Here is a 144,179-nt window from a genome sequence, read left to right on the forward strand (position 1 = left end):
CAGGTAGCTTGCGAGTGGGTCAATCCAGCTCGGCTCTGCTTGTGCAACAGGAACGACCTCTTCTGCCCCCCCGAGAATGCTAGGTCGAGGCAGGTTCTCTATGAACACAGTCCTCATGGTGTTGCTGCTCATGCTGACTAACTAGGATAAGGCATCGGCCTTAGCGTTTTCGGACCTTGGAATCTGCTTGACGAAGTGTGATTGGAAGCCGCGTAGAACTTCCCCGACCTTGGCTAAATAAGCAGCCATGGTGGGGTCGCGAGCTTCGTAATCACCAGTTACCTGGTTGACCACGAGCTGGGAGTCACTGCAGATGATGATGTGCTTCGCTTATACTTCGTATCCTAGCATGAACCCGGCTATTAGTGCTTCATATTCCGCTTCGTTGTTGGATGCTGTGAATTCGAACCGAAGTGCGTATTCCAGCTTCACCCCGCTTGGCCCGTACAGAACGACTCCGGCTCCGCTTCCTTGCTGATTTGATGAGCCATCTACATGAAGGATCCAGGGCTCCTTGTCCCAAGTTGGCTTCGTTCTAACCAAGATTGGTGCCGCACTGGTTGAAGCTTCTTCCTCCTGCTTGGTCTCTATCAATTCGGGGACTGCGGTGTTGAAAGTGCATTCTGATACGAAGTCAGCCAAGGCTGGGGCCTTAACTGCTGTTCGGGGCTTGTACCCGATGTCATACTCACTGAGTTCTTTAGCCCACTTTGTCAATCTTCCAAATACCTTGGGCTTGAGTAAGATCTGTGTCAGAGGTTTATTGGTGAGGACAACTACAGTGTGGGCTTGGAAGTACGGACAAAGTTTCCGAGCTGCTATGACTAGTGCGTATGCCAACTTCTCGATCTTTGGGTATCTTGTTTCGGCGTCCTACAAAACTTTACTTGCATAGTAGATAGGTCGTTGGACCCGATCTACTTCCTTTATCAGCACCGAGCTGACTACCTCATCGCTCGCGGAGAGGTACAGCTTCAAAACATCACCCTCCTTGGGTCAGGTTAGAACCGGGATGCTAACTAGGTATTTCTTCAGCTCGTCGAAGGCGAGCTGACTCTCTTCAGTCCATTCAAAGTCCTTACTTTTCTTTATTGCCTTGAAAAAAGGCAGGCAATGATATGCCGACTTGGACATGAAGCGGCTCTGAGCGACTATACGGCCATTCAACCTCTGAACCTCTTTCAACTTGCGAGGTGGCTTCATATCCAGGATAGCCTTTTTTTTTTCGGGGTTCGCTTCGATGCCACGTCGGTTAACTATGTAACCACCCGAGGTGACACCGAAGGCACACTTATTGGGGTTCAACTTCATATTATTTTTACGTAGAATTTCAAAAACACATTCCAAGTCATTTATTAGACAATTTGAAAATCAGGTTTTGACGACCATGTTGTCTATATGGCATTCAACCTTATTGCCGATCAACGGGTCAAACAGTCTGTTTACAAGTCTTTGGAAGGTCGCCCTGACATTTTTTAGCCCGAAGGGCATGACCTTGTAACAATACAATCCTAATTCGGTTATAAATGTTGTTTTTTACTCGTCAGCAGGATCCATCTTGATCTGGTTATAACCCGAGTACGTGTCAAGAAAACTTAGCAACTCATGCCCTGAGGTTGCATCCACAAGACGGTCGATCTTAGGGAGTGGGAAACAATCCTTCGGGCAAGCTTGATTTAGGTCGGTATAATCGACGCACATGCGCCATTTGCCGTTGGCCTTTTTTACCAGGATGGAATGAACCTCCCTGACGAAACCGGCTGCGAGGAGTTTCCCAACCTCCTCATCAACTATCTTCCACCGCTCCGGGGCGAGGTTGCGTTTCTTCTGTCTAATGGGCCTGACTACAAGATTAGTATTTAGCTTATGAGTTATTACCTTTGCATCTATACCGAGCATTTATGCCACGGACCATGCAAATATGTCTAAATTTTTAAATAAAAAGCTTACCAGCTGAGAACAGAGAGGTTCCTCAATCGATGCCCCGATCTAAAGAGTTATGGCTGGATCTTCTTTTAAGGTCGGGATATGGACCGTCTCTTCAGTTGGTGTAGCTCGCTCCTCGGGATACTCCACGGGTCGCTCTAGCTCGACGTCGTCTGCTAGCTTGGCTTTCCCTTTGAGGGCGGCGACATAGCATTTGCAAGACTCAAGCTGGTCGCCTCGCGCTACCCCTACTCTAAAGTCTGTGGGGAATTTCATAGCTAAATAGTAGGTGGACACTACCGTGCGAAGTGTGTGGGTGATGGGTCGACCTATAATGGCATTGTATGGGGAAGGAGTCGCGACCACCGAGAAGGTGTGCTTGAACCTCGCGATATTGGGCCACGTGCCGACCTCTACAGGTACCGAAATCCATCTTAAGGGCGTAACTTCTCCGCTAAAACCTACCAGAGGAGTACTTGTGGGCTTGATGTCACTTTCCTAGAGTTGAAGATTGTCGAAGGCATCCTTGAATATGATGTCAGCCGAGCTCTCCGAATCAACTACAATGCGTTTAACTTCAAAGTCGTTGATCCTCATCCTTATGACTAGCGCGTCATCATGGGGATATTGAATCCCACGCCCGTCATCCTCTGTGAAGAATATGGGGTCTTCGGGCCTTGGTCGTTTCGAAGGATTCTGCTCTTCTCGTTCTAGTTCGCGAACTGAGATCTTCCCTACTACTAAGGAGCAGCCCGCGACAATCAACCCGCGGACCGATCTTTCTTCAGGCAGCTACCTTTGTTTATTCTGTCTACTGCTGGACTCGGGAGCATCTCTCCTCTGCTCCTCCTACCGATCTGATTGGTTTTTATTACTTTTTTGTACAAAATTTTTCAAGTATCTGCGACGGATGAGTTCTTCAATCTCATTAAGGAGGTTTTTACAATTTTCGGTACTATGACCGTGATCTCTATGGAAATGACAAAATACATTTTTACTTCTAGTGGCGGGATCTCCCCTCAATTGGGGTGGCCACTTCACATAAGAGGCATCCTTGATTGCCATGAGAATCTCCCCTCGCTTTGCGTTGAGAGGCGTGTAGCTCGTTCTTTCGACCGGAGGAGTTCAGGAGCGTCGACCTGACTTGTTCCCTCCTCTGGTTGGGGACTTGCTTTTTCTTCTTTTACTGCTGCCATTGGTCGAACTGTCGTCTGCCCTTCTTCTCTTCTCCGCCGGGGCTTCGATCTTTTGATTCATCTCCTCCTCGGTCTCGATGAACTGATCGGCGAGCTTGAGGAATTCGGTGATGTCTTTAGCCTTGTTTGCCACCACGTGCCACTTGAATTCCCTATGGGTGATACCCTTCTTTGCCGCCGTGAGTCTTACAGTGGGATCTAAGTCCAGAATCAGCAAAACAAGTGTCATTGAAGCGTTTGATGTACCTTCGAATCGACTCTCCTTCCCTCTGGACTACGCTGAGGAGGCTTTCTTGTGACCTCAGACACTTTTTGCTGGTGATGAAGTGCGAGGTGAACATTTGCATGAATTGTGCCCAACTCTTAACTGTCCCAGGCGAGAGGTTTTTGTACCACGTGCGTGCTACCCCTTTGAAGGTCGTAGAGAAGGCAACGCACATGCAAGCTTCATCAGCCCCAGCGAGGTGCATCTGAGATTGGAAAGAGTCTACATGATCATTTGGGCCGAACGACCCATCATACTTGTCCAGTGGAGGCACTTTGAAGTTCTTTAGCATTGGAATGGCTATGAGCTCGGAGGATAAAGGAGATGACACAGAGAGGAGGGGAGCGGTTTTTGTGACTTTTGAGCTTACCTCCGCCTTGCCTTTGGGCTGCTCGGGTCGGTTGGGTCCTTTAAGCTGACTTGGAACTATTGCTCGGCATGCCTTAGGACGTCGTCTTTGCTGCTTTTTGACTGGGTCCACATTGGTGCTTCTAGCTTCCATGCTGTCAAGCAGTGTCTTGGCTTGAAGTGATTCGAACTGCTGACGCTGGCTTTCACGGACAGAAGGGCCTCGTCTAGAGTCCGTGGCTAGGACCTCGAACCGGTTCCCTGTAAGTGAAGCTTCCGGTTGCGCGGGCCGGGGCAGACTAGCTCTGGTGGGTCGAGTATCTCCCGACCTGTTCACTTGCTGCGAGGCGGGTGGAGCGACTTGTCTTTTCCTTTTGTTGCGGGATGAGACATGGAAAATCTCTCCTCGACGAGGAGGGTGATTGGGCTGTTGTTGGTTCTGCGGTGTCACTGGACACTGGGGTGGAGCTGGCTGCTGGTTCTGCTGTAGCGGTGGGAATTGCTGCTAGTAGAAGTGGTGTAAAACTTGTTGCTGGTAATGTTGAAACTATTGAACCTATTGCATTTGGGCTGGAATAGCCCGCACACAGTGTACCAGGTCGTCTAATTGATTCCGTCCAACCGCAAGGGGAACCACGGAAGGTTCAGTGAAGGTTGCACCCACCGTAGGAGGGAGTGGGGCATTCATCGGCATTGTGACTTGGGGTACGTTCAACGTGGGAACCCCAACTGCAGAGAGAGTCACAGTAAACTGCGTCGATGCAGACGGTAGGGACTTGAGGTTGCCCCCTGGCCCAACCTCTGAACCATCCGGTTAACCGTTCTTCTTTTGTTGTTCTTCTTTTGCTTTTTAATCATGTCAACTTCTAGCGTAGACAAATTTTTAGGTAGTTCTAGCGAGGTTGAGGGTGTCGTGGTGCAATCCACTGCCCCTGCCAGGGAGGTCAGCTCGTCTAGAGGGAACTTCTATTCCCGAAGTTGAGCCATCTCGGCTCGGGGAGACTAAAGTTCGGGAAAAGGGTCCGTCCTCCATAACGGAGGCCCCATCTTCTTCCCGAAGTTAGAAATCAAATGACTTCCATCCTCCTGAAGCTCGGGATGCACATGAACAGAAGTGCCGTCTTTTCCGAGGAAGTCACAGAGTGGGCTGATATGTCCACAGCCCTGCTTGGAAGCCGAGCCGCCGGTTTACTGTGCCCCCCACAATGGGGATGCATGTTATGTTCTTTAATTTGAATTAATTTTATTGTTGTGAGTTCTAAAAAACAAATCAAATTCATCTCCTTGAAAATGAAACAAAAATGCATTCCTGAATTTCTGATTTAAATCCGGTGATCGATCGATTTTTAAGTTTCCAAGACTTGTTTTTATTTTAGAAGCTATTGATATGATGATTCAAAAAATAAGCGTTGTGGTTTTTTGAAACGAAAAAAAAAAAACAATTACTAACCGGGCATGAATTATTTACTTTTGAATGATAGCGCTAATCTGGACTTGGGAAAGCTGGTCAAATGGCATTGGAAACGATTGTTTAATTAATATTTTATATTTTAAAATAAATAAATAACTTTGACGTCAGAGGTCAGACCTTTGTTTTCTCTGCTTAATGCTTATTAATCGAAGGAACGTAAGGTTAGGACTCGGCAAGTCAGGACCTAGTTGTTTGATGAATGATCAAAATATGTCGTTTTTAACGGTGAACCAGTCTTCCCTTCCAGCGTAGGGGACTGTAGATCTTCACGCAAAGTGATTCCGGTTGGATGTCAAGCAAGAAAAGTCGTTTGATCAAATCGTAGGGCCCCTTAACATTGATAAATGTGATGAATCTGAATCCTTGCCGTTGGTCCTTATTCTTCCCATCCTTACTCAAAAGGGAAGTAGCATTGGGGTTACAGTGTAGGAATCATCAGTAAGATGGGACCCAGATGTAAATTATTGAGAATATGTCTTTGTAACGGTCATTATCAAGATAAGGTTTGAATCGGCCATTGATGCAAGGAAATAATTAGAAAATGGAAATGGGGTAGGTTCTGGGTGGGGCATCCCACCCTGTGGTCAAGACACTCTATATCATCCTCACTCTGTCCCTAGTGTTAGTCAGGTTTAGGGCAAGGCACCCACTTCCCCATTAGGAACGGGGAATCTTCGAATTTTCACACATCATCCTTAGTGTTGGGCAAGTTCAGGGTAAGGCATCCACTCTTCATCAAGGATAGAGAATCTTCACATTTTCACTATCCCATCCCTAGTGTTAGGCAGGTTCAGGGCAAAACACCCACTCCTCATTAGGAATAGGGAATCACCGAATATTCTCCACCTCGTCCTTAGTGTTGGGCGTGTTTGACACACACTCTTCATCAAAGATGTAGAATCCTACAATTTTCCTTGCCCTATCCCTAGTGTCGGGTGGGTTCAAGGCAAGACACTCAATCCCCATCAACTCAATATGCAATTTGATGACACAAATTATCAAAAAGATATATCAAGTATCAGCCACATGGTAAATTTCTAAAATTATCTTTAATTTTAAAAAATGTAACTTTATGGAAATTTTGGAATTTTTTTTACATTTGTATAATTTTGAAAATTTTTTCAAATTTATTTTTAAATTATTATTAAAAAATTTATTTTCCTTTTACATGGTTTATTTATAGAATTACACGAACTTGTCTTATATTTTTTAATATAGATTAATCAATAATTTCCTTTTTCTTTTACTATACTAATCTATCTTAATAATTTGTCTAATTATTGGTTCAAATTATAGTTTTCCCTTTCCCATACTCATTTACCTTTAATAATTTTCAATAATTTACAATGACAAATACATAATTTTTCAATAGGTTTTTGAAATCTATCAAATGTAATAAGTTTTTCTAAAGTTTCTGAAATATTTCAATAATTTTCAATAATTATTTAATACATTTTAAATAAACTTTCAAAAATTTTATATCTTTTAATTTCCAAAATTTTATTTTATGAAAATGTAGTTTTTTGAAATTTTGTGAAATAATTATTACATTTGTGTAATTATGGAGATTTATTGAAATTTATTGTAAATTGTTATTAAATATTTATTTTTATTAGGTAGTTTACTAACAAAATTTCACTAAGTTATCTTTTATTTTTCAATATAAATTAATTAATAACTTCATTTTCCAACATTATAATATTTTATTCCCCAATTTGCATTTAGTAATTAATCATAATAGTAGCAATAACTAAAATTTTATACTTTTTGATAATTGTTAAATGTAATTCTCAATTTTATAGAAATTAATTAAAGAGTTTCCAATTTCTATAAAATGTTATTAATCAACATGAATGTAACCATATTTACCGAAAATACTTTAAAAAGTCATGATGAGTTAATTAATATCAATACTTATTAATTTTTGGTAATTTACTAACCGTATGTATTAACTTTTGGTAATAAGAATATTTAATACTCATTAAATGTGGTTTGGATTAAATATTAACAATATTTAACTATTTATTAATTAATATTAACATTTTAAATGAGATAGAGTGAATATAGATTGGGGGGGATAGATTTTAGGAATTGATTGGAGAGTGAGGTAACATGATACGCTCTTAATGGCTTAGAACAGATACCTTAGGAGAGAGAATATTTTTAGAAAGTTGAGTTGGGAATAGTGACATGGCTTAATGGGAGTGGTGGATAAGGGATAGAAGAGAGCCAAGAATAAGCATGCTGATATTGACCATCTTATATACATATATATATATATAGATAGATAAATAGATAGATAGATAGAATGACATGGACTTACGTGTATTGAATATCTATTGTTTTTTTAGGTGTTTCATCCAATTTTTAAACAAACCGTAAGATCACTATTCAACTGGTATCTAGGGTTCAAAATTTCGGTACATCCTAATACACTGGAATGTGTATATTGGGTTTTGTCCAACACGCTTTATATTTATTTTAGTTTCTTTTTTCCAAAATTTTACAAGGGATTAGACTTTGAAAGGCCAACCTCTTGACATCAAATATGTATTTAATATTTAACGTAATATGATATGATATGATATGAACATCCTTCCATAAAAGCGGTAACCAAACAAACAGATGCTAATGAAACATTTATGAGTGGTTCTGATTGTTAAAGCTTTTGTACTTGTTGCATCATGGAGATTTCTTTTATTTTTTTTTTTTCAAGTTCTTTTTGTTTTCTAAGAATTGCATTGGCTCTTATTTCTTTTTTTCACATCAAACACAATTTATTGCACAAAACAAAAAAGAATTTATTAAAAGAAGAAAAGAAAGGAATATACAAAGCAGTCCAGCTCAAAACAACAACGGGCAACCGGACCTAACCCACACGAAAATCAAAAGGGACAACCCAACAGAAACAAACAAAAAACGACCTCAACGTCTCAGACCACTCTTCAGGACCGAGAAAAGCCCAACACCTGAACCCACAAGCACAAATTAAAAAGAAAACCCACAAGGCCACAAGACATGGACAGAGCCGAGTGAAAACTGAAGACCCTGCGTCGACCTCCTTATTCCCTGCCCCTAACACTATTGGAGCCCTTTCTACCCGGATTGAAACAAGAGCTGTCTGGATTGGATTGTTTAGCTGAATAAATTTTTTACCAATTTTCTAAAGTTCCTACACCCGGGAAGAACCCATTTTTGTAGCACTCAGTAGTACTCACCTTCAAACATAGCTTTAAATTCACTACAAAGAAAGAACATTAGACAAACTGAACAAGCAAAATGGGCTTTGAAGTTGAAATATCAAATAATCATCGCCCACCATCCAGTGGTATTACCACATGATCCCTTGAACTGTCAAACCCAATGGTGTTGCAGCAGCTATGAAAATCTGAAGTTTCACTAAGCAAATACTCTGCCTCTTCAGAATTATGTTCTACCCATGGATGACTATCAGACACTCTCAAACCCTCTTAACTCTACTGCCACTTCCTTCATTGTAGGTCTTTCCTCCCCATTCTGTTTTGAACATCTTTTGGCAATCATGGTCACCTCCCTTAGCTGATCACTATTGCATTCGTTTGTCACTCGATCCTCCAAAATCTCATTAACTTTGTCTTGTTTCATTAGAGTCATAAAATGCATAGCCAGATTTCTCTCTTGTTCCGGTCTATCAAAGGAGAGTGCCTGCCTTCCTGTTAATAGCTCCACAAGAACTACTCCAAAGCTATAAACATCACTCTTCTCTGTCAATTGGCTTGTATGAAGATATTCTGGGTCTAAATATCCCATGGTCACTTGTACTAATGTTGTAAGTTGAGTTTGGTTTAGTGGAACCTACCTTGAAGCTCCAAAATCTGAAACTTTTGCCATGTAATTATCATCCAAGAGAATATTAGTAGACTTGATATCTCTATGAATAACTGGTGGAGAAGCAGCAGAGTGCAAGTAAGCAAGTGCTGATGCAGTTTCTGCAGCTATAGTTAAACGGTTTTCCCATGGAAGTGATGATTTATTCTCCTCATCGTGGATATGATGTGACAAAGGTCTATTTGTAACAAATTCATACACCAACAATGGAACTTCAGTCTCCAGGCAACAACCCAAGAGCTTCACCACATTTTTATGATTAATTTGGGAGACAATAATCACCTCATTGATGAACTACTCAATTTGACTTTCATCAATAATTTTCGATTTCTTAATGGCAACCAATGTATTATCTGGTAAAATTCCTTGATATACTACTGTACCTTGCCCTCCCCGGCCAAGGATACGGCTGATGTCATAGTTATTAGTTGCCTTCTCAAGCTCTTCTGCAGTAAAGATTCTAGCTGTTTCCATAGAAGCATTGCGTGAAGACAGTTGTTGCTTTAATAACAAACCTCCATTCTGTTGAAAAAAATGTTCTCGCAGTTGATGAAGCCGTCTCTTTTGAAATTCCCAATACATCCAAGAGGCACCAATAAGTAGAAACAAGACCCATTGGAACCTTTATTCTGTTTCCATTATAAAAATCCATGTAACCCCCTAGATCAGAAACTGAGAAGCTGTACCACTCATAATCAACCCGGAAAGCATATCCGCATGGATTGAAATCTGAGACGTTGGTGTGGTTATCGTAGCTATAGAGACACAACTCAAAGCTTTTGAAACCCTTGGGAATGGAAGTTTGGCAACAACCAATGCCGGAACAAGACCCATTGATGAAGCTTTATTCGTCGTTGCAAACCATGGAACATCCACTTTCAAATTTGCGACCGTTGGTGCTGTTTATTTCAGCAAAAGTGTCGCAACCAATGACTGTGAATCTATTGCCGGTGTCGGAAAAAGTAGCAGGTGCAGAATTCAAATCGAAACTCGGGGTATTGTAGTAATTACCAGACTTATTGTAGCAATCATAGGCTATGGAGTTTAGAACGCGCAGTTGGGCTGGGCTGGTAATAACGATATTTCTAGAACTTTCACGTTACCGGTGAACACTTATGGGAGGGTCAAAACTTGTGTTGCAGTGTAGCTGGTACCCTTCTCTGAAACAGCTTGGATCGTTGTCCAAGCCGAACGGGTAGGGAACGGTGACGTTCCCCTCCTCGTACGTGGATGTGATGGAACAAGGTTCCATTTGTAACAAATTCATACACCAGCAGTGGAACTTCGGTCTCTAAGCAACAACCCAAGAGCTTTTCCACATTTCTATGGTTAATTTGGGAGAGAATACAGCTTGTATCATAGCTATTCGTTGCCTTTTCTACTTCTTCTGCAGTAAAGACTTTAGCAGTTTCCATCGAAGCATCACGCGAAGAGAGTTGTTGTTTTAATAAAAGACCTCCATTCTGTCGAAAATATTCTTCTCGAAGCTTATGAAGCCTTCTTTTTTGGAATCCCCAATACATCCAAGAGACACCAATAAGCAGAAACAAGGCACCCAAGCCAACACCTACATATATAAATTTTTTCCAATTAAATATTAGATATCCCTGATTCCCTAACTCTACTAATTCTTTATTAATAATTTAGGGGATTGTTCTCCAACGTGAATTACTTTTCTTCTTGTCAGTTCCAAAAAGACAAAAACAAAGCATAATCAGCTGATCAGAAAACAAATCGATTCTTTAAAACCAAAACACAGACAGCATGTTTCTTGGTTATAGGTGCTTTCTATTTCCAAAATTGAAACACAAATATTTTCTTTAATTTCTTGTTTAAAGAATATGCTTTAGCACCCAAAATTGAAACACAGACAGCATGTTTCTTGAGTCTCACTTTAGTACCCAAACTTCAAAACATGCAATTATAGTTCCTAAACTCTCAAAAATTGCCAATTTAGTCCAAAATCATTAGTTAGCATTAGATGGTGAAAGGACACAAATACCTTTGGAGTTTTGTATAGGCAAGAGAAGCATAGTTTTGAAATGGTCAAAATAATCATGTTTAAATTCCTTTTCATCGGAATTGGGCACCACTATTCACTTTATGCCCTAACCTTTTTGTCAAAGAACCAGTGCTTCCTATTGAGGAAGCTACATAGAAAAATGTTGTTGGAGAAGATGACATCACTGTTAGAGAAGAGGGATTTAAACCATCATCACTTCAATCCATTTTCAGTTATTCAATCAATAACAAGTGAGGGTTTAGATTGTTGTTGTTGTAAGAGAAGATGAGTAATTCTTGTCATTCGTCAGGAAAGACAATCATGGAAAAATGGTCTCAAAACTATTAAAAATGATAGTTTTGGAATTTTTTAAAATTTTAAGTTGCACATATCATCACATGATACAAATAACTGAAGGACTGCTAACATGTACTAAATTGGTAGTTTTCTTGAGTTCAAGTACTATAATGGCATGTTTTAAAGTCCAAGTACTAAAGTGAGACTAGCCCCACCACTTGATATGAAGTCATACCAACTAAATAAAGCTTTCAAAGATCCAAAAAGCTACCATTGCATTTCAGAATTTGGACTGCATCCTAATAAAATTGGTTCTCACATCGATCTCAACACTTAAGCTGTGTATGGAGAACATCCATGAATGAAAACCTACAAGTATGGAGATGTTCCCAATTCATCCTGCAAGTGTTGTGAGTATGGTGTGAGGATCAATTTTGTGATGATCTCTGCATTTTGAAAATCAATTTCTGAGATTGATTTCCTCTTCACAGAATTGGTCCTCTCACCTACCTCATGTGGCTGCAAGGAATTTGGATTAACTCCTTATAGAGCACTCCTCATAGCTTTTTTGGCTGTGCATTGGAACATCTCTCATTCTTGATTTTATCATTCATGGGAAGATATCCTCAATGGCTGTGATGTTGTTGTGAGACGCACTCTATGAGGAGCAAAAATGATTTCATCTGCTAAGGCTTGAGGTGAGTGTGAGGACCAATTATGTGATGAGAAAATCCAGATTCTCAATCTCTAGGTTGTTGATGTAGTATGTAGGCATTACAAGGCTATACTATAGTCCACAAGAAGACTTCAAAAGAATATTTCATAGAGTAATAGTTATTACGATAATAGGCCTCAATGCAATGCAATGGTCAGGTTGTTCTATTAATACCTGATGTATTAGGGTTCAAATCTTGGAAGTAGCCTTTTTTGTGTGTATACCAAAGTAAATAAGACTCGGTACATATGTTTCTCTTCAGGCCTTGCTTTGGGTCATGGGCTGCCCTTGTTTTAGTCACTATCATAATTTACCCAAAAGTAGCCATTTCTATGAGGGCTACAAATGGATTGGATCGAATTCAATAAAGGTATATCCAATCTGATAAGAATTAGGATTTTCACGATTATTATTCCAATTTGAATTCGAATATTTGAATTGTAATGGAAAAACTTGATGATATAATTTACCTAATTCACTTTACTGTATTATTTAAATAATATATAATATTTCATAAGTAATAATGGATCAGGTTATAGCGGATCCGATCGGTGTATATTCAAATTTGATCTTCGTATTTAAATCGGACCTAATCCAATTTATTCAAGGTATGTGCACATGACGCATGCTTTTACATGCATGCATACATGTGTATATTTTTTCATATCAATTATACTTGCAAATCAATTACCAACGGGCCCTATTGTGAATATGGAATACTAAGAAGGTGTGAATTGTTTTTCTTATCGTGAATTCGAAAAATAAATCAAAACCATCTGATTTAAAAATGATGCATTTATTTTCACAGTAATTAAACATTGAAAACCATCAGTTAGTCAGGACCCGGTTGTAGATTGTTGATCTATGATGGGAAAGGCATGATATTAGAAGAATTTTGATCATTCTTGTGAGTCGTTCTCACCTTGTAATTTCTTGCCATCGTCATGGATGATGAAATAGAGTGGGAATTTAATCGATCTCTATCAAAACCTTCATATCAAGACCACAATTTTAGGGTCTTGTGTACGAAAATCCTTAGTTCAACATTGTTGCTCTTCATTATTTTTTCTCGAAATGGTAAATGAATGGCCTATTCTAATTTAAAAATTAAACAAATATTTAAGAAAAAAACAGTCAAAACTGTTATTCGAGTCAGATGGGTGGACAGTTCAACTGCCTAGATCAGCAAGTTGCTGAACAAATCATCAGATTTTTTGCAAGGAATAGGTTAAGGGTGAAATAGAACCGGTTGTTTAGACAGTTTTTGGGCCAGACAATTCCACCATCTGGTCAACAATGGTTTGGAACCATAAATAACTAGCTGCTATTAATATATATATATATATACACGCACGCATAATAGTAATTAAGCACATGCATTGCATATGAAAATTTTTTCTTTATATTAATTAATTGAATTTTAGATATATAATAGATAAGATAAAAAATGAAAATTAACAAAAGTAACAATATGATAAAAATAAACTTAAATGCTTATAGCAAATACCAATTATTATTAAATATTTTATTCCATTTCTATCATAGATAAAAATATCTTTTATTTTAACAATTATTTTTATTTAATATGATGAATAAATAACATTAGAAATGCTCTCAATTGTTTTCAAAAAAGTTATGTACATTTTCACTTTTGTGCTTTATATTTTTTAAATATTTATTATTCAATTATGACATCATGGGTTTCTTTGAAAAGTTGGGTCATTGACCCACCATTTAGATAAGAAAATAGCTTGATTTTACAAGTGGTATAAGTGTGCAAGAAAAAAAAAGACGATTAATTCCAATTTTTATCAAATTGGTATCATTACACCAATTTGATAAAAATTCACAAGAAACTCTTGGTTGTAAAATTTACACCAACTTGATAGAAATTTATAATTTGATTGTACAAGTGGTTGGTCCCATTAGTTCTTTTATACTGTTTGATTAATATTATATGTAAGAAACATAAAAAGAAAAGGACGAGAGAGGGAGCGGGAGAATGACTAAGGGAGAACGATAGAGATTGAGGGAGAATGAGATATTGATCGAGAGAAAAAGTGAGGGAAAAGAATGAGAGAGAGAGAGAAGGGAAGAGAAGAAATAAAGGTTTTGATTTGGCTACAGACCGAAGTTGAGAGAGTGGGAGAGACAAAGGGAGCGATAGACTGAGACATGACTATGAGAGAGAGAAAAGGGAGGGAGATCGAGAGACAGAGAGAGTAGGAGAAAAACTAAAAACCTATTTTTGGTATTGGCTTTTGTTTTGTCCAACATGGATTAAAAGTTGCATGTTGGCAACAATCACATAGCCTTTAATGACATGGTGGGGGTTTTTATAATTTAAAGTGTAGAGTCAGTTGTCAGAATTTTGTTGGCTTTTAGGTTATCCTACAAAAACATGTATCTCCTGAATCGCAAGTATTGTAACGATACGGCTTCATATCGGCCCATATCGTAATGTATCGAAGCGATAGGCACTGATACAACCGATACAGATTAGCGTTTTCTGCGCGCGTGCGTTTATTATAAAAAAGGTGCACCTAGCATGATTCGAACACAAACCACCCAAAGCTAAACATTAAACGCACGCATAAACAATTAAGCCACTTTTAATCTTGTGTAATCCAATAAAAAAAATAACTTCTTTATATTCTAGTGTCCAAATGTAATACAAAAAAATTACATTTATGTTTAACAATTCCAGAAAAATTAAAAAAATAATATTCAAAACTAATATTTTATAAACTAATAGAATAAATAAATTCTTAAATCCACATTTATATAAAAAATTTGTTTAATCTCGAGAAATATATACAAAAAATGATATCAATAATAGAATAATTATTTTGGTACTTAATATTTATAAATTTTAACATGACATGTATCTTAAAATTTTATAAATTATTAATTAATATTTTAATGTGAACTAAATAAAAGTATATATATATTATTTATAAAAATAAAAATATTATTTACAAAAACCTTGAGAATATAATATAAATTAAATTTGTCAAATCTATTAATCTAAATTTATTTTAAAAAATGATTTTTTTATCTCAAAATTTATGGAAACAAAAATATTAATAATGGAATAATTATTTTAACAATTAAAAATTATGAATTTGCATATGATGTGTATATTGGAAAATTTAATATATTTGATATATTTTAAGTTAATATTATATATTACTAAAAAAATTTAATTTATATTTTAATTACATTTTATAATAACATTTTTATTGTTTACAAAGATAAAAATATTGTTAACTAAACATTTGAGAATTATTTTTTACTTAATATTAAAAATTAAAATAGTAAAATAGAAAATAATCAACTTAATACTTCACATATAATAGTTGCATACTTTTTATGCCTTGAAAATCAATAGAAAATGACATAATAATAGTTTTGTGCATGTATAAATTTTTAATATATATATATTCTTGTTTGATACAATATGAATAAAATTTTATGATTTCTATGCATCATTTCTTCACATATACCTTTAGAATATACATTTTCTATGTATCTGTACATTAATTATGGTTACTTTTATCTTAAAAATATTATCCGTATCTGAGTGGTCCGATACGATACCTGATACCGATACTTTAATCCTTGATTACACTTAATTTTTGTTTGTCTATGATATCATTTGACCCAAACCACTAACCACCACCTAAAAAGAAAAATAATTTGATTTCTAGGTAGACATTAAATTTTGTATTACATTTCCATCATTGATAAAATTATTTCTTATTTATAATACTTATTTTTGTTTAATATAACGAATGCATAATATTAGAGATGTACCTAACATTTTATTTTTTATAAATATATAACATTAGATATGTACCCGGATTTTTCCTCGTTTTTTTTATTTTTGTAGATCTTTGCATTTTCTATTTTTAAAAATTTTATTATTTGACTATGACATTATTTCATTTCTAGGTAGATTTTAAATTTGGCATTCCATTTTCATCATTAATAAAAATACTTCTTACATTTCATACTTATTTATTATAAAATTGCTTGCCCAGCACCGGAAGGGAAGAAAATGTTTTTGTTTTCAAATTACTTTTCAAAATATTTTTTATACTATTAAAATTAATATTGTGGATTTAATTACAAGAATTTAATGATGAGAAAAATATATCTTAAATATAGGATTTAATGAGAGAGAATAGGAAAATATTTTTATTTCTAATTGGTTTTAAATTTTACATTCCATTTCCATCATTAATAAAAACATTTCTTATTTATCATACTTATTATTGTTTAAACATGGATTGGCCCATTGACACAAAATGTTTAATTTGTATGTTAAACATTTCTAATTGGTTTTAAACATGGATTGACCCATTTGACCCAAAATGGTTTAATTTCTTACCACCACCTAAATAAAAACACTATTTTTTTAGGTAGATTTTAAAAGTATAAGCTTTTCTGTTATTGAAATTATTAATTTATTAACTATGGATTTAATTAATTGAACTTAATGATGAGAAGAAACAAAAATGACTTAAATATATGATTCAATGAACATGAATGCAAGTAAATAACTTAAGTGTTGGATTTAATGAGAGGGAATTGAATGCTTTAATATCTTAAAATTACCACTTTTTAACTCATTTAATATCAATAACTGATTACCATGTTTGCCCTTATTTTCTATCAATAAATTTAAATATAGAGAGATAAATTTTATCCTCAAAAAATTCTAGAAATATTATTGAGGCCATTCATGTTTTTTAAAATTATATATATATATATATATATATATATATATATTAAACACCAGTATTAATTAGAGTCTTGAACTTCACTCCATGCCGCGTGAGAGATCCATAAATTTAATAATTTATTTTGTGGAAAAATTACTCGTCTTGTGTACAGATAACATTATTTTACTATTAAGAAGACACCACTCTGCAATACATTCATCTTTGTTAAAATGTGTGAGATGGTAACATTAGTGGATGTTCCTGTTGTTGCAAAATGATGCTATTCTCCAAATTTGTAAACTTGCTGGTTGAAGTTGAAGTGGTTGAACTTGTTGGCTATAAGCTCAAAGTTTCATTGATGAAGATCTCCACCTCTTGGCCATTATCGGGGACTACCGAAGGCTCATCCGACCTTCTTAATCTTTCGAGTTCTGATGCAACTTCCATCATTGTTGGCCTTTCCCTTCCACTCGTATTCAAGCATCTCATTGCAAGGTTAGCAACTGCCTGGAGCTCCTCTGTTTTACCCTCCTGCTTAATTTGGGGATCAAGAATCTTAAAGAAGTGGTCTTCCCTCACTGACGAAGCAAAATATGTGACTAAACATCTATCTTCTGATGATCTACTGGAAGAAATTGTTTTTTCTACTGTTAAGAGCTCTAGAAGAACTACCCCAAAACTGAAGACATCACTCTTCTCAGTAAATTGGTATGACTGAAAGTACTCTGGGTCAAAGTATCCAAAGGTCCCTTGTACCGATGTAGTTAAGTGAGTTTTATCATTTTCAACCAATCTTGAAATCCCAAAGTCTGAAACCTTAGCTGTATATTTTTCATCCAAGAGTATGCTTGAAGATTTTATGTCCCTATAGTAAATTGGTATGGAGGCTGCTGAATGTAAGTAGGCAACTGCACTTGCAATTTCTGTGGCGATTTTTAAACGAATGTTCCATGAAAAGAGCAAGTCTTTGTTTTTCTCATGAATCCTTTCAGCAAGGTTTCCACCAGAGATGAACTCATAAATTAGTAGAGGAAATTCTGCATCTAAGCAACAACCAAACAGTTTAACCACATTCCTATGATTGATCTGTGAAAGTATGACAATTTCATTAATGAACTGCTTGAGCCGGTTTTCATCCACTATTTTTACCTTCTTGACGGCCACAATTCTTCCATCTGCTAACATGCCTTTGTATACTGTACCTTGGCCTCCCCTACCAAGAATTCGATCCTCATTGTAGTAGTCCGTTGCATTCTCTAGCTCCTTTGCTGTAAAAACTTTTAATTTCTCAAAACTGGTTTCATTTGACAAGATTTTCTCTTGTAATAATAAACCACCATTTCTTTCGAAGAAAATTTCTTTGCGTCTTCTCAAATGCCTTTTCTTCAAAACACCATATAACCAGTAAATAGCAAGGAGCATTACTATACCCAAACCCACACCTACATAAAACATTAAAATTAAGGAGTCAAGAATTACTGAAAAATTGGCAGTGGTTAATATGACAAACTTATATCTCATGAATTTGAAAGATTTTCCATCACCAAAACATATATTTGGACAGCTTAATTTACCATATTGCCTAAAAAAGAAAGCTAAGTTACACAAGATTGTCCTCAAGGAAGCTTAATAGACCAGTCCCTAAGTTATCAACATCCTAGTTTTTTAACTGTCACCAAAACTCTAGAATAGATAAAGATAGATAGAATGAAAAAATATTATTATGAATCAAATAAGTATTTGTAGCCAAATACTTTTATGTTATCCATTCTTCTTCATTCTTGCTCAAAATTGAATAGGAAGGTCCATTTGGTTCGCAGATGGAATTGGAATCAAAATTGGAATGGTCTATGCCCCCCCCACCCCCCCCACCCGTTTGGTACATAAGGGAATTGGAATTGATTGGAATGGGATTCTCATTCCCAAAGGAAGGGGTGGCGAATGACCATTCCCTCGAAAATGTCTTTCCACCAGAATGAAAATGAGATTCCAATTTCACCCAATCAAACCGATGGTTTCAATTCTGATTTCAAACCCCTATTCCGATCCAGATGCATCACATTCTACTTCGAACGTATATCCCATTTTGTCAACAGACAACATTAATCAAGGTTATGCTGGGTTAGTCATTAGCTTATTTCCCCTCAAAATATTTTGTTTTCTTCTCATGGGAATGAGAAGAATAAGTTGTGACAAAATAAAAATGATTATTAGTAAGTTTTTATTTTTCATTCTTTTGTTAATTTGGGTAAATTACAAATTGCCACTTTGTTGTTTGGATATTGACACTTAATCTCTCTAACTTTCGTTTGCGACAAAGACCCACCCTGATCTAGCACTTAGCTTCAGAAAAGATTCTTATGTCAGGCTCATGTGCACATTAAACATTTCTAAAACCCAAACTTCTTCCCTTAAAATGATTTTATCCATTAAATAAAAATTGATAAAATACAACAAAAAAGAAAGAAAATAAGGACAAAATAAAATTCAGTAAATACAACAAAAATGAAGAAAGAAAATGTGGATAATACATATCAAAACAAGAAAGTATAAAAAACACTAAAATTATTTGCAACCGAAAAAAAAAAGAGACACATTAAAAGTTGTAAAAGAACTAAAAAAAACAAAATTACAGACAAGGAAAACTGGATAAGAACTTTAAATGGGCATTTTCATAATTTTATTTTTACTGTCAAGCCCATTAACCGGACAGGGACAAAGTGCTTGAATTTGAAACTTCAAGTCGGGATTTTGTTGCAAATGAATGCCTAAAGTATAGGGTAGTAGTATGTAATTTACCTTTTTTCAATAAAAATAATAGGGCGGTAAGTCGGTTCAGGTTAGGTCGGGTTGAAGCCAATTCTAACTTAACTCTAAGTTCTAAACCCCCAACCATAATCCTAACTCAATCCGGTCTTCAACCTGACCTATCCAATCCTAACCCTAACCCTAACTAAATTCCTTCAACCCTAATCCAACCCAACCCAAAGTCAACTTCGGGTTGGGCCCAACCCAACTTCTTCCCATCCCTTAAAATCTCATAAAACTTCTTACTCTCATATCTTAACTCAACTTTCACTACATATATAAATCATATGTTTCATTAGTATTTGTTTGTGTTAACATTTTTATTGGTTCTTTTAGTATAAAAATTAGAAAAAAAACTAAGTGTTTGAAAAGACAATAGCTCATTATGAGTTATGACTTATGATGAATCTTTTGTGGGCAGCAAACAATAGAGAGGAGATGAAGAATAAAATATTCAATAAACATAAATTATGTAAGGTTTTAGTCTTTATGATTATTAGGATTAAGTGAAGTGATTATCATAAAAGAAATACATGATACTATGTAGTGGGGCCTATTCAACTATTATGCATCTAAATAAATCAATGTATGATATATCATATATAACATATATGTATATATGACATATACTATAAAGTCAACTTGAGGTTAGTGCCCGAGGTTTTAACCCTAGGGGTGGATTTGAGTTGAGTCAAGCCGAATATCTAATTATTCGAGCTCGACTCACGAATACATGATAAGGCTCAAGCTCGAGCTCGATCTCAATTCTAGCTAGACACTTGAGCCCGAATTCGGCTTGAGCCAAAAGCTCATATTTGAGGTCAACTTGGCTCAAGCTCGACTACGAGCCTAATATTTTATAAAAATAAAATTAAACATTTAAAATTTATTTTTATACTTGACATATAAAAAATTAAGAATTATAAAAATGAGTTATTATATATATATATATATGTATGTATGTATGTATACATGCATATGTGTATATATGTAAAAACTCGATTTGGGTACTGAGCCTAATGAGTTGAGTATTGTTAGGCTCAAGCTTGACTTAATTAGCAAACAAGCCTATATATTAGACTCGAGCTCGACTCGAAGCTCGATTTAGACCGAGTTGAATCGTGATTTGCGGCCACTCCTAATCAACCCTAACCCAATCTGAAGTAATGTGTGGTTCATGAATTTCAATCCTAACCTTAACCCGAACATCCACCCAACCGAACCTTTGGGTTAGGTTAGGGTTGGGGTCGGGCCAACCCAGTCCAAATTGTAGCCTTAAAGAAAAGTTTGTAATTTGCCAATTTATAGTTTCAAACCATTGTTTTACATCTCTTGTACATGGATTGGTGTGTGAGAAGCGTGTGATTTGAATAAGACCCCACAAGAGTCAAGCCATTCACCGCTTGGTAGGAGTAGGGTGATTCAGTAGCTAGTTAGATTAGAGAATATTAATAGGGGCAAAAAGTACGCCTAGTTTATCTAATTAACTAACTCCAACCCTACTGTTTGACTATTTTCTTAAAAAACTCCTATTATTTCCGATAATTGACTATCTCTTTACCCCTATCGTTAACCATAAATATTTTTAAAACCCAATACTACCCTCTATCCCACTTCTCTTCAACATTCTCTTCTTTGACAGCGAAAATGTACTAAAGCATCATTACACACCCAACCACGGTCTGTAACTTCCGTTCCGCCACCAGAAACCTCAACAAGCCGTGGCAATCCATCTTCCGGCAATAAGACCTGAGAGCTTTCACCAGACCCAGATTCGCAGTTCCTTGGTAACCTTGTTTACAATGACAAAGATATCCACAACCGTTTGTGGAGGTGTATCAATTGCTGTTAGGGCCATATGCATTTCCAGCTTCTTCACACATCTTCTGCTCGATTACAAACTCAAGAACCGCTGGTCCATCTTTGGATTCGGCCTCGTGTAGTCCATCTATGTCTAGCAGTCCTTCATCGATAGGTTAACCTTTAGAAACTTAAAAGCGAAATTGCTACTTTGTTGCAACTCTGCCTCCACCTCCTCAACAGCTGCCCCCACTGCATCCGATGACTCAATGATCACCTCCCATTTGAAAATAATCACACATTCACTGATTTCTAATTCAGAGAAAAGCTTACATTCTGATTCACCCACCTGAAATTTTGGTTCAGAGGAATATGCACACTGACCCACTAGGATTTCTAATTCAGAGAAAAATCCATGTTCGCCCACAAGAACGAACTTGAGCCTACAAAATCCTTCTTAGGTCGCTTCTCGGAATGTAAACGGTCTATTCATCAGAACGAACTTGAGCGCTGCCGCTAGGTCTCTAATCCTGATTTGAAATCTCATTTAAAATCTGACCTTGAGACTCATTCAAAACGAACGGAAGGAGTCTCCGTAGCGAATTTTCAGTTTCTGTACTGTCCTGGGTTTAGGAACAAGGAGGGTGAGGTTTTTACGCTTAACAATCTTAACTCCTGTGGAGTTTGCTTAATAGGTAGCCTATTCTTTGTTCATCACTTGAGGAGCTTGGGTTTTTGTAGGACCTGTTTTAGGTTCGATTCTAATTGAAGACCTGTTCACTGCTCACACAATAAATCCTGTTCCCCTTTCTTTTTTCAGCAGCTTGGTTTTATTTTAAAAATTTGAAAAAGGGTATAATTAGCCAATTTCCTAAATTTTAGAGATAATTTAAGAAATTTGCTCAAATACAGAGTTTAACAGGCAGACCGTGAACGTACCGGAGTAATTATCAAAGGTGGCAACCAGCTGGTTAGTAATGGTCCTGCTGGTTGTAACGGAGACTTGAGATCGAATCCCGCCTGTTATGGGTTATGGGTTGGGGGATGTTATAATTGTAAGTCGAAAAAGTCGCATACTGTTACAGTTGGAGTGGATTCGATCTCATTAATACAATATTAATGCTTAAGTCTGGAGTTTATTATTACCTAAAGCAACTTCTTCCATCACCGCGGATTGCTTCTTTGGATGGGCAGTGCAACCACTTCCACTTTTTCTTCCGTCTCCATCCATACCATCTGGGCAGGAGCAGTTATAACCCCCAGGCATATTAGTGCAAATAGCCAAAGGAGCCTTGCACTCATTTGTAGCTGGATCAGCGCATTCATCTACATCTGCGGAGCCCATTTACACTCCATTCATTTAGATTATACGTTGAAGAAAAGTTATCTAAGTATTAACTTAAGATCAATCAGAAGGATTGTACAAACATACCTTGGCATCCGTCATCGAGGTAAGGATTACCTTGATAACCCAGAGAACAATTGCAGAGATATCCACGACCGTTGGGGGAGTTGAAGCATTCGCTGTTATTCCGGCAAGCATAAGATGGATCGCTTCTTGAAACATTTTCACACGGATAGTTTTCTATGGCCCAGTCAAGCACCATTGGAACGTTTTGCCTGTTTCGGTTATAGAAATCCTTATAACCCCTTAGATCCGACACTGAGAAGTTGTACCACTCAGAGTCAACCAGGAAAGCATAGGCGCATGGGTTGAAATCCGAGACGTCGGTGTGGTTATTGTAGCTATCAATATACAGCTTAAAGCTTTTTAAACCCTTGGGGATGGAAGTCTGGCAACAGCCAATGCCTGAACAAGAGCCGTTGATAAAGCCGCTTTGTTGGTCGTTACAAATCATGGAGCATCCACTTGTAAAGTTGCGGCCGTTAAGGCCGGTAATGCGAGCATAATTGTCGCAACCAATGACTGTGAACCTATTGCCGGTGTCGGAGAAAGTGAAGGGTCTAGCACTCACATTGAAACTAGGGAAGTCATAGTCATTATCAGTGCTGTTGTAGCAATCGTAGCCTATGTAGTTTAGGACGCGCAGTTGGGCCGGTAATAACGACATTTCTAGAACTTCTGTGTTACCGATGTACAGTTGGGGAGGGTCGAGAGTTGTGCTGCAGTTTAGCTTGAACCCTTCTCTGTAACAGCTTATTGGATCGTCATCCAAGCCGAAGGGGTAGGGAACGGTGACATTCCAACATTTGCCTTTGCAATGGGGCTTTACCATTGCCACGGATGATGATGATGATATTGATATGGCCGTCGTCGGTGGCCACCACAAAAGAAGCTGAAGCAGAAGCATCCCGACCAAAGCCATTAGGTATTACTGGACTCTCACAGTCTCACTTTAGTTGCCAGCCACGAGCCATGATCACTTGATTCTCCCATTTATAGACTCGAGCTAAGGCAATGAAAGAGTTTATTAATTTTGCTGACATTGTTATTTTTGATATTTGCCAAGGAGTAGGAAAACAAATACCGAGTCTTCTGAGAACCATTGGATAACGTCACATTCCCACATCACAATTCTGAGAATCACCTAACGTGTGATGCAAAGGAAATTATAACGTTGAATAGTACCAAAAGAAGTGCCAGCCAACTGTTGATCCGGTCCCCCTTCAATCTTCATGCCTAGCGGTTCGGTTTTGCTAATTGCAAGATCGGGTTCGGGCCGGTAGAGTATTTCTCTAACCACATTTTGTTCCCATTGTTGACAGCGCCCCATAAAAACTCAGTAGCCAAAGCCATTTTTATATATTTGTATTTGTATTCCTTCCAAATTGGACCTTAGAAGCAGTATAAATACAAATTTATAGAGTGTAAAAACTTGTAATTTGTAGTATTTTGTATGCGTTTACACAGTAGGTATTTGTACTTATACTCCTACCAAACTGAGGCTTAGGATCAAATGGATATGGATCAAACTGTCAGTAAAATCCAAATCCAAAATTTTTTGGATCAAACAGATACACCCGACCCGTTTACCCATGTTATTAAAAACCAATGCAATGTGCACTGGACCATACAACAGCATTATAGAAGAGATAAAGTCAATAATAATAATGAGGGTGATATATATATATATATATATATATATATATATTGTTTGGATGAACTGTACTCCTCGCAAGAAGAGATTTTTAAAATAGTTGGATGGGATCATATGGTGAATAGCTAGGCCTTATTATGGTCCCCAGCTATCCACCATGTGATCCAGATTCTGAAAGGAATCCCCATTGACGGGTTCCCAAGTTGGCCTGAGTCAACATGTTATTCGGGCCTATTGAGTCGCGTGCATTCAGTTGTTTTGATAAAAGCCGCCCTAGTTGCACTCTCAACAACGATTGTACATGCACGGGACGGGCCACTTAGTTTGTTGGAAAAGGCCCTAAACCCTTACTTCTAGGGCTACTTTGATTTGGAAAGAGCTTATCTCCATCCCACATAATGACTCCGAATTGGGGAACCAGAAGAGATATTGGGCGAATCATGTCACACCATGTCAGCCTGTGAGACTCATATTGTGATTGACCAAGCATTTTTAGTACAACTTAACTACTGATGATGATTTGAATCACTCAATGTTCATACAAATCCACATATAAAAAGGAAAATGTGCTCCACTCTTTAAATTATAAACTGATTGACCTATGAGACATATGCACCTTTACCTTTAAAACTTTATGCAACTTGGAATCTTCCTGCAAATCATGCATAGAAATAGCATATGCACAGCGTTGAGCTCGGAATTATGAAAGTACAACTTTTCGTTTAAACAATTCTCCACTAGATTTTGAATAATTCTACTTCAGAACGTATTTGGGAAGAAAGTCATAAAAGAATTGGTCATTGATGTTTTAAAATAAATTTATGCCATCCATTTTAAAGCAAGTTGATCTTTCAACTTTCAATGATGTTAAGAACTAACAAGGTGTAAGGTTGAGAAAATTCGAATCAGTTTCTTGAAAAGTGAAATCCAAAGCCACTTGGTTCTGTAGTTTGCTTGTTGGACACCCTATTGGCTTTGGATTTTACTTCCTCAAGAAGTTGTTCTCGATCCCACAACCTTAGAAGCTAAAGAGGTAAAATATTTTACACGATGTTGTTCTTCAAATAAATCGGATCACTATTTCATTGCTTTGGGATTTGAGGCTTCCTAAGTCGAAAGTCTCATGCCATGTTGATAACAGCCATTAAAATTTAATGTAAAAAACCTATAACTAAAGAGTACCTATGTTTTTTTGTTGTATATATACACACATACTCAACAAAAGAACACATATAAATACCATACAAAGTTGGAGAAATACACAATCATCCAATATATGCAATAAACACTAGATCACCTATGAGTCTATATTTGCTTCAGCAAAAATACCTTTTTCCCATTGAGCACACTAACCATAGGTAAAGAAAATATGTCACTCTTCAGAATCTTTGAAGAAGGAATAATAGCAGTGAAATTTTATCAACGAGTCACCCGGAGTTATCCTGTCGGGTGAATCGGGGATCGACGAATCGGTATGTTTGGTTGGAGTCTCCAACCACTCGAGACCAATGGTTTGCAGACTCGTTGGAGGCAAGGTGCTTTAATTATTAAAACAGCTGACATTTCTCATTTGACGGGGCTGACATCTCTCTTTATTTTGAGATATTCTGGTTTATATTCTCTTGACAAATCCATGGCAACAAATGGAGATAGAAAGTGGTAGGTGATCAGTGAAATTACATACAAAATAAAACAAAACATAAGGCATAAATACTCTCTTTTCGGTTCATGAATTCAAAGTGTAATCCGTTTTTTGTATTCTTCCTGTTTGTTTGAAACGGTGCAAAACATGGGCCCCATCATTAAATGTCTTAAATTTTTTGTCAAACATGCCATTCATCAGAAAATCACAAGTTTGTATCCCATAAATGAGTACAATAATGTATTCTTCTTCTCACTCACGATACAAAGATGTCTTAATCATTACACTTTTTGTATGGAAAACAAATGCGCTAACAAATGTGAACCAGGGTACATAAAAACTCCAGTTCGATGTTTGTATAAAAAACAAAAGCAATCTTAAACTGCGTTTGGAAATGATGCAAGTATATAGAGTGTAAAATGGTTCATATAAATTGTAAAGTTTGATTAATTTTGCATTGACAAATTTACCTTAAACACGCATTCCAATAATGTATATGCTTTTTTTTTTTATCAAATTTACCTTAAACTGCGTTTTTTTTTATTGATGTACTTTTACATCTTATTATCAATGTAAATATACATTGGTCTATCATTTGTCAATGCAAAAATGTAATGTTGCCAAGTACAGACAAAAATAAATCAAAGTGCAAATTTACCCTAACCAGAATTTACATTCTATTTGCATCGTTTCCAAATGCAATCTTAAGTAAAAATCTTGTGTCTTCTATTTACACTCGATGGCGTCTCAAGCTGCATATCTATTGGTTTGATTTGCTATTCCTCTTCTCTATTATCATTTTGGAGAAATTTATTTTTTTCTTTGAATTATTTGGTGATATATGTGATGAAATACACATTTGGGTGAATAGTTGATACTGATAGCCTCTAGATTTACTGATAGAGAAGAACTTTGTTGTATCCCATTGATTTATTAGTGGAAGCTTTTAAATGACCAGTTTCCTGTGGTTTTTCCTTTCATTTTGGAGGGTTTTCCAAATTAAAATCTTGTGTCTTCTATTTGTGGATTGTGTTTTTATTATTACATATAATTTTTTTACTTGATTGATATTGTTGGCTTGCATGACCATTTAATTGCATAAAAAGGAAAACAAAATTATTCTGTTTCGTTTAGACATATATTTAGTTATTTGGCTATTGTGAGATAGCAGACTTATTCCCAACATATTTTACTTTAGTTTCTACAGGGGTATCATTAAAGACATTGATTATTATCAACAACTGCAACGTTGCAGTACAGCCGGAGGTGCAATCCGGCAGCACATCAGAACAGCCTAGTACAACACACTTTGCTCTCCAAAATGGCGAGTCTACTAACATTACCGTCTTAGCTCGCTAGTCTAAGTCGATTATTAGGGAAATTAGAATATGAAGGGGGATATGCTGCTCCTCCGGTCACCGTGGCTGAATCCAAATTAAACAGAAACAGTTTGCAGCATTAATAAATGGGGAGGGGGATAGGGAAGAAGAAGAAGAAAGAAGAGATAGATAGGAAGAGGGCGAGAGAGGAGAGGAATAGTGGGTGTGAAGCCGGCATCACTCTCCAGCTGTCGAGTTGGGAAAGAAGATGAATTCACATCTTTTTTAGTTTCAAAAAATGTTATAGGGAAAAACATAACGTGACAATTTTTCTGTTTAATTTTATGGCACATGTGATCCAGATGTGCATGTGAACCACAGCGTGTTAAAATCCGATTCGAAGTGCATCCCGGCGTACACGAAACACGAAACCAAGTGCAGGAAATTCGAACTCCGCTAATCATGTGTTCGAGCTTTGAAGTGAGACCAATTTCTTTTTGTCTTGAGTTTAGGCCCATTGAATAGCCTCAAACATGTCTTGTTGAAGCATATATAATTTGCATGCTCTAAAGCAGTCTAGGAAGACTGGAATCGTTAGCTAGTAGGACCGAAGACTACGTGTAGGAGAACTTGCAAGAAAGTAAGTTGTGATCAGGATGATGAAGACGTTTTGGGAAGGGTGTGAAAAGAAAGATTTTGCCTTAGCTTTTGCTTCAGTTGGCAAGCTCAGCTCTTCTTCTCTAGGCTCTAGTCAGAAAGATTTTTTTTGGTAGAAATAGTCAGATAGGTTGTGGGCATATACATAGCCAGTCGGAGTAAGTGGTATCTTCGGGAGTTTAAGTTGTTCCTTTCGACGTTTAGCATTGTGGTGGTGGTAGGGTAGTGTGGGTCATTGAGGGCACTAAAAGCAGCAAGATCTGTCTTTCTTAGAGGAGGGAGCTGAACGTTGCAGTTTTTGTTAGGAATAATATCAGAGTTTGTTTCAGAGGAAGATTTACTTCTCAAGTGGAATATCTGGCAATGACACTCACAAATGAGAGAATGGTGGAAAATGCAATGCAGATCGCCATAAAGATAAATTTGTTCTTTTTTTTATTATTATTCAATAAGGAAATAAGGAATGGACTAGATAATCTTTTTTCATTAGTTAAAACAAGAGGCTATTCAAGTGACACCTCCCAAGAACAATTGATAATATTTGTATAAAGATCAGTGTGAGGAGTCCGAATCAGTTGCTGAAACTACTATGTATATGTTTGGGAGGGGGAGCTTCCCATAAGTTAAAAATTAGTAAGACTAATGGATCTCTCTATATAGACAAAATGGTCAATGGGTCGAGTTCACATCCATGCCCCAAGGGGGCGCCTCACAATGTCCCACATAATATCCCCACCTTGTATTGGGAACATCTCTCAGTGATGTCTCATCATCTTCCATACTTATTATCGGGAGATGTTCCCAATACAAAATGGGGATGTGCTGTGAGGCATTGTGGGGTGCCCCTTTGTAGGGCACAGATGTGAACTCTTATGGGCCATAGAGGTTTGAATAGTACCCATAGAAAAATGTAGAGACCGACAAAGTAAAAATGCAATTGAGGCTGAGTTTGAAAAGAGTATAAATGCAAATATATATTGTGTAAATACATACAAAATAATATAAAATATAAAGTTTTACACTCTACATATTTGCATTCCTTCCAAACCGATCCTTAAATTGGGTTTTGAATTGGTGCAGAGCTTCAAAACTTCGAGGTTTTGTGGTCAATGGATTATGGGTTTCTCTTTTTGGTGGCATTTTGTTTCTTTCGGTGGGGTCTATCATTGGTGGGTTCTGGGGTGGTGTGCTCTTGAATTCTTTTTTGTAGGGCTTCGGGTGGCTTTGGTAATTTTGCATATCTTGTATAGCTCTGATATTTCTTGATGGGCCTTATTTTTCTCATACCGTATGTTTGTAATTTTCCTTTCCCTTTTAATAGTAAAAAACTTTGTTTTTACGAACAAGAAAATACCACACCTTATTTTATTTGGATGGTAGGCTTTTTAGAACATTTTTTTAAGGGTAAAAGGTTTCTAAAACATCAATAAACCTTCTTTGATCTATATATGGTAACCACCAAAAGGTCCAATCTAATGGGCTTTGGCAAATGCAAGAAAGATTCGCTATCAAGCTCATATTCCAATCCTTCAATCCCTCGTTACAGATAGCGATGGAAATAAAAATTACTAGATAATGAGAATTTTTGAGTTTTAATAATGACTCTGGCACCTGTACTTTTAGGTAGGGGTGCAATTTGGGCGGATTCAGCCCGAGTCTGAACTAATCAAATTCCGGGCAGGGTTTAGTTTTTTTTTCTATTTTTCAGATCAGGTTCGGGCCTAGTCTTTAGGAAATTCAAACTCGGCCCAATTATATACATTTATACATATATGTGCACATATATAAATGTTACAATTATATATATATACATATATATACATATTTGTATGTATATCATCTATATAGATATTTTGCATACATATTTACATACATATATATGTATGTATATTTGCATAAATACATTTATATATGTATAATTTTAGAGTGAGTTCATTGATCAACCCGAACCCAGCCCGGGCCCAAGCCCAACACGAATGCATCAAATTACAAGGTGGGCTGAGCTTGACCTTGGGCTCAAACTGGGCTCGAGCCTTAAGCCGAAATTTTAGGGTCGGGCCTGGGTTGACCATAAACCTGACCCAACCCGCCCGACTTGCACCCCTACTTTTAGGGGTTGATTTTTTTATTTTTTTTGTTTTTTTGAAAGCAATTAAAAGCTCAACTGCATAAGAGACCAGGACTGGTTGTCCTTCATTCTTAATGAGAGATAAGAGCCAAATAGAAACTGCTTTCATTGGCAAGCAGTGAAGAAATGATCAATGGTTTCTTCAGTTTCCAGGCAAAGCGGGCTAGTGCAGTCAACTTTCATGATATTTTCCATAGTTTCCCTTGACAAACAAAATTGTAGATTCTGGGGGGATATCCTTAATCCCCTCTAGAAATTCTTCCAAGAGATTCCAAACCAATTGGCCTGCTATTTCAAATTGGAGGAGTTTGAAAACAATGCTGCAAGTAAATCGGCCATGAGGAGCGAGTGACCAAACTAGTCAATTTCTCACCATATAAGGGCTGGATGGGAGTTCAATTTGGTGAATTTGGTTGGTCGTAGAGTGGTCAAAAAGATTTCTAGCAATATCTGTATTGCAAGCACAGCTTGTTTAAAGTCGATTAAATTGGATACCTTTAGATTCATTTGCTCTTCGGTTTGAGGTGCAAAGTAGAAGATAACCAAGGATTTCTTGTCAATCTTACTATTTAAATACTTACGAAAATGATATATTAAAGAAAAGGTGATTGGAGCATATATCCCTTGTGAAAAGACTAAATCAACTCCTTTTAATTTTTTTTTTTTTTTGTTATAAATTAGGAGGTTTTGTCTTTTCAAAGAAGCCTATTCCCTAGGAATATGCCCTAATCACCCTGCACCCTATATTTACGGAAAATTTATATTACTAAATAAATATTTTCTACATGATAGAATATGAAGTGTGTTGTATTCCAACCGAATAAGCCATCAATCTGAAACTGAAACTATTATTGTGCATGGTTCCTCTTATTACAGTTAAAAATATTACATTTTAAAGACAACTTTAAATTTATTGGAAGTAGAAGCATACCTTTACTACATAGAAATTACACATAATCGAGAGAATGAATTCTTTACAGAAATTAAAGAAAGGAAGATGGGCCTTGAAGTCCAAATATCAAACAATCATCGTCCACTATCCAGTGGTTTTACCACATGCTGATCCCTTAAACTATCAAACCCATTGGTGTTACGGCTATGAAAATCTGAAGTCTCACCAAGCAAATGCTCTACCTCTTCAGAATTTTGTCCCACCCATGGATGTTTATCAATCTTCCTCAAACCCTCTAACTCCATCGCTACCTCCATCATTGAAGGTCTTTCTTCCTCATTCAGCTTTAAACATCTTTTGGCAAGTATGGTTACTTCCTTAAGTTGATCTCTATCGCATTCACTCATCACTCTATCCTCCAAAATCTCATCAACTTTGTCCTCTTTCATTAGAGTAACAAAATGCATAGCCAAATTTCTCTCTTGTTCAGGTCTGTCGAAGGATAGTACTTGCCTTCCCGTCAATAGCTCAACAAGAACAACACCAAAGCTATAAATATCGCTCTTCTCTGTCAATTGGCTTGTATGTAAGTATTCTGGGTCTAAATAGCCCATAGTCCCTTGTACTAATGTTGTAAATTGAGTTTGGTCCAAAGGAACTAACCTTGAAGCCCCAAAATCTGAAACTTTTGCCATGTAATTATCATCCAAGAGTATATTAGTAGACTTAATATCTCTATGAATAATTGGTGGAGAGGCAGCAGAGTGCAAGTAGGCAAGTGCTGATGCAACTTGTGCAGCTATACTTAAACGGTTTTCCCATGGAAGTGATGATTTATTCCCCTCATCATGGATGTGATGAAACAAAGTTCCATTTGTAACAAACTCATACACTAACAATGGAACTTCAGTCTCCAAGCAGCAACCCAAGAGCTTAACCACATTTCTATGGTTAATTTGGGAGAGAATAATCACCTCATTAACAAACTGCTCAATTTGACTTTCATCAACAATTTTGGACTTCTTAATGGCAACTGATCTATTATCTGGTAGAATTCCTTTATATACTGTACCATATCCTCCACGACCAAGAACACGGCTCACATCATAGTTATCAGTTGCCTTTTCAAGCTCCTCTGCAGTAAAGATTTTAGTAGATTCCATAGAAGCATCACATGAAGAGAGTTGTTGCTTTAATAAAAGACCTCCATTCTGTCGAAAAAATTTTTCTCGAAGTTTATAAAGCCGTCTTTTTTGGAATCCCCAATATATCCAAGAGGCACCAAAAAGTAGAAATAAGATGCCCAAGCTAATACCTACATAATTTGAGAAATTATTATTATTATTATTATTATTGCCAAAGAAAGAACTTCAGTTGGACAGTTTCGTTTTTGAATTAGGTACTTATAATTTCCTAACTCTTCTGATTCAATGCAATTACTTTTCTTTGTTCTCAGTCCCGAAAACAGAACAAAATCAGTTGGATTGAAATCAGATTGGTTCATTTTGAAACAAAAACATGGGGAATATGTTCTTGGTTTTTTAAAAGATTGTGTTTTTCCCATTGATGTGGTGATTTTAAGAATAAATAAAATAAAAAAAGTCATGTTGTAGATCACCTCTTAGAATATATGAAAACTTAAGAAACGAATGTCATATTTAGTAGTTTTTTAATAAACAAATTGGACCGGTTAGGCATTGCTAGGGGAAGATGGATGGATGAAGGAGAAAAGAGAATATGATCAAGAGGGAATGTAGCACTTCTCTGGTCTTCATGTTTTCTGTTTTCAAATAATTTGTCCTAGAAAGGGTCACATGCCATTAATTACGGCATAACATCTCATTAATCCTCAAGGTGTTCGACATGGTTGGGCACTGCTTCAGTTGAGCTCGCCCTTATTGGGCTTCAAGCTGGGCCCAAAAAGTCATGGCGATTTTTCTTAAAGCATTGAGACTAGTAAGAACAGATTCCTTAACCCAACTGACCAATATGAGACCAGCCCAGACCTGAGTCCAATCCGAATATGTCAATTTTCAGTTTAGGTCGGGCCTTGGTTGGGCAGAATTGGGATTAACGTGAACCTTAGTATGGGTTGGGCCTAGGCCTAAGTCTTGGGTTGGGTTTGGATAATCCCTCAAACCAAGCCCAGCCTACCCAAGCTGTACCTTGGGACGTACCTGGAAAATATGATTACCCACATTGCCTAATAGGATTTTGAACCCATTTGGGAGGCATTCATACAGCGGTTTCTGGGTTCTGGCATTGAAAAGTGGGCCCCACATAGAAATCAATGTTTGGTGAAAAGCCCAGAAATACGATTTCTTGAGCTAAGAAATCAATCAATTTCTGGTAAAGCTAGTTTTAGTAACTTCTTCAATTTGGTTCAGTCCACATAGCTCAATAAAAACTTACCCAAACAAGCTCTTAGAAGAAGCCTGTGTGCCGTCGACCAGGACCAATGTTGTCAACCTTGATTTGGGTTGTTAAACCAGTGAACCAACCGGTATCCTACATGACTTTCTGGTTCAAAATTATAGACTAGATTTGGATTGCCACCATGTATTTTCCGAGTAATTACACTTAACTTCCAAACTTTTATTCATGACAAAGACACCTAGACTTATGGACAATCTAATATAAGTTCAGCTTCCGTCAGGGCAAAGCCCATTAGAGCAACTTTTACAGCCTTGTATTGAGAATATCTCCAAATGCAAGGTTGTAAATGGCACTTGGAACAGTGTCGGCATGGGTTTGCCCTGAGGGAAGCCGATCTCACCAAATATAGACTAAGTTTGTAAGGACTAGAAATACAAATTTTAGAGTACAAAACCTTCCAATTTATATTATTTTGTATGTATTTATGCTGTACATATTTATATTTGTACATGAGGAAAATGAAACAAATGTTGTCTCTCTGCCAGCATAGATTTAGATACAAAAATTAAAGACAATTGCGAACAAAGAAAAAGAAGCGTTGAATGGGTATTATCGTATTTTTCTTTTTTTTTACTGAGAATCCCATTAACAGGGTGGAGAGAAAATGCTGGAATCTGATTATTTAGGTTGTGTTTGGTTTTAAAGAGAAGGTAGGAAAACGAAAGGAAATATGTATAAAATTTGTATAGGTTTCTCTACCTGTTCCTCCAAGCCAAATACAGCCTTTCGGTGGATATTTGTTACAAACATGGTCTTCAAAACCAGACCAGACCTGATGGTTGGACCAGAAAAACTGTGAACCGATCAGGTGAGGTGACTGATTCGGTTTTACCCTAGAATCGTTATTTTCTCAAAAACCGTTGATCTGGTCAATAAACCACTGAACCAGGTGATCAAACTGTTCAACGGTTTGGCTGGTTTTTATTTTTTTAATTTATTTATTTTTTATTTTTTTTATCAGAATGGGCAATCTATTCGGTTTAAACGGTCAGACTGTTTGACCCGGAAACCGGACCCTAACCAGTTCGTTGCCCAGTTTCGTTTTTAAAAACCTTGGTTACAAATGAAAGTTGCTCGGAGAGCTAAGTAAGAGCTAAGTAAGAGCTACCTGCAAAGTTCAGGGTGGCAGTACCGTAATTCACTGTAGTAATTTTTTTTCTGGTGATAAGAATGAGTGTTTAGGGAATTACGGTTGGACTATAGGACACCATTTTTCTCTTGATAAAATTTTAAGCACTGTTTGATTGGCGGGAATAGGAGTCTGGAATCTGAATTCCCATTCCCATTTGAGGGAATGATCATACGATTCATACCCTGCCCTCCCTTGGGAATGAAATCCCATTCTCATTCCTGTCTGAACCAAACAAATTGTGAAAATAGATCATTATGATTCTGACTCTGATTCGGGCTGAGAACCAAACGGACTCTTAGAACGTATATGATTCTAGCACAGCCAAAGCCTTGTTTTCCACCTCTTTTTCAAGGACTTGTGTGTGAGCAGAAGCGACCCCACCAGGATTCAAACTGTTCACGGGTAGGTGTGGTCTTTAACTAGTTAGATCTTGGAATATTTATAACACAGAGCTAAAATCCTAATTAATTGTAAGTTGAGAAAGTTACATCTGGTTAATGTTAGAGAGGAACCGATCTCATTAATGCAATATTAATTTGAGTGTGGAGTTCATGATGAATACCTAAGGCGACTTGCATCACCGGGAATTTCTTCTTTTGAAGAGCGGTACAACCAGTTGCAGTTTTTCTTCCGTCTCCCTCCATACCAGGTGGGCAGGAGCAGGTGTAATTGCCAGGCGTATTAGTGCAAATAGCTGAAGGAGCATCGCAGTCATTTGTAGCTGGATCAGCGCATTCATTTACATCTGCAATAACCCATATGATATGCAATTTAGATCATACGATGAAGATGAGATATCTACATACATATACTTAGGATGAGATTCAGAAAAGGATTGTATATACATATACCTTGGCATCCGTCATCGAGGTAAGGATTGCCTTGATAACCAGGAGAACATTTGCAGAGATATCCAAGACCGTTGGGGGAGTTGAAGCACTCGCTGTTATTCCGGCAAGCATAAGAGGGGTCGCTTCTTGAAACATTTTCACACGAATACTCCTCTATTGCCCAGTCAAGAACCAACGGAACGTTTTCTCTGTTTCGATTATAGAAATCCATATAACCCCCTAGATCAGAAACTGAGAAGTTGTACCACTCATAGTTAACCAGGAAAGCATAGGCACATGGGTTGAAATCCAAGACGTTGGTGTGGTTATTGAAGCTGTAGAGATACAACTCAAAGCTTTTGAAACCCTTTGGAATGGAAGTCTGGCAGCAGCCGATGCCTGAACAAGAGTTGTTGATAGGGCTTTGTTGGTCGTCGCAAATCATGGAACATCCACTTGTAAAGTTGCGGCCGTTGTAGCCAGTTATACGAGCATCAGAGTCGCAACCAATGACTGTGAATCTATTGTGGGTCTCGGAGAAAGTATATGGTCTAGCACTCAGATTGAGCCAGGGAAAGGACCAAAAATTCCCCGAAGTATTGTAGCAGTCATAGCCTATATAGTTCAGGATGTGCAGTTGGCCTTCTAATGATATTTCTATTACTTTGACGTTACTATAAAGCAGCTGGGGAGGGTTGGAACTTCTGTTGCAGTGCAGGTCGAACCCTTCTCTGAAACAGCTTGGGTTGTCGTCCAAGCCGAACGGGTAGGGAACTGTGACACTCCCACAATTTTCTTGACAACCGGTTTTTGCTGTTGACACGGTTGATGATACGGCCGTCGTCGACGGTGGCCACCACAAAAGGAGCTGAAGCCATAGCAGGACCAGGACCAGCACCACGAAAGCAGCCATTAATTAATTGTTACTGGAGCCTCTCAGTTTGGTTTTCAACCATTTATAGACTCGAGGCAAGGCAAATATTTGGTAAACGAGCGAGAAAATCAAAGCTTTGGTTTTGTGAGTTTCTACCCATGCGAATCACACAATTGTCATATGTATTCATATCTTTGAGCGTGTTGGACACGAAGTGTCATTTGAATATCGATTGTTGACCCGCCCGTCATCCACTTGCCCGGAATCTTTGTCTTGCTAGTTGCTGCGTGGTTCTTTGCAACCCGCGTTTGAAAAATTATAACATTTGTGTTCATTTCTCTTCTCCCAATTATGTCGTGAGAAGTCCAAAAATTCATAGCCATGCATTTGGAATTAGGGGTAAAAATATGAGTCTAGATCGTCCCCACATTCATACCCACCCATTCATTAATTTGGAATATCTCCCTTGTTAGAATTTCCTATTTCTATGTCACAAATGTAAAAGATTCATAGATTTTCCCTACTGTGGATTCAATTTATGATGCCAGAACAACATGATACCAGAAAAATATAGAACAAATCACCCGGCCTCGTAAAAGTGATAGAACAAATAAGGTGGATTTTCATCGAATATTCAAGGGGGGGTTTTGATTTGTCAAAGTCTTTCGGGCGACATAAATTTTTCCTAACTGTTTTCTTTATATATTAGATAAGCAACCCATACCCAATGTTTTATTGTAATGGCAATGCACGCCAATTCCAGAGTTCACGGGTGGGACTATGATATCAAAAAGATATGATAAGGGGAAAATAATCAGGAGCTGATTTTGATTGGTCAAAACTCCATAGTGCAAAAGTTTGTATGCCATATTTAATTATATTCGTTGTATTCATATTAAAAAGGTGGCGGAAGAAAAATGAATGAGAAATTCGGAACCACAGGCCAGTAATGTCAACACCTTACTATTATTTACAAATATATATTTCCAAGAACTAACCTCAAGAAAAAATTATATCAGCAACCACCTCTTGATACGAAGTCTTACCAACTACATATATATATTTGAAAGAACTAACCTCAATAAAAAATTATATCGGCAGCCACCTCAATAAAATAAAATAAAATTTCTTTTTTTTTTTGGATTGGTAAAGTAAATTAAATTAAAAAGTAAGAAAGTATATAAGAAGTATACAAAAATGAGTAGGGACGCAAATGGAACGGATCACATCCTATTCGATTCGAGATTCAGTCTTATTTGGTTGAATTTGGATCACCCCCTGGTCGACCCCCTGGTCGGATCTGCTTATTTAGTCGAATTTGGATCACCCCCTGATCAGATCTGCTTATTATAAGCCTTTTTTGCTTGAAGATTTAAGGAAATGTTTTGTGTTTTGTTTTGGGGGTATTATTTGAAAATAAAATAAAATTTACTACTAATAAAATGTAAGATTTCTCTTTAAAAGATAAAAAATGAATACTTATTTAGCTCTTAAAATAAGATTCTTCTTGAGAGATAAGAATTAATAAAAAAAAAGACCAAAAATTGATTTCATGTTGCAAAGTGCCAACCAGTTGGGCAGGAGGAGGGGGTTATCGGTTTGGAAGACAGGCTAATTGATTCCATCTTTCTATTGTGTTTTTCCAAATCTTTTAAAAGCTTGTTTGTATTGAAAATTTATAATTTATTTTTTATTTTATTTTTCAATTATCATTTTTTATCCCTCCTATGTTTCATTCATTTTTAGGTACATATTTCAGGTATCATTGATTTTTCCTTTTCTTTTAACTTCAACTATGATACCAGAAAGACATCGTACTAGAAAGACTTACATCCAATTAAACGATATCATAATAGACATGGTGAATGAAGTGGTATTCACCAAAGTTTAAAGAGTGCTTTGATTGGTAAAAACTCTTCCAGTACCATGCTTTTCGGTATCATATTCTGTTCATTTTCAACTCTTGATTTAGTCGCTAATATCTAAATGGTTCTTCGTAAGCAATTAATGTACTTGATTGCTAAATTGTAAAATCTGAAAATGAAATATCTCTACAAAATATCTAGCAAAGTATTATGAAACAGCATAAAAAAAAAACAATATGGAAACATCAGACCCAAAGGGAGTCTTTAGAGTAGACCTGGCAAAAATTTGATCCAACTTGCAAACCCGACCCAACCTAATCTGAAAAAACAGGGTTAAGGTCTCATATTTAGAGCTACCTGAATGTGAGAATGACTCGACCCGACCCAACTCGGAAAAAATAGGGTTAAGGTCTCATACTTTAAGGTTAATTCCTTTACTTTTTGCATTTTTCATGTAGTTTTTATTTTGTTATTTTTTTAAATTTCAGTTACTTTTTGGGATGACCCAAATTGACCCATGGGTCAACCCTAAACCAAACATTTAGGGTTAGGGTCTAGCATTTGATAACCCAACCTAAATTCAATCCAACACGAACCCACCCCACCCAACCTGATTGCCAGATCTACTTTAGAGTCCTTTTATGAAATGGTCAAATGAAGAAGAACCAGTATTCTTCTACCTAAAGCCAATATTTAATTTATAAATAACTCTGATACAACTTATAGCTCAATCTAAAATAGAAATCCTAATTGTATGGGTTATGGTTGAGTTGGCCTGGGATGCCATATGACACCCCTACGACCACCCTATCTCTTCGACTACATTAGTACCACATAGGATGGATAAGCAAAATCAAGAAGAGGAGCCCCATATGGATAAGAATGACAGATCCATTGGGGATTATGATTCATTACAAAGACCTTGGCGGACAACCTCATTTCGATAACCCCAGAAGCCCCATCTGAATCGGACACGGATCTTTGGCTATAAATAGGTAACCTCTTCTCAAGGTAAGAGACTTTTGAACTCTTCAACTTCCATACTGTTATTTTGCTTCTGCTTGGAATGGCATTGCTCTCAACTGCTCGGCCTGACCACCCATCTTTCCTCGGGCCTCATATCTTGTTGTACGACTCGGGGAATAACTCCTCGGGCCTCTGATCTCTTTCTTGGTTTCAAATCTTATTGTACGACTTCATTCTTCCACCTCAACCTCACCGGTAGTTGATAGGACTATCTGACTGTAACCCCAGTTTGAGACACATCAGATCGAACAAAATCACTAAGAAACTACCAATCGACACCAGCATTATGTAAAAAAATGGTGATAGAAGAATACAGGGGCTTTTTGAAAAGTAGAAAATCAATTATTGCAAAGGGGATGCATGTTATGTTCTTTAATTTGAACTAATTTTATTGTTGTGAGTTCTAAAAAACAAATCAAATTCATCTCCTTGAAAATGAAACAAAAATGCATTCCTGAATTTCTGGTTTAAATCCGGTGATCGATCGATTTTTAAGTTTCCAAGACTTGTTTTTATTTTAGAAGCTATTGATATGATTATTCAAAAAATAAGCGTTGTGTTTTTTTTGAAACGAAAAAAAAAAAACAATTACTAACCTGGCATGAATTATTTACTTTTGAATGATATTGCTAATCTGGACTTGGGAAAGCTGGTCAAATGGCATTGGAAACGATTGTTTAATTAATATTTTATATTTTAAAATAAATAAATAACTTTGACGTCAGAGGTCAGACCTTGGTTTTCTTTGCTTATTAATCGAAGGAACGTAAGGTTAGGACTCGGCAATTCAGGACCAAGTTGTTTGATGAATGATCAAAATATGTCGTTTTTAACGGTGAACCAGTCTTCCCTTCCAGCGTAGGGGACGCGCGGTTAATTGGACTGTAAATCTTCACGCAAAGTGATTTCGGTTGGATGTCAAGCAAGAAAAGTCGTTTGATCAAATCGTAGGGCCCCTTCACATTGATAAATGTGATGAATCTGAATCCTTGCCATTGGTCCTTATTCTTCCCATCCTTACTCAAAAGGAAAGTAGCATTAGGGTTACAGTCTACGGATCATCAGTAAGATGGGACCAGATGTAAATTATTGAGAATATGTCTTTGTAACGGTCATTATCAAGATAAGGTTTGAATCGGCCATTGATGCAAGAAACAATTAGAAAATTCTCCTTTCAAAATAAAAAATTCGAGCTTTAAATAGTTGAAAACTATTACTATAATAATATCATTTTTCGTTTAATGTAAATTATATAGGAATGGAAATGGGGTAGGTTCGGGGTGGGGCATCCCACCCTGTAGTCAAGACACTCTATACCATCCCCACTCCGTCCCTAGTGTTAGTCAGATTTAGGGCAAGGCACCCACTTTCCCATTAGGAACGGGGAATTTTCAAATTTCCACACATCATCCTTAGTGTTGGGCAAGTTCAGGGTAAGGCACCCACTCTTCATCAAGGATAGAGAATCATCACATTTTCACTACCTCATCCCCAGTGTTAGGCAGGTTCAGGGCAAACACCCACTCCCCATTAGGAACAGGGAATCGTCGAATATTCCCCACCTCGTCCTTATTGCTGGGCGAATTTAGGGCAAGACACCCACTCTTCATCAAAGATTGTACATAACATCGGACCCAACCTAACCTATTTAACCAATTGGTGAATTAATCCATTTCCAACCTACTAAGAGGTTGTTCGACAACATGGTTGATTTTGTTTTTATAAATTAAAATAACCGATATGTCAACAAAGTCAATCATGTTGCCAAACAACCCTAAATGGGTGGATTGAGTGGGTCACAAGAGTTGGGTCTGAAATCGCCTCCTCTAGACCTAATTAATATCCGTTTACTTTTTGTTTTATAACTTCTTTTTTTCCACATCAAACACAATTTATTGCACAAAACAAAAAAGAATTTATTAAAAGAAGAAAAGAAAGAAATATACAGAGCAGTCCAGACCACCACCTAAAAATGGAGGAAATATTTTACCCAACATAAGGAGGTGGTCTAAAGAGATCTAAGCCGGCGGTCCAGACCACCACCAAAAAATGGAAGAAACATTTTAATCGAACTAAGGCGGCAGTTTAAAGAGATCCAAGCCGGCAGTCCAGGCTGCCACCTAAAAATGGAAACCGATCTAAGGCGGCGCTCTAAAGAGATCTAAGCTAGCGGTCCAGACCGCCACCTTTATTAAGCCAGCGGTTCTGATATACCGCCTCTTTAGGGATGATTGAACCACACCAGACTGGTCCTCAAAGGCAGCGGTCTTTTCTGTCTAAGCCAATAGTCTAAAGGGCTAAGTCGGCAGTCCTACGACCATCGCCTTTTACCGTTTTTCTTGTAGTTCCCTAAGTAAACCCCGACCCAACCGGAAACCGGACCTCATCTCACATATATGCTTTACAATCATAATCCTAATCCAACCTTCAATTACAACCTAACCCAACCATTTTAGGTTGGGCTTCTGCCTAAGAATGGCAACAGGGTGGGGGTTGCATTCCCTATCTGTGACCCTGATTTCTAGATCATCCCCCATCCCCGTCCTTGATCCCCATTGGAGAAAGAATTGTTCCTCCATCCACGACTCCGATGGGGATGAATTCCCCATCGGAGACCCGAATCCCCGATTGCAAGTTTTACAGGAACTTGCAAAGTTGCTCTTTGGAAGTATATTCAGATCTGTTTGAGAGAGACACTTGCAACGTGCAAAGTTTCAAATCTGTAACATCAGTTTGAGATTTCAAAAATCAGAAATCAGACTTGTGAGCATAGAGCACTGAGTTGAGAGAGAGAGAGAGAGAGTACCGATTATTGAAGATGAAGAATGGAAGAAGAAGAGTAGGGTTTTGAGTTTCAGCCACCACTGCATGTTCTTTTCTCTATTTTGTGTCTATCGAGTAGGGGTGGCCACGAGCTGAGCTTCTCACAAGATATTCGAGCTCAGCTTGGCTTGGTTTAAACTGAGCTTTGAGATGAGCTTGAGCCTGATATATGGGCTCATTTGCTAATTGAACTGAGCTAGAGCCAAGTGAAGCTCAACTCGTAAGGCTCACAAGACTAGTATAATAAATAAATAATTTTTTATTATATACATACATACATGTACATATACATGTACATATACAAATACATATAAATATATATAATAAATAATTTTTATTATATAATAATATTTTATATATCATATTTTTATTTTTTAAGTATATTGGTAAATAATTTTTATAATTCTTATTCTTTTGTATGTAAAATAAAAACATTATTTATATATATTTTATTATTTATATTTATAATAATAAATGATTTTTATAATTCTTAATTTTTTGTATGTAAAATTAAAAAATATTTTTATATGTATACTTTTATTTTTTTAGGAAAAAACACTTGCTTGTAGTAAAGGTTTTGTACTGTATATATTTGTATTGTACTTCATCCAAAATTGAGCCTTGGGTTTGGGAAAGAGTACAAATACAAGTATTTACAGTTTTTGATGCAAAAAATACAATTATGTACAGTGCAAATACATAAAAAATAATACAAAATACAGGGTTTTACAATCAACATATTTGTATTTGTACTCCTTCCAAACTGAGCCTATGTGAAAAAATAGGATTATCCACAGGGCACATAGATAGATAGATAGATAGATAGAGAGGGAGAGAGAGATGTTGTGAAACCAGCGATATAGTAGTAGTAGTAGTTTAGAATCTTTGTGGTCCCATACTAAGAAAAATGTTGTGAAACCAGCGAACCAACCGGTAATTTTATCTTTGTCATTTATTCTATTAACCCAGATAGGGCAAACAGCTTGAATCTGAAAATTCAGGGTGATTCTTTATCGCAAATGAAAGTTCCGGGTATCCTTCTACCAGGCTTCTACATACACATCACTACCCCTAAAGTAACAATAGCAGTCTGTAGTATTCAACTTTTTATGGTAGATGGGAGTCCGGTTAAATTGTTCGCACGTACAAATCCTTCAACCAACATGACGTTGAAGTGTCTCACTCTAATAGGTTGTGCAGGGCAATGTGTATGAATAAATGCAGGATAGGATATTCGGACTCAGTAGATGGAGATATCCGAATATTAATATTTAATAACACAAGTTGAAATCCTCTGTAATTGCCATTAAATAAGGTTAAAACTGGCTTTTTGTTTTTGAGAAAATTGGATCTCATTAATATAATGCCATGATATTTGGAAAAACTTTTTTTTTTTTTTTGGAGATATTGAAAAAACTTGTAACCAATGAAATGAGGTGTTATAGAGATACAACTCAAAGCTTTTGAAACCCTTGGGAATGGAAGTTTGGCAACAACCAATGCCGGAACAAGACCCATTGATAAAGCTTTATTGGTCGTTGCAAACCATGGAACATCCACTTTCAAATTTGCGGCCGTTGGTGCCGTTTATTTCAGCACAAGTGTCGCAACCAATGACTGTGAATCTATTGCCGGTGTCGGAAAAAGTAGCAGGTGCAGAATTCTAATCGAAACTCGGGGTAGGGAACGGTGACGTTCCCACATTCATCACTCTTTCTTCCAAAATCTCGTCAACTATGTCCTCTTTCATTAGAGTAACAAAATGCATAGCTAGATTCCTCTCTTCTTCAGGTCTAATAAAGGAGAGTGCTTCCCTTGCAGTCAATAGCTCCACAAGAACTACACCAAAGCTATAAACATCACTCTTCTCTGTCAATTGGCTTGTATAAAATTAAAGTATTCTGGGTCAAAGTATCCCATGGTCCCTTGTACTAATGTTGTAAATTGATTTTGGTTTAAAGGGACCAACCTTGAAGCTCCAAAGTCTGAAATTTTTGCCATGTAATTATCATCCAAGAGTATATTAGTAGACTTAATATCTCTATGCAAGCGCGGATGCAGTTTGTGCAGCTATACTTAAACGCTTTTCCCATGAAAGTGATGATTTATTCCCCTCCTCGTACGTGGATGTGATGGAACAAGGTTCCATTTGTAACAAATTCATACACCAGCAGTGAAACTTCGGTCTCTAAGCAACAACCCAAGAGCTTTTCCACATTTCTATGGTTAATTTGGGAGAGAATAATCACTTCGCTGATAAACTGCTCAATTCGACTTTCATCAACAATTTTAGATTTCTTAATGGCAACTAATCTGTTATCTGGTAGAATTCCTTTATATACTGCATCATATCCTCCCCGACCGAGAATACAGCTTGTATCATAGTTATTCGTTGCCTTTTCAACTTCTTCTGCAGTAAAGACTTTAGCAGTTTCCATCGAAGCATCACGCGAAGAGAGTTGTTGTTTTAATAAAAGACCTCCATTCTGTCGAAAATATTATTCTCGAAGCTTATGAAGCCTTCTTTTTTGGAATCCCCAATACATCCAAGAGACACCAATAAGCTGAAACAATGCACCCAAGCCAACACCTACATATATAAATTTTTTCCAATTAAATATTAGATATGCATTGTTAGAATGAGCTGTCCTTTGTAAATATGGTAGTTAGTTTCGTGATTATAGGAATCTGATTAGTTGATCAAATCTTCTATATTAATATTTGTATAGTTGCCTTAGAATAAGATTATTTCCTATGTAAGATGTAATTACACCTATATATTTCATCCAAGAAAGAGAAGAATAGAATACAAGAGAGAAAAACTTCTGTTTTTAAATGTCATTGTTGTGCAACATGGTATCAGAGAATTGCCAATAGAATTTGCTCAAACACGAATCTTGTATTTCTTTCTTTCAAAACTAGTAAACACAATGGCTAGTCAAATATCAAGCCCCCAAACAACTACCTCCATCTTCCCAACTTCATCTTTTAATCAAACACCACCGATTATTATCCGCCAAGACAATTCTGTATTTCCTACCAGTATCATATTGGATGAAACCAATTACCCGTTATGGTCTCAACTTATGGAGATGCACATTGGAGCTCGCAACAAATCTGGATATCTTATCGGAGAAGCGAAAAAACCCAAGCCTGAAGATCCTACCTTCGCAACCTGGATTACTGAAAATCAAACAGTAAAAAGTTGGCTTATTGACTCCATGAGTCCCTTGCTGATGCACCGATTCATTCGAATTTCCACGGCCAAGGAATTTTGGGAGGCTCTATCAAAAACCTTCTATGATGGATTAGACGAAACTCGCCTTTTTGAGTTAAATCAAAAATCGTTCTCTACCAAACAAGATGGTAGACTCTTGTCAACGTATTACAATGAACTTGTTGCTATCTTTCAGGAGATTGATCATAGAACTGCCTCTCAAGAAGGAACAGTTGAAGGGGTAGTACGATTACATTCAGCCATGACTAGGCTTCGAGTTCATATTTTTCTAAGTGGACTTGATTCTGAATTTGATCAAGTTCAAGGAGAAATCTTACGAAAAGATCCAACACTTGACTTGGAGAGTGCGTATGCATATGTGAGGTGGGAGCATCAACAAAAACAGACAATGGGACAATGGGGGGCTCTCACTCAATTTCTGAACATTCTGCCATGCTGGCTCGTCAAACCCAACAAGGGTCATCTGGATCAACGAAGAATCGTAATAATAAATCACCTGGAAAATCTAACAATTTTGTTTGTGATCATTGTGGTGAATCAGGTCACTCAAAACAGAGGTGTTATGAAATTATTGGCTATCCTGAGTGGTGGGATTTTTCAAAAAATCCAAGAAGATTGCAGGAAAAGCTATGGTGACAACTATGAATGAAGTTCAGTCTACCATTGAGGACAAATCGCAGCCCACAGCTAATGCCACTACAGCTAATGTTGCTCACCCAGGTATTGTTGGTAAGGCAAATATATTCTCTGCAACTTCTATGAATGGTACTTGGATTATTGATACAGGTGCATCCAATCATATGATTAGAGACTCCAGTCAGCTATAATCCATTAGTTCACCTTCCCAATCCTTTATGTCTACAGCTAATGGTAGTACCTCTCCTATTACTGGAATCGGATCTGTCGTCTGGCCTAACACTCTCACATTGAATTCAGTTCTAGTTGTACCAAGTCTTGAATGTAATCTTTTGTCGGTCGGCCAAATTACCTCTACTCTTAATTGTATTGTAACTTTTTGGCCTTCATTCTGTGTTTTCCAGGATATTCTGACCCAGAAGATTCTTGGTTATGGTGTTAAACGCGACAAACTCTATTACCTGGAATTCACAAAATGAAGGATAGAAATTCAGCCATGTATATCAGACTAGAAGTGAAGATAAAGATCAAGCAATCATATGGTTATGGCACCGGCGATTGGGACATCTTTCTTTTGGATATCTTAAGAAATTACAACCGCATCTTTTTTCAGTTTTAAATGATTCAGATTTTCATTGCAATGTTTGTGAATTAGCCAAAAGCCATCGTATTTCTTATTTACCAAGTTCAAATAAAAGTTTAGAACCTTTTTCAGTTATACACTCTGATGTATGGGGACCTACTAAAATTCCCTCTCTCTCTAAAGCTCGTTATTTTGTCATGTTTATAGATGAATGTATGAGAATGACTTGGGTGTCTTTACTTCATAGAAAAAGTGATGTTTTTACAGCATTTCAGGGATTTCATCGTATGGTGGGTACCCAGTATCAGAAACAGATTCGTACTTGGCAAACCGATAATGCCATGGAGTTTATAGATACATCTGTTCAAACGTATCTAACTCAATATGGGATTCGACATCAAACTTCTTGTACCTATACTCCGTAGCAGAATGGGTTAGCGGAGAGAAGGAATAGACAAATACTAGAAGTGGTTCGTGCCTCACTATTTGGAATGAACATGCCTAGGTTCTATTGGGGAGAGGCGGTCAAATCTGCTATATACTTAATTAATCGGTCACCCTCTAGAGTGTTGGAATTTCATACACCTCAACAAAAAATGCAGTCCTTACTTTCTATTCCACATCTTCCGAATCTTGAACCTAGAGTTTTTGGTTGTACTGTCTATGTTCACATTCCAAAAGTTTTGCGAACTAAACTTGATCCATGTGCAAAACGTTGTGTTTTTGTTGGTTATTCAGATTTTCAGAAAGGATATCGGTACTATGATCCTTAAACCAATAAACTATATACGACTTTGGATGCATCTTTTCGAGAATCTGAACCATATTATTCAGACAAAGTTTCAACATTTTCCCTTCAGGGGGAGAGTTCCAGTGAAGGAAAAATGTCACAAGAAGGTAGCAGAGATGAGTTCTCAGAACTAGAATCAATACATGAAAGGCTTGAGAGAAGTGACACTCATGAGGAGTTACCAGAGAGTATAGAGTTGCCTATGTTAACACCATTAACTGAAGAATCAACTCAGAATGTTGAACCTCAGGTAATCTCGAATCCCATATCTAATGATTCCTGTGAAACAGATGATTCGAATCCCATATCTAATGATTCCTGTGAAACACATGATTCGAATCCCATATCTAATGATTCCTGTGAAACACATGATTCTTGTGAGACACCTGTCATATCTAACGAATCTCTTGCTCCTCATGAAAACTTAGTTCCAAGATATTCTCAAAGATCAAACAAGGGCATTCCAAAGAAACAATATGAACCTGATCCCAAAGCCAATGTGAAATATCCAATCAGTAATTATGTCTCCAATCATAGGCTGTCTAAATCATATGCACTTACTATTAACCAATTATCCAATGTATCTATTCCTAGTAGTGTTCAGGAAGCTTTGACAAACCCAAATTGGGCCAAGGCAATCAACGAAGAGATGGAAGCTTTGCAGAAGAACTCTACGTGGGAACTTGTGTCACTACCCGAAGGAAAGAAAACAATCGGATGTAGATGGGTGTTCACTGTGAAACTTAATGCAGATGGAAGCATTGATAGATATAAAGCGAGGTTGGTCGCAAAGGGGTATATACAAAGATACGGGGTGGATTACCAAGAGACATTTGCACCAGTAGCCAAACTAGATACAATTCGCATTCTTATATCCATAGCAGCAAATCGGGAGTGGCCTTTGCAACAATTTGATGTTAAGAATGCATTTCTCAATGGGGATTTAGAAGAAGAAGTGTACATGGAGCTGCCACCGGGTGTGAAATGTAGTTCCCAATGTAGAAATAAAGTTTGCAAATTGAAAAATCGTTATATGGGCTCAAACAATCTCCAAGAGCCTGGTTTGGAAGGTTCACCTCTGTAATGAAGGCATTCGGTTATAAACAAAGTAGTTCAGACCATACTTTGTTTATAAAGTATAAGGAAGGGAAGGTAACAGCTTTAATCGTGTATGTTGACGATATGGTCTTGACAGGAGATGATCCAGAAGAAATGAAGTTATTACAAGAATATTTGGCTACTGAGTTCGAAATGAAGAGCCTTGGACAACTTAAATATTTCTTAGGAATTGAAATAGCAAGATCAAAACGAGGGATTTTCCTCTCACAACGAAAATATGTGCTAGATCTTTTGACTGAAACTGGAATGCCTGCTTGCAAACCAGCAACAACACCTATATAAGTGAATCACATGCTCGGAATTTTTCCAGATCAAGTCCCAACAGACGTGGGCCATTATCAACGGTTAGTAGGTGGATTAATTTATCTATCTCATACGAGACCAGACATAGCATATACTGTCAGTGTTGTAAGCCAGTTTATGCATGCGCCGAGTGAAGAACATATGAATGTAGTGAATCGAATTCTAAGGTACTTGAAGGGTGCTCCAGGAAAGGGTCTATTATTCTCAAAAAATGATGTCTCAAGCGTTGAGGGATACACGGATGCCGATTGGGCAGAAGATCAAACAACTAGAAAATCTACATCTGGTTACTTCACTTTCGTTGAATGTAATCTTGTTACTTGGAGAAGCAAAAAGCAAAAGGTAGTTGCAAGGTCGAGTGTAGAAGCTGAATTCCGAGGTATGGCTCATGGTGTTTGCGAGTTATTATGGATTAAGGGTGTTCTCAAAGATTTAGGGATTGAATATGCAAAACCGATGAATCTTCACTGTGATAATAAGGCAGCCATTGAAATTGCACAGAATCCTGCACAACATGATTGCACCAAACATGTTGAGGTTGATCGTCATTTTATCAAAGAGAAGTTAGATCAAAAGCTCATACGGTTTCCGTTTGTCAAGTCAGAAAATCAGCTAGCTGATATACTTACAAAAGCTGTATCAGGAAAGGTGTTCCATGAGATAGTTAACAAGTTGGGCATGATAGACTTATATGCTCCAACTTGAGGGGGAGTGTTAGAATGAGCTGTCCTTTGTAAATATGGTAGTTAGTTTCGTGATTATAGGAATCTGATTAGTTGACCAAATCTTGTATATTAATATTTGTATAGTTGTCTTAGAATAAGATTATTTCCTATATAAGATGTAATTACACCTTTATATTTCCTCCAAGAAAGAGAATAATAGAATACAAGAGAGAAAAACTTCTGTTTGTAAATGCCATTGTTGTGCAACAATGATTCCTTAACTCTTCTAATTCTTTATTAATAGTTTAGGGGATTGTTCTCCAACATGAATTACTTTTCTTCTTGTCAGTTCCAAAAAGTCAAAAACAAAACGAAATCAGCTGATCAGAAAACAAGCCGATTCTTTGAAACAAAAACACAGACAACATGTTTCTTGGTTATAGGTGCTTTCTATTTCCAAAATTGAAACACAAATATTTTCTTTAATTTCTTGTTTAAAGAATATGCTTTAGCACCCAAAATTGAAACACAGACGGCATGTTTCTTGAGTCTCACTTTAGCACCCAAACTTCAAAACGTGCCACTATAGTACCTAAACTCTAAAAAATTGCCAATTTAGTCCAAAATCATTAGTTAGCATTAGATGGTGAAAGGACACAAATACCTTTCGAGTTTTGTATAGGCAAGAGAAGCATAGTTTTGAAATGGTCAAAATAATCATGTTTAAATTCCTTTTCCTTGCAATTGGGCACCACTATTCACTTTATGCCCTAAACTTTTTGTCAAAGAACCAGTGCGTCCTATTGAGGAAGCTACATAGAAAAGTGTTGTTGGAGAAGATGACATCACTGCTAGAGAAGAGACATTTAAACCATCATCACAGCAATCCATTTTCAGTTATTCAATCAATAACAATCAATAACTACTACTAAAAATGGTAGTTTTGGAATTTTTTAAAAATTTAAGTTGCACATATCATCACATGATACAAATAACTGAAGGACTGCTAACATGTACTAAATTGGTAGTTTTCTTGAGTTCAAGTACTATAATGGCATGTTTTAAAGTTCAGGTACTAAAGTGAGACTAGCCCCACCACTTGATATGAAGTCATACCAACTAAATAAAGCTTTCAAAGATCCAAAAAGCTACCATTGCATTTCAGAATTTGGATGCATCCTAATAAAATTGGTCCTCACATCGACCTCAACACTTAAGCCGTGCATGGAGAACATCCATGAATGAAAACCTACAAGTATGAAGATGTTCCCAATGCATCGCTGCAAGTGTTGTGAGTATGGTGTGAGGACCAATTTTGTGATGATCTCTGCATTTTGAAAATCAATTTCTGAGATTGATTTCCTCTTCACAGAATTGGTCCTCTCACCTACCTCATGTGGCTGCAAGGAATTTGGATTAGCTCCTTATAGAGCACTCCTCATATCTTTTTTGGCCATGCATTGGAACATCTCTCATTCTTGATTTTGTCATTCATGGGAAGATATCCTCAATGGCTATGATGTTGGTGTGAGACGCACTCTATGAGGAGCAAAAATAATTTTATCTACTAAGGCTTGAGGTGAGTGTGAGGACCAATTATGTGATGAGGAAATCCAGATTCTCAATCTCTAGGTTGTTGATGTAGTATGTAGGCATTACAAGGCTATAGCCCACAAAAAGACTTCAAAAGAATATTTCATAGAGTAATAGTTATTACCATAATATGAGATTGGTCCTCAATGCAATGGTCAGGTTGTTCTATTAATACCTGATGTTTTAGGGTTCAAATCTTGGAAGTAGCCTTTTTTGTGTGTATACCAAAGTAAATAAGACTCGGTACATATGTTTCTCTTCAGGCCTTGCTTTGGGTCATGGGCTGCCCTTGTTTTAGTCACTATCATAATTTACCCAAAAGTAGCCATCTCTATGAGGGCTACAAATGGATTGGATCGAATTCAATAAAGGTAAATCCAATCTCATAAGAATTTGGATTTTCACGATTATTCTTATCGAATATTTGAGTTATAATAGAAAAATTTGATGATATAATATACATAATCTACTGTATTATTTAAATAATATATAATATATAATATATAATATTTCATAACTAATAATGGATCAGGTTATAGCGGATCAGATCGGTATATATTTAAATTCGATTTTCGTATTTAAATCGGACCTAATCCAATTTATTCAAGGTGTATATTTTTTCATATCAATTATACTGCAAATCAATTACCAACGGGTCCTATTTGTGAATATGGAATACTAAGAAGGTGTGAATTGTTTTTCTTATTGTGAATTCGAAAAATAAATCAAAATCATCTGATTTAAAAATGATGAATTTATTTTCAAAGTAATTAAACATTGAAAACAAACAAAGTTTTAATGATTTTCAAAAATAAGAAGTGTTTCATTGAAACGAAAAAAAAAAACCTTCATATTAACATAGAATCTGGGCTATGGCCTACGTTACGTATGGATCAGTTAGTCAGGACCCGGTTGTAGATTGTTGAAAAAGGAAAAATCTATGAAATAGAGTGTGAATTTAATCGATCTCTATCAAAACCTTCATATTAAGACCACAATTTTAGAGTCTTGTGTACGTCAATCCTTAGTTCAACATTGTTGCTCTTCATTATTTTTTCTTGAAATGGTTTATACACTTCAAGATTTGCGCAAAATAACATAGAATCTGATTCATGGTGCTGAATAATGACAAACATATGATGATAACAAAAGATAAAAATATTCAAACACATGGTGGCCACAGACGTGCCTATACCACTATGGGAGTATAAATCAATGTTTTAGAAACCAATTCAGAACTGGAATCATTTTGGCCATCGATTTCTGGATCAGTGATTCAACCAAATGAATGGTCTATTCTAATTTAAAAATTAAACAAATATTTAAGATAAAAAACAGTCAAAACTGTTATTCGAGTCAGATGGGTGGGCAGTTCAACTGCCTAGATCAGCGAGTTGCTGAACAAATCAACAGATTTTTTGCAAGGAATAGGTTAAGGGTGAAATAGAACTAGTTGTTTAGACAGTTTTTCGGCCAGACAATTCGACCATCTGGTCAACAATGGTTTGGAAACCGTGGTATAAATAACTAGCTGCTATTAATATATATATATATATATATATATATATATATATATATATACACACACACACGCATAATAGTAATTAAGCACATGCGTTGCATATGAAATTTTTTTCTTCATATTAATTAATTGAATTTTAGATATATAATAGATAAGATAAAAAATGAAAATTAACAAAAGTAACAATTTGATAAAAAATAAACTTAAATACTTATAGCAAATACCAATTATTATTATTATTATTATTAAATTTTGTATTCCATTTCTATCATAGATAAAAAGATCTTTTATTTTAACAATTATTTTTATTTAATATGATGAATAAATAACATTAGAAATGCTCTCAATTGTTTTCAAAAAAATTATGTACATTTTCATTTTTGGTGCTTTATCTTTTTTAAATATTTATTATTCAATTATGACATCATGGGTTTCTTTGAAAAGTTGGGTCGTTGACCCACCATTTAGATAAGAAAATAGTTTGATTTTACAAGTGGTATAAGTGTGCAAGAAAAAAAAAAATACGATTAATTTCAATTTTTATCAAATTGGTATACCAATTTGATAAAAATTCACAAGAAACTCTTTGATATAAAATTTACACCAACTTGATAGAAATTTGTAATTTGATTGTACAAGTGGTTGGTCCCTTTAGTTCTTTTATATTGTTTGATTAATATTATATAAATTTGTAAGAAAAATAAAAAGAAAAGGACGAGAGAGGGAGCGGGAGAATGACTAAGGGAGAACGATAGAGGTTGAGGGAGAAGGAGATACTGATAGAGAGAAAAAGTGAGAGAGAGAGAGAGAGAGAGAGAGAGAGAGAGAAGGGAAGAAATAAAGGTTTTGATTTGGCTACAACAAAAGTTGAGAGAGAAGGGAGGGAGATCGAGAGACAGAGAGAGTAGGAGAAAACTTGTCACATAAGCCTTTAATGACATGGTGGGGGTTTTTATAATTTGAAACATAGAGTCGGTTGTCAGAATTTTGTTGGTTTTTGGGTTATCCTACGAAAACTTGTATCTTCTGAGTCGCGAGTATCGTAACGATACGCTTTCATATCGGCCCATATCATAATGTATCGAAGCGATACGCAACGATACAATCGATACGGATTGGCGTTTTCTGCGCGCGCGTTTATTATAAAAAAGGTCCGCCTAGCATGATTCGAACACAAACCACCCAACGCCAAACCTTAAATGCACACATAAACAATTAAGCCACTTTTAATCTTGTGTAATCCAATAAAAATAAAATAACTTCTCTATATTCTAGTGTCCAAATGTAATACAAAAAAATTACATTTATGTTTAACAATTCCAGAAAAATAAAAAAATAATATTCAAAACTAATATTTTATAAACTAATAGAATAAATAATTTCTTAAATCCACATTTATATAAAAAAATTGTTTAATCTCGAGAAGTATATACAAAAAATGATATTAATAATAGAATAATTATTTTGGTACTTAACATTTATAAATTTTAACATGACATGTATCTTAAAATTTTATAAATTATTAATTAATATCTTACATTTTATAGTAACATTTTTATTGTTGACAAAGATAAAAATATTGTAAACTAAACATTTGAGAATTATTTTTTAGTTAATATTAAAAATTAAAAATTAAAAATAGTAAAATAGAAAATAATCAACATAATAATTCACATATAATAGTTGCATATGTTTTGTGCCTTGAATATATATATATTCTTGTTTGATACAATATCAATAAAATTTTTTGATTTCTATGCATCATTTCTTCACATAGACCTTTAGAATATGCATTTTCTATATATCTATACAGTAATTATGGTTATTTTTATCTTAAAAATATTGTTATTAATATGTTTATAGAATTTATATGCATTTTTTGGCGTATCCATATTTTTTCGTCCATATCCATGCGTCTCCAAAGTGTATCCATATCTGTATCTATATCTGAGTGGTCCGATACGATTCCCAATACCGATACTTTAATCCTTGATTACACTTAATTTTTGATTGTCTATGATATCATTTGACCCAAACCACTAACCACCACCTAAAAAGAAAATTAATTTGATTTCTAGGTAGACATTAAATTTTGTATTACATTTTATCATTGATAAAATTATTTCTTATGTATAATACTTATTTTTGTTCAATATAATGAATGCATAATATTAGAGATGTAACTAGCATTTTATTTTTAATAAATATATAACATTAGATATGCACTCAGATTTTTCCTTGTTTTTTTTTTGAATCTTTGCATTTTCTATTCTTAAAATTTTTATTATTTGACTATGACATTATTTCATTTCTAGGTAGATTTTAAATTTGGCATTCCATTTTCATCATTAATAAAAATACTTGTTACACGTCATACTTATTTATTATAAAATTGCTTGCCCATCACCGGAAGGGAAGAAAATATTTTTGTTTTCAAATTACTTTTCAAAATATTTTTTTATACTATTAAAATTAATATTGTGGATTTAATTACAACAATTTAATGATGAGAGAAATATATATTAAATATAGGATTTAATGAGAGAGAATAGGAAAATATTTTTATTTCTAATTGGTTTTAAATTTTACATTCCACTTCCATCATTAATAAAAACATTTCTTATTTATCATACTTGTTATTGTTTAAACATGGATTGGCCCATTTGACACAAAATGTTTAATATGTATATTAAACATTTCTAATTGGTTTTAAACATGGATTGACCCATTTGACCCAAAATGGTTTAATTTCTTATCACCACCAAAATGAAAACACTATTTTTTTTGGTAGATTTTAAAAGTATAAGCTTTTATGTTATTGGAATTATTAATTTATTAACTATGGATTTAATGAATTGAACTTAATGATGAGAAGAAACAAAAATGACTTAAATATATGATTCAATGAACATGGATGCAAGTTAATAACTTAAATGTTGAATTTAATGAGAGGGAATTGAATGCTTTAATATCTTAAAATTACCACTTTTTAACTCATTTAATATCAATAAGTGATTACTGTTTGCCCTTATTTTCTATCAATAAATTTTAATATAGAGGGATAAATTTTGTCCTCAAAAAATTCTAAAAATATTATTGAGGCCATTCATGTTTTTTAAAATTATATATATATATTAAACACCAGTATTAATTAGAGTCTTGAACTTCACTCCATGCCGCCTGAGAGATCCATAAATTTAATAATTTATTTTGTGGAAAAATTACTCGTCTTGTGTACAGATAACATTATTTTACTACTGAGAAGACACCACTCTGCAATACATTCATCTTTGTTAAAATGTGTGAGACGGTAACATTAGTGGATGTACCTGTTGTTGCGAAATGATGCTATTCTCCAAATTTGTAAACTTGCTGGTTGAAGCTGAAGTGGTTGAACTTGTGGGCCATAAGCCCAAAGTTTCATTGATGAAGATCTCCACCTCTTGGCCATTATCGGGGACTACCGAAGGCTCATCCAACCTTCTTAATCTTTCGAGTTCTGATGCAACTTCCATCATTGTTGGCCTTTCCCTTCCACTCGTATTCAAGCATCTCATTGCAGGGTTAGCAACTGCCTGGAGCTCCTCTGTTTTACCCTCTTGCATAATTTGGGGATCAAGAATCTCAAAGAAGCGGTCTTCCCTCACTGATGAAGCAAAATATGTGACTAAATATATATCTTCTGATGATCTACTGGAAGAAATTGGTTTTTCTCCTGTAAAGAGCTCTAGAAGAACTACCCCAAAACTGAAGACATCACTCTTCTCAGTAAATTGGTGTGACTGAAAGTACTCTGGGTCAAAGTATCCAAAGGTCCCTTGTACCGATGTAGTTAAGTGAGTTTTATCATTTTCAACCAATCTTGAAATCCCAAAGTCTGAAACCTTAGCTGTATATTTTTCATCCAAGAGTATGTTTGAAGATTTTATGTCCCTTTGGAAAATTGGTATGGAGGCTGCTGAATGTAAGTAGGCAACTGCACTTGCAATTTCTGTGGCGATTTTTAAACGAATGTTCCATGAAAATAGCAAGTCTTTGTTTTTACTCATGGATCTTTTTAGCAAGGTTTCCACCAGAGGTGAACTCATAAATTAGTAGAGGAAATTCTGCATCTAAGCAACAACCAAACAGTTTAACCACATTCCTATGATTGATCTGTGAAAGTATGACAATTTCATTAATGAACTGCTTGAGCCGGTTTTCATCCACTATTTTTACCTTCTTGACGGCCACAATTCTTCCATCTGCTAACATGGCTTTGTATACTGTACCTTGGCCTCCCCTACCAAGAATTCGATCCTCATTGTAGTAGTCAGTTGCATTCTCTAGCTCCTCTGCTGTAAAAACTTTTAATTTCTCACAACTGGTTTCATTTGACAAGATTTTCTCTTGTAATAATAAACCACCATTTCTTTTGAAGAAAATTTCTTTGCGTCTTCTCACATGCCTTTTCTTCAAAACACCATATAACCAGTAAATAGCAAGGAGCATTACTATACCCAAACCCACACCTACATAAAACATTAAAATTAAGGAGTCAAGAATTACTGAAAAATTTGCAGTGGTTAATATGACAAACTTATATCTCATGAATTTGAAAGATTTTCCATCACCAAAACATATATTTGGACAGCTTAATTTACCATATTGCCTAGAAAAGAAAGCTAAGTTACACAAGATTGTCCTCAAGGAAGCTTAATAGACCAGTCCCTAAGTTATCAACATCCTAGTTTTTTAACTGTCATTGACCTGGATGGTCGAACAACTTAAATCATTAGACCTAGAAACCATTCAGGCAACTGGTTCCATTTTACATCTGCGCCTCACAATGTCCCACAGCACATTCCGGTGATGTATAAAAAATGATGATATCATTATCGGGAGATTTTCCCAAAATATGGTGAAAATGTGCTGTGGGACGTTATAGGGCATAGATCTGAACTCTTTTGGACGTCTGATATATACCCTTAGCGTTTTGACTTTCCTGATCTGGGTCCCATCCTCCTTGGGCCATCTTTTAACTTCTCTACTCCTTCTTTTGTTTTTAATATATATTTTTTTACATATAAAACTCTAACCAAAGTCTTTCTTTCAAAAAAAAAAAAAAATCTTCCCCTCAAACACATGGCGTTCTATTCATAAAATAATGTCTAAAAGGTGGAGGGGCTTTCCACTATCAAATATACTCTCAGAAATAATGTTAACTTTAGATACATGGCCACCTATAAAAAATGTATCCAGTTCAAAGGATTTAGGGTCCATATTAATGTGTGTAATTCAACTTCTTAAATCAAATACATGAGACACTATTAAGACTTTTAAGTTATAAATTAAACCAAGTTTAATTATTTAGAAAATAAAAAGTTCAAGTTAAATATAATTACCAAATGAGTAGTGAATCTAAAATAAAATAAAAGTATTAAACAAAGGAATTTGCAAAAAAAGAAAACAGAAAAGAAGGGAAAGAAGGAAATTGCAAAAAAAAAAGAAAAACGGAAATACAACAAAAAGGAAGAAAGGAGAAAAATAAAACAAAATACAAAAAAAAAAGAGACTCCATTCACTTTTCGATAAATTATTTACCCCGGTAAATGCATTTATCCGGGTAAGTGTTTCTGTTTAATTCCTAGGAAAGACTTACCCAGGAAAGTACATTTACCCATATTCTTTTATTTCCTATGTAAATAAAGCAATGACCATTTTACCCCTAAAAATTCATTATTAGAAAGGGCATTTTTGTTACATTTAAGTGTTGGCAACTTTCCCCCGGGTGGGAAAGTCATTTACCCACCTAGGAGAAAGGTATGTTACCTAGAAAAATAAACTTTCCCTAGTCCACACATAAATCTGAAAAATGAACATAGGTTTCTTGGTAAATTGGAACCAAAATCCCATTGGCCAACTTCTCCCCCGGCCCTTGAAATCCAAACAAAAACGCCCCCTAATTGTAGAAAATTAACAGAGAAAAAAAGAATAACAAAGATGCTAAAAAGGGAAAGTACAAAAATTAACAGGAAAATACAATTTGCAAAATATACAAAAAAAGCAACAGAAATACAAAAAAAAATGTAGAAATAAAAGGGGAGAGTACACCTAAAAAAGAATAAAGAACTTCAAATGGGCATTTTCATAATTTAATATTTACGGTCAAGCCCATTAACCGGGTAAGGGCAAAGTGATTTATCTGAAAATTGAGGGTGGGTCTTTGTTGCAGATGAGGCTAATTGTCATTACCCCTAAAATTCAGAGTGGCAGCAGTATATAATGTCTCGTCTAAGTTGATGGAATCAAGGTTGTAGTATATATTAGAGTATTAGACGCAGGGGAAGCAACATATATCCATCACTGAAGTTGAAAAAAAAAAATGCCTAGTACAGCTATATAGGTATTACTTTTACATATTTACCCCACAATTTTTAATGAAATTAAGTAAAAACTTAAAAGGGTAGAGGATCAGTTTAGTAACTTAAATATTAAAGAGTGGGTTAGTCGAGACAAGCAACATGAGCTTTTAACTGTTGAATAGCCCTCTCATATATCTTATGGATATGAATTTTTAATGTAACTTTCTTATTTTTCTCATGCAAAACACGTCATGATGTTAAAGTATAATTCTCTAACTTTCTTATTTATTACTCATAATAGCTCACTTAATAATTCTACGTGCTTTCAATATTTACCTTTTGAAATTATATTTTTATAAGTTTCTTTTGAAATGACATTTATTATTTTTTGTTGAGATAGTGAGAGTAATGTATTAAACTTTTTTCCTTCTATTTGTATTTTGAAGATTTTAAATTACTTTTGTTACTTTTAGTCAAAATATTTTTGTTACAATGTTGAATGACCCCACCAGCAAGAAAAAATTCTTGGTTACGACACTGATTAGACACCAATTATTAAGTAGATGGAGAAATATCTAAAATTTAGTTTCTTATTCTAAAATAGACAAAGCCATGTTTTCCACCCCTTTTACATGGACTAGTTTGTGAGCAATCTTGTGAGTTGAACAACGACCCCACCAAGACTCAAACCGTTCACGGCTAGGCAGGGTGATGATTCTGTAGTTAGTTAAATCTCTAAATATTAATAATACAATATTACAGTTGGAGTTAATTAATTATTACCAATGGCAACTTGCTTCACCGCGGATTGCTTTTTTGGACGGGCGGTGCAACCACTTCCACTTTTTCTTCCGTCTCCCTCCATACCAGGTGGGCAGGAGCAGGTATAACTCCCAGGCGTATTAGTGCAAACCGCTGAATGAGCGTTGCATTCATTTTTAGCTGGATCAGCGCATTCATCTACATCTGCAGAGACCAGTTAATTACATATATGATACACTCAATCGATTTAGATTATAATTAAGAAGAAGATCAGAAAGATCTAAATGTATACTTGCTTAGGATATCGATCACGATCAGAATGGATCGATGGATTCTACTACATACCTTGGCGTCCGTCATCGAGATAAGGATTGCCTTGATAACCAGGAGAACATTTACAGAGATATCCAAGACCGTTGGGGGAGTTGAAGCATTCGCTGTTATTCCGGCAAGCATAAGAGGGGTCATTTCTTGAAACATCTTCACATGTATGTTTCTCTATTGCCCAGTCAAGCACCATTGGAACCGTTTTCCCGTTTCTAATATAGAAATCCTTAAAACCTATTAAATCAGACATTGAGAAGTTGTACCACTCATAGTCAACCAGGAAAGCATAGCTGCATGGGTTGAAATCCATGACGTTGGTGTGGTTATCGGTGCTATCCATATACAGCTCAAAGCTTTTGAAACCCTTCGGGATGGAAGTCTGGCAACAGCCAATACCTGAACAAGACCCGTTGATAAAGCTTTGTTGGTCCTCGCAAACCATGGAACATCCGCTTGTAAAATTCCGGCCATTGTGGCCGGTAATATCACCGTAAGTGTCGCAACCAAGGAGTGTGAGTCTATTGCCGGTGTCCGAAAAAGTTGCAGGTATAGAATCCAGATCGAAAGTAGGGAACATATGGTCGTTACCAGAGCTATTGTAGCAATCATAGGCTATGAAGTTTAGGACGCGAAGTTGGCCTGGTAATAAAGATATCTCTAGAACTTTTGCGTCGCCGGTGAACAGTATGGGAGGGTTGAAACTTCTATTGCAGTGTAGGCCATACCCTTGTCTGAAACAGCTTGGGTTGTCGTCCAAGCCGAAGGGGTAGGGAACGGTGACATTCCCACATTTGTCTTGACAACCGGGCTTCACCATTGATGATACAGCCGTCGTCGTCGTTGGCAACCACAAAAGGAGCTGAAGCAGAAGCAGCACAACTAAAGCCATTAACTAATAGCTATTGCTGAACTCAGTTTTGTCCCCAACCATGTTCTTTTGCTTCTCCCGCTTATAGCCAGCAGACTAGAGCTAAGGCTCTAAAAGAGTCGTTCCTGACTTTTTTTTCTTGTATTTTAATTTCTTTTGGTATTTAGTGTGGATTCTTGCTGCCTGTGGCATATGATTAAAATATCTATATTTTATTATAAAGTGCGGTTGTCCGCGTCAGGTTCATCATATTAATCTTTAATCCCTTAAAATTTTGTTTTTTATAAGTTTTAAATAAAAAGTTAAGTATGGGATTATTGGTTGATAAGAGTGTTCATAAAACTAAACTATATTTTAAAATGCAACTATCCGCATCAGATTCATCAATTTTCTTTTCAATCCATTTAAAATATATATATATATATATGTCTGGGACTATTTAAAGCTTTAAACTCACCCACAACGATTCAGATAAGAAACTCAACCTAATATGAGCATCTTTTTCAACACCTGCGGTATTGTATGCAGAATTTCCAGACCTACTTCATCCACCTTGACCCGTTGTTTCCTACTGCGTGCTAGATTTCAACTTTTCATATTAGTCATCTTCATGTTGATTTCTATGCTCCCAACCACTGTCTATATATATTTGGCAACCAATTCTCTCTGCCGGCCAGCCGGGAGAGGAGAGGATCCTCTAATGGGCCAATGATATCATGCCAACTCGTCATTTAAGTTATAAGGTATATATTTATCAAAACTCAAAGAGAAATTGATTGGTCAAAGGCTTCTATTATGGTGTCTTTGAGGATTTGGATTTGGAGGGTTAACTACTCATTTCGCTTACGTTATCTGAACTGATGTATTTGTTTCGTTTACTCGTTAGTTGTTCTAAGTGCAGAAGAATTGAAGCATAAAGCTCGTACAATTAGAAAGAATTCATTTGCTTCTAATTAGACCATTCAATGCACAATTCTAATTAAACCGATGGATGTGGGTCAAGTTGTGTTAGTAAAAGCCAATCCAATGTGTATTATTGGACCATATATAAAAAGCCCACTGGTTTCAATTTTATAATTAATGAAGCTAGTGGCACCCACGAAGGTGATTTATTGTTTGGATAAATTGTACTCTTCACAAAGAAATGATTTTTAAATGGTTGAATGGGATCACATGGCGAATAGCTGGAGCTTTGGGGATCACATGGTCTCCAGCTATTGATCACCATGTCATTCAAAGGAGACTATTCAGCGTTTCCAAGTTGAGAACATTTTCCTATGAATCACAATATTTAAATAGAGAAGATGTTCTATGTTCTCAATGCACGGATAAAAGCGCTGTGAGGTTGGTGTGAACTACACTCTATGAGGAATAAATCTAAATTCACCCCACTTAAGCCCAAAAGCCACATCCAAGCCCACTCAAGTTGCACTCTTAATAATGATTCTGGGCCACAAGGTTTCATGGACATTACAAAGGAAGTTTAATTTGGAAAGTGATTTGAGAACACCCATTATTTTATGAAGAGGGCACGTTCCTAATCATTATATGCCATAAAAAGAGAATATTATCCAAGTGAACATACAATAACACGAACCTACCTATTTTATTTATTGAAAATTAATAAAAATTTTATTAAAAAAGAAAAGAAGCAAAGAGAGAAGAATAATATAAGAAACCCTACTAGCAAAAACCAGGGACCCACCTCAACAAGCCCAAGAACAAAAGAGAACACCACCTGACCTAGCCTCAAAACAAAACAACCCCAGCACTCTTGAACAACTTACCCATCTTTAAAATCAAAACCAATGTTGATTATACTTGATTTCTGCTTCGGACGTAGGCAATAAAGGTCAGACCATGATAATCTTTGTGTGCTTTTTGAGTTGTTTGGCTTGTTTTCTGTTTATATTTTTGAAGTATAAATTATACGTACAATGCTCAAATACGTATTTAACAAACACTTGAGATACCCTATTTTGGCTAGGATGCTGCAAAAAGCATCCATTTGTCGATAATTTTCACGCTTCATAAAGCAAGACACGGATCGAATGTTTTGTTAACTTTAAAAGTTGTATGCATGCCTTTAACTTGCTTAAGTTTCACATTCTGTGATCTTTATATTCTCTGGAAATGAAACAGGAGGCAAATTACTATTCATGTTTCTAGAGTCATAATCAATAAGATAATAAAACAATGTTACCAAGGAATGTACTTCATTTTACATGATGGGATCTCTTGCAGTCTTGCCAATCTTACAAATTATATAGTAAGAAAATGATATATTAAAGAACCATTTTGGCCTATCCACTGGGAATGTGCCCTAATCACCCCCCTATATTGAATACAGAAAATTTATATAAACAATTAGATATTTGTATGATAGACTGTGAAATGTGTTGCATTCCAACTAGACAAGTCATCAATTCAAAGCCGAGGTGGTTATTCGCAAGTTGTTACAGTTAAAAATGTTACATTTTAGCTCATTTGTGTAAAGGGCATGTGTTATGCAGAAGTGCAAGAGTAAATGCATAAATTGACATTATAAAATCAAATTTAACTTTTATGAGTTATGACTATTATCTTCTTTATAATAATATACATATTAATTTATATAATTTAGAACAACATTAAGGGGGCATTCTTTTTTGGGATTTTGAGAGGGGGAAGTTGGTCAATGGGATTTTGGTTCTCATTGACCAAGAATCCTATGTTCTGTTTTCAGCTTTATGTGGGGACCATGGAAGGTTTATTTTCTTGGGTATCACTTACCTTTCCCACATAGGGGGAAAGTTGGCAACACTTGAATGGGACAAAAATGCCCCTCTTAATATGGATTTATATGGGTAAAATGGTCATTGTCTTATTTACCTGAGAAATAAAAGAACATGGGTAAATGCACTTATCCAGGTAAATGTTTCATAGGAAAAAATTTACCTAGGTAAGTAATTTATCAAAAAGCAACGGGACCTAAGGAGATTCTTTTTTTGGATTTTGAGAGGGGGGAAAGTTGGTTACCAAGAATCCTGTGTTTTTTTTTTTTTTTTTTTTTTCAGATTTATGTGGGGACCAGGGAATGCTTGTTTTCCTGGGTATCACTTACCCGAGTAAGTGATGCCCATCTCCTAGGTGGGTAAAGAACTTTTCCACCTAGGGGGAAGTTGCCAACACTTGAATGAGACAAAAATGCCCCTTTTAATAATGGATTTTTATGGATAAAATGGTCATTACCTTATTTATACGAGAAATAAAAGAACATGGGTAAATGCACTTACTCGGGTAAGTGTTTCCTAGAAAAAACTTACCCAGATAATTGCATTTACTCGAGTAAGTAATTTACCGAAAAAACGAACGACGCCTAAATGTAACATGTGGAGAAGCAAGATGAGAAAATATGGTTAAGGAATGAACATTACCATAATATCTAGTGTTATATGACATTAGGTTTTACTATTCTTCATTTTATTGGAAGTAGAAACATACTTTAACTACATAAAAATCACACGTAAACAAGAGCATGAATTTTTTAGAGATATTGAAGAAGGAAGATGGGCCTTGTAGAAATACCAAACAATCAACGCCCACCATCCAGTGGTATTACGACATTATCCTTTAAGCTGTCAAACCCAATGGCGTTAGAGCTATGAAAATCTGAAGTTCCACCAAGCAAATTCTCTACCTCTTCAGAATTATGTTCTACCCATGGATGCTTATCAGACCTCCTCAAACCCTCTAACTCTATCGCCACTTCCTTCATTGTAGGTCTTTCCTCCCCGTTCAGTTTTAAACATCTTTTGGCAAGCATGGTTACTTCCCTAAGTTGATCTCTACTGCATTCATTCACCACTCTATCCTCCAAAATCTCATCAACTTTGTCCTCTTTCATTAGAGTAACAAAATGGATAGCCAAATTTCTCTCTTGTTCAGGTCTATCAAAGGATAGTGCCTGCCTTCCGGTTAATAGCTCCACAAGAACTACACCAAAGCTATAAATATCACTCTTCTCTGTCAATTGGCTTGTATGAAAATATTCTGGGTCTAAGTATCCCATAGTCCCTTGTACTAATGTTGTAAATTGAGTTTGGTTTAAAGGAACCAACCTTGAAGCTCCAAAGTCTGAAACTTTCGCCATGTAATTATCATCCAAGAGTATATTAGTAGATTTAATATCTCTATGAATAATTGGTGGAGAGGCAGCAGAGTGCAAGTAGGCAAGCGCTGATGCAGTTTGTGCAGCTATAGTTAAACGCTTTTCCCATGAAAGTGATGATTTATTCCCCTCCTCATGGATGTGATGGAACAGAGTTCCATTTGTAACAAACTCGTACACCAACAATGGAACTTCAGTCTCTAGGCAACAACCCAAGAGCTTTACCACATTTCTATGGTTAATTTGGGAGAGTATAACGACCTCATTGATAAACTGCTCGATTTGAGTTTCATCCACAATTTTGGATTTCTTAATGGCAACTAATCTATTATCTGGTAGAATTCCTTTATATACTGTACCATATCCTCCACGACCGAGAATACGGATTGTATCATAGTTGTTAGTTGCCTTTTCAAGTTCTTCTGCAGTAAAGACATTAGCAGTTTCCATTGAAGCATCACGCGAAGAGAGTTGTTGCTTTAATAAAAGACCTCCATTCTGTCGAAAAAATTTTTCTCGAAGTTTAAGAAGCCTTCTTTTTTGGAATCCCCAATATATCCAAGAGACACCAATAAGTAGAAACAGGATGCCCAAGCCAATACCTACATCCATTTGACATACACATTATAGTAGATAAGAAAGAAACAATTTTCTTTTTTCAATTGGATATATACCCATAATTTTCTAACTCTTCTAATTGTTAATTAACAATTTTGAGTATATAAAGAAATAAGAAACGAATGCCATATCTAGTACTTCTGCATAAGACAGTTGCACTGGTTAGCCATTGCATTATGAAATGGATTTACGACCAAGGATTTCAATCTTTTTTTTTTTTTTTTTTGATAAGGTAAGGTAAAATTTTATTGAAAGCCCATAAAAGGTATACAAGTTGTATACAATTGAGGCCTCTACAAGCCTCTACCGCCAAGCTCCAAGACAAGGCAGGCCTTCAGAGCCCTCTTCAAGCCTCTACAATAACTAGAACCAAAAAAACCACCCCAAGACAAAAGCAACCTAAATAGGACAGAAGTATTATCCTAACTCAGCACACCAAAGAACCCGAACTCAAGGCCACAAACCACCAAAAGAGATAGGGCCCAGACTAAAAGGAAAACAAGGAGTGTGAAAGAACAACAAGAGTATCACCAGTAGTACATTTAGAGCTCTCTCCTCTGCCACTTCTTCATTTCCTTTAATTCTGTGTTTGGTTTGAAGGAAAAGGTAGGTAAAGGAAAGGAAAAAACCTCATACAAGGAATGTAAAAGTTTCCCTACCTTTTCTTTCCTTTCCCTGCCTTTCCCTTCAAACCAAACACAGACTAAGAGACCATATTAAGAGTCTTAAGGTTGCTCCTGGCTTGGGATACTACTTTTCCATCTCAGAAAGCCAGAGAGATTCCTCTTTCCCTCCCAAAACTAAAATGCCCAACCGTTTGCTCACCTCAACATCAACTGCCACCACCCTCTATCCAAAGTTAAAGAGTACTAATAGGCATTATTCGATTTGCCCTCCCGAAGGTTTTTGTAAGAGAGAGTTCTTTGGGAACCAACTCTCCTAGGCTAGATATCCTCTAATCTTTCCCAGACCATGGAGGAAGCAATCGGAGAATGTATCTAGGAAGCAGGCCCATCAGCCTTTTTCCTGGAACACAAAAGAAGAGCAAAGACAAGGGCCCAGGCCCAGCAGAGCAATGGAGATGAACCACCGCTGAAGTTCCTAACTGCTGCTCCCAAACTCCCCGTAGTCCCCTCTCCAAGACCAAAAGAAATTAAACTTGAAGGAGCAAATAAATTAAGCACTCTCACCTGTCACCTGTAACAAGAACGGTGGATCATGGGGCGACTGCAAGCATCTGAATCTGAGGGTCGGTCAACCACACCACCTCAGAGAACGTCCTCTCCGTTGGAAACCTGAAACACAATGATTTCCCTTGCTAACTTTGTCCCTAGTTTAATTTCCCCTAGCATTTGCTTGAAAATCAGCTCTCTTCATCAGCATAGGCTGCAACATTGCTGCCTTACCTTGCCGTGTTGAGGTCCTCCTCCCGAAAGAGTTATCTTATCTTTCTACTGCTAAACTTTGGACTAACAATCTCACTGCATCCAATTACTTCTTCCAACTCAGACAGTCCTCATCAACAACCACAAAGCCCCTCAACACATCGTTTGTAACCTCTGTGAAACCCAGCCGAAACAACCTCCTCCTCCCATGCTTTCTTTGTTATTATTCATGGAGCAGGTTTTTAGAATAATTAACCCATGCTTCATGCATGGTGCCTTATCAAGCTCCGGAGGAAAAAGAAAAATGCTTTATAGCTAAGAAAAATACCTGTCGGAGAAATCTAATATAAAAAGGAGTTCTTCTATTGGCCAGCATCAATGAATCGAGAAGAAATTATAGGTCGTAGACATGATCAAGCTAGCATAGAGCCAATCTATCCTGGGAAGTTAACACATGACCTGCCCAGAGTCCCCTTGTTTGATATACAGATTGAGCATATCGATCACCTCTCTAAATCAAAGAAGACAGAATGTAGAAACATATACCACAGAGGCACAGACCGTATAGGATAACCCTTCAGATTATTTTTCCGGTTTAAATCTAGAGATGGCAACACAGGGTATCCATGAAAAATGCCCTTTTCATTCTTAAACGTTAAACCTGATTAAGCATTCTTAATCTCAAACCATCCCAAATTGGTTTAACTTTCATTTGAATTTCCCAAATTCATCCCGTCTCAAACCTATTAAATCCATCATGATCCATTTCATCTGATTATCATTTGCTCAGGTCTTTACCGAAAAAAAAAAATTGCTTAGGTGGGTTTAAATTAATGAATCAAGTTGGGACAGTACCATATATTAAAAAATTAAAAAGAAAAAAAAAACCATTGTTCAACATCCAGTGTACAAAATAAAACGTTGAAAAATAAATAAAATTAATTTGGAGTGACATAAGACAATTATTATTACAATAAACCTTATTAAATTCTAATCCTCCACATAATAGATACACGTCAGATTTGAGTATCAGGTGTGCTAAGGTCAAAACTCAAACTTATGCCTAATCCTACATAATTTTACTATCCCTATTTAAATTATCAGTCATATAATTATTTGGATGCTCCCACCCACTAGGGATTTCCTACTCACTTTTTCTACTTATTCTCGACCCGCCTTGAATTGGAACCACACACTCTATTATTAAATAAGAGATATGTGGCTCCAATTCACCGCGGGAGGATAGGAGAAGTTTGTAGGAAATTTGGGCTCGCTTCCACCCACCCCGTTGCGGATTTGGCGAAATCCATGCATACGCACGGGCTCACAGTCATATGGGTGCAATAATTAACAGAGATCGTTACCCCATATCGTTGTTCATGTAATTAATCTAGGTTGCAGTTAAATGAGACGGGACTCCTGAAAGCAAAAACTGTGCAAAACTCTTGACATCTAATTACACATGCAAAATATCTCCCCATGAATTTATTAAACAGACGTGCGGCTGGATGCCATTCTCTTAGAATGTCCTCACAGCTTTTGCTTTCAGGAGATCCAGATCCGCCATTTGGATAAGCTTTAGGGATTTGTATTTTATGCGTCCTGGTTTTAGGCTGTGCTTTGGAGAAAAAAAGAGTTTTTTTTTTTTTTTTTTTTGCTTTAAATTATAAGACGTTGAAAAGTAATTATTACCAAACCTTTTGTTTTTTCACAGCTCAAAGTTAGAAACAAGAGCTTATCCAAACAGAGTGTAATTTACTTATGTCTTTTTTGGGGTTATGTTGGTAACTCCATTTCATCTCACCAGCTATCAAGCCCATGCAGAGGTTATGTTGGGCGATTTTGGAGTCAGATCACTTTATTCGGAAGTAATATATAAAGGAATACTTTAGCTAGCTAGCGTTGAACTTGTTACCTACGGCGGTTTGTATCACCGGAAATTTTGTTGGTGAAGCAATGCAAAGAGATCCGTTCTTTGTTCCATCGCGTTCGGTACCAGGAGGGCAGGAACAATAGTAACCCCCAGGCGTGTTATGGCAAATCCCCTGGCAGTCATTTTTATTTTGATCTTCGCATTCGTTTATGTCTACAATTCATTTATGACAACTCCGATCGGTCACTAGATTAGACGACCACGGTATATATATAATCAAATTTTTGTAAAGCATCCATGTACGTAGAAGATAGATCTAGTAGATTACCTTGGCATCCATCCTCGAGATAAGGGTTGCCCTGGTAACCTTGAGAGCAGTTGCAAAGATATCCGAGACCGTTGGGAGAATTATAGCAATCGCTGTTCTTGCCGCAAGCATAAGAAGGGTATATTCTTGAAACAGTTTCGCAGGTCTCGTTCTCTATTGCCCAGTCCAGGACGAGTGGGAGTCTATCTCCATATCTTTCGTAGAAATGCGAGAGATCATCTACTGAGAATCTGTACCAGTCATAGTCCACCAAGAAAGCATAGCTGCAGGGATTGAAATTCCAGACACTGGTGTGGTTCTCATAGCTCCAAACATTCACATTGAATTTCTTGAACCCCTTTGGTATGGAGGTCTGACAACAACCGATACCTGTGCAAGACCCATTGATCACACTTTCTTTGTCGCTGCAAGCCATGTAACACCCGCTCGTGAAATTCCGGCCTTCAGAGCCTGTTATTTGGGACCAAGTGTCGCACCCAATTGTAGTGAATCTATTGTGAGTGTCAGAGAACGTATAGGGCAAATTATCAATATTTACCCAGTAGTACCATGACTCAGTTTTACTTCCTGAACGATTGTAGCAATCGTGTCCCATGAAGCCATAGATTCGCAATTGGGTAAGTGATGGCGAGATTTCTAAAATTTCCAGGTTACTAGTTGATATGAATAGCTTGGGAGGGTTGAAAGTATGATTGCAGGTTAGGTCGTATCCTTCTCTGTAACAGTCTGGGTAGTCCAAGCCGAAGGGGTAGGGAACGGTGATGTTTCCGCATTTCTCTTGGCATCCAGGCTTTGCCACTGACGCCATTACTGGCCGCAACAAAATGAGTTGAATCATCAGCATAACCAAAGCCATCGTCGTTCCTGATGAGTGATGATAGCGTTGGTCTGGTGTCTTAGAACGTCTGGTAGATATGGGTATCTCATTAATAGAGCAGGCTCGATAGACTTGTATTATTAGTTTATTCTTCGTCTTGACTTTTGTATCATTTGATTCTTTCAAAGAAAATAACATTTCATTTGTAATTAATTATTGATTCTGTCCTTGACCATTTCTGCAGCATCACCCTTTCCTTTAAAATTTACCTGTAACTGGTAAGGGGGAGGGAGTGGTTTTGTGCAGGATAATAGTTTCTTAGTTTTGAGAAAACTGGTTTAAAAATTTCTTTTTTAAAAAACTGTATTCTTTTTTTCTCAAGAGAAAATCTAAAAGGTTAGCTTTTCCAATCTTGTGCATCTAAATTTACTACATCGGCATCATGATAGATAAAATCATGGGTCATGGCTTCGCTTTTGAAAGTTCAATTTTCTACTTTCTAGAGAAAAGGATACGTATATAAAAATGTGTCATTCAAATATGTTTTTAGAACTAAATAAAGTGTTTATTGCTTCTTTTTGCAACGGAAATAAGCCACTCTCCAACCAGATAGAGATTTTATTAGATGGCTAGTTGGTACCTTTCTAATTGTTAATTGTTAATGTTACTATTTTCTATTTTAAAATCTGAAACTAAAAACATAGTTTCTTCAATGTTTGCACTGCCATAAATTCGCATCAGTGAATTTTTTTTTGCATTGCCACCAAACACAGCCTAAGCATCAAAGTGATCCGAAATACAATTAGCTTCGAGAGTTGAGATTGGATTAAACGACATTGAATGTGGTCGCATCAATTTCATTTTCAGAGAAAAAAAACCTACATGCATCGATCGAGAGTGATTGGTAGTCTTAGTCATAGAGTCTTAGAGGGTGCCAGTATGGACCGTGGACGTTAAAGAGAGTCATTGGAAAAAGGAAGTCTCTAGCTAAACAAAATTCTCTCTCTTATATATCTTGATTGGGGTATTTATAAAAGTAAGGTGGGATTTAAAGAAACATGCAAATTGAAAAAAAAAATTCTTGATTGGGTATTTAACCAATTGGTGAATTAATCCATTTCCAACCTACTAAGAGGTTGTTCGAGGACATGGTTGATTTTGTTTTTATAAATTAAAATAACCGATATATCAACAAAGTCAATCATGTTGCCAAACAACCCCTAAATGGGTGGATTGAGTGGGTCACAAGAGTTGGGTCTGAACTCTGAAATCGCCTCCTCTAGACCTAATTAATATCCGTTTACTTTTTGTTTTATTACTTCTTTTTTTCCACATCAAACACAATTTATTGCACAAAACAAAAAAGAATTTATTAAAAGAAGAAAAGAAAGGAATATACAAAGCAGTCCAGCTCAAAACAACAACGAGCAACCGGACCTAACCCACACAAAAATCGAAAAGGACAACCCAACCAAAACAAACAAAAGCCGACCTCAACGACTCAGACCACTCCTCAGGACCGAGAAAAGCCCAACACCTGAACCCACAAGCACAAATTAAAAAGAAAACCCACCAGGCCACAAGACATGGACAGAGCCGAGTGAAAACTGAAGACCCTGCCTCGACCTCCTTATTCCCTGCCCCTAACATTTTTCAAAGGAACGTAACCTTCGGACTACGGCCTACATAGAGGTCGGCAAGTTGGGATCCAGATATAGATTATTGAGAGGGTAAGGGTAATAATCAAGAGAAGATAGATCCGCCGTTGAGCACAACCCACTCCTTTTGCACCAGCTGCGTAGTAGATAGTATTGTACAAAGTTGAACCAGTCTAGATCTATGGCTAGCAGTCAATGTCTACTGAGAGACATTTGGCATGATTATTTTTCATGTTGTGAGTAATTTTAATTTTTGTGCCATGCACTCATTTTGTCATTCTAATAGGACGGAGGCTCATGGCAAGAGTTTTGTAGCCAAATACTTTTATGTTATCCATTCTTCTTCATTCTTGCTCAAAATTGAACAGGAAGGTCCATTTGGTTAGCAGATGGAATTGAAATCAAAATTGGAATGGTCTATCCCCCCACCTGTTCGGTACATAAAGGAATTGGAATTGGCTGGAATGGGATTCTCATTCCCAAAGGAAGGGAAGGGGAATGACCATTCCCTCGAAAAATGTCTTTCCACCAGAATGAAAATGAGATTCCAATTTCATCCAACCAAATGGATGGTCCAATTCTGACTCCAAACCCCTATTCCTTTGAACCAAATGGACCCTTAGTAAATTTTATTTAAGAAATTTGGACTGATTATTCATTGTAAGGTGAGGATGGAAGGATGAAGGGGGAGAATGAAATATGGTACTTCTGTAGTCTTCTTGTGGTACAAGAGAAAAGAAGTTGGAAGCTAGGCTAGCTAGCCCAGAGAATTAGTACATTATCCTTTCATTTCTATCATTTCACTAATCCTTCATCTCCGAAAGGTGTTCGACTTGGGTGGGCACAATACAAACCTTAGCAGCTTGGGATTGACGCCATTGCTGGCCGCAACAAAATGAGTTGAATCATCAGCATAACCAAAGCCATCATCGTTCCTGATGAGTGATGATAGCGTTGGTTTGGTGTCTTAGAACGTCTGGTCGATATGGGTATCTCATTAATAGAGCAGGCTTGATAGACCTGTATTATTAGTTTATTCTTCGTCTTGACTTTTGTATCATTTGATTCTTTCAAAGAAAATAACATTTCATTTGTAATTAATTCTTGATTCTGACCTTGACCATTTCTGCAGCATCACCCTTTCCTTTAAAATTTACCTGTAACTGGTAAGGGGGAGGGAGTGGTTTGTGCAGGATAGTTTCTTAGTTTTGAGAAAACTGGTTTACATATTTCTTTTTTAAAAAACTGTATTTTTTTTTTTCTCAAGAGAAAATCTAAAAGGTTAGCTTTTCCAATCTTGTGCATCTAAATTTGCTACATCGGCATCCTGATAGATAAAATCATGGGTCATGGCTTCGCTTTTGAAAGTTCATTTTTCTACTTTCTAGAGAAAAGGATACGTATATAAAAATGTGTCATTCAAATATGTTTTTAGAACTAAATAAAGTGTTTATTGCTTCTTTTTGCAACAGAAATAAGCCACTCTACAACCAGATAGAGATTTTATCTGATAGCTAGTTGGTACCTTCAGTACTAAAAAAATATGGTTTACCCAATAACTTTCACTTCTTCAGCTTTCTAATTATTAATGTTACTATTTTCTATTTTCAAAACTGAAACTAAAAACATAGTTTCTTGAATGTTCTGATTTGATATTTAGAATTATGTTTCAGGATACATACAATATTCAGCTAGAGATTCTAATTAATAAAATGGATATAATTAAGTTTACCAATTCTTATTATTTTATTTTTTTATATACTTGAGAAAAGTCTATTCAGATGTGGACTGATATGGTCTACACAGCCTTAATACCATACTGGAAAGAGAATGTATGGGTGTCAATGGACCCGTTTTGGGTTGAACTCCATCTAATTAAAAATTAATTTGGACAAATTGGATGAATCAATAATTAGACATATTGAATTAATTGAACCTGTCTAGACTTAATGGTCCAGCCGTCCAGCAAAGTAATTATTAGATTGGATTTAATCTGATTCATCTGTGATGCATTTATACTGGATTGGATTTGATTGAACCAATATCTGGTCCATTGATAGAAGATAAGAATACAGATGTCAATTAACCAGGTTTGATTTGGAATCAATCTAAGAATATATTACTAATCTTCTGTTGGTGGTACACTCTGAACCACTGTGGCATCTTCATACCGTGATTGTTGATTGCAGAAGTTCTCTGAATCACCTGCCGAGTTTCTCAGTCAGATATATTCCCAGATCAGCGAATTTTGTGGCATATACACTTGTCAAATCTGATATTACATTAAACCGTCTTCACACATGGTCCCAAGTTCCTGATTTCCTTGAATCTTCTGTATACTGTAGCTGATTCTTTCTGAGCCATTGAATGTATTGCTTACAGGCTTCTTTCAAATGAAAAAAAAAAAAGTTGGAATTTACTACAAATACAGTTTGCTACTCATTTTCTCTATATCTGCACTTTACCCACAGTACATTATATATCTCATAATACAAGATGGCAATGTGTGATTACAATTCAAGGCGTATTTTATGTTAGCAGAGAATAGTGGGCTGGAAATCTGATCTGCAAATACAGACGTGTATAACAGCTTCTGTAACCAATCACGAATGGACAAAATCGGTGTCTAGTATAATAGATACAGTGATACAAACCCACATGTGATGAGTGATGACGTGTGGAAGGTTTAGACTCAGTTGGCCTCTTTAGAATATTTTAATGAAGCCCATATCCTCTTACCTCATTTTATTTATAAATAAAAGATAACACCAATATATATACAACTAAGTGGGCATGGACCTGACCCTTGCAGCCCAGTCTGACAAAGAAATCCCAAGAAGCTAACTATCGGCACTATACAGTATTTTGTTTGTTTTTCTTTACTTTTTCATTTTTTGGTAGACATGAGATACGGTATTGATGTGGAAACCAAGGGGAAATTGGTCTCTCTAGAGGCCGGACGAGGGGGAACCAAGGAAGGAATGGAGCTGTGTAGCAGGGTGATGTGCTCTGTTTTCGTTTTATAAGATGATGTTGGGTGGATTATAAGGTGTAGAATTTATTGGTTCCATTAAATCAGACTCGGTGAACTACATTAGTGCCTAAGGTTAAGGTTGTATATTTCGTGTGTTGGGGATTGGGTTTGGCTTGCCTAAAAGGTTTGTGTTAACATGTTCCAAATTATCATAGCCAATAGTGTTGTAATAATGAAAAGTTGATGTCTTGCCATAGAGTTGATCTTTGCTACATTTATCTCTATCCCCCAAAATTTCTGAGACATTGTCTCATTCTTTTTTCTTTTTCTTTTTCATTTTTTTTTGGGTTTATGAATTTCCAGTACTTTTCTTCTAGTTAATTCTTCTAATAGAACTATACCAATATAAACATCACTTTTAATTTCTTGTCGAAAATATTTATAGTCCATGTAACCCAATGCCCCCTGCACTAATGTAGTTCACCGAGTCTGATTTAATGGAACCAATCTTGAAGACCCCATAATCTTCCACTTTTTCCACGTAAGTCTCATCCAACTATCCAGCAAGAATATATGAGCAGATTTAATATCTATGTAAATGACTAGTTAGTTTGATTGGTTAACCTATGAGAATTGTCAAATAAACCATAATCTGAATTCTGAAAAGCCTAATGATTCTCTAGTTAAACCATCCAGGTTTGAGAACATTGTTTGTGTGTTTTTTAGGCCATTCAATAAGTCTTTATTGAATATGTACTTAAAAACAAGTGCTTATATTAATAAGTACTTCTTTACATTTAGCATCCAACATTTTTAAGTGCTTATTTTTTATAATCTTTTTTTCTTTAATAGGTACTTAAATAAACATTTGTGACTATTTTGTCCTTCATTTCTTTTAAATTTTACGAAAACACTTTTACATCAAAGGGTGGTCTACATTAAATTAAAAGAAAAATTTAACCGTGAGCAAGAAATATTCTTGTATGAAGGTTTGAGCAGAAATGAACGTGAAACTGGATCCACAGTTTCACGGGGACTATTTTTCTTGTTTACATTGAGCTTCCTTTCTTAATTTGGCATTCATCAATCTTTCTCTTGGAATCAGCCAATTGACAAAGTATTGACAGAGATTCTTTTATTGTTCATGGTAAACTTCTTTTATTAGTCTGGTATTCACTACCCTTTCTTGTTCCATCTCATTGATACAGTATATGAAGAAATACTAATACAAATATATGTGCTACTCGATATAGTGATTAAATGGAGCATACATTATTAAATTAGAAGCATCATTTCTCTTCTTTCTCTCAAATTAACAATTTGACATTTTAGAAATTTGAACAGAGAAGAACATATATATAACTAGAATACACAATACAACAGAGCAGAAATTGTTTGGGAAAGCTGAACAAGAAAGAAGATTATATGAAGTTGATATGCATGTGAAGCATTCAGCGCCCACTGCCTAATGGTATCAAAACATGATTCCTTAAACTATCATATTCACCAGTTTTGCAACTTTGTAAATGTGATGGCTCACCAAGCAAATACTTAGCTTCTTCATGATTATGTTCTACCCATGGGTGTTTGATGTATCTCCTAAACCCTCTAGCTCCATTGCCACTTCCATCATTGTGGGCCTCTCTTCTCCCTCCACACTTAGACATCTCTTTGCAAGCTTAGTGACTTCTTGAAGATGATCCTTACTAGTTTCTTGTAGCATTTTATCCTCTAAAATCTCTAAAATATTTTCTTCTTTCATTGAAGTAATAAAATGGATAGCTAGATTCTTCTCCTTTTCAGGTCTGTCAAATTCAAGTGCTTTTCTTCCCGTCAGTAGTTCCACAAGAAAAATACCAAAGCTATAAACATCACTCTTCTCTGTCAATTGACTTGTATGAAAATATTCTAGGTCCAAATAACCCAATGTTCCCTATAACAATATAGAGTGTGTTTGGATCTGTGGGCGTTTATTAAATAAACGATGCCACATAGGCACCATTTTACCATTTTCCCTATTATATGAATCTGTACGCATAGGAACTTGCAAAAGTAGACTTCAGTTTATGTGCATGCCTACCATTGAGGAAAGCTTCATTTCAGTGCTTCCCCCGGTGGATAGGCATTTAATCAATGTTTTGCTGATGTAGTACCTAAATGCCAATAAATGGGTCCATCATTGATTTTCTTGGTTTTCCAAACAAATCAAGTACAAAACATTTAATCAATAATGTCCATGGCTCCAAACACATACATAGTTGAATTTGATCCAGAGGAACCAATCTTGAAACTCCAAAATCTGACACCTTTGCCATTTAGTTATCACCCAAAAGTATGCTGGCAGATTTAACATCTCTATGAATCATGGTTTTGAAAAATGATCAAAAAATGGAACCATTTTGGCCACCGGTTTCTTCTCCGACAGTTCGACCATCTGAGTCAACAGTGGTTCAAAAACCATGCTATGAATGATTGGAAGAGAGGCTGAAGAATGCAAGTATGCTAATGTAGATGTAGTTTCTGCTGCTATCCTTAAATTTTGTTGAGCATCCTATCACATGATACACGGCAACATCTACTTCAAGTTTAAATTTCAATTTATGTTTATCCTTATCTCTTTATATCTTAATCATTTATTGTATCTTGTCCAAGAGAGAGTTCCTCTTCATGAAGACTCTCCATCATTTGTACATATGTAACTAATTATAAATACAAATCTAAGAATCAATCAAAGTGTGTGAAACAAATTAAACCTAAACCTGTTTTCATTCATGGCACAGCCCCCCGGGGTTTGTTGACTCTCCACACCCAACTCACGTCTGTCGTCCATATAAATCCCTATATGGCCTGGGGCCTGGTACTCCAAACTTCATCAATTTCTTCTCTCTACGGGTTTCCATAGCTCCAAATCAGACTCGTCGCTCTTTATCTACACTAAGGATGACTTTGTGACTTACATCTTTGTTTATGTTGACGATATTCTTGTCACCAGATCCAGAAACTCATATTTCTAATCTCTTACAAAACATAAATTCCCCCTTTGCTATCAAAGAACTTGGGCCTCTCCACTACTTCCTTGGTATTGAAGTCATTCGCACCAGTTCTGGATTGTTTTTATCCTAATGGAAATACATTACTGATCTGCTGTGGGATCTTTTTCTTGATGGTGCCAAACTGATCAGGACTCCATTGTCCACAACAATTGTTATCTCCAAAACTGATGGTGATGCACTACCTGATCCTTCATCTTACAGAAAGGTAGTCAATGCTCTTCAATATTTACTGATAACACACCCCGACCTATCCTTTGTGGTCAACAAAGCCTGTCAGTTCATGCATGCACCAACCACTTCTCATTGAGCCTTTGTCAAGAGTATTCTTCGCTTCCTTAAGGCCATAGTTGACTTTGGACTCACAATTACCGCTTCACAGTCTACTCACTTACATGTTTTCTCTTACTCAGATTGGGCTGGCTGCCCGGATGACTGACGCTCCCAAGGTGGTTATTGTGTTTACCTTGGTGACAACATTGTTTCTTGGTCTTCTAAGAAGCATTCCACCGTCTCTCACTCCAGCACAGAGGTGGAATACTGTAGTTTAGCCATTGCTACCTCTGAAGTTATTTTGCTTCGCTCTCTCCTCCACAAGCTTGGCATTCCTCAAGCCACTCCACGCACATTATGGTGTGACAACATCGGTGTTACTTATCTTGCTACTAACCCGGTCTTTCATGCATGCACCAAGCACATTGAAATTGACTTCCATTTCGTGCATGACCTTGTTGCTTCAAAGAACTTACATGTTCATTATATTTCCACCACTAATCAAGTAACAGATATCTTCATCAAGGCCTTGAGCTCTCCTCAATTTTCTACTCTTCATCATTATTTTGGACTTCTTAATGGCAATTACCTTGTCGTTTGGTAAAGTTCCTCTGCATACTATTCCATAGCCACAACGAGTTAGGACTCGACTCTCATTATGATTGTTGGTTGCCTTTTTGGAGCTCTTCTTCGATAAATCTTTTTGTTATTTCTGGATTCCCATCATGTAAAGAGAGTTGTTGTCTCAATAGAAGAATTCCATTTTGCTGGAAGAACCTTTTTTTTTCATTTGTTATGCTTTTTCTTTTGGATTCCCCAATATTGCCAAGAGCTGACAAATGGTAGAAACAACGGAGAAGTACGGACAGGTCCAATGTAGATTTTTTATTTTTACTGCAAAGCTATAAATATTCAAAATGTCAAAAACCTCCATACTATACACCAATACCTGCCTATGAATTGGCATCAATTCCAAGTTGGCAGGGCTACAGGCTGTGCCATGGGCTTGGACCTTGTTGGGCTGGGCCACAGAGCAGGCCTTGGGCCAAGGCTAAACCGGGTTGCACATTTTTTATTTTGTATTTTTTTTTAAATTTTGATTTCTTTTCTAAGTAAATTGTAAAACTAAAATATTTAACTTTCTTATGAACTTTGGGAATTTGGAACTATTTAAAAAATTAAGAAATGAGAAATCTAAGTTATTTAATACATAAATGAAAAAAATACTTAAGCAAATTGAAATAAGAATGATGGAATAACAAATTGGAAGAAAAATAGGAATTCTATTTCATTTAAATCTGGATGGTACAAATTAGTGAATTACAAATACAATGATTGAATCATTGCATACTTGGATGAATGAAATATGGTTACAAATTGAAAATACAAAATTACATTGTTAAAAAATTAAAATATATATATTAAATAAATTAAATAAAACTTAAAAATTTTACAATAATTTGAAAAATGAAAAACTCTACAAGTAGTCAAATTCAAGAATCATCATTCATGACTTTCATCATCTGCTTCAGGTGAAATGTTCGGTGTTGTATCATGCCCTCCCTTATCTTGTAATATATCTTCTGCATCTGGTCAATCCTTGAAGCAGATGCACATTTCTATACTCTCATAGTTCATGCAGCTTCTTTTGTCATCCAGCACCTTGGTATCTTCACTAAAACAAGAATCTGATGGAACTATAGACACCAGAGAGATTAATAGATCACATGCCATGGCAGCAAGAAGCGGATATGTTTTTGAGTGTTCACTTCACTAGGCAAAAATATCAAAATTATTTGATACTTCACCTAAATTAGAAAAATTTACTTGCAAATAAAAATTAACTTTAGTAAATGAACTTGTTGTAGAATTAGCAGATTTTAGCACTCTACTTATTAAATAAAAAAGCTTTTCTCTTCTACTACTGGGCTCAAAGTAAAAGGAGAAGAAGAAGATGATGAACAAGTTGTAAGAATATTTCCTACAACTTCAAAATCATACAAACTATACATTTCAAATAATAAATTATTAATTTCTTCTTTTTTATTTCCTATACCAATATTCATATTTTCATAATATGTTTCAAGTAAAATATCTAAACCATCTTTCCTAATCCTAGGGTCTAATATTGTAGATAAATAATAAAGGGAGAAATGTTCTCCTAATATTTTTTAAATTTATTTTTCATAATTTCAACAATACATTGAAATTGTGGATTATTTCTATATTTGGCAAAATAATCACTAATTACCATCACTTGATATGGTAAATTACAACTAGTTGGATAATAAATTCAAGATAATTCTTTTGTTGCATCATTAAAATGTTTTCAAAAATCTCTTATAGAGATTGCCATTTCCCAGTCTTCCTCAAATATCATATCATTAGGCATTTTTAAATTATAAAAATCAGAAAGAATTCGTTTATGAGATATACAACTTTCTAACATAGCATAGGTAGAATTCCACCTATGCTTTACATCTAATATAAAATACTTATATTTTAAACCATAATTTTGGCATAAATTTTTAAATTCTTGTTTTCTTGCCCCTGAACTTTTTATATATATAATACAATTTCTAATTTTTGAAATATGATTTGAAATAATATTCAAGGTATCTTGAATACATAAATTTAAGATGTGACATGCACAACTAATATGAAATAATTTACCATTTAAGCATGGTTTTAATTGAGATTTTAAAATATTTATTACAGAATCATTATTTGTTTTCTATTCCATAAGCATGAAAAGTATTTAAAATACTTGCAGCAATAGCTGGGCCACTATGTAGCCATTCAATCCTAGTAAAACTTAAAATTATTTTATTCAAAAGCTAATTTTTATCAATGGAATGGTCGATAACACAAATATAACTAATATTAATTTTGGATGTCTAAACATCCAAAGTAATTGCAACTTTAGAATTAAGATTTGCTAACAAATAAATTAAATTTTGTTTATATGAACAAAAAAAATTTTTAAAGCATCAGTTCTTATAATATTCCTATAAACTTTTTTATATTGTGGGTGTAGAGAACTACGCAACCATTTTGTTCTTGTGAATATCTAAAAGTACTAAAACTAATTCCCCTCCCAATATGTGTTTGGGTTGTTTCTCTCCCTTCATCTTCCTCTTGCTCATGTGTGAACAAATGTCTGCTCAAATGACCCGTACCACCCTTGCTACAATAACTAAAGCTTTTCCTACATTTTCGGAAAATGACCATTTTCCCCTTTCCCTCAATATCCTCTACTTCGAAAACTTTCCAAGCCAAACTACTCAATTTAGAAGCCCTCCTTTTTCCTCTAGTATCACTACTACTGGAGGTGAAAGCTCCACTTCCATTGACATCAAAAGCATTGGCATCAATGTTAACACTAATACTATCATGATGCAATTAAATGTCATCCATAGTGAACATGTTGGGCAATAGGTTTTAAGAAGGGCCGACCATTTTTTTTTTAATTCTAAAGATAAAAATTAATCTAATTTGACTTACCCAGATTGCCGGTTCAAAATCCCAACTTGATTTCAACAGTTGAAGTCTTTCAACATCCAAGCCTCCCGAATTGTGACACTTGAACTGATTGAGCAAGCCGCCTTCTTGTTGAGAGTCGAAACTTTGATAAAATTCAAACTTGAGAATTGAAGATGCAGAATCAGACAATCAGCCAATTAGAATTTCTCAGATTGTAGATAATTGAGATTGTATGAGTATGAAAGAGAGAGAATTAAGAGAATTGTTGAATTGGTGTGATGAGAATGGTGGAGGATAGGGTTATTTGTAGGAATTCAACATAATTCAACTACACAAAATAACCAAAAACTATCTATTATTTAGCTGTTTGGATGGGTATTTTGGTCATTGTAAAGTTACTTATAGCTTTTCCTAAAATGCCCCCTAAACTATTTGTTATATAGCTATTGGGGGCATTTATGTCATTTTTTCAACCCCCCATAAGCAAATATATGGCTATTTATAGTTGTTGGGAGGGGGGGGGGTATTTTTGTAACCCCCCCCAAAAGTGGAAACTAGTCGTTGGGCCCCTTTGTGAGGGGGGCCCAAAGGCTATAATCTCGGGCGGGCCGAGCATGGCCCGTTACGGGCCTAGAGGGCCGTGCTTCGTGCTGTGTTGTAGGCTAGACCGTGCCGGCACACAGGGCCGTGTGTGGCACCGCACATTCTATCATGTCATGTCGTGCCAACCCATGGGCCTTGAACCCCCAGCCCAGCACAGCACGGACCTCCGTGTTTGGCCTGGCACGGCACGTTAGCCATCGTGCTGTGCCATAACAAGTCGTGGGCAACCTAACCCGATTTACACCTTTATTGGCACCCACCTCAATTGTAGGGCATAAAAATTCTAATCCTGCAGAATTATAAACATTCAAAATATCAGAAAACCTCCACTCTATACATCAATACCCACCGGTAAAATTAATTAGCATCAATTCCGAACTGGCATCCACCCAACTATAATTTGGGCCTAAAACTTCCCACCGTGGACTGAACCGTCATTCTCCCTATAAACGATATGCCAAAGTTAACACGTATGTCCCGGCCGCCTTAATTCCCCTCCTGATCACCCCATCTCCCAATTGCACACTTATTAGCTAATGAGCCTATATTAATCATATGCATAGTTCATCTTGTTTAATATTTGTAATATTTAATATTAATTGAATCATTGATATGTAAGTGATAATTTATAAATTATTAAAATATTGGATATAAAGGATCCCCGTACTATAGAGTCAGTGACAATTAATTACCTATATATAGTGTGCCCGTGCACTTGTGTTTCACTTAGGACCATTGGCGGCCCAAGGTAGGTTTGGTTCATCCAATTAGTGTCATTCATTTACGCCACTCCTAAAATTGGAAGTTTGTAATTTGATCTGAGATGTTTTCAATTGGTGTTTGACGGATATATATTATTAACTTGACCGTTGAAAATTATGATAAATAAACATGTCATAAATCCCAACTTCTGTTCAAAAGCAAGGATTAAAGTAAATCGGCAACCCAGAAATATTCTAAAGCTTTGGACTCCACAACACATCAGTTATGTTCAATATGCAATAATACTTCAACTATAATTATTTATACATGGATAGAATAAGCTGAGAAATGACTCTCTAAGAAAGAGAGATTATTCATGTAAATTGTAGAAGCTAGCAGTGTTTGAGAAAAGTAGGAAAGTCAAATTTTGACAAGAACTATATAACATCTGCAGATGGTAAAAGAAAAGCTCGATCGACATAGGAACGGGCGCCAATTTGAAACATTTAACCATCATCGTCCACTGTCCAAGGGTGATATAACTCCCAGACTATGATAGTCTGTGCTGTAATTGCAAGTATAAGAATTTAAAGGCGCATTCAGCAAATACTCTACTTCTTCATGGTCGCGTTCCACCCATGGATGCTTGTCAGACCTCCTTAACCCCTCTAGTTCTATTGCCACTTCTCTCATTGTCGGTCTTTCCTCCCCTTTCACACTTAGGCAGCTTTTCGCAAGCTTAACCACTTCTTGGAGTTGATCCCCGTTAATCTCATGCCGCACTCTATCCTCCAAAATATCCAAAACAGTGCCATCTTTCATTGAACTAACAAAATGAAGTGCCAAGTTTCTCTCTTTTTCGGGTCTATCAAATTCAATTGCATTTCTTCCGGTTAATAGTTCCACAAGAACTATACCAAAGCTATAAACATCACTCTTCTCTGTTAAGTGACTTGTGAAAAAATATTCTGGATCCAAGTACCCCAAGGTTCCTTGCACTAATGTGGTCAATTGATTTTGATCTAGTGGAACCAACCTTGAACCTCCAAAATCCGACACTTTTGGTGTATAATAATCATCCAGCAGTATATTTGCAGATTTAATATCTCTGTGAATGATTGGAGGAGAGGCTGCAGAGTGCAAATAGGCAAGTGCTAGAGCGGTATCTGTAGCTATCCTTAATCTATCCTCCCATGAAATTGAAGATTTAAATCCTTCATCATGTATATGATGGAATAAGGTTCCATTAGTGACGAATTCATAGACCAACAAAGGAACTTCAGTCTCTAAGCAACAACCCAAGAGCTTCACCACATTTTTGTGGTTAATTTGAGAGAGAATAACTACCTCATTAATGAATTGCTCAACTTGGCCTCCATCAGCAATTTTGGACTTCTTAATGGCAACTACTTTATTGTTAGCTAAAATTCCTTTATATACTATACCAGAGCCACCACGTCCAAGGATTCGTGTCTCATCATAGTTGTTGGTTGCCTCTTTGAGCTCTTCTGTTGTAAATATTTTTGCAGCTTCTACAGTTTTATCACATGAAGAGAGCTTTTGCTTCAACAAGAAACCTCCATTTTGTTGAAAAAATTTCTCTTTTAGTTTTTTTATCTTTCTCTTTTGGAATACCAAATGTAGCCATAAGCTTACAACGACTAGAAACAAGATGCCTAAGCCAACACCTGCATGGACAATATATATATATATATATAGAAAACGGTAAGTATATATATGTATATAGAAAACGGTAAGTAGATAAAGTTCTTTTACGAATTAACACAGAAATTGAATTTATTAAGGACTGGACCCCTAGCTCTAATGGCATTTCAGCCAGCTTGCTATGGGCCAGAATTGCTTGCCAGGGAACACATGAAGCCCTTTAAGAAAAAGATTTATTTATTTATTCTTGTCGACTAGTCAATGAGTTAGTGACAAAGTGCATGAGAACATTGGCACATGGAGAACCTGCCTTTCCCATTCGGTCCCTCTCCATCTCCTTAAATGTTTTTAGTATTTAATAATAAATAGATAATTGATAATACGAGGGTAATTTATAAAATACGTTTCCTTTATTTTACAATAAAAATAAAATGAATTTAAATTCATCAAGATTTTGAATTCCACTATTTAGGGAAATGACTTGTACTCATTACTCAATAGATTGGACTAATGAATTGACTCATTCAATGATGTAGGAGATTTGCATATTTGATATACCAAATATGGCATTCACCTCTTCGAATTTTGGTGAAGAAAAGACAACGTGGCGTGAATTATGTGTGTCTTGTTTTCAAAATTGAAACCAAAAAGGCAAAAACATGTTCTTGAGTTTCTGGTTTTAAATACATGTTTTCATCTAGAAACGTTTTAGATAAGTCATATAATTTCTTACTATTTAATTTGTTTTTGTTTTAAAAACCAGTATTCCAATGGTTTCAAGAACATGTATTGTTTTCTGAAACAAAACCAACTTCTTTTTCCTCTGAAAACAAGACTGTTTTTTTTTTTTGATGATATGGTAATCCAAAAACAAATGAAAACAAAAATAATTATGTTGTAGAAGGCCCAGGGCATTCCACAATGTAAATTGTTTTCTTGTTGTTGGTTCTAAAAATAAATCAAAACCATCTGGTTTGAAAACAGATTGTTTCTCAAATGTTCTTGGTTTTGTGTTTATTTTCTATTTTCAAAACTGAAACAATATATATATATATATATATATATATTCTTCAATCTGGTTTCGAAAACATGTTTTCATCTTATTACTCAACTTCTTGTTCCATAAATCATCTAATTTCAAACAATAAAAGTGTTTTAGTAATGCACAAACCATAGGACAGGTTATAGTAAATAGATGAGACTACAGGGGATGAAATTCTTTCCACAGGAAGTTACACATCCCGTTACGGTGTCGAGGATCAAAATATCCCTTACCCAAAGATGGGCCTGGGTGTGTGTCGATATTGACGATACTCTTGGTTTTTAATTTGTATTTTTACCCCATATTTTTTCTTTTTTAATGCATGAGAGACGATTCTTTTTATTTTCAAACCTTCACAACCCCCTCCCTAGACGTATTGATGATTCGATGCCCATACAGTCGATCTCAACTACAATATTCAGTGTGAAGTTTAATATTACCTAAGGTGACTTGTATCAGCACCACAAATTGCCTCTTTTGGCGGGCGGTGCAACCGCTTCCACTTTCTCTTCCGTCTCCCACCATACCAGGTGGGCAGGAGCACCTGTAATTTCCAGGGGTATTATTGCAAATCGCTATAGGAAGCTTGCTGCAGTCATTTGTAGCTGGATCAGCGCATTCATCTACATCTGCACAGCCCATTTACACTCCATTCATTTAGATTATACATTGAAGAAAAGTTATCTAAGTATTAACTTAAGATCAATTAGAAGGATTGTACAAACATACCTTGGCATCCGTCATCGAGGTAAGGATTACCTTCATAACCCAGAGAACAATTGCAGAGATATCCACGACCGTTGGGAGAGTTAAAGCATTGGCTGTTGCTGCGGCAAGCATAAGATGGATCGCTTCTTGAAACATTTTCACACGTATAGTTTTCTATAGCCCAGTCAAGCACCATTGGAACGTTTTGCCTGTTTCGGTTATAGAAATCCATATAACCCCCTAGATCCGACACTGAGAAGTTGTACCACTCAGAGTCAACCAGGAAAGCATAGGCGCATGGGTTGAAATCCGAGACGTCGGTGTGGTTATTGTAGCTATCAATATACAGCAAAAAGCTTTTGAAACCCTTGGGGATGGAAGTCTGGCAACAACCAATGCCTGAACAAGAGCCGTTGATAAAGCCGCTTTGTTGGTCGTTACAAATCATGGAACATCCACTTGTAAAGTTGCGGCCGTTAAGGCCGGTAATGCGAGCATAATTGTCGCAACCAATGACTGTGAACCTATTGCCGGTGTCGGAGAAAGTAAAGGGTCTACTACTCACATTGAAAGAAGGGAAGGAATAGTCATTACCAGTGCTGTTGTAGCAATCGTAGCCTATGTAGTTTAGGACGCGCAGTTGGGCCGGTAATAACGATATTTCTAGAACTTCTATGTTACCGATGTACAGTTGGGGAGGGTCGAGAGTTGTGCTGCAGTTTAGCTTGAACCCTTCTCTGTAACAGCTTATTGGATCGTCATCCAAGCCGAAGGGGTAGGGAACGGTGACATTCCCACATTTGCCTTTGCAATGGGGCTTTACCATTGGCACGGTTGATGATACGACCGTCGTCGGTGGCCACCACAGAAGGAGATGAAGCAGAATCATCACCACAACCAAAGCCATTGATTATTACTGGACCCTGTCAGTTTTGTACACGATTATGTCCACTTGCTTCTCCCATTTATAGACTTCGATATTCGGCAAGGAGTCGGTATATAAGCAGTTAAAAGAACTTGGGATGTTTTGTGAGTCATCTTACAACTCTATCCATGCTAGTCACACAATTGGGTAACGTTACATTCCCAAATCACTTTTTTTTTTTTTTTTTTTGAGAGTTGCGTCCCCAAATCACATTATGAGTAGTCTGACAACAACTTATTCATGCATGACAGTAATTCATAACTTTTTTTTTAATTTCTCGATTCCAGACCTTGGTTGAATGAGAAGTGTAACAAAATTCCAACTGTTGACCCGGCTCATCACCCACTCCGGGAACCATTTCTTGCTGAATTGTTCTTCTAAACCCGGTTATGAATACTAGTCACATTCATGTTGACTTGTATGCTCGTGAGAAGTGAGAATAATAAAACAGGGTAATTTTCAAGGAAGAAATTATCTTACTCACCTAAGGTTCAGTACAAACATAGATATAGTGTAGAACTTGTACCGTATAAATATAAATATGTACAACTTGCACTGTATACATTTCTATTTGTAAACTTGGCAAATGGAAGGGTGATAGGAAGATACCTTACATTTGTGCTATGTAAAGGAATCATTTCACCAATCAATTTCTATTTCATATGTCACATAAGGGACCCTGCGTCCACTTTCACAGTTGATAACCTTATATTAATCCTATGGTCAGTCTCTCCTATATATATGTATATATATATTTGTTTATATTTGAATCAAATTGGGATTATAATTCGATATTGAATAGTATGATAAAATTAGACTACAAATGATCAAAAGTTTATATAGTATATTAATAAATCAAACTAAAAATTACTTTAGTATTATATTTTATGAACAAAATTAATTGATGAAACTTGAATCAGTGAAAATTTAGTAAAACTATAAAATTCAAATCAACTTTAATATTAGATATAGAAAAAATTATGATGGAAGAAAGACATGATAACAGAAAGGCTTCGATTAATCAAAACTATTCACCTAATTAGTTACCACTTTTATGATGTCAATTGATTTGCTATAAGTTTTTCTGATATGATGTCTTTCCAGCATCATATCATGAACGGGTGAAGTAATTAAGGGTGGATCCATATTAAATGGATCGAATGAATCACCATTATGGCTTATGGAACTAAATTCAAAATCATCCAATTGAATATCGTTTGAAGCCCTATGAAAAGGGCTTTCTTCTTAATATCGGTCAAACAAATAATTTTTTTGTGAGAGAACTTTTCTTTCTTTATTTTTTTATGAATAAAATGGTGGCAAGAAGAATACTGAGACTATTTTTGACTAAAAATTATAAATAAAGGGAACTTCACAAAGTAGACAAAGCGTGCAGGGACCACTAGCTTTTCAAACAATGCAATTCCAGGGAAGCTAGTTGATGGCCTTGCAAAGCATTGCTCTATTGTTCAAATGTCAAAATCAAATAATTAATAATCGATGTTACACCTTTGTTTTCTCTCATTTTTTCAAAATAACGTAACCTTGGGGCTACGGCCTATATAGAGGTCGAGAAGTTGGGACTCAGATGTAAATTACTGAGATGTTGTTTTGATGGTTAGAATCAATATTCTCCATTGAGCATAAGTCACTCTTTTAGGAGTGTTTTGTAGTGTGAATGAAAAATTGGTGGGTATAGAAGACTATTGCACACTACACCCTATGATATGGATCAATCCACATCACACCATAATCCACAGTTGTTTTGAACTGTAGATAGACTATATGGATTGGACCAGTCCACATTCATAGTGGTGTTCTGTAGGTGTGGTGTGAATTGGCCCACACCACACTTTTTGATTCTATTTATTTCATATACATTTTTTTGAATAATCTACACAGTCAATAATAAAATGTCTCATTTTTTCATTTTATATGATAAATATACTAAAAAAAGGCATTGATAAATTAGTACTAATCAATAAATATTAATTTTAATAAAATGATGGAAAAATGATAAAAAATAATTTAAATATTTGAAAATATTATTTTGTTGATAAAAACTAAAATAATCAAATTTAAATAAATTAAAAAAAGAGTGAAAAAGGAGCACCATCGGGCTTGTGCTAGAATTAACATTAAAAATATTATTTTATTGATAAAATATTAAAAAATATTATTTTAAAATTTAATAATTAGAAAAAAAGAAAAATATGTAGAAGAGTTGTACTGTATCAAAATACAATGTAGAAATATTGTAGATCAGCCACATCCACAAGATATAAATGTGACCAAAATTTTGGACTGTAGACGAGGACGATCCATGATACATTGTAGACCAGCCCCGACCAACAGAACAATAATTTACCCGTAGAGTAAACTGTTTTCAATCCATCCACAAATAAACATACTACCAAACACCACCTTAATTTTCTACCAATAAGTTGAACCAGTCTTTTCCATGGTCAAAGAAAACAATTAAGAAAGAAAATTGATTGCCTAGCGTACCAACGGAATTCACTTTGCATGAAGCCAAAATAATTTAACAAATAAGTTAAAGTCCAATTGACCAGCTTTTTGTGTGTGTTCCAATTCACCAACCTTTTTAGTTTTCCGTGTAGGGTGGTCGATTGGACTTTAACTTGGGTGTTTGGCAGGCGAGTGTTTCACAAACGTCCAGTTTCTATTGATGTGATATTCATATTAATCAGCAATTAAATGGAATTGGCAACAAAATTACGTTTGATTAGTTCTGGGATTCAGGAAATTAAAGGAGGGATTTTTTGAAATGTTAAATTGCTTGAATGAACTTGTTGATACTGAATGGTAAGAGGATGTGATATATTCAAATTTGAAAAATTTGACTTTTTTCTGAAATATTATTATAAATATATTATAAAATTAAACTAAATCACTTTAAATGTTCAATCAACCTAATTCCTTATTCTTATTTTGGTGAAATGAAATATTTATGAATTAAGGCCCATTTGTGAAACCAACGCTTGTGAAATGTTCTCTCGCTAAATAAGCACTTAATCATTTGGCTTTATGCAACAGGATTCAACTATGATATAATATCCGAAAAATAATAAATCAATAAATTAGAGTCATAAACATGATAACAAATAAGGTATTATTTATCAAAATTCATGAAGCCCTTAATATTTGACGAATGTAAATGTGAATCGCTACGTTGGTGTTAACACCCTCTAGTAAACACACACATCAGTAGAAGGAAAATATCCATAAAATAGTGAATGACTGTTCGTTTGCCCACCACGTTACTCTTCCCAATTCCCTCTAGCAATTAATCAATCGATGAAAGAGAGCAATTTTTATTTTAATATTTTATGCATCATATGTAAAAATATTATGTCACGGCCAAAACTCATTTTATCAGATTAGTTCTATGAGCGGTCGGTCGGTGGTTATTTGGCACTGTGGTGTTGTCTATCTGTTATCATTCTGTGTTAATGATATATACATTAGCGCTACAAACACGGTTATGCTTGTATATTGTTTGATAGGTTCATCAAATACAAATGTTTTGTTTTGTATTATTTATACTTTTTTTTTTTGTCTTAGATTATGCGAAACTTACTTTTAGAAGAACTAGAATATAATAAACAATGTTGCATTACACTTTAAACCAATATTTTCGATTTCCAAAGCACAATTCAAGAAACATACAACGCATTCATACATACCAAACTTATGTTAATTTGTTAATGAATCATTTTTCTTGCTCTACTTTTTGAGGACATTTGAAAATCTTTTGATCAGACACATGGCAATTCCTATAAAAGTGTTTATGTTCGAAAGCAAGCATTTTGTGAAAAAATAAATAAGTTTATTAGGGCATTTTTCAATACATTGGGCTGATGAACCTGACTAATTAACCAACCCTAAACCAAGCGCAACCCCAAGTGTGTATAGAGGACCCCTTTTTTTCTGTCCACTATTAAGACATTCCTTCCAACTGGTATTGGTCTATGTGTCAATCCCCAAGGTTCCATGGTCTAGTTAATTGGAAGTTCGACTCTCGGTGGCACCTTTCTAATGCTCAAATCTTTCTACTATGGGTCCGTGGCTACTGGCTAGTGGCACTTATTGTTTCTTATATGTTTTTATTTATGTTTTGTTTGTTTTTTAAGCTTATATTATGGGGGTGTTCTTTTTTTTTGATTTTGAGAGGAAAAGTTGGTCAATGGGATTTTGATTCCCATTGATCAAAAATTTCATGTTCTTTTTTTCAGATTTATGTGGGGGTAAGGGAAAATTTATTTTCTTGGGTATTAGGTGGATAAATAATCTCATTGATAAAAACTGCACCATAATTTGGTGAAATAAATGTTGATGATGATGTGCCTCTACGGCTCTACTCTCATGCTAACCGATGGAAGACTGGAAGCTGAAGCCCATGCATTATTACACAAACTAGATCTCCTACCCACGACATTACAACTATACATCGCGAGCATCTTTCCATTAATAATAACCTGCAAATAAAGGAGAGATGTTTTCAACTCCGGATCTTCTGACCACAAGAACTCTTAGCATGCCTACTCACAATACACTACCTCCCGTGAATTTGGAACATCTCCCCCTGCACAATACTATGCAGAGGATGAAATGTTCTCCTAGTATAACTGCAATAAACATGGGCAGAGTTCTTGTGAGTAGGAGATCCAAGACTTGATGTTTTCAATTGTTGTTGAAGCAGACAATGTATCAACCAAAGCAAGCTTCTATTGGACAATTCCTCTATGCCACACGATGATGTAATTAGCACCATCGTATTAGATTGAAGAAGCACCTTCTCCTCTTCCTTTTGTTTTAGTTTCGATTGTTAGGAGAACACCCACTAAGCCATTACATCAATCAGTGAAATTAGATGCATCTTGTTGGAATTTACATTATACCCCACACGATGCACCTATATACACATCTGAACATGCATTGAAAACATCTATCATCCTTGTCATGATTTCTTCTTGTTCTACACCTTGTACTTGGTCAGTAAGTATGATTTAATTTCATTTCCCCATACATTAGTGGAATTGAGATAAATAAATGAATTTGTGCTGTACATTTCAACATAAATAAATAAACAAATAAATGGCTAATATATGATTAGGGATGGGGTGCCCATACATTATCCAAATTTGCTCTTCACGTGGTTATTATTTATATCTGGTCATTTTATGATGGATAATTTATACCTGATATCAAACTTTATTTATAAATTTGTGTGGCTATTATTTTGTTGCAATAAAGGAAAAAAAGAGTGGATGTAATTTCACGAGTCACGTTGGTTGTCCAATGACGTTATATGAGATAGGTCATTGTTAAAGACCGGACCATGTCAATTCTATTGAATGGACCACAACAAACGTTATATGAGATAGGTCACATGCACATTTAAAATAAGTGATAAGGGATGAACCCGGCGTATGTAACCAGACATTTTTTTCTCTTAAGCTTGCGTTTGGAAATCAATAAGTGTGAATGTAAATATGTAGACCATAAAATAGTACATATAAATTGTAAAGTTGAGTTAGTTTTGCATCGACAAATTTACTTTTTTATCAAATAGATTTTTAGTTGTAATGAATGTAAACATGAATTTTAATAAAAATATGCTTTTTTCTATCAAAAGTCCACTTGAATGTAAATTTACTTCTTTTTTATTGATGTACTTTTACATCTTAGTATTAATATAAATATGCATTACTCTATCATTTATCAATACATAAATGTCATGTTGTCAAACACAAGTAAAAGTGAATCAAAGTGTATATTTACCCTAAATCGGGATTTACACTCTGTTTACATTATTTTCAAACACAACCTAAATATCCACCATGCCAATTTTCCTCTTGCATATTAAAAAACATACCATCTCAAAGAAGTGGCTACTCTAGGGTTCAACTTTCGTCGAATTGGATTAGGAATATATTAATGGGCCCAAACCCTAATCCAAATTCGATCAGGTTATAGCGGATCAGATCGGTATATATTCAAATTCGATCTTCGTATTTAAATCGGACCTAATCCAATTTATTCAAGGTATGTGCACATGACGCATGCTTTTACATGCATGCATACATGTGTATATTTTTTCATATCAATTATACTTGCAAATCAATTGCCCCTATTGTGAATATGGAATACTAAGAAGGTGAGAATTGTTTTTCTTATCGTGAATTCGAAAAATAAATCAAAATCATCTGATTTAAAAATGATGAATTTATTTTCAAAGTAATTAAACATTGAAAACAAGCAAAATTTTTATGATTTTCAAAAATAAGAAGTGTTTCATTGAAACGAATAAAAAAAAAAGTTTACTAAGCATGCAGGAACTATTCAGTTATGAATAATGCTAGTCTGGACTTGGGAAAGTTCAATGGCCTTGCTGAGCACTGCATAATATTTCATTTTTTAAATAAATAATAATTAACGTTTATGTCACACTTTAATTTGTTTTTTTTTTTTTTTCTACTTATTCAATGGAACTTAAGGTTAGGGCTGGGCTATGGCCTACGTTAGGTATGGATCAGTTAGTCAGGACCCGGTTGTAGATTGTTGAAAAAGGGAAAATCTATGATGAGAAAGGCATGATATTAGAAGAATTTTGATCATTCTTGTGAGTCGTTCTCACCTTGTAATTTCATGCCATCGTCATGGATGATGAAATAGAGTGGGAATTTAATCGATCTCTATCAAAACCTTCATATTAAGACCACAATTTTAGGGTCTTGTGTACGTCAATCCTTAGTTCAACATTGTTGCTATTCATTTTTTTTATTGCAATGGTAAATGAATGGTCTATTCTAATTTAAAAATTAAACAAATATTTAAGAAAAAAACAGTCAAAACTGTTATTCGAGTCAGATGGGTGGACGAGAAACAAGATGCCCAAGCCAACACCTACATGGACAATATATATATAGAAAACGGTAAGTAGACCCCTAGCTCTAATGGCATTTCAGCCAGCTTGCTATGGGCCAGAATTGCTTGCCAGGGAACACATGAAGCCCTTTAAGAAGAAAAAGATTTATTTATTTATTCTTGTCGACTAGTCAATGAGTTAGTGACAAAGTGCATGAGAACATTGGCACATGGAGAATCTGCCTTTCTCATTCGATCCCTCTCCATCTCCTTAAACGTTTTTAGTATTTAATAATAAATAGATAATTGATAATACGAGGGTAATTTATAAAATATGTTACCTTTATTTTACAATAAAAATAAATTGAATTTAAATTCATCAATGTAATTTTGAATATTATTTTTTTATTTTTCTGGAATTATTAAACATAAATGTAATTTTTTTGTATTACATTTGGACACTAGAATATAAAGAATTTATTTTATTTCTATTGGATTACACAAGATTAAAAGTGGCTTAATTGTTTATGTGTGCGTTTAAGGTTTGGCATCGGGTGGTTTGTGTTCGAATCATGACAGGTGCACCTTTTTTATAATAAACACGCACGCAGAAAACGCCAATCCATGCCCTTTCTCTCTCCCTCTCTCAACTTTGATATTGATGCAATATCAATAAAATTTTATGATTTCTATGCATCATTTCTTCACATATACCTTTAGAATATACATTTTCTCTGTATCTATACATTAATTATGGTTATTTTTATCTTAAAAATATTGTTATTGATATGTTTATGGAATTTATATGCATTTTTTGGCGTATCCATATTTTTTCATCCATATCCATGCGTCTCAAAACCGTATTCATATCCATATCCATATCTGAGTGGTCCGATACGATACCCGATACCGATACTTTAATCCTTAACTACACTTAATTTTTTTTTTTGTCTATGATATCATTTGACCCAAACCACTAACCACCACCTAAAAAGAAAAATAATTTGATTTCTAGGTAGACATTAAATTTTGTATTACATTTCCATCATTGATAAAATTATTTCTTATGTATAATATTTATTTTTGTTCAATATAATGAATGCATAATATTAGAGATGTACCTAACATTTAATTTTTTAAAAGTATATAACATTAGATATGCACCCGGATTTTTCCTTGCTTTTTTTATTTTTGTGAATCTTTGCATTTTCTATTTTTAAAAATTTTATTATTTGACTATGACATTATTTCATTTCTAGGTAGATTTTAAATTTGGCATTCCATTTTCATCATTAATAAAAATACTTCTTACATTTCATACTTATTTATTATAAAATTGTTTGCCCATCACCGGAAGGGAAGAAAATGTTTTTATTTTCAAATTACTTTTCAAAATATTTTTTATACTATTAAAATTAATATTGTGGATTTAATTACAAGAATTTAATGATGAGAATAATATATCATAAATATAGGATTTAATGAGAGAGAATAGGAAAATATTTTTATTTCTAATTGGTTTTAAATTTTATATTTCATTTCTGATGTAACCGTTTTTGGTCACGTACCATTTTTTGTGATGTATAAATTTTTTGACTAAGTACCTCGTTGTTTGACCCGGTGGTGACGTGCCTTGGTGATGAGCTACTTGGTGGCGAACTCCCTGGGGGAGAACTACTTGGTGACGAACTACCTGGTGGTGCTCCCTGGTGGCGAACAGCCTAGTGGTGAACTCCCTGATGGCGAACTGCCTGATGGCGAACTGCCCGGTGGCGAGCTGCCTGATGGCGAACTGCCTGGTGCCGAACTGCCTGATGGCGAACTGCTTGGTGGTGAACTACCTGATGGCGAACTGCCTGGTAGTGCTCCCTGGTGGCGAACTGCCTGGTGGCGAACTGCCTGATGGCGAACTGCCTAGTAGTGCTCCCTGGTGGCGAACTGCCTGGGGGCGAACTGCCTGGTGGCGAACTGCTTGGTAGTGCTCCCTGGTGGTGAACTGCTTGGTAGTGCTCCCTGGTGGTGAATTGCCTGGTGACCAACTGCCTGGTGGCGAGCTACCTGGTGGCAAACTGCTTGGGGGCGAACTGCCTGGGGGCGAACTGCCTGGTGGCGAACTGCCTGGTAGTGCTCCCTGGTGGCGAACTGCCTGGGGGTGAACTGCCTGGTGGCGAACTGCTTGGTAGTGCTCCCTGGTGGCGAACTGCCTGGTGACGAACTGCCTAGTGGCAAGCTACCTGGTGGCGAACTGCCTGGGGGCGAACTGCCTGGTAGTGCTCCCTGGTGGCGAACTGCCTGATGGCGAACTGCCCGGTGGCGAGCTGCTTGGTGGCGAACTGCCTGGTGGCAAACTGCCTGATGGCGAACTGCCTGGTGGCGAACTGCCTAGGGGCGAACTGCCTGGTGGCGAACTACCTGATGGCGAACTGTCTGGTAGTGCTCCCTGGTGGCGAACTGCCTGGTGGCGAGCTACCTTGTGGCGAACTGCCTGGGGGTGAACTGCCTGGTAGTGCTCCCTGGTGGCGAACTGCCTGGGGGTGAACTGCCTGGTGGTGAACTGCCTGGTAGTGCTCCCTGGTGGCGAACTGCCTGGTGGTGAACTCCCTGGTGGCGAACTGCCTGATGGCGAACTCGTCACTTGACTTGCTCCTAGGCGATCTACAACTCAGAGGATGGTGGAGCTCCCTGGTGCAGCGCAACCCGACTACCCTCCACGTGAGGTGATTTTCTCTCCTCTGTAGACGGCGGGAGCTGAGGGATTTGTGAGAACTGAATCAGAGGACCCGGGGGTATTTTCCCAACGGGGACTCTCCGATGCCTAAGTTAGCATTCTGATTACAGAGGGCTTGGAGAGAAATGAGAGCTAGAGAGCGGGGGTTACCATCCTTTTTTCCCCCCTCTGGCTTTGGGGGTCGGAGTCCTTATATAGTGGTGCCCTCGTGGGTTAGGTGGGTGAAAAGCCTTCAAATGGTAAGACGTCATATCCTGTCAGAACCGGGGTACGGTGATGAACTCCTCGAGGTTGTCAGGCTGGCGCTTTTGCCAGGCGGCCAGGTCGGCACCTGGTCCAGGTTTTCAGGTCGACGCCTATGTCAGTCGGCGGGTCAGTGTCCGGGCCAGGTTGCCAGGCCGGCGCCTGTGTCTGTCGGCGGGTCGGTGTCCGGGCCAGGTTGCCAGGTCGGCGCCTGTGTCAGTCGGCGGGTCGGTGTCCGGGCCAGGTTGCCAGGCCGGCGCCTGTGTCTGGGTCAGGTTGTCAGGTCGGCGCCTGTGTCCGGGTCAAGTTGTCAGGTCGGCGCTTGTGTCCGGGTTAGGTTGCCAGGTCGGCGCCTATGTCCGGGCCAGGTTGCCAGGTCAGCGCCTGTGTCCGGGTCAGGTTGTCAGGTCGGCGCCTGTGTCCGGGCCAGATTGCCAGGTCGGCGCCTGTGTCCGGGCCAGGTTGCCAGGTCGGCGCCTGTATCCGGGTCAGGTTGTCAGGTCGGCGCCTGTGTCCGGGCCAGATTGCCAGGTCGGCGCCTGTGTCCGGGCCAGGTTGCTAGGTCGGCGCCTGTGTCCGGGCCAGGTTGCAAGGTCGGCGCCTGTGTCCGGGTCAGGTTGTCAGGTTGGCGCCTGTGTCTGGGCCAGATTGCCAGGTTGGCGCCTATGTCCGGGCCAGGTTGCCAGGTCGGCACCTGTGGCAGGCTGATCTGCGCGCAGGTCGCGCTAGGTCGTGTGCAGGTCGTGCGCAGGCCGCGCGCAGGTCGCGCGCAGGCCGCGCTAGGCCGCGCAGGTCGCGCGCAGGCCGCGCTAGGCCGCGCAGGCCGCACTAGGTCACGCGCGGGCCGCGCCAGGCCACGTGTAGGCCGCCCGTGGGCCGCGTGCAGGTCGCGCCAGGCCAGCCAGACTGGTGCCCGGGGGGAGACACCAACTTGGTAAGTTGTTGCCTGGGTGCTTGCCTAGTTGTCATGAGGTGCCACGTGTCGCAATTTCACTGGAGGGCCAAATCTGCCCTCATCAATTTCCATCATTAATAAAAACATTTCTTATTTATCATACTTATTATTGTTTAAACATGGATTGGCCCATTTGACACAAAATGTTTAATGTGTATGTTAAACATTTCTAATTGGTTTTAAACATGGATTGACCCATTTGACCCAAAATGGTTTAATTTCTTACCACTACCTAAATGAAAACACTATTTTTTAGGTAGATTTTAAAAGTATAAGCTTTTATGTTAATGGAATTATTAATTTATTAACTATGGATTTAATTAATTGAACTTAAATGATGAGAAGAAACAAAAATGACTTAAATATATGATTCAATGAACATGAATGCAAGTTAATAACTTAAATGTTGGATTTAATGAGAGGGAATTGAATGCTTTAATATCTTAAAATTACCACTTTTTAACTCATTTAATATCAATAACTGATTACCTTGTTTGCCCTTATTTTCCATCAATAAATTTAAATATAGAGAGATAAATTTTGTCCTCAAAAAATTCTAGAAACATTATTGAGGCCATTCATGTTTTTTAAAATTATATATATATATATATATATATATATATATATATTAAACACCAGTATTAATTAGAGTCTTGAACTTCACTCCATGCCGCGTGAGAGATCCATAAATTTAATAATTTATTTTGTGGAAAAATTACTCGTCTTGTGTACAGATAACATTATTTTACTATTAAGAAGACACCACTCTGCAATACATTCATCTTTGTTAAAATGTGTGAGATGGTAACATTAGTGGATGTTCCTTTTGTTGCGAAATGATGCTATTCTCCAAATTTGTAAACTTGCTGGTTGAAGTTGAAGTGGTTGAACTTGTTGGCTATAAGCTCAAAGTTTCATTGATGAAGATCTCCACCTCTTGGCCATTATCGGGGACTACCGAAGGCTCATCCGACCTTCTTAATCTTTCGAGTTCTGATGCAACTTCCATCATTGTTGGCCTTTCCCTTCCACTCGTATTCAAGCATCTCATTGCAAGGTTAGCAACTGCCTGGAGCTCCTCTGTTTTACCCTCCTGCTTAATTTGGGGATCAAGAATCTTAAAGAAGTGGTCTTCCCTCACTGACGAAGCAAAATATGTGACTAAACATCTATCTTCTGATGATCTACTGGAAGAAATTGTTTTTTCTACTGTTAAGAGCTCTAGAAGAACTACCCCAAAACTGAAGACATCACTCTTCTCAGTAAATTGGTATGACTGAAAGTACTCTGGGTCAAAGTATCCAAAGGTCCCTTGTACCGATGTAGTTAAGTGAGTTTTATCATTTTCAACCAATCTTGAAATCCCAAAGTCTGAAACCTTAGCTGTATATTTTTCATCCAAGAGTATGCTTGAAGATTTTATGTCCCTATAGTAAATTGGTATGGAGGCTGCTGAATGTAAGTAGGCAACTGCACTTGCAATTTCTGTGGCGATTTTTAAACGAATGTTCCATGAAAAGAGCAAGTCTTTGTTTTTCTCATGAATCCTTTCAGCAAGGTTTCCACCAGAGATGAACTCATAAATTAGTAGAGGAAATTCTGCATCTAAGCAACAACCAAACAGTTTAACCACATTCCTATGATTGATCTGTGAAAGTATGACAATTTCATTAATGAACTGCTTGAGCCGGTTTTCATCCACTATTTTGACCTTCTTGACGGCCACAATTCTTCCATCTGCTAACATGCCTTTGTATACTGTACCTTGGCCTCCCCTACCAAGAATTCGATCCTCATTGTAGTAGTCAGTTGCATTCTCTAGCTCCTTTGCTGTAAAAACTTTTAATTTCTCAAAACTGGTTTCATTTGACAAGATTTTCTCTTGTAATAATAAACCACCATTTCTTTGGAAGAAAATTTCTTTACGTCTTCTCACATGCCTTTTCTTCAAAACACCATATAACCAGTAAATAGCAAGGAGCATTACTATACCCAAACCCACACCTACATAAAACATTAAAATTAAGGAGTCAAGAGTTACTGAAAAATTGGGTAGTAGTATGTAATTTACCTTTTTTCAGTAAAAATAATAGGGCTGTAAGTCGGTCCAGGTTAGGTCGGGTTGAAGCCAATTCTAACTTAACTCTAAGTTCTAAACCCCCAACCATAATCCTAACCCAATCCGATCTTCAACCTGACCTATCCAATCCTAACCCTAACCCTAACTAAATTCCTTCAACCCTAACCCAACCCAACCCAAAGTCAACTTCGGGTTGGGTCCAACCCAACTTCTTCCCATCCCTTAAAATCTCATAAAACTTCTTACTCTCATATCTTAACTCAACTTTCACTACATATATAAATCATATGTTTCATTAGTATTTGTTTGTGTTAACATTTTTATTGGTTCTTTTAGTATAAAAATTAGAAAAAAAAAGTAAGTGTTTGAAATGACAATAGCTCATTATGATGATGAATCTTTTGTGGGCAGCAAACAATAGAGAGGAGATGAAGAATAAAATATTCAATAAACATAAATTATGTAAGGTTTTAGCCTTTATTGATTATTAGGATTAAGTGAAGTGATTATAATAAAAGAAATACATGATACTATGTAGTGGGGCCTATACAACTATTATGCATCTAAATAAATCAATGTATGATATATCATATATAACATATATGTATATATGACATATACTATAAAGTCAATTTGAGGTTAGTGCCCGAGGTTTTAACCCTAGGGGTGGATTTGAGTTGAGTCGAGCCGAATATCTAACTATTCGAGCTCGACTCACCAATACATGATAAGGCTCAAGCTCGAACTCGATCTCAATTCTATGAGCCAAATATTTTATAAAAATAAAATTAAACATTTAAAATTTATTTTTATACTTGACATATAAAAAATAAAGAATTATAAAAATGAGTTATTATTATATATATAAAAAATTAAAATATTATATTTATCTATCATTTTTATTATATATATATATATATATATATATATATGTATGTATGTATACATGCATATGTGTATATATGTAAAAACTCGATTTGGGTACTGAGCCTAATGAGTTGAGTATTGTTAGGCTCAAACTTGACTTACGTAGCAAACAAGCCTATATATTGGACTCGAGCTCGACTCGAAGCTCGATTTAGACCGAACTGAATCGTGATTTGCGGCCACTCCTAATCAACCCTAACCCAACCTGAAGTAATGTCTGGTTCATGAATTTCAATCCTAACCCTAACCCGAACATCCACCCAACCGAACCTTTGGGTTATGTTAGGGTTGGGGTCGGGCCAACCCGGCCCAAGTTGTAGCCTTAAAGAAAAGTTTGTAATTTGCCAATTTATAGTTTCAAACCATTGTTGTACATCTCTTGTACATGGATTTGTGTGTGAGAAACGTGTGATTTGAATAAGACCCCACAAGAGTCAAGCCATTCACCGCTAGGTAGGAGTAGGGTGATTCAGTAGCTAGTTAGATTAGAGAATATTAATAAGGGCAAAAAGTACGCCTAAGCTTATCTAATTCACTAACTCCAACCCTACTGTTTGACTATTTTCTTAAAAAACTCCTATTATTTCCGATAATTGACTATCTCTTTACCCCTATCGTTAACCATAAATATTTTTAAAACCCAATACTACCCTCTATCCCACTTCTCTTCAACATTCTCTTCTTTGACAGCGAAAATGTACTAAAGCATCATTACACACCCAACCACGGTCTGTAACTTCCGTTCCGCCACCAGAAGCCTCAACAAGCCGTGGAAATCCATCTTCCGGCAATAAGACCTGAGAGCTTCCACCAGACCCAGATTCGCAGTTCCTTGGTAACCTTGTTTACAATGACAAAGATATCCACAACCGTTTGTGGAGGTGTATCAATTGCTGTTAGGGCCATATGCATTTCCAGCTTCTTCACACATCTTCTGCTCGATTACAAACTCAAGAACCGCTGGTCCATCTTTGGATTCGGCCTCGTGTAGTCCATCTATGTCTAGCAGTTCTTCATCGATAGGTTAAGCTTTAGAAACTTAAAAGCGAAATTGCTAGACTTTGTTGCAACTCTGCCTCCACCTCCCCAACAGCTGCCCCCACTGCATCCGATGACTCAATGATCACCTCCCATTTGAAAATAATCACACATTCACTGATTTCTAATTCAGAGAAAAGCTTACATTCTGATTCACCCACCTGAAATTTTGGTTCAGAGGAATATGCACACTCACCCACTAGGATTTCTAATTCAGAGAAAAATCCATGTTCGCCCACAAGAACGAACTTGAGCCTACAAAATCCTTCTTAGGTCGCTTCTCGGAATGTAAACGGTCTATTCATCAGAACGAACTTGAGCGCTGCCGCTAGGTCTCTAATCCTGATTTGAAATCTCATTTAAAATCTGACCTTGAGACTCATTCAAAACGAACGGAAGGAGTCTCCGTAGCGAATTTTCAGTTTCTGTACTGTCCTGGGTTTAGGAACAAGGAGGGTGAGGTTTTTACGCTTAACAATCTTAACTCCTGTGGAGTTTGCTTAATAGGTAGCCTATTCTTTGTTCATCACTTGAGGAGCTTGGGTTTTTGTAGGACCTGTTTTAGGTTCGATTCTAATTGAAGACCTGTTCACTTCTCACACAAAAAATCCCGTTCCCCTTTCTTTTTCAGCAGCTTGGTTTTATTTTAAAAATTTGAAAAAGGTATAATTAGCCAATTTCCTAAATTTTAGAAATAATTTAAGAAATTTGCCCAAATACAGAGTTTAACAGGCGGACCGTGAACATACGAGAGTAATTATCAAAGGTGCCAACCAGTTAGTAATGGTCCTGCTGATTGTAACGGAGACTTGAGATCGAATCCCGCCTGTTATGGGTTATGGGTTGGGGGATGTTATAATTGTAAGTCGAAAAAGTCACATACTGTTACAATAGGAGTGGATTAGATCTCATTAATACAATATTAATGCTTAAGTCTGAAGTTTATTATTACCTAAAGCAACTTGCATCACCGCGGATTGCTTCTTTGGACGAGCAGTGCGACCACTTCCACTTTTTCTTCCGTCTCCATCCATCATCTGGGCAGGAGCAGTTATAACCCCCACGCATATTAGTGCAAATAGCTAAAGGAGCCTTGCACTCATTTGTAGCTGGATCAGCGCATTCATCTACATCTGCAGAGCCCATTTACACTCCATCCATTTAGATTATACTTGAAGAAAAGTTATCCAAGTATTAACTTAAGATCGATCAGAAGGATTGTACAAACATACCTTGGCATCCGTCTTCCAGGTAAGGATTTCCATGGTAGCCTTGAGAACAGTTGCAGAGATATCCGAGACCGTTGGGGGAGTTATAGCAATCGCTGTTCTTACCACATGCATAAGAGGGATCACTTCTTGAAACATTTTCACAGGTATAGTTCTCAATTGCCCAATCAAGGACCACTGGAACCTTTTCATCATTTCTATTGTAGAAATCCATATAGCCGAACAGATCTCCTACTGAGAATTTGTACCACTCGGCGTCAACCAAGAAACCATAGCTGCATGGATTGTAATCCATGACTCGGGAGTGGTTATGGAAGCTATGGACCTCGACATCGTACTCCTTGAATCCCTTTGGGATGGATGTCTGCAACAACCGATGCCTGAACAAGATTCATTCACCAAGCTCTGTTGGTCGCTGCAAACCATGGAGCATCCGCTTGTGAAGTTGCGGCCCTTAGAACCTGATATGTAGGTAAAGATGTCACAGCCTATGGATGTGAATCTGTTGTGAACATCAGAGAAAGAATAGGATTTCATTTTCAGATCCATCCAAGGACTGTTCCAGCTATGACCCCCCGAACGATTGTAACAATCGTAACCTACAAAGCTTCTGACCCGCAAACTGCCCAGTGGTGATATGTCTATAACTTCCACGGTACCATTTGTTCCTAGGAACAGCTTGGGAGGGTCGAAGGATGTGCTGTCGCAGGTAAGGTCGAAGCTTTCTCTGTAACAGTTTGCTTCTCCGAAGCCGAAAGGGTAGGGAACACTGATAGTGCCACATTTATCTTTGCAGCCGGGTTTAGCCACTGACACTGTTTATGATATGGCCATTGTTGGCCTTGGCCATGACAAAAGAAGCTGAAGAAGCAGAACGAGCAGAAACATCGTTACCGAAATCTGTTTTCTACTTACTTCTTTCATGAGATGAGATAAAACGTACATCTGCCTTCTTCCTTTATAAAGAGTCAGGACGTGAGGAGCAGATGGGACTCCTTGATCTGTAAGACTGTAACTGGACGAGAAATTCAAATTGGTGAAATTAGACCGGTTCACATCACGCCCTTTGGAATGGATGTCCCATTCTGATTTAAAAAAATAAAATTAAGAAAAAACAATTAAAATAAAAAAATGGCCAAAAATTATTATTCGGGTTGATGGGTTGATGGTTTATCCACATGGGTCAGTGGGTTGCTGATCAAGTCAATGGTTTTTGGCCCAAGAACAATTTTAGAGTGAAACAGAATCAATTGCCTGACTGATTCCCGGATCAACCGGTCCAAAAGTCCGGTCCAGTCCAATTTTGAAAACCATGGTAAAATTACATATTGTGCACATGTGTAAGAATTCACTATGATATCTGAATTTAACTTTTTATGGTGACCTGCGAAGGCAAGTATCTGCTTTTATATAGTACAGATAAAAATTGTTTATTAAGTAGGACTACAAGTGGATTGAATTGGATCAGATATTGCTATTATCCAAATTTGATTTGTTTATATGTATTTGAATTCAAACAGGGTCTTGTTCATGATATTTATGTAGGATTGGAATTGAATTGCTGGGATTGCAATTTGGTATTGAATAGTATAAATAAATTAAACTAAAAAATGATAAAAATATATATATTTATATATATATATATATATATACTATTAATAAAATGAATTAAAATTAGATTTGGTATTATATTTTATAGAACGAAATTAATTAAAAATTACTTATATGAAACTTTAACCTGTCGAAACTAAGTAAAACTATAAAATTTATATCAACTTTATTGATAGTTAGAGAAAGAAAAAAGAAATTATGATGCCAAGAAGTGGTGATACTAGAAAGGCTTTAGCAAATAAAAAATCTATGAATTTGGATAAAAACCCAACTAACTGATTACCAGTTTTATGATGTGACTAAGTTTTTCCCGTATATACACATTATTTTTTTTAAGCATGCATCATAGTCAAACTCAACAGCTAGGTACAATATATTGGCAAATGTTTTTGATACGCACAAGTTCTCGAGCAAGGGCGAGAAGGATCTAGAATAAGGAGAAGAGAGGGAGAGTTCCGTTATAGGAAAGCCAATGCCTTATTCCATTCATTCAAGTTATATTTATAGTCTTATTGTGCTACAAATTAGGAGTAGAAATAGGAACTGCTGCCCAATAATTTTAGGAGCTTATCAACAAAAAACAGAATGCATTTATCTAGGAAACAGAATTGAAGACTTATCTATTCTAACAGAATTAAAACCGAATGGCTAAGGCTTATTCACAACTAAGGGCTAATATCACCGGGTCTTCTGCTGCTATCCATTTTGACCGGGTCTTCGATTGTTGTGCGCCTAGTGCATGCATGCACATGCACGTATCATTTCCTCCCCCCCCCCCCCCCCCCTAAAGGATCCTTGTCCGCAAGGAAGTTGGGATATGATTTGCTGAAGCGCCATTCATTCTCCCAGGTTGCGTCCTCGTTCGGCGCCCAACCTATTTGACCAAGACATCGGATTTTGGGCGGTATTTGCCCTTGTGAATAATACGACGATCCAAGATTGCTTCCGGTTGGGGTAGGATGGTCGAAGTATCCGAGATTGGGGGAAGCTGGGTGGAAGTTGGGGTGATAGGTCCCAAGTGCTTCCGCAGCAAACTGACATCAAACACATTGTGGATCTGAGAGTCGGGAGGCAAGGCTAATTGATAGGCCACTAGACCAATCTTCTCAATGATTGGGTATGGCCCAAAGTAACGTGGTGCGAGCTTCACGGAACGCCGAAACGCCACCGATGTCTGCCGATAAGGCTGTAGCTTCACATACACGAAATAACCTGTGACGAACGAGGCTTCACGTCGGTGCTGATCCGCTTGACATTTCATCCGGTTCTGAGCTACCTGGAGGTTATGTTGTAACTCACATAGGATGATGTCCCGGTCACGCAAGTATTCGTCAACTGCCCCTACTCGAGCAGTACCTGGTACATAGGTCAGCAGACTTGGGGGTGGGATCCCGTAGACTGCTTCGAAGGGTGTCATTTTGGTGGAAGAGTGAGTGGAGGTGTTGTAGTTGTATTCTGCCCAAGGAATCCACTCTAACCATATCCGCGGCTGGTCACCTGCAAAGCACCGTAGATATTGCTTCAACGTCTGGTTAACAACTTCGGTTTGCTCGTCGGTTTGGGGGTGGTAACTTGAGCTCATACACAATTTCGTCCCATGCATATGAAAAAGTGTCTGCCAAAATGAGCAGATGAATACCTTGTCACGATCGCTAACAATGGATGTTGGAACTCCGTGTAGTCGGACAACATTGGCAATAAATGCCTTAGCGACTATCGTGGCAGTGAATGGGTGTTTTAAGGGAATGAAGTGGGCATATTTTGTCAACTGATCCACAATTACCATGATAACCGTATACCCGTTTGAAGGAGGCAATCCTTTGATAAAGTCCATGGAGATGTCTGTCCACATTTGAGTAAGTATCGGTAATGGCTTGATGGAGGCCCATCTCACAATGGAGGCGGAAGCCCATAGGATAAGGATAAGGAGAGGATCATTCAAGTAGATAATTCAAGAAAAGATAAATCATTCAAGAATTCAAGACTCATCAAGAATTCAAGAATTCAAGACTCACCAAGAATTCAAGAGTTCAAGATTCATCAAGAATCCAAGAATCCAAGACTCATCAAGATTTCCAAGAATTCAAGATAATCCAAGATTCATGCATCAAGGGAGATTGGACGGTGGAGAACAAACCAAGAAGAGTTCGATCCTATCAGATTAGATGTTTGGATCTATCCTAGTTGTTCTTTCCTATTTCTTTTACAATTTCTAGATGTATTATAAATACTGCTATTTTCCAGAATTATTCATCAATTCAGACTTCAGAATTTCTTTAGATTTCCTCTTCAAATTTTGCCACCTTTTCTCTCTCCTAGAGAAATCGTGTAGTTTCGCTAGAAACTAGTGTTCGCCCGGTGCTTGCATAGCCAGCTTTGGTTTTCATTGCTTCCACGCTACATCAGGTGGTATCAGAGTAGGGAGTTCGCCCAATCAGATGGCCAACCCAGATGGTAGCAGTCGCAACCCACCCCGTGACGGAGATCAGGGGTTCCCAGCTGTTTGGAGAGCGATTGAAGAACAGCGCACGGCCACACGTAACATCGAATAGTAGTTGGCAAAGATGGCTGAACAACTGCGAACCTTGTTATGGGAGGTTGTTCCACAGAACCGGGAAAATCCACATCAGGTCGAAGGAGACGACCACGACAAACCACCCGTCAACACTGCGTTCCGACGTCCAGTTCTTAACGACGGCAGTGAAGATGAGTTAGATTTTGGTGGTGCTCCAGTTCTTCCCGGCAATGACAGAAGCGGTAGAAATTGGCACAATCAAGGTAATTTCAATCCCCGTAGGAATAATGATGAATTTAAACTCAAGGTAGATATTCCTACTTTTAGTGGAGATCTTGGCATAGAGGGACTTCTACATTGGATCACAAAAGTCGATAGATTCTCTGAGTACATGGAGATACCAAAGGAACGAAGGGTAAAACTGGTAGCTTTCCGTATAAAGGGAGGCACATCTGTTTGGTGGGAACGCCTGAGAGATACCCGGATCAGAGAAGGAAGCGGTCCTGTTCGAACCTGGAGGCGCATGAAACAACTTATAAGAGGTAGATTTTTACCCCCAGATTATGAACAGTACATGTTTGAATCTTACCAACGGTGTGCGCAGGGTTCTCGTAGTGTTAATGAATATACATCTGAATTTTGTTAGATTAGCTGAAAGAAATCAATTATCTGGAAGTGATAACCAGCAGGCAGCCCGTTATCTGAGCGGTTTGAGACCGTCCATCAGAGATAAAATCGATGTACAGATGGTTCTTAGTGTGTAGGAAGCAAGGACCCTAGCCTTGAAAGCAAAATTGATGTTCCAAGACAAGGCACGCAGTGATAACTACCGCCGGTACAGCGAGAGAGACAACAGACCAGCAACTGTCGACAGGAACAAATCAGTCCCGGCAATACAGTCTTCTCACCCGGCAAGTACAGCTAATGCCGATAAGGTTACTAAATGAGGACATACTCGAGGTAACCCTTCCAACCCTCCTAAACCCAGTAATCCCTATGCAAAGCCTGCTCCTATTAAATGCTTTAAATGTAATGAGGTTCAACATAGATCCAGTGGATGTCCCAGGAGGAAGGCAGTTAATATGGTAGAAAGGTAGGAGGAAGTATACTGTGGACCTGATGGGGAAGATGAAGAGGGTCCATACGAACATGAAGAGTATACCTGTGTTGTGAGAAAATTAATGCTATCCCTGAAAAATAAAGATACTTCTCAAAGGCACAGATTGTTCCGTACTAGATGTATTGTCAAGGGTAAATTATTTGATTTAATTATTGATAGTGGCAGTCAAGAAAATATTATTTGCAGGGATGTCATACAAAGGTTACAGTTACTTCCTAAAAAACAACCAAACCCATATACAATTGGGTGGATCAAGGAAGGAGGCGGCGTACAAGTGGAGGAATGCTGCAAGGTACCTTTTTCTATTGGTAAGTACCATGATGAAGTATATTGTGATATTGTAGATATGGATGCTTGCCATATTTTGTTAGGGAGGCCTTGGCAATTTGATACAGATGCAAGGCACATGGGTAGGAAGAATACCTACGAACTTGAAAAAGAGCGTATACGTTATACTTTGTTATCCATGGCTGAAAAGAATATTACAAAGGCCCCAAAAGCACATGAGAAAAATTTCCTTACCATTACCCATCATCATGCTGAATTTGTAAAAGAATGTAAGGATACTCGTGAGGTACATTTGTTAGTAGTAAAGGGAGAAAATTTTAATGATGAAAATAAAATTTCAGTGGAAGTGCAGGGACTACTTGATGAATTCCATGATGTAGTTCTAGAGGAATTACCAAATGAATTCCCTCCCATGAGAGATATACAGCACCATATTGATTTTGTTCCAAGTGCTAGTCTACCTAACCTCCCACATTACAGGATGAGCCCTAAAGAAAATGAAATCTTATGGGAAAAGGTAGAAGAATTATTGAAGAAGTGACACATTCAAGTCAGTATGAGTCCTTGTGCAGTACCAGCTTTGCTAACACCTAAGAAGGATGGCAGTTGGAGAATGTGTGTCGACAGCAGGGCCATTAACAAAATTACTATTGGGTACAAATTTCCCATTCCTAGGTTGGACGACATGCTGGATCAGCTTAATGGAGTTGTAGTTTTCTCAAAGATCGATCTCAGGAGTGGATATCATCAGATCAGGATCCGTCCCGGAGATGAATGGAAGACAACCTTCAAGACTAGAGATGGTCTATTCGAATGGTTAGTGATGCCTTTTGGACTAACCAACGCACCTAGCAGATTCATGAGGCTGATGAACCAGGTACTGCGTCCCTTCACTGGTAAATTTGTGGTAGTATATTTTGAAGATATTTTAATTTACAACAAATTTATCACTGAGCATGTGGGACATATTAGGGAGGTCGTAAAAGCATTGAGGGAAAATTAATTATATGCTAATTTGAAGAAATGCACTTTTATGAGTGATAATTTATTATTCCTGATATTCATTGTGAGCAAGGAAGGAATTAAACTAGATGAAGAAAAAGTGAAAGCCATTAGGGAGTGGCCGACCCCATCAAATGTCACAGATGTGAGACACTTCTATGGGTTGGCAACTTTCTATAGGCGATTTATTAAACATTTTAGCAGTATTGTAGCTCCCATCACTGAATGTTTGAAAAAGGGGAAATTTCAATGGGGAGAAGAACAAGAGCAAAGTTTTGCTCTCATAAAAGTGAAATTATGTATGCTCCTGTCCTTGCCTTGCCAAATTTTAATAAATTATTTGAAGTTGAATGTGATGCCAGCGGAGTTGGCATAAGGGTTGTATTGTCCCAAGAAAAGAGACCCATTGCTTTCTTCAATGAAAAATTATGTGAAGCCAGGAGAAAGTGGTCTACTTATGACAAAGAATTTTATGTTGTGGTTAGAGCCTTGAAGATATGAGAACACTATTTAATTGCAAAAGAATTTGTTCTCTACACTGGTCACCAGGCCCTAAAATATCTCAGTGGGCAAAAGCAATTAAGAAGTGATTTGCATGCTAGATGGCCTGCCTTCCTAGACAAATTCCCATATAAAATTGTGTATAAGGCTGGACAACAAAATAAAGTAGCCGATGCTCTTAGCAGGCGTGTAGCCCTCATCAAGACCCTCAGTATTGAGATTGTGGGTTTTGAGTGCTTAAAAGACTTATATGCCCAGGATGAGGACTTTCAACAAGTATGGGAGAAATGTGTGAATAGACAGCCAGCAGATGACTTTTACATCTATGAAGGGTTCCTTATGAGGGGGGAACAACTGTGTATCCCTTGCACCTCCTTCCGTGAAAAGATCATTAGGGATCTGCATGGGGGTGGATTAGCAGGACACCTGGGAAGGGATAAGACCATTGAAGCAGTTAAAGGGCGTTATTACTGGCCGAAATTAAGAAGGGATGTGTCCACTATTGTAAGTAGATGTTATATTTGTCAAACAGCTAAGGGACAAACCCAAAATACTGGTCTCTACATGCCCCTACCCGTTCCTACTGCTATTTGGGAAGACCCGTCCATGGATTTTGTGCTAGGCTTGCCAAAAACCCAAAGGAACATGGACTCCGTCTTCGTGGTAGTTGACAAGTTCTCTAAAATGGCTCACTTCCTCCTATGCAAGAAAACAGCAGATGCATCAGCATCAACCAAATTTTTTTTCAGGGAGATTGTCCGTTTACATGGGGTACCCAAGACCATCACATCAGATCGTGACACAAGGTTTCTAAGTCACTTTTGGATGACCCTGTGGAGGTTATTTGACTCATCACTAAATTTCAGCAGCACAGCCCATCCACAGACAGACGGACAGACAGAAGTGGTAAACCGGACCCTGGGTAATTTAATTCGCAGTATATGTTGGGAGAGGCCAAAACAGTGGAATTTCACCATAGCCCAGGCTAAGTTCGCCTATAATAATGTAGTGCACAGTTCTACAGGTAGATCCCCATTCTCCATCGTGTACATGAAGGTTCCTAATCATGCATTGGATTTAGTAAAGCTACCCAGAATACCCGGTGCCAGTACCTCCGCAGAACAGATGGCCGACCAGATCCAATCCGTCCAAGAAGTCGTGAAGCAGAAGCTAGAGCAAACCAACACCAAGTACAAGTTGGCAGCAGACAGGCATCGTCGACCCCAAGTATTTGATGTCGGTGATGAAGTTATGGTATTCTTGAGGAGGGAAAGGATTCTCGTGGGAAAATACAACGAGTTGCAACCTCGAAAGTACGGACCATACAAGATCGTGAAGAGAATCAACGACAATGCCTATGTCGTGGACCTGCCAGATCATATGGGTATCTCTAAGACCTTCAATGTTGCTGATCTTCACCGCTACCTGCCAGATATGACACTTGCCTATCCTAGTCACGACTCGGGGTCAAATTCTTTCCAAGTGGGGGAGAATGATGGAGGCCCATCCCAAGGCCCATCTCACCATGGGGGCGGCAGCCCATAGGATAAGGATAAGGATAGTATCATTCAAGTAGATAATTCAAGAAAAGATAAATCATTCAAGAATTCAAGAATTCAAGACTCACCAAGAATTCAAGAGTTCAAGACTCATCAAGAATCCAAGAATCCAAGACCCATCAAGATTTCCAAGAATTCAAGATAATCCAAGATTCATGCATCAAGGGAGATTGGACGGTGGAGATCAAACCAAGAAGAGTTCGATCCTATCAGATTAGATGTTTGGATCTATCCTAATTGTTCTTTCCTAGTTCTTTTACAATGTCCAGATGTATTATAAATATTGCTATTTTCCAGAATTATTCATCAATTCAGACTTCAGATTTCCTCTTCAATTTTCGTCACTTTTTCTCTCTCCTAGAGAAATCGTGTAGTTTCCCTAGAAACTAGTGTTCGCCCGATGCTTGCATAGCCAGCTCCGGTTTTCATTGCTTCCACGCTGCGTCATGGCTGAAGCAATCCCGTTGGTCTCATGCAATCTGTTTTGAAGCACTGACATACGTCACATTGCTGCAAAAATCCTTCAGCGTCCGATGCATGTGGGGCCCAAGGAAGTTGTGTTTGATGCGAGAGAAGGTCTTATGAAACCCAAAGTGTCCCCCTACTGGGGATGAGTGGCAGTCCGCCATCATCTTTGAATTCAAGGTGGAGGCGGGGCTCAAATAAATCTTGTCCCCCTTGAACCATGCTCCATCTTGTTGAAGAAACTTGTGGGAGGGTCGTTTCTTCATCAATTCTCCATAAAAGGTGTCTTGTTTGACCTCTTCCTGTAGCGTCGGCCACCAGTCTGCGTGTAGTATAGAGATGGAAAGAAATTGAAATTCAGCCATACGCGACAAGGAATCCGCACCCTGATTCTCAACTCCTTTCTTATACTCGATCTCATAGTCGTACCCCAGTATCTTGGGCAGCCACCGCGTTTGTGCCGGTGTGGTTATCCTCTGCTCGAGTAAATATTTAAGACTTTTTTGGTCGTGCGGACTGTGAAGGGTTTTCCAAGCAGATAAGGGCGCCATTTCTTAATGGCTTTGACAATAGCTAACATCTCCTTCTCATAGGTGGATAATGCCAAGGCTGAACCTTTCAATGCTTCACTGAAGTAGGCCACCGGTCGGTTTTGCTGGATGAGGATGGCACCAATCCCGGTTCCACTCGCATCGCATTCAATCACAAATCGTTGGGAAAAATCCGGTAGACGTAGGATTGGCGGTGAAGTGAGTGCCTTCTTCCATTGAAAACCCCCTTTGGTCAACAGTTGGGTCAAGGGAGCTGCAATGCTTCTGAAGTCGCGGATGAACTTCCGGTAATATCCTGCTAACCCGAGAAAGCCACGGACCCCCTTTGCTGATGTTGGTGTAGGTCATGCGAGAACAGCTTGTATTTTGGCTGGATCAACGGACATGCCTTGTTCTGAAATCACATGACCCAAGTACTCGACCTGCGAAACACCAAATTGACATTTTGACATTTTTGCAAATAATTTGTTAGAGGATAATATAGTTAAAACAACTCTCAAATGAGATAGGTGGTCTTCCCATGATTGGTGGAGGCCCCAGTACACCAGCCATGGGGTTGGGAGACCCCTTCTGGGCTGTCATGGCTGATGGGGATCGAACCGGCTAGTTAGCTCTCCGCTGCAAGTGATTTCGTTCCTCAATTAACCGGGCCACTCCAATCGCTTCTATCAAGGTTCGAGGCTGCTTGATCTTCACATCTAAACGGACGTCATCACGAAGTCCTGCAATGAAACAGCCAATGAGAAATCTCTCGGGCAGACCGTCAACTCGGTGGGAGAGCCTTTCGAAGGCTTCTTGATAAGCCGTCACAGTGGTGGTTTGCTTCAGGCGGGTTAACGCTTCCGACGGGTCCTCGTAGTCGGTGGGGCCGAACCGTTGTAACACCGCCTTGGAGAATTCTTCCCATGTGAGCGGTCCGCGATGCTTGGTCAACCACTTGTGCCATTGTAAGGCGATGCCTTCCAAATGGAAGGAAGCTAGATGCACTTGTTGGTCCGGAATAATATTTTGAAATTCAAAATTCTGCTCCGCCTTGTAAATCCAGCCGCTCGGATCATCCCCATTAAATTTTGGGAACGACAGCTTGACGTGTTGATGAGGGTGGTCATGGGTGGAGTTGGAACGGGAAGTATGGGGGTGTGAGGATTCTTCATGGGTGAAGGGGTTAGTCTCGGGAGTGGTATTGGGAGTGGTTCGTAAGGCTCGAAGGGCTTGGAGTTCGGTTAACACTGCTTGTAAGACAGTGTTCACCTGGTCGAAGCTTGACTCATGTCGTGCTAAGGTTTCATTGACCTCATTGCGTAATTCCGCGTTGGTCTTTCCACGGGTGTCCATGGTCGAACCGGCTCTGATACCAATGATACGCACAAGTTCTCCAACAAGGGGGAGAAGGATCTAGAATAAGGAGAAGAGAGAGGGAGAGTTCGGTTGTAGGAAAGCCAATGCCTTATTCCATTCATTCGGGCTATATTTATAGTCTTATTGTGCTACAAACTAGGAGTATAAATAGGAACTGCTGCCCCATAATCTTAGGAGCTTATCAACAAAAAACAGAATGCACTTATCTAGGAAATAGAATTGAAGACTTATCTATTCTAACAGAATTAAAACCGAATGACTAAGGCTTATCCACAACTAAGGGCTAATATGACTGGGTCTTCTGCTGCTATCCATTTTGACCGGGTCTTCGGCTGTTGTGCGCCTAGTGCATGCATGCACATGCACGTATCAGTTTTCAAGTCCAAATGAACCAAATTATATTGATCAAGTAGAAATGGATTCATATTCGATCCAATTATCAACGGATAGATTTCAAATCACCCTTACAGGACTGAATCCGAATTCGGCCATTCAGATAGACTTAGTAGGAGCCCTACGATAAAGGGCTTTGCTTGTAAGAGAGCTTTTTCATATGAATAAAAAAGTGCGAAGAAGAACACAGAGACTGTTTTTGTTTTTGAGTAAAATTATAAGCAAAGCGAATTTCACAGAGTGGAGAAGATGGCTTTGCAAAGCATTGCTTGATTGTTCAAATTTGAAAAATCAGACAATTTAGTTATTGATGTTACACCTTTGTTATTCATTCATTTTTCAAAGGAACGTAACCTTGGGGCTACGACCTACATAGAGGTCGGCAACTTGGGACCCAGATGTAGATTATTGAGCGGGTAAGGGTAATAATCAAGAGAAGATAGATCCGCCATTGAGCACAAACCACTCCTTTTGCACCAGCTGCGTAGTAGATAGTATTGTACAAAGTTGAACCAGTCTTTTCCATGATCAAAGAATAAAAAAAATAAATCAAGAAAGAAAATTCATAGCCGAGCATACCAATAGAGTCACTTTGCATGAAGCTAGAATGATTTAATCAGTGAAAGTCCGATTGAATCTTTTTGGCCTCATGCAAAGTGACCCCTGTTGGACGTCAATTGGACTCTTAACATATATACGTATTAAATCATTTTGATTTTGATTTAAAGTGACTAGAATTCACATCTGCGCCCCACAATGGACACCTCACGTATACATCTCCGTCATATATTAGGAATATCTCTCAATAATGTATCACAAATAATGATATTATAATTAAGAAATATTTTTAATACACTACAGGAATGTGATGTGGGACGTTGTGGCTCAAGTGACCCCTGTTAGGTTGAGTAAGAAAAGTCGTGTGTTGAAATCGTAGGCCATGTAAATACTAAATACCACCGGTCCTACAAGGAAATTAACACCCTCTTGAGTAACACGCACGTCGGGGAGTTCATATTTGCGCCCCCACAGCACATCCCAATTCCCAATGATAATATCTTTCCATGCACGCTGACATGTACATGTGGAACACCTGTAAGGCGCAGATGTCATCTTACACGTCAATCCATCATATAGTGAATGACTCTTCATTTACAACGATTAATTTATTTTTAATATTTTACTAGCGCAGGGGCTGGAGTGGAATTTCACAAAGTAGAGAAAGTATAGACTAGGAAAAGCTGGTCGATGGCTTTGCAAAGTAGTGCTTAATTGTTCAAATTTGAAAAATCCGACAATTTAACTAACTATTGATGTTACACCTTTGTTTTCATTCAGTTTTCAAAGGAACGTAACCTTGGGGCTACGGCCTACATAGAGGTCGGCAAGTTGGGACCCGGATGTAGATTATTGATCAGAGGGGTGTCGTTATATATAAGGGTAATAATCAAGACAAGGTAGATCCGCCATTGACCACAAACCACTCCTTTTGCACCAAGTATTCTACAAAGTTGAACCCGCCTTTTCCATGATCCAAGAATAAAAAAAAAAAAAATCAAGAAAGAAGGGGTAGGGAACGGTGATGTTTCCAGGTTACCAGTTGATATGAATAGCTTGGGAGGGTTGAAAGTATGATTGCAGGTTAGGTCGTATCCTTCTCTGTAACAGTCTGGGTAGTCCAAGCCGAAGGGGTAGGGAACGGTGATGTTTCCGCATTTCTCTTGGCATCCAGGCTTTGCCACTGACGCCATTGCTGGCCGCAACAAAATGAGTTGAATCATCAGCATAACCAAAGCCATCGTCGTTCCTGATGAGTGATGATAGCGTTGGTTTGGTGTCTTAGAACGTCTGGTCGATATGGGTATCTCATTAATAGAGCAGGCTTGATAGACCTGTATTATCAGTTTATTCTTCGTCTTGACTTTTGTATCATTTGATTCTTTCAAAGAAAATAACATTTCATTTGTAATTAATTCTTGATTCTGACCTTGACCATTTCTGCAGCATCACCCTTTCCTTTCAAATTTACCTGTAACTGGTAAGGGGGAGGGAGTGGTTTGTGCAGGCTAGTTTCTTAGTTTTGAGAAAACTGGTTTACATATTTCTTTTCTAAGAAGCTGTATTTTTTTTTTTCTCAAGAGAAAACCTAAAAGGTTAGCTTTTCCAATCTTGTGCATCTAAATTTACTACATCGGCATCATGATAGATAAAATCATGGGTCATGGCTTCGCTTTTGAAAGTTCAATTTTCTACTTTCTAGAGAAAAGGATACGTATATAAAAATGTGTCATTCAAATATGTTTTTAGAACTAAATACAGTGTTTATTGCTTCTTTTTGCAACGGAAATAAGCCACTCTACAACCAGATAGAGATTTTATCAGATAGCTAGTTGGTACCTTTCTAATTGTTAATTGTTAATGTTACTATTTTCTATTTTAAAAACTGAAACTAAAAACATAGTTTTTTCAATGTTCTGATTTGATATTTAGAATTATGTTTCAGGAAACATACAATATTCAGCTAGAGATTCTAATTAATAAAATGGATATAATTAAGTTTACCAACTCTTATTATTTTATTTTTTTATATATACGTGAGAAAAGTCTATTCAGATGTGGACTGATATGGTTTACACCAGCCTTGATACCATCCTGGAAAGAGAGTGTATGGGTGTCAATGGACACGTTTTGGGTTGAACTCCATTAAAATAAAAATTAATTTGGATAAATTGGACGGATCAATTATTAGACATATTGAATTGAACCATTCTAGACTTAATGGTCCAACGTTTTTATTAGATTGGATTGAATCTGATTAATCTGTGATGCATTTATATTAGATTGGGTCGGATTGAACCAAATACAGATGTCAATGAATCAGGTTTGAATTGGAATCAATCTAAGAGTATGTTACTAATTTCTGTTGGTGGTAGGAGTGTCAATTGGACTGGATTTGGTCCAATCCGATCCAATCTAATGCGAGTCCATTATAAATGGAATTGGTCTAATCCAATCCAATAAATGTTTTGGACCAATTTGGATTGGTTTCAATCCAAACTTGGTCTATTGACACATATATTCTTATTTTATATCAATAGACCAGATATTGGCTTAATCAAACCTAATTCAATATAAATTTGTTACGGATAGATCAAGTCCAATCCAATCTAATAAATATTTTGGGCCGAATTGATCCAATCCAATATCTTGTTGATCCGTCCAATCCATCCAAATTGACACCCTTAATTGGTGGTACACTCTGAACCAGTGTGGCATCTTCATACAGTGATTGTTGATTATAGAAGTTCTCTCAATCACCTGCCCAGTTTTTCAGTCAGATATGTTCCCAGATCAGCGAATTATGTGGCATATACGCTTGCAAAACCTGATATTACATTAAACCGTCCTCACACATGGTCAGTTCCTGATTTCCTTGGATCTTCTATATATTGTAGCTGATTCTTTCTGAGCCATTGAATGTATTGCTAACAGGCTTCTTTCAAATAAACAAAAGTGGGAATTTATTACAAATATAGTTTCTTATTCATTTTCTCTTTCTGCACCATATCCACAGTACATTATCTTACAATACAAAATGACGATGTGTGACTACAATTCAAGGCTATATAGAATATGAGTAGAGAATGGTGGGCTGGAAATCTGATTTGCAAATACAGACGTGTATAACAGCTTATATAACCAATCACTAATGGATAAAATCAATCGGTGTTTAGTAGAGAGATTAAATATATTGACAGATGGATAAGGACAGGTGGCCTGATTTAAGTGGATTAATGGAAAAGAGAGGAGGAAGAAGTGAACAAAAAATCTCACTTAAAACTAACAATGGGCACTATATATATATATATATATATATATATATATATATAACATGATCCAAATTATCATAGCCAATAGTGTGGGGCTTTCCTCTACCTTTTCCTTCAAATCAAACATAGCATTAGACATCTATTTACAAGCATAACAAGCTGAGCAACTTCTTGGAGTTGATCATTGCTACATTAATTTAGCTTTATCCCCCAAAATTTCTGAGACATTGTTTCATTCTTTTATTTTTCTTCCTTTTGTTTTGGGTTTATGAATTTCCAGTACTTTTCTTCTAATTAATACTTCTACCAAGCATTTTTAATTTCTCTGTTAATTGACTTGTGCGAAAATATTTATAGAGTCCATGTAACCAGTAACCCAATGCCCCCTGCATTAATGTAGTTCACGGTGTCTGATTTAATGGAACCAATCTTGAAGACCCACCATAATCTGCCACTTTTGCCACGTAAGTCTCCTCCAACTATCCAGCAAGAATATATGAGCAGATTTAATATCTATGTAAATGGCTAGAGGACAACGTGCCAAGTGCAAATCATGGTTTTTAAAAACGAATTGGTGATCGAACCGGTTAGGGGTCCGGTTATTGGTTCGAATGATTCAACAGTTTGACTCGAATGGCCAGTCCATTCTGACAAAAAATAAAATAAAAAATTTAAAAATTAGAAAACGGTCAAAACCATTTGAATGGTTCGAACGGTTAACCGGACGGTTCAGAGGTTTGTTGATCAAAATCAACGGTTTTGGAGGAAAAAGCGGTTTTGGAGGAAAACAAAACCGGTCAGGTGACCGATTCCCAGTTTTTTCCAGTCTGACCATCCGGTCCGGTTCGGTTCTGAAAACAGTGGTGCAAATAGTCAGGTTGGACCACCGTTTTACCGGTTAACTAGTTAGTTTGATTGGTTAACCTACGAAAATTGTCAAATAAACCATAATCTAAATTCTGAAAAGCCTATTGATTCTCTGGTTAAACCATCCATGCCATCCAGGTTTTAGAACATTGTTTAATTGTGTGTTTTTTAGGCCATGTTTGGGAGTGCTTATGTTAAAAATGAGTGTTTATTGAACAAGTACTTAAAAACAAGTGCTTATATTAATAAACACTTATTTATATTTGGCACTTAACTTTTTCAAGTGCTTACTTTTTATAATCTTCTTTTTCAATAAGCACTTAAATAAGCATTTGTGACTATTTTATCCTTCATTTTTTTTTAATTTTACAAAAAAACTTTTATAAAAACACTTTAACAAAAATACTTTTACATCAAAGGGTGGTCTATATTAGATTAAAGGGAAAGTTTAACCGTGAGCAAGAAATAATCTTATATGAAGGTTTGAGCAGAAATCAAGGTGAAATTGGATCCACAGTTTCACTGGGACTATTTTTCTTGTTCACGTTAAGCTTCCCTTCTTAATTTGACATTCATCAATCTTTCTCGTGGAATCAGCCAATTGATACAGTATGAGAAACATTAATACACATGTGAGCAACTCATTACATCGATTAAATGCATGATTTTTAAAACCGGACCAGACCGGATGGTCGGACCAGAAAAAACTGGTAACTGGTCAGCCATCCGGGTCCGGTTTTACTAGAAACCGAAAAATTGAAAAAAAAAACATTGAAAAGTTAAAAAAACCACTAACCCGGGTGGTCGGACCGCTAAATCGTTCGACCCAAGCAGCGGTTCACGGGTTAATATTTTTATTTTTAATATTTTAAATAAAAAAATAAATAAAATACATATTATATCTCAACCAGTTTGAATCCCTTATTCGGTTTTCCCTTTAGCTTTAGGGTTATTTCCCATTTTCCTGAGTTCCCTTCTCACTCCTCAGTCCTCTCAACCCTCACATCCTATCGACCGATCACCTGTGGTAGCCATCACCTCTAGCATCCGACAGCGATACACACCGACGGTGACCGGTGAGCTTGCAGCAGCAAAAAGTCACCCTTACCCCAGCACTTGCAGCAGCATCCAACGGTGAGAAGATCCAGCACTTGTAGTGGCGGATGGCAAGCTTGCAGTGGCGGGCGGCGAGCTTGCAACGGCACTCAACACTCGGCATTGGGCACTGGCGAGCCCAAACCCGACTTAAAGGCTTGCAGCAGCAGCGAATCTACTAGGCACTCAGCACTTGCAAGCTTGCAGCGCAACTTGCCTGCAACCAAGCCCGACTACCCGAGCCCACCGGCAGTGAATCCATTGTCACACCACCATTATCGGCACTCGGTAGTGAAACCTTAAAGGTGTAATTTTTTTCTGATTTTTTTTTGTGATTTAATTGATTTTTTGAATTTTTTTGATTCATTTGGTTCATCAGTCCCTGATTGTTCTTCATTTCGCTTTGGACCTGCTAGGCAAAGGCTTTTAGTGAATACTTCATAGTTTATAATTAGGAGAAGCAGACGATAAGTTGATGGATTTACTAGCAGAAAGTTGCTGATTGTATTTTTGTATCAGTTTCTTGTTGATTATATGCCTTGCTGAACCCTCAAACTTCATTTGATAATCAGAGGCTTAGTTCTTTGTTTAATTAATCTTGCTTAATTTGTTTTTAATTTTCATATGCATATTTTGCTTAATTTTCGTATGATGATTAGATGCTGAAAGTTTTGCTTAAATTTTTGCAAGCAATTTACTCTCATTTCTAATGGAGTGATTTTACATTTTGGTCAATTATTTGCAGCAATTTGGAAATTTTTCTGTATTTTTTTGTATTTTCTGTATTTTATTATTTTTATTTTTTCATATATTGTTCTTTTTCTTATATTTTTGTGTATTCTTTGTATTTTATTTAAATTTCTATGGTATTTTTATTATATATAAATATTTTTTTGTTTTTTTATTTATTTATAACATCATGGGTCAAACCGTTCAACCCAAATGGTTGAACCGCCAAACCAGAAAACGGTGCCCTGACCGGTTCGGTTCTAAAAACCATGACTAAATGGGACATATTGAGAAATATTGACTTTTCACAATATATGTAGCCATTAATGTTTTCCGGTTTATGTGTTTCTCAAACTGAAAAATTAGATGATCCCATGTCAATGGATAGTTTACTTCAGATTAAGATAAAAACTTAACGATGAACAAGGAACAGAGTCCTGTATCAAGATCTGTGCAAACTTGAAGGTTAAATTGGACACAACATTGACAGAGATTCTTTTATTGTTCATGGTAAGCTTCTTCTATTAGTCTGGTATTCACTACCCTTTCTTGCTCGATCTCACTGATACAGTATATGAAGAAATACTAATACAAATATATGTGCTACTCGATATAGTGATTAAATGGGTCATACATTGTGTAAGTTGAGAAATTACTCTTAAGAAATTTATGTAGCTATTTGTGGCAAGAATAGGTTATTAAATTAGAAGCATCATTTCTCTTCTTTCTCTCAAATTAACAATTTGATACTTAGGCTTAGCTTAGTTTGGAAGACTATAAATGCAAATATATACAGAGCAAATACATACGAAATAATGCAAAATATAAAGTTTTATGCTCCACATATTTGCATTTGTACTCCTTCCAAACTCAGCCTTAATAAAGCTGAGCAAAGAAGATGAACATATATGTAACTAGAATATACAATACAATAGAGCAGAAATTGTTTGGGAAGGCTGAACAAGAAAGAAGATTAGTATGAAGTTGATATGTGAAGCATTCAGCGCCCACTGCCCAATGGTATCAACACATGATTCCTTAAACTATCATATTCACCAGTTTTGCAACTTTGTAAATGTGATGGCTCACCAAGCAAATACTCAACTTCTTCATGATTATGTTCTACCCATGGGTGTTTGATGTATCTCCTCAACCCCTCTAGCTCACTGCCACTTCCCATCATTGTGGGCCTCTCTTCTCCCTTCACACTTAGACATCTCTTTGCATGCTTAGCGACTTCTTGAAGTTGATCCTTACTAGCTTCTTCTAAAACTTTATCCTCTAAAATCTCCAAAATATTTTCTTCTTTCATTGAAGTAATAAAATGGATAGCTAGATTTTTCTCCTTTTCAGGCCAATCAAATCCAAGTTTTTTTCTTCCGGTCAATAGTTCCACAAGAACAATACCAAAGCTCTAAACATCACTTTTTTCTGTTAATTGACTTGTATGAAAATATTCAGGGTCCAAGTAACCCAATGTTCCCTGTACCAATGTGGTTACTTCAGTTTGATCCAGAGGAATCAATCTTGAAGCTCCAAAATCTGATACCTTTATGAAAAATTTCGGAAGCCCAAGATCCTGTCTTTCCATTGATATCTTATGATATATATATAAATTTGATCAGAGTTCTTGTTCCTCAAAAACTTTCTAAAAACCAACTCCTAATCCAAAAGGAAATACAAAACTTAAAAACCTAACTGTACAGAGACTATACAAATCCGGGATGAGCCTTATCTTCATCCAACTTGGGATGAGCCTTATCTTCGTCCAATACTCCCCCTCAAGGTAGTGCATGAGGATTGCGAATGCCCAACTTGGGAAAGAAAAAATCAAACTGTTTTTCTCCGAGAACCTTTGTGAAAATGTCGGCAACTTGTTCACCGGTACGTACATAGGAAGGTGCAACGGTGCCAGCTTGGAGCTCATTGCGAATGAAATGACAATCAACTTCAATATGTTTGCTTCGCTCATGGTAGATAGGGTTTGCAGCAATATGCAGAGCAGCTTGCTTGTCACAAAACAAGTGTATAGGTTGAGGATGAGATATACCCAAAGACGACAATAGACCTTTTAGCCACTTCAACTCACAACTGGTAGTAGCCATTGACTGGTATTCAGCCTCGACAGAGGAACGGGAGACCGTATGTTGTTTCTTAGTCTTCCAGGAGATGGGGGAATGTCCTAACATGACAAAATACCCAGTAAGAGAGCGGCGAGTTAGAGGACAACTCGCCAAGTCGGAATCACAATAGGCATACAATTGCAAATCACTATCAGAGCGCAAAAATATTCCTTGACCAGGATGTCCCTTCAGATAACGAACCACACGTAATGCCGCATCCCAATGATGAACACGAGGACACTGCATAGATTGAGCCAGGACATGGATGCAATAACTGAGCTCCGACCGTGTAATGGTTAAATAAATCAAACGGCCCACAAGACGTCGATATCGTTCAGGGTCATCCAGGAGTGCTCTGTCAGTAAGGGCAAGTTTATGATTCTGAGTAATAAGAAAGTGAGCAGGTTTGGATCCCAATAAGCCATCTTCTGTAATAATATCAAGTGCATATTTTCTTTGGCAAAGAAATATCCCCGATGATCCGCGAGTCACTTCGATGCCCAAAAAATATTTAAGAACACCCAAGTCCTTCATGCGAAAACACCGGTTCATATACTATTTAAATTTGCGTATGAACTCCGAGTTATTCCCACCAACGATTAAGTCATCAACATAAACCAGGACGTGCAAGACAACCCCATTCTTGCGATATGTAAATAAGGAATAATCGAAATAGGACTACTCAAACCCAAAAGTTTTCAAGGCAGCACCTAACTTAGAGAACCAGTTCTGGGGGGCTTGCCGTAGACCATACAAAGATTTCTAGAGTTTGCATACCATTCTAGTCCCGGAGGCCAAAAAACCTAGAGGAGGTTTCATATAGACCTCCTCATGGAGATCACCGGGTAGAAAAGCATTGTGGACATCCATTTGATGCAATTCCCAATGTTGGGTTGCAGTAACTGCTAAGAAGGTTCAAACTGTGACCATTTTAGCCACAGGGGCAAAGGTCTCGTTGTAATCAAGATCTTCAACTTGAGTGTTGCCTAGAACTACCAACCGTGCTTTAAATCTTTCAATGGATCCATCAGAGTTGTACTTGATTTTGTAGACCCATTTACACCCGATTGCCTTTTTTCTAGGTGGGAGGTCTTCCAAGGTCCATGTCCCATTGTCTTCCAAAGCCTGTATCTCTTGGCGCATAGCCTCGCGCCACTGAGCATCAGTCATTGCCTCAGAGAAACAAATAGGTTCTCGGCCTGCAGTAACAGTTGCCAAGAAATGTTTGTGTATCATAGAAAAATTATCATACATCACATAATGAGTTATGGGATAAGGAGTACCTGAGGACTGAGATGATGCAAGAGAAACATCAGAGGGGTCTAAGCGATGAGCTGAGTGTGTGACAAAGTACTGTAAATAGTTGGGGTCCGCGGCCTAATAACTCCATGGTGGGCTGAGGAGTAGCTGGAGTTTCATTATTTCTGTAATTTGTATGGCTCCTTGTCTCATCAAGAGTACCTGCCTCCTCATCATTACCTGTGTTCTGATGTCCTTCTTCATTGATCGTGTCGCTCCCCCTGACTTCTATATGAGGTGACTCAAATACCATGTCAGGAGGGGTGGCGCAAGGCAACCCAATATTTTCTTTGGCTACGGGAGGACTGGTTACTGATGGTTGATGTTTCGAAGTGGCAAAGGGAAACTCGGCCTCACTAAATACCATGTCTCGTGAGACGAATTAATCACCAGACTCAAGGTCGTACAATTTCCACCCCTTTTTCCCAAAAGGGTACCCAATAAAGACACATTTCCTACTCCTAGCGACAAACTTGTCACAATCCTGAGTATGCGAAAAACATAAGCAACTAAAAGCTCTAAGATGTTTATAAGAAGGACTTTGTCCAAATAGCATCTCGTAAGGTGTTTTACCACCAAGATGCGTCGAAGGTGTCCGGTTAATCAAGTACCTTGCGGTCAAAACACACTCACCCCAAAAATTGATCGGAAGATGTGCTTGAAACCTGAGCGCTCTAGCCACATTCAAAATATGATGATGCTTTCTCTCCACACGACCATTTTGTTGAGGTGTCCCAACATAGGAAGTTTGAAATAAAATTCCTTGCTCGTCAAAGTATGACTTCAAGGATTTAAACTCCGTTCCATTATCACTTCTTCCCACCTTGACCTTCTTATTAAATTGTCATTCAATCATGACACAGAAATTTTTGAGTGTTCTACCAATTTCACTTTTTTCAATCAACAAATAAATCCAAACCGCTCGAGAATAATCATCAACAATTGTCAGAAAATATACAGCACCACAAGATGTAGGTACTCTATAAGCACCCCATAAGTCACAGTGAATTAATGCAAAACAATCAGTTACTTTATTGCTGCTTTGAATAAAAACATCTCTAGTTTGTTTTGCCTTCAAACAAACATCACAGGTTTTGTTCTTACTATTACTGATATTAAGAAGTAAGCTAAGCGTTTGATAAGAAGGGTGTCCCAATATCCGATGCCACAAATCGCATGACCCAATTCCATCTATCTTGTAAGCTCAAGCCGGTGCCACACCCTTGAAGACATAGACCCCATAAAGCTGTTCACCCGCACCAATCAGAGTCCTCGAGATGTGGTCCTATATCACCCACAACTTATTAGTAAATGTCACAATATAATCTGTGTCACGAAGTAACCGATCTACTGACGATAAATTACAATTGAGTTTTGGGACATATAATACGTGCAGCAATTTAAAATTATTTCCAAGTTCAACAGTGCCTTCTTTCACGGCCTCGGTGTGCGCACCATTGGGTAACCTAACAGGACAAGGTGCAACATCATAGGTGTCGTCGACGAGCACATTTAAATTCTCTGTCATGTGATATGACGTCCCAGAGTCAATAATCCATTCAGTGGAGTAATTCTTACTAGAAAGTTTTTCATTAGTCCTGGTTTTGTAAGCATTAAGCATGCCTACAAGAGTCTGCCATTGCTTGTCATTAAGCCCGTTCGGTCCAGTCCTATCTCCGTCAGTCACAACTGCATTAGTAGCCACCTCACGCTCTGCCGATGACTGAGCAACATGAGCTTTCGTCGTACCTCGGCCATGTCCGCTAGAGGGTCCACCCCCTTTTCCTCGACCTGCTCCACGCCCGGTCGATGTACCGCGAGATCTGTCTCCCCACCATTCAGGGTATCCAATTAACTGGAAACAATTCTTTGCTTCATGGCCAGATCGACCACAATTGTTACACACAATTGTTTTGTCTTTTGAAGCAGCTCTACTGTCTCGCGATGTCTGTGAGCCTTGTGCTGCAAAACCAACCGCATCTGCCCGTTCCTCCTTACCTCGTGCCAACAATCGATGTCGATCTTCTTGTATGATCATTGAGTAAACTTTGTTTATATTTGGAATTGGCTCCATACTCAATATGTTAGAACGCACAGTTCCAAATATATCGTTGTCCAAACCCATCAGAAATTGGTGGATTTTCTCTTCTTCTCTTTCTTTAACCAATTTGGCTGCCGCTCCACACCTGCACCCGCATCTACACACAGGTACCTTAGAGTAGCTTCCTAATTCGTCTCACATTGCTTTCAATTTTCCATAATATGCAACCACTATCTGTCCATGTTGCTTGCAGTTAGCAAGTTCGGATTTAATCTGATAAATCCGGGGTCCGTTGCCGATCGAGAATCGTTCCTTCAAATCATCCCAAAGCTCTTTGACCGTCTCCATATACGTGATAGTTGAACGCAGTAAAGGATTGGCAATATTGAAAACCCAAGCCACCAACATCGAGTTCACAATCCACCAGAGATCGATCTCCAGAGCGTCGTTCTCCGGCTTTGTGACCTTCCCTTCGATGAAGCCGATTTTAATTTTGGCATGGAAAGCAGTTCTCATCGCCTTTGCTCATTCGTCGTAGTTATTTCCTTTCAAGACCACCGAACTGATAATAATTTCAGGATTATATGATGGATGCAAATAGAAAGGAGAAGACGGTCCAACAGACTTACTCGAGCTCTCACTATTCCTCTCGTTGTTGGCAGCCATGGTGACCGATCAACAAGATTTGTCCGAGCTGCTTGATTATTGCAAGAAACACGTCGAGTTTGATTCTAAGAGGTAGATGGACAATCCTAATGAGGCTCACGAAGAAATCAGAACAAGCAAGCCCACCGATTCCGAGTCTAACCCGAGCTCCTGCCTAGTTTCCTCCGATCCCGCAACGTTGAGCGGGAACCAAGCGTCGACGAAGCAGAAGGACCGAGAAAAGAAGGTTAAAATCTGTTTACGTTCGAGCTCGTCGTGGCCAAGCAACTGACAACCACAGTTTAGTAGAAAGAGTGAAGGTGAAGCGAAAGACGGCGAGAAGCTTCCTTACGATCACGTTCGAGCTCATCGTGGCCAAGCAATTGACAACCATAGTTTAGCAGAAAGAGCGAGGAGAGAGAAGATAAATGCTCGGGTGAAGCTCCTCCAGGAACTGGGACTCAGAATCGTCGATAATAGGCTGTGGTCAGAACAAGATATGCAGCCGATAACCGTCGGTCACGCAGCGAACAATAACACACGCTCTGATACCATGAAAATTTTCGGAAGCCCAAGATCCTACCTTTCCATTGATATATATATATATATATATATATTCGATCGGAGTTCTTGCTCCTCAAAAACTTTCTAAAAACCAATTTCTAATCCAAAAGAAAATACAAAACTTAAAAACCTAACTTTACAGGGACTATACAAATCCGGGATGAGCCTTATCTTCATCCAACTTGGGATGAGCCTTATCTTCGTCCAATACTTTACCATATAGTTATCATCCAAAAGTATGTTAGCAGATTTATGCAGATGCAGTTTCTGCTGCTATCCTTAAGCGATCAATCCAAGAAATTGAAGATTTATGCCCCTCACCATGAATATGATGGAAAAGTCCCGTTAGTAATGAACGGAACTTCACACTCTAAGCAACAGCCCAAGAGCTTGACTACATAAATTTGAGAGAGAATAACCACGTCATTGATGAATTGCTCAACTTGACTTTCATTCATTATTTTGGACTTCTTAATGGCAATTACCTTGTCGTTTGGTACAATTCCTTTATATACTATTCCATAACCGCCACGACCTAGCGACTCGACTCTCATCATAATTGTTGGTTGCTTTTTTGAGCTCTTCTTCGGTAAATATTTTTGCTGTTTCTGCATTTCCATCATGTAAAGAGAGCTGTTGACTCAACAAAAGACCTCCATTTTGCTGAAAGAAAATTTCTTTGCGTTTGTTCTGTTTTCTCTTTTGGATTCCCCAATATAGCCAAGAGATGGCAAATAGTAGAAGCAATATGCCAAAGCTAATTCCTACAAGGACATGAGAAATGCCGTCAGAAAATGTCCTGTATTCCGGCCAACTTCTTCCCCTCCCCACCATTGCACACTTATTAGCTATTGAGCCTATATTAACACATAGTTAATCTTGTTTAACATTTGTTGTATTTAATCATAAATAAATCAATGATATGTATGTGGTAATTCATAAATTATATTAAAATATTTTTCAATAAAAATAAAATGAAATTCCACTATTTGAAGAAAAGGATTGTGCCAGTTCTTCAACTGATTGGAAAATTGAATAGACTCATTCGATGCAGTTGGGTTCCCTATCAATATCTCAATGTTCGATAACAAACATGGCATTCACTGGACTGTTTACGGAAAAGAAAAGACCATATGGCATATGTATTTATGTGAAAACACCGTCTATGTGATTAGTATATAGGACTGTTAAGATTATGGAATAGGGGTGCAACTTCGGCATGCCTAACTAGAGGTCTTAGTGGGCCCGTGGGCGGCCCACGCAAAGTGTGGGTCGTCACGGTTTGTGCCGCCCTTCCCGGTGAAAAATTGGGGGTTAGTCCGGTATGGCCTACGGCCTAGGCCCGTGTGGGCCCATGCTGTGCCGTGCCATGGGCCGGGTTGGCCTGTGGGTTGAGTCTTGGTTCAAGTCGGGCTGTGCATTGAGCCAAAGCTATTTATTTAAAAAAATTAACAAAAAACTTAAAGTTTTAATTTTATATGAATTTTGTGTATAAAATTATTTATATATACAATAATTAAATAAATTAGTATAATAAAGTTAAAAAAATATTTATTTTATTAATATATTATATAGTATATATTATTATATAATTATAATTTATATAATATTATACAAATATATATAAATAATATATATGGATCGTGCTAGCCCACAGGCCGTGAGCGGCACGGCCCACTCAGTTGTGTTGTATCGTGCCAGCCCGTTGACCTAAAACCCTAGGCCCAGCATAGCTATGGAACGACCTGCATGATCGTGCGGGCCTAGCACGACCCGCAAACCATGCTGGGCCAGTCCAAGTTCATATTAGGCCACGAGCAGCACGACCCGATTTACACCTCTACCTAACCTGAATCTAAACTAACCAGACATCGATTTTTGGTTCCAGGCTCTGTCTGAACCCAAAACCCTAGATTTCTTTAATTTTGAGGTTGATCTTAGTCTAACGCTAGGTAGCCATTTCCATCACAATCTTAGCATTGCCATTGCCTTTGGCCGAATATGGCCTAACTAGACATACATACATACAGGATATTTCTATTAAATTGTTTAAATTACTAATGCTATATAGGTTAACGGTCATTTTTAATATATTAGGGCGACTAGGCTTACCTGAACCCAACTGACCAATCCGAGCTTTTCTCAAGCCTGAGCCGAAATCAAATGTATTAAATTTCAGTTCGGGCTGGGCCTCGATAAAGCAGATTCGGATTAACCTCAGACAGTAGGACTAAAGGATTGGGCATTAAGCACAAGTCTTAGGTTTGGGCGTTGGGTTATTTTTAAATCCACCCAACCTGTCGAAGTTGTATTCTGGGTGTTTTAGAAAACGGCCTCTTGTTTGGTTTTGTTTTTTTAAAAAAATAAATATTGTTCTAGATCAAGTTTTGGAAATTGGAAAAGTGTGATATGAAGAAACATTGAATTTAATGTTTTCTCAAAAAACAGTAGGTTGCTGTCAATGGTGTAATGATATGTCACTAATGTGGCATTTTCTTGGGATTGGAAAATATAGATCAATACTGAAAACGAACGTCTTAAGCAATGGCATCGATGCCAAACATATACCTAGAGAATCAAGACCAATGTTGTCAAACCACTGAACCATTAATTAACCTAGATGGCTTTCTGGTTCGATGTAAAATTCCAGTTTTGGCAACACACAGCACTGATCAAGGGTACGTAGGGTTAGTTATAACGTTACTTCCCTTTGGGCCTTTTGGCTAGCTGTTGAAAAATGAGAATAAAGTCATAGTGCAAATTCGAACCGGATACAAATTTTGCATTCAATTTAGTTTTGCATCCATTTCTTTGTAACTACGATTTGTCCACCTACCTGATAAAAAATTTGTACTTTTTGTTTCAGTTCAGTTTAGAAAGAGTACATGTACAGCGTAAATACATACAAAATAATATAAACTATAAGGTTTTTTACTCTACATATTTGCAAATTGAGCGTTCATTTACACTCACTGGAGGTGAACTTTTTCATTCCAAAACTGATGCAAAATTTGCAAATATAAGGTGGGGACATACAACATTTTACTTCCTATTTTGTTTCTCACAAACAAATATAACAAAGTCAAATCTGAAGGAAATGTACACCAAAATTTACATTAGGGGGGTTTGTTTTTGGGATTTTGAGAGGGGTAAAAGTTGGTCAATGAGATTATTGACCAAGAAACCCATGTTCTTTTTTCTGATTTATGTGGGGGCCAGGGAAAGTTAATTTACCCGGGTAAGTGATACCTATCTTCTAGGTGGGTAATTCTCATATTTAGGCCTGTAAACGGATCGAATTCGATTCGAAACAAGCTAGATTCGAATTCAAAACTGATTATGAAAAACAACATTCAAATTTGATTCGATATCCGACGGATATCGATTGTTTAAATTCGGATTCAAATTTGATTATTAAGTTGAATATCCGATTTGATTCGAATTCGACCGGTATGAGGCATAGAATCTAGAATTTTAAATGACTGAGTTTGCAAAGAAAACAAGCAATTATCTTGAGAAAAGCAATAGGAGATTGATGGTGGAAGTTGTGGATTCCTGAAGGTGGGTCAAGTCTTTGACAGCGATAGTCATGGGTTCCCAGCAGTGTGAATGCAATGGCAGTGAGTAGACCTGTTCATGGGTCGGGCCGGGCCGGGCTAGGATCGGGCCAGGCTTTTACTCTTTATTAATAGAAAAATGTTAGGCCCGAGCCCGAGCCCAGCCCGACCAACGGGCCTACAACTTGGGCCCGAGCCCGGCCCTGATAATAAGCCCGAAGCCCGGCCCAAGCCCAAAGCTCAACCTAATAAAAGAAATTCGAATTTTTCCCTATTCAAATGAACATTATCTATTCTAATTCAGATATTTTTTTCCCCTATTTAAATGAACAATGGGCCTACAAGTGAATCAACAACCTTCTTAAATAAAAAAAAATTATTCAAATGGACATCACAAAGGGTTTTTACTTAGGTTTAACTATAGGTTGGGCCTGGCCGGGCTCGGGCCGGGCTTTTTAGCCCGCGGGCCAAAAAACCTATTCAAGCCCGTCCAAGGGCGGGGCCGGGCCGTCGGGCCACCTGGCCCATGAACAGGTCTAGTAGTGAGTAGTGTTGGCTGGTGATGCTGGATTGTTACAACACAATAGCTAGTGATGTTAGATGGTTGAGGGCCTTGAAGTGTTGAGTTTGAACTTGAACAGCGGCAAAGGAGATGGTAGTGGCTGGTGACCGATGATCGACGGTGCTCATAGCTTCCAAAGATTGGGAATAAAAAAGACAGAGGGAGAGGAAGAGAAGAGGAGTGTGAATAGAAAAGACGGAGGGAGAGAGAGGAAGAATAAATTAAAAATGGGAGAGGAAACTGGTTTGGATCTCTGGTTTATATCAAAAATAAAATAAAAGTGGAAGAGAAATGGATGATTGGATTCGAGAGAGAGAGAGACGAGGGAGGGGTTATCCAGAATGAGGTGATATAATTGCCGCTGTCAGCTTTTTTTATGATGGACTCGACATGACCCCTCTTTAACTTTAATCTTTATATTTTATTATATTTATTAATATATATTAAATGTACATAATTAATCGAATTCGAATTTTTATCTAATTGGATCAATATGAATTCGATAAATTAATCCGTAAAATGTATAAATTTGAATTTGACCGTTTAATTTATTGAACCATTTGAATTCGATTCAATTAGGTCAGGTATCGAATTCAGAATCGAATAATTAGATACCGTTTATACCTCTACTCATGTTGGGAAAGTTGCAAATACTTGGATGGGACAAAAATACCCTTTTTGATCATGGAATTTTTATGGTTAGAATGGTCATTATTTTATTTACCTGAAAAATAAGAAAAACATGAGTATATACACTTACCTAGATAAATGTTTCCCAAAAACTACTTACCCGATAAATGCATTTACTCAAATAACATACCAAAAAGAGAATGAGGCCTAAGTGTACTTTAACTTCCGTGCATGTGCACTAGTACATATAAAATTTTGCAACCAAACTGAGCCTAAGGGTTATTTTTTTTATTATTATAAGGGAGTTAGGGTTTGACAATTATACTCCATTTGCTTCCCCATTGAGAAATATCTAAATATCTAAAATTTCAATTATTCTCCTAACACAGCCAAACCATTGTTTAACACATGGGGGTTACATGTTACTTACACCTTATGCAATGTATAAGGAACACTTGCACTCGTGATATGTTTTCCATCTTGATGTGTATATGATTTTCTTTCCAACCAATATTTGAGTTTCAATCAAATTATATTATTCAATCCGATCAAATCCAAAAATATTTGGAGATTCGGTCCATTTGCACCACTAGTCACTGACCCCATATTATCATATGGTTATTTAGCATTATGTTCCACAAGATATAATATATATCCACATTGCAATTTATTTTAGAAACTATTATTTTGATCATTCCAAAAACATTTATTGTTCTTTTGAAACAAAACTGACTTGTTTTCGTTTTCCAAAAATAAAAACACAGGTCAAAATATGGTTTTTGTTCTTGTGTTTGCTGATGTGGCAATTTCAAAAGTAAATGAAAATAAATGCATTCATGTTAACATATAGATGAATTATGTTTAAAAAAAACAATAATTTGCTTTTACTTTTTAAATAAAAAACATATAGATGAAGATAATATTTGATCCCATATTTCCCCAACGAGATAGAGAGTTTATCTGCAAACTAGATGGCACCTTCACTGAAAAATATAGGTGAGCCAACAACCTTTTAGCTTCTAATGTGATTTCTTTGTTAGCGTTGCTAGAAAACTCGGTCTACAGCTATTTTCAAAGAAATAGTACTTTAAAATAAAAAATCCAAAAGAAAAAAACATCTTCTTGGTTATGATAGTGTCTTTCTTTTACAATACTGAAACAAAAAGAAAAATCCTGAATTTTCCATTCTCAATACATGTTCTCTGTGGTTTTGAATTATGATGAAGGGTGATTTGGCGCGACCTATTGATAAGGGGACATGTGGATACAATCTGACTAAGGGATGACAGCTCAGCCTAACAAGCTTAATTCGCAACATTTGAGCTCAGGTGTTCGGTCACCTCGGTATAGAGTCACCTCAGCATCAAGGCACATCGGCATTCAATCCAGTTCAGAACTAAAGAACCAAAGTATCAGCTCGGGGCTATCAACCCGAACTGCCACATAATGACTCCAGAAGTTTCTCCAGTAGACTCCGAACCTTACGAGATCATGTTGCATAATGGCAGGCCTAATCTTCTCCCTGCCCGGATCGGGCAGAATTGATAAACTTTATTAGTGGATACGTTACTCTCCAATTAAAGCAGAAACAAATCCCCTCAGGACGAAGATCCTGGAACCGATCCGCATAACCCACGAGAGCTCAGCTATATAAGAGCAACAACCCCTCTAGGGCCCAGGTACGCGTGATTTATCTATTCTCTAGCTCTCTAGCTCTCTAACTCTCAAAGCATTCAACTCACACCACAATACACTAATTTAAACATCGGAGCGACTTCGTCGGGTTAGCCACCCCAAATTCTCTGATTCACTGTCTTACAAATTCACCTATCTCGCTGCTCAATTGAAAGCCACATCACCTTATAGCTGGGAATAGTCAAATGGCACTACATCAAATTACATGTAAAAAATTAGATGAAAATTTGAGAAAAACTACAGTGAGATCCGAATTTTAATCAAACGGGTCGGATCTGATGAGCTCATGGGCATTTCCATAAAAGAGGCATACATGTAGAACCACCACCAAATGTCAACACCTTTCCACCTCATCATCCTAATTCAAGCTTTATCACCCCAATACTATAGTTGTTGGGATAATCTAAGGTGTTGAAGCTTTCAGTTTGTTTAATGCCATATTGATTAATAATTTAATATTATATATATATATATTGCATGGTCCAGCCTCAATAAAAAATTATATCAGCAATCACCGCTTGATATGAAATGATACCAGCAAAATTAAGAAAATTTCAAGTTTCCAAGAGCCCCCATTGTATTTGGAGAATCAGCCTCCAAAACCTTATGTGGTTTAATAAAACGTAAAAAATTTAAATCATGCGCATGGTGTGTCTATATCAATTATAGTACCTTAACCTAAATGGAATTGACCAAGAATTGATTCTGTGATGATTTTTAAAAACTAATTTGCTTTGGCAATTTGTAATTGGTTTTTCGCAGTTTATTTTTAATTTTATTTTACTATCTTTTTTATCCCTCCCTATGTTTTATCATTTCTGAAACCAATATTTTATTTTATAAATAAAAGAAAGCATCAGGTACAAGTTAATGGGCATTGATCTGATCCTTACAGCTCATTCTGAAATAGAAATCCCAACAAGCCACTGACCAATTCTATATAAGTGATAAAATAAAAGGAGTAGCGTGAAAGCTCCAGCTTATGAGAATGAACTCTATAAATGGACATCACTATAAGTATGAAAAGAAAAGAAAAAGAAGAAAAAAGAGAAAATCACAGATGATAATGAAATCACAAGCTTCATTGAGTAGGCATGCATCGGATGGTCAATGCCTTGTGAAGAATCAGTGATTTTTTTTTTCTCTTTGATTGGTCGATTATATATGCTGATTTCTGGGAAATCGGTAAAAAATCAACCCTTGAAATCGATCCTCAGTGGTGATTCCTTGATTTTCAGGCAATTCTGATTTTTGTGGGGTGATGTGGCAAGGATGATTTCCCAAAAAATAATGGTAGTGGGCAGGAAATCCTGTTTGAATCAAGGGGAGGATTGTCTCTTTAGAAGTCATAAAGGCCAGAGAAGGGGGAACCAGGAAAGAAATCAAGCTACGTAGAGATTCGATTCAATACTCAGAAAAGGTGCTTACACCATACAGCCTCTTGCAGTTGTACATTGGGAATATCTCCTCATAAATAAAATTATACAATTATACAAGTAGAGAGATGCATAAGAGTAGAATTGATTGGGTGATGTGTTCTGTTTTTGTTTTATGAAATGCTGTTGGCTGGATTGGATTGAGAATTGAGATTAGCTGAACCAATGACTGCTCAGCAGGATGTGAAATCAATGAAAATGTTCCACAGTCTTTCTGTAAAAGGTATAAGTCCCATATATTTTATTACTAGCGTGAAATATTATCATCAATTCTACAACCTATTGAATCTATTCAACTAATCCTTACTCTGATTGTGAGGTGTAGAATTGATTGTGTTTGATGGTGGTTGTTAAGGCTGTATATGTCTTGTGTTGAGATTGGGTCAAGTAAGCTGGGCTAAAAGGTTTGTGTGGAGAAACTTTGTTTTTTCGTCCCGTTACTCTATCAAAATTCATGTTTTTTTATTTTGCAAGTAAATAGGGCAATGACTTTTTTACCCATGAAAATATATTATTAAAAAGGATATTTTTGTCCTATCCAAGTGTTGGCAATTTTTTCTAAACGAAAAAGTTATTTATCCACCTAAAATATAGATATCACTTTCCTAGGTAAGCGATACCAAGAAAAATAAACTTTCCTTGATCCCCACATAAACCTTGAAAAGATTATGGGTTTCTTGATCAATAAAATTAATTGATCAGCTTTCCCCCTTTCAAAATCCAGAAAAAAAAAAGAAAAACCAAACGCCCCTTAATTTCTCTATTAGCTGATTTGAGAGTCTATGAAATCCAAATGTCCCCAGCACTAATGTAGTTCACTGTGTCTGATTTAATGAAACCAATCTTGAGCCACAAAATCTGCCACCTTTGCCACGTAATTTTCATCCAACTATCCAAGAAAATATGAGCAGATTTAATATCTCTGTAAATGACCGGAGGAGAAGGTGTCAAGTGTAAATAGTCAATTTACTCATTGGTCACCGTTTCAGCATCCAATGTTTATCCAGTCTGAGAACATTGCTTGTGTGCTTTTCAGTGTTTTTCATACTATAACCAACTGAATGATCTCATTGGCTCACCAATCTTTCAGTGGGACCAACCAATTGATACCGTAAGAGAAACGCTCATACAGACATATGGGCCGGCAACTCGTTACATCGAGTAAAATGGGACATACATTGTATAAATTGAGAAATAAAAAAAAAAAAAAAAAAGAGGTAGCTCAATGCATAAGGCTCTCCTCAATTGGGGTCTGGGAGGGATACATTTACGTAGCAATGTAGCAATCCCATCTCAATGGATGGTTCTACTTCAGATTAAGACGATGACTTAACCAACAAACAGAGTCCTCAATCAAGATTTGTGCAAAACATGAGGGTTAAATTGAACACAACTTTAACAGAGATTCATGGTAGGTTTCTTTTTCTTTTTTTTTTTAGTCTGGCATTCACTACCCTTTTCTGTTGGATCAGCTCATTGATACAGTATGAAGAAATACATAAAGATATACGGGCAACTCACTATATTGATTAAAAGGTGTAGGTATGTATCAATTAATGGTAAGAAGAGGTTGTTAAATTAGAAGTACCATTACTCTTCTTACTCCCAAATTAGCAATTTGGCATATATGTAACTATATAACTTAAACGAACAAAGAAGTTGAGTAGAAGGCTCATTGAATATATATAACTAGACATACATTACAACAGAGCAGAAATTGTTTGGGAAAGCTGAACAAAGAAGATGAGTATAAAGCTGAACTTGGCAAATGTTGCTCACCGAGGAGTGCAAATATGCTAATGCAGACGTAGTTTCTGCTGCTATCCTTAACTTAAATCATTCCAAGAAATTGAAGAGTTACGCTCCACATCATGAATATGAATATGATGGAATAAAGTTCCATTGTTGATGAACTCGTATACTAATGACAGAATTTCAGGCTCAACAGCCCAAGAACTTCACTATATTTTTATGGTTAATTTGAGAGAGAATAACCACCTAGGCCTCGACTCTCATCATAATTGTTGGTTGCCTTTTTTTGAGCTCTTCTTCGATAAATCTTTTTGCTATTTCTGGATTTCCATCATGTAAAGGGAGTTGTTGTCTCAACAGAAGAACTCCATTTTGCTGGCAAATAGTAGAAACAATATGCTAAAGTTAATCCCTACAAGGAGTCAAGGACACATGAGAAGTGTTGTCAGAAACTTTCAAGTATATCCCGCTCACCTTAATTCCCCTCCTCACCCCCATCTCCCCAATTGCACACTTATTAGCTAATGAGCCTATATATACATATTAATCATAGGCATTGTTCATCTTGCTTAATATTTGTAATGTTTAATATTAAATGAATCATTGATATGTAAGTGATAATTTACAAATTATATTAAAATATTGGATAATTTATAAAGGGCTCGTGTACAATATATAGGGTGAGTGACAATTAATTACCTATTTATATATAGAATGTGCCCGTGCACTAGCGTTTCACTCAGCACCATTGGTGGCCCTAGGTAGGTTTGGCTCATCCAATTAGTGCCATTCATTTATGGATACGGTTAAACTCTATAAACTTAGGACGATATTGAATTTGTTTTACTTGTAAAATTTCAATGCTCTTTGCCTTGAATATATGAATATGTAAGACTATAGTTAAACCCCTTGTGTAATTGTATTGCATACCTCTGTTTAGAGATGATCATGGCCGAGCCGAGCCATTAATCTATGTTTGAAAAATATTTATAATATGTATTATAGGTATCATATTATAATACTTGTATATAAAATATAAAACATAACATAAAATAACACACGTAAGGCGCAAAAAATTCTCAGCCGGGCTGGGCAGAAAATGATGATTACCCCCAACTTGGGTTGTTGTTAATCCAATCTGTTCAGATGTAAAAATTTGGTTTATCTAATTTATTAAAAATAATGATATGAGTACCTACTTATATGTTTACGCCGCTCATAAAAAGATGGATAAGAATTGGAAGTTTGCAATTTGATCTGAGATGCATGTTTTCAATTGGTGTTTCACGGCAACCAAGAAACATATTCCAAAGCTTTTGACTCCACCACACATCAATTCAATATGCAAATTAATAATGCTTCAAGTACAATTTATACATGGATTGAATAAGCTGAGAAATGGCTTTCTAAGAAAGAGAGATTATTGATGTAGAAGCTAGCAGTGTTTGAGAAAAGTAGGAAAGTTAAATTTTGACAAGAACCATATAACATCTGCACATAGCATAAGAAAAGCTCGATCGGCAAAGGAAAACGTACGGGCGCCAATTTGAAACATTTAACCATCATCGTCCACTGTCCACTTGTCCAGGGGTGTGATATAACTCCCACACTATGACAACCTGTGCTGTAATTGCAACTATAAGAATATAAAAGGCACATTCAGCAAATATTCCACTGTTCCACTTCCACCCATGAGTGTTTATCAGACCTCCTTAACCCCTCTAGTTCTATTGCCACTTCACTTCTCTCATCGTCGGCCTTTCCTCCCGTTTCACACTTTGGCATCTTTTCGCAATGTTAACCACTTCTTGGAGTTGATCCCTGTTAGTCTCATGCCGCACTCTATCCTCCAAAATATCCAAAACAGTGCCATCTTTCATTGAATTAACAAAATAGAGTGCCAGGTTTTGCTCTTTTTTAGGTCTATCAAATTCGATATATATATATATATATATATATATGAAGTTTGATTTGTTTATTTTTGAATCAAATTGGGATTATAATTCGATATTGAATAAAATTAAACTACGAATGATCAAAAGTTTATATAGTATATTAATAAATCAAACTAAAAATTACTTTAATATTATATGTTTTATGAACAAAATTAATTGATGAAACTTGAATCAGTGAAAATTTAGTAAAATTTTAAAATTCAAATCAACTTTAATATTAGATATAGAAAAAATTATGATGGAAGAAAGACATGATAACAGAAAAGGCTTTGATCCATCAAAACTACCCCTCTAATTAATTACCACTTTTATGATGCCAATTGATTTGCTGTAAGTTTAGTTTTTCTGATATGATGTCTTTCCAGCATCATATCATGAACGGATGAAATAATTAAGGGTGAATCCATATTAAATGGATCGAATGAATCACCCTTGTGGCTTATGGAACTAAATTCAAATTCATCCAATTGAATAACGTTTGAAGCCCTATGAAAAGGGCTTTCTTCTGAATATCAGCCAAAGAAATAATTGTTTTGTGAGAGAACTTTTTATTTTATTTTATTTTTATGAATAAAATGGTGGCAAGAAAGCGTGCAGGGACCACTAGCTTTTCAAACAATGCAATTCCAGGGAAGCTGGTTGATGGCCTTGCAAAGCATTGCTCTATTGTTCAAATGTCAAAATCAAATAATTAATAATCGATGTTACACCTTTGTTTTCTCTCATTTTTTCAAAATAACGTAACTTGTAGCTACGGCCTACATAGAGGTCGACAACTTGCCCCTCCGGTCAATTGTTGTTGAAGCAGACAATTGAGTCAACCAAAGCAAAGCTTCTATTGAAGCATTCCTCTGTGCCACACGATGATGTAATTAGCACTATCATATTAGATTGAAGAAGCACCTTCTCCTCTTCCTTTTGTTTTAATTTCGATTGTTAGGAGAACACCCATTGGGCCATTACATCAATTAGTAAAATTAGCTGCATCTTGTTGGAATTCACATTTGTGCCCCCACACGGTGCACCCATATATACATCTGAGCATGCATTAGGAACATCTCTCATACTTGTTATAGGTATTCAATCCACGGTTTGGATGTATTAACTGTAAGGCACGGGCACAAATGTGATTTCTTCTTGTTCTACACCTTGTACTTGGTCAGTACGTATGATTTAATTTCATTGCTATTTCTAACCACATTAAAGTCTCCCTCTATTAATCAAGGGAAATTACAATTGTTTGAGAAAATCTCTAAACGTTTCCACAAATCCCTCCTTTCCAAGTAATTATAGCTAGAATAAACAGCAGTAACCGGTCAGTTTTCTTACTCTCCACATCCAACTAGCTCCACATCCAAGCATTGACTCCCAAAGACCCAAATTTTACAGCCACCTCCAACTAGCTCCACATCCAAGTAATTATAAAATACTTATCAAAATCAAGCTTACAGCTTTATATAGGCCGATTCGAGCTCAAAATCTAAGCCTGATGTTCAGGCCGAACTATTTTCTATTTATAAACAGTCAAACCCCGACCCAGCCCGTGAATAGGTTTATTTCCAAATAAAAAATCCAAAGTAAAAAAAAAAAAGAAATAAATAGTCCCGCGCGTGCCTTCCTACCCTCTCCCCAAATCCATTTGAACCTTGGCTTTTCAATCAATCCCTTTGTCCTAGTTTTTTTCCCTCTTTTCCCTTTGTTTCTAGTTGTTTTTCCTCGTTTCTACTCGCCATGTCGTCGCTTGGTCTCCTGCTGTCCTCTCCCGCTTGGGTTCTTTCTCAGTTGGTCATTGCTCGGTCTCCGTCCCGTCTCAGTGATAAGCCGTATAAGTGTCCAGTAAGCACATCTCACTCTCTTCCTGAGCTCTGAGTGAAACCATAGCTCTACGAGAAACTCCATCTACTATTGGCTCTATTTCTCTGTTCCTTCCTCCCCATTTCTCACACACTCTCTATTAGAGACAGAAGTGCAGATCTTTGCTGGGTTTTCCGTCCCTCTTGCCCTCACAGCTTCTCCTCCTAGAATGCCAGCCTCTCTTTTTGCTACATCCCTAATGCAGTCTCATGGTTCAGGTATGCAACTCGGCTCAACCTATAGATTTTTTTTTCTTGCAACTTAGACATTTCTTCAATGCTTGGTACAATAGTCGTTCTATATTTCAAAGCAATTCCTATATTGTGCCTGAATTCTTTCTTTTTAACATCTTATTTGGAATCAAATTTCTACGTAATGTTGGACTTGTATGCAGATTTCTAATTAATTTAATTTGATATTTCGTTGCAACTGTTAATATTTGTAATTATTTATTAATTTTAATTACTATTATTAATTTTTGTTAATGATGGGTGTTGGGTTTTATTCATCTCATAGTGAATATATGTTCAAATATCATTATGGGTAATTTTCTTTGTTGATTATGTGCTTTCTGTTTTGATATTTGTGATACCAAACTTGCGGACGCCAACAAAATGTCTCTCAAGTCTTATGGAAGTTTTGATGAGAATAAAAAAAAGCATATTTGTTTTGAATGTGGTTAGCTATAATCCCTTTCCTTCTGTTCTTTTGAATATCAAGGGTGATTTCTCTTCTTTGATTTAGTATCCCCTCAAACAATGGAAAACTGGAAAGATAGTAATAATTGTTTTCCATTTATTTTTAACTATACAAATGAATTTTGAAGCTTCCCCTTATGTTCAAGGCAGGTTAAGTAATTCACCAAACCACTCTATGTGTTTTCTCATTTTTTCTATCATGTCTTTCTTCTTTCTTGTGTGTGCATCGGTGCATGTATTCTCTTTGTTATGTTTGGTTCATGATTAGTTCTTGATTGTTAATTGAACCTCCAAATTTTTGACTTATTTCATCATCAATCCAGTAATCCTACTTTTTTTTACTTTTAAACTTCTTTTACTGTCCAAATCACATAGAATATCAATCAATCCCCCGTAGTTGATTCAAGAAGTTGAAACATAAACCATCCTACCATAATTGCCATAGAGATTAATTAATAAATTAGCTCATTTTTACACCATGTGGATATATTCATCTTATTTTCTTTAGTTCCACCAATTTTTACTGCTCTAGACGACATAGTAAATGGAGATTTTATTTATTAATAAAATGAGCCAAAGGCAAGGACATCTGTGAATACAAAGGACCAGAAGCAGATATACATTTAAAATCAATAGCTTAAGGATGTTCCCCACCCAATAGGAATGTCTAAACCAACATTGAAAACCTGCAATGAATAAGGAGATGTTGTACTGATTCCAAGTCTGAGTTGGTTATGGGACAGAGTTCTTTCCTCCATCCCAATGCTAAGTCTCATAATGTACTCTCTGAAAGCCATTTAATTTGATGAATGAAAATAGACATTGATGGCCCCTATGTTATGAAGGCTGTGGAATTGTGACATATGTTATGTTAACTAGGATAAGATGAATGAAGTAAGAAAATCACTGATGGAGCACAGGTTGCACCACCAACTTTACTGTAAGTTTTAGAGCCTGCTTTTGAAACCCAATTCCAGAGTAGGGGGGTCTTGATGAAACACCGAGTACGTCATTAGGAACCTCATCTAGCAAGAGGGTTGAGGTAATCTTATATTGAAATTTGAGTTTCACTTATGAGATTATTAGAATTTACTATAGAAAATTTCACAATTTTTATTGATTCAACTACTTTTATTTGTAAATGTGACCCATCTAGGTTATTTCAAGAAGTTGAAGGTGAAAGTGAGGAATGACCAAAAACCAAATGAGAATATCAACAAAGTAATCAGGAGCAAGATGCATGAAATTCTCCTCTAATTTTGCATAGTCAGTTACTCCACCTTGTTTAAATAATCATTAATATCTATCTATCTATCTATCTATCTATCTATCTATCTATCTATATATATATATATATATATATATATATATATATATATGTATAATGCCGGTTTTGGGTTGGACTCTGTCCAAATCGAAAGTGTTATGGATGGATTTGGACGGCCCTAAAATTGATATAGATCACTAGAACCTAGCAAAGAACAGATTAAACTTCCCTTGATTTCTTGTTTTTTCATTGTTTTAACATAATTACTAAATAACCTGGCCAGCCACAGTTTTTGGTCTGCAAAACATCTATTCTCTCATTATTAGTGGGGAAACACGTTTTAGCCTTTTCTTTCCCATGAGGCCATGAGTACTTATGCTCCAACAAACCAAAAGTACTGTACCTCTTGGCTTCTGCTTCCTTTGGTAATTAGTAGGCTACAATCCCAAACATAGTGCACTGACCTCAAATATCAGCTCACCAATTTAAGGGAGACCCAAAGATCCCTCCCTTAGCGAACCAACCTTTCAGTTTTAGTTAAGATTCCTTGGATTCTGATGAAGGGTCTTTTGGCAGGACCCTGTTGTTCAGACTACTTCCATGTGGTCGACGACTCAGAGGTCGAAGTGGTGGATTTTTGCTAGATGAGGACTTGGATGCTGAGCTGGGGGTATATTGGGTGCCGAGATAGGTTGATTGCTGAACTAGATAGTTCTTCAAAGAAATCCGCAAGGAATCAATGTTAGAGGACTTGGGGTGGCTAACCCAACGAGGTTGCTCCGATGATTAAGTTAGTACTCTTGTAGTAGATTCTGAGATAAAAAATCATAAAGTATGAGAGGTAGAATGTGCTTACTTGCCTCTCTTGTGTCATTGGGATTGGTCCATTTATATAGGCATTGTTTGGTTTGGTCCTCACGCACTACATCCGAGATTTCCGAGAGATCGTGCCTAACTGGTCCAAGACCCTCAGAGGTAACCACCATGCACGTTGGCCATCCTTTGGAACATTCAGT

The 144,179-nt window shown here is 37.1% G+C and overlaps 5 protein-coding genes and 3 pseudogenes across 6 annotated transcripts; all 8 read right to left on the reverse strand.

The window, feature by feature from the left end:
• Positions 1-8,656: 8,656 nt before the first annotated feature.
• On the reverse strand, positions 8,657-10,488 carry LOC109115530 (putative wall-associated receptor kinase-like 16 pseudogene; annotated as a pseudogene).
• Positions 10,489-16,893: 6,405 nt separating this feature from the next.
• Positions 16,894-23,755, reverse strand: LOC104608923 (wall-associated receptor kinase 2-like). Its single transcript, XM_088892203.1, has 3 exons — positions 22,855-23,755; positions 22,588-22,754; positions 16,894-18,281 (listed from the first exon to the last, which is right to left on the reverse strand). The coding sequence occupies exons 1-3, from the start codon at positions 23,747-23,749 to the stop codon at positions 17,151-17,153; spliced, it is 2,193 nt and encodes a 730-aa protein (XP_088748329.1). The 5' UTR covers positions 23,750-23,755; the 3' UTR covers positions 16,894-17,150.
• A 7,323-nt stretch (positions 23,756-31,078) lies between these two features.
• On the reverse strand, positions 31,079-36,445 carry LOC104608922 (wall-associated receptor kinase 2-like). The gene is made up of 3 exons (XM_088891119.1): positions 35,539-36,445; positions 35,250-35,432; positions 31,079-32,434 (listed from the first exon to the last, which is right to left on the reverse strand). Exons 1-3 carry the CDS (start codon positions 36,428-36,430, stop codon positions 31,254-31,256), a joined length of 2,256 nt encoding a protein of 751 aa, XP_088747245.1. The 5' UTR covers positions 36,431-36,445; the 3' UTR covers positions 31,079-31,253.
• Positions 36,446-43,768: 7,323 nt separating this feature from the next.
• LOC148790164 (putative wall-associated receptor kinase-like 16 pseudogene) lies at positions 43,769-44,543 on the reverse strand (annotated as a pseudogene).
• Positions 44,544-55,779: 11,236 nt separating this feature from the next.
• On the reverse strand, positions 55,780-62,101 carry LOC109115525 (wall-associated receptor kinase 2-like; annotated as a pseudogene). The gene is made up of 3 exons (XR_016078894.1): positions 60,006-62,101; positions 59,682-59,864; positions 55,780-57,065 (listed from the first exon to the last, which is right to left on the reverse strand). The product of XR_016078894.1 is annotated as a wall-associated receptor kinase 2-like (transcript).
• Positions 62,102-64,429: 2,328 nt separating this feature from the next.
• Positions 64,430-87,191, reverse strand: LOC104608921 (uncharacterized). Its single transcript, XM_088892216.1, has 7 exons — positions 86,206-87,191; positions 85,917-86,105; positions 83,294-84,457; positions 82,301-82,356; positions 69,210-70,209; positions 68,924-69,094; positions 64,430-65,607 (listed from the first exon to the last, which is right to left on the reverse strand). The coding sequence occupies exons 1-7, from the start codon at positions 87,089-87,091 to the stop codon at positions 64,430-64,432; spliced, it is 4,644 nt and encodes a 1,547-aa protein (XP_088748342.1). The 5' UTR covers positions 87,092-87,191.
• A 6,827-nt stretch (positions 87,192-94,018) lies between these two features.
• On the reverse strand, positions 94,019-104,116 carry LOC148790165 (wall-associated receptor kinase-like 1). The gene is made up of 3 exons (XM_088891129.1): positions 103,204-104,116; positions 102,924-103,104; positions 94,019-99,930 (listed from the first exon to the last, which is right to left on the reverse strand). The coding sequence occupies exons 2-3, from the start codon at positions 103,006-103,008 to the stop codon at positions 98,825-98,827; spliced, it is 1,191 nt and encodes a 396-aa protein (XP_088747255.1). The 5' UTR covers positions 103,009-103,104; positions 103,204-104,116; the 3' UTR covers positions 94,019-98,824.
• Positions 104,117-125,711: 21,595 nt separating this feature from the next.
• Positions 125,712-127,064, reverse strand: LOC104608920 (uncharacterized). Its single transcript, XM_010275046.2, has 3 exons — positions 126,748-127,064; positions 125,898-126,693; positions 125,712-125,792 (listed from the first exon to the last, which is right to left on the reverse strand). Exons 1-3 carry the CDS (start codon positions 127,062-127,064, stop codon positions 125,712-125,714), a joined length of 1,194 nt encoding a protein of 397 aa, XP_010273348.2.
• Between the last annotated feature and the right edge of the window lie 17,115 nt (positions 127,065-144,179).

Source organism: Nelumbo nucifera, chromosome 7 (assembly GCF_055504915.1).
Source record: "Nelumbo nucifera cultivar China Antique chromosome 7, China Antique-T2T, whole genome shotgun sequence".
NCBI lineage: Eukaryota > Viridiplantae > Streptophyta > Magnoliopsida > Proteales > Nelumbonaceae > Nelumbo > Nelumbo nucifera.

Coding starts and splice junctions, on each gene's coding strand:
- LOC104608921 (XM_088892216.1), bottom strand. CDS start 87,091: ATGGCTTTGGTTGTGGTGATGATTCTGCTTCATCTCCTTCTGTGGTGG. Junction 69,095..69,209: donor TCTCGAGGATGGATGCCAAG/GTAATCTACTAG, acceptor AATGAATTGTAG/ACATAAACGAATGCGAAGAT. Junction 65,608..68,923: donor GGTGATACAAACCGCCGTAG/GTAACAAGTTCA, acceptor AAATGGATGTAG/GTATTGGCTTGGGCATCCTG.
- LOC148790165 (XM_088891129.1), bottom strand. CDS start 103,008: ATGATGGATGGAGACGGAAGAAAAAGTGGAAGTGGTCGCACTGCTCGT. Junction 99,931..102,923: donor GGTGATGCAAGTTGCTTTAG/GTAATAATAAAC, acceptor TGTTTTATGTAG/GTGTGGGTTTGGGTATAGTA.
- LOC104608923 (XM_088892203.1), bottom strand. CDS start 23,749: ATGGCTTTGGTCGGGATGCTTCTGCTTCAGCTTCTTTTGTGGTGGCCA. Junction 22,755..22,854: donor CCTCGATGACGGATGCCAAG/GTATGTTTGTAC, acceptor TGGGCTCCGCAG/ATGTAGATGAATGCGCTGAT. Junction 18,282..22,587: donor CAAAGAAGCAATCCGCGGTG/ATGGAAGAAGTT, acceptor GTAATTCTTGAC/TCCTTAATTTTAATGTTTTA.
- LOC104608922 (XM_088891119.1), bottom strand. CDS start 36,430: ATGGCTGCTTTCGTGGTGCTGGTCCTGGTCCTGCTATGGCTTCAGCTC. Junction 35,433..35,538: donor CCTCGATGACGGATGCCAAG/GTATATGTATAT, acceptor GGGTTATTGCAG/ATGTAAATGAATGCGCTGAT. Junction 32,435..35,249: donor GGTGATGCAAGTCGCCTTAG/GTATTCATCATG, acceptor CAAATTATGTAG/GTATTAGCTTGGGCATCTTA.
- LOC104608920 (XM_010275046.2), bottom strand. CDS start 127,064: ATGAGAACTGCTTTCCATGCCAAAATTAAAATCGGCTTCATCGAAGGG. Junction 126,694..126,747: donor TATGGAAAATTGAAAGCAAT/GTGAGACGAATT, acceptor ATGCGGGTGCAG/GTGTGGAGCGGCAGCCAAAT. Junction 125,793..125,897: donor ATAATTTTAAATTGCTGCAC/GTATTATATGTC, acceptor TGGGTGATATAG/GACCACATCTCGAGGACTCT.